Source organism: Spodoptera frugiperda, chromosome 25, assembly GCF_023101765.2.
Source record: "Spodoptera frugiperda isolate SF20-4 chromosome 25, AGI-APGP_CSIRO_Sfru_2.0, whole genome shotgun sequence".
NCBI classification, from domain to species: domain Eukaryota; kingdom Metazoa; phylum Arthropoda; class Insecta; order Lepidoptera; family Noctuidae; genus Spodoptera; species Spodoptera frugiperda.
In genome coordinates this window covers 12,891,006-12,995,862 of record NC_064236.1, presented here as the reverse complement: position 1 = coordinate 12,995,862, position 104,857 = coordinate 12,891,006, and the positions used below count along the sequence as shown (strand labels likewise).

Below are 104,857 nucleotides of genomic sequence, written 5' to 3'. Positions count from 1 at the left end.
ATTTGTATCTAGGGGCAGGTAAGTATTAGGGTATTTCAGGTTCATCTATCTTCTCCCGATATTTGTACCCTGTATCCTACATTTTATCGTTACCACGCGTAATCTGATAAACAGACGATGAAATTAATCATTGCGACCTATTGGTCATGTAAAGAGAAAACTACAATTAGATTAGCTGCGTATATCGTGGGTAACTAGGTACTTACCTAGTTACCTTATCTACTGTTATCACAATACAGATGACCAACGCTGGCGGGGATGTTTCCTTTGACGGTATTTACGTAAACTGTATAATTATGAGTACGGTATACATATAGGTGCATGAGGACAAGCTACAGGTATAATATGACATACCTACATTATAATTACGAACGATAAAAATCTCATGTATGATACTTGCATGGGGTTTATGTATTGAATTGACTTTGATTTCATGAGGTTTATAGGCGGGATTTTATAAATCAGAAAGTGTAACTTATATAAATAGTCTTACGGTGACCGCTAAGTTACAATGGTGTTTTTTTTTTGAGGGGGAAAATCATCCAATGACTTCTCCCGCCTTGGGCGAGGCGGGAGGGAGTGTCAGACTCTTACTGACTAAAAACCAGCCCGTTCCTACTCCTGCTTTTCGAACCGGAGCCCTGGTAAACCCGCTAGGTAGTCCGCAGCTCCGGATAAGATACAATGGTGGTAAGGTTTGATAGTCATGTTTTAATGAATCCAATCAGTAAGTCGTTCGTATTTAAATGGCTCTATCTGTGAACACGCCGCATATCGTTTTTTCGAACACCTAGTATGAATTTGTTATTAATATTCTCGATATGATTAAATCAAACCGGTTTATTATACATACGAACATATTTATTGATAAATTTTTAACAAGAATTATGATGACGGAACTAAGATTACTCGGAAAGATAAAAATATCCTACTTAAATCAAATATTTAAGAAAACATTGGCATTCGGCTTTACACTAGAAATGTTGACTGAGGTGGAGAAAGCTGTTTGAGTTGACTTATGTGCTTAGTTTTGTTGGAGGGGATTGCGACTAAAACATAGTGAACCTACAAATTTTTGGCTAAAACTGTGTATTTCAGGCCAATTAACCTATGGACCTTAATAACTTATTAAGTGTAGGAGAGCCACGACGGCCTCACAGAAAACCGACGTGAAACAACGCTTGCGTTGCGTTTCGTTGTGTGAGTGATGTTACCGGAGGCCCAATTACCGTCTCCTCAATTTTTCCATTCCCCGATCCCCCAAGAACTCTTAAATTCTTAACCCCCAAAAGGCTGGCAACGCACTTGAAATGCCTCTGGTGTTTCGGGTGTCCACGGCGGCAGCGATTGCTTACCATCAGGATCAGATAATCCGTTTGCACATTTACCGGCTTATCTATACTTATAATAAATCTGTAGAGAGGTCAATTCTGTACATGAAATATATTTCCAAAATAACTATCAGCGGGTGATCAGTGATCGATACTGACGCCAAAAATGCAATCAGAAAAAATTTTGTCTGTCTGTCTGTCTGTCTGTCTGTCTGTCTGTCTGTCTGTCTGTATGTTCTTTATAGAAATAAAAACCACTCGACAGATTTCAATGAAACTTGGTACAATTGTTCTTCATACTCCTGGGCAGGTTATAGTATACTTTTCATTACGCTACGATCAATAGGAGCAGAGCAGTGAAGGGAAATGTTGGGAAAACAGGAGAACTTACTCCATTTTTTAAGCTTCCGTCGCGTGTGCAACCTTAGTGGATAAAGCTACACAGAAATAATGTATGACGAAAATGTTCTCCTTAAAATTGTTTAAAAAATATTTTAGGACATCATATGTCTATCTTTTATGGTTGACTCACAATAACACGTATAACTCCCGATAGCTTAGCAGTTCGGAGCTTTCTGATTATATTTGTGTACTCTAACGTTTATAACACTCTCATTCATTAATTAATTCATTCATATTATATATTTTAATAAATCTGTAGAAATGTCAATTCTGTACATTGAAAATATTGAAGGAATAAATAGCAAGGGGTGTTACTGGATCGATAACAAAACCCAAATATGTGATTAATTTTTTTTTTGTCTGTCTGTCTGTATGTTCAGGCATCACGTGAAAACTAACGGTTCGATTTCGATGAAACTTGGTATAATTATACCTTATTATCCTGGGCATAAAATAGGATACTTTATATTCATGGAAAAATACGTAAAAAAAACTTTATTTTTCAGTTTTATTCTACAGAATGCGAACTCAACAGCTGTAGCTCAATAGAGGGATCTCCTCAATTATTATGGGCCTCGCCGTATTTGAGTCCAATAGATATTTATAAGATGTCATTGTCAGAGTTACTCAAAATGGAGAAATAAAACTTCCACGCGAAGACCGACATCCGCGCGGACGGAGTCGCGGGCGGAAGCTAGTACTATAAAAAATGAAAGTATTGGATAGATCCTTTTAAAAAGTGTTCATAACTTCAAAATATTACGAAGTTTTTCTGCTACAAGTCGCATCTGTTGTTATTATAATAGTCTAGTCAAATAAGCTTAAATTATAATTTTATTGTAACTTTCGTGAGACATACTAAATTAATTATTATGTTATCGGCTTACTACTCAGTAGCAGTGCGACAATCGCCGCGTCGTGTGTCGCGTAATGCTGCTCATGAATATGAGCCTCTAGCATGGCTTGAAACTAGTCGAGTTCCTCGTTAAAACACTACGTGAGTAAGCCGATAACATAATAATTAAGCTTAAATTAGGTAAGAATCTCGGAATGCGAGATACCCATAATACAAATACCAAAAACCCCCATAGGAAATAAGATATTTCCAAAAAACTTGACCCTGAATTGTAAGAGTTGCTTACACCCTACCATATGTAGGTTTTGAAGCAAGTTTTAGGGGGGTCAATATACAAGTATATACAAACTTACAGCTGGGTATCTCGAATTCCGAGGTGAACTTACTATATTGACTGGACTATAGGTGAGACAAGTTTTCACGTGAAGTGTTTTCTTGAATGTCTAGCTCTATGATCTCGTTATTCAACTGAAGGAAACTAACTGTGCAAGAGATATTATGTATTATATACGTATGTATTTGAAGTGCAGGGATTATCTGATATAGGTACCTAAATGATAGTCACAGTCTGTTTGATACTGGCCAATGTGTGACCAAAGGCTACAAGCTAAATGGAGCTACAAGCGAATTTGAGCATTAATTTAGTCAGCAGAAAGAATAAAAAACTCAAAGTGAGAGTTATGTTGATTAGGTACGAAAACGTCAGGCCTATTCATAGAGATATTTATTCTATCGGTCGATTAGGGCTGAAATGCCATTTGTTTTGGAAGAAAGAAATGTGCCTACAAAAACACGCAGTATTTTCTTGATCACCAGGATCAGGAGTCATCTATGTGGGATTGGATTTGGAAAGAAATAATAACTCTTCTATATTTTAATCGATCATATTTTATTTTTCGTCTTAACGTCTTCGTGCCAAATCTTATTATATCAATGTGACGTTTTTCTTCCATTCGCTTCCTTTCATCGTCTATATTCTATATAGTTCCGTTTCCCACATCTATAACATAAAAAGATGTCGGGTTTTCCTTCCTAATGCTATAACTCCAGAACGCACGAACCGATTTCCATGGTTTTGCATTCTTTGAAAAGATCTCGGGCTCTATGAGGTTTATAACAAATAAAATTCAGGAAAAGAATCCATAGAAGGGCAGGAAAACTCACAAATGGTGGCGAAACGGAGTTCGCCTGGTTTGCTAGTCACATATAAATAAAACGTTAGGTACAAAAACGAGGCAAACTGATTAAGAGGATTAGTGGTATTGACAATGTAATCGCACGTTGCATGTAGACGGCGCATTCTATGATTATCATCAAGGAGAAGTCAATTAATCAATGACAGCAGAGCTCAGTGTTGATTAGCCGTCTAAATGGGCTGCATCTAGTTGGGCTTTAGAAACATTTCAAGCCAATATTTCATTAAAATTGGAAACTATAGGGTCGATATTAGATCATAGGCCCATGTGATGTAAGAACTCGATAAAAAATAATTACATTCTGATTGTTTCATTCCAATGTATCATTGGAAAATCATCAATTGACTTCTTCCGCCATGGGCGAAGCGGGAGGGAGTGTCAGACTCTTGACTTGACTAAAAACTACCCCGTTCCTACTCCTGCATTTCGAACCGAAGCTAAACCCGCTAGGTAGTCCGTAGCTTCGGATCAGGCATCAGCCCTACTGGGCTCCATCCGTGGTGGTCTGATATTCCAATGTACCCTAGAATTTATTTACATAACTAATATGAAGAGACAAATGAAAGAATCCCCAGTTCGAAGTCTAAAACGTTTTCAGTTTAACAGTTACGTGAAAAGTTCTACATAATAAGTAGCAAAGTAACTTTTTTTATCTAACTTTCAGGTAATAATTGCTTCAAGTTTGCAAATACCTATGTTGAGTATATTTTTATTTATAGCATCATATTTATATCTAACACAATAAAACATAAAAACGAACAAAGAAAATATATCAAGGAAGCTTAGATATAATGAGGTTCAGACAAAACTTGATTGGTCTTCTTTCCTTTCCTTCTTCACAGATTTTTTTTTGTTATTAATTTTGTCAGATTTTTATTAGCACGCTGACTGTCCCTCTGAACTTTATTTCCTCTTTAAAGTTTTAAGATTGTTACAAAGTGAATGTTGGTTTTTATATAGAGTGACCTTTTGTTCTGCTGCAACTTAAAGACGGAAATGTTGCCGTTTTATTCTAGGTAATAAGCTCTAAATAGGACCGAAAATAGCTAACAGTAATGCGCTGGACTGATCAAGTCAAAAAAGCTACAGGAAATCTTGTGTCAGACTGTCAACTGTCCGACTATTACAGCTTACATGTAGTAGTGAGGACTCAACATTGGTTCGTAACCCTTAACTGAAAAAGTGAAAATATCTTATTACACTAGGTTTTTTTACAATAACTATCGTGAGACTACTATAGACACACTAAATTAACTAAAAAGTTACCATTTTACTCACATAAATTAATGGAGAAAAGCTCTACTAGTTTCGAGCCACGCTGCTCATGATGAAGAGTCCCTGTGTGACTCGAAACTAGTAGAGCTTTTCTACATTATATCGGCTAAGAATAGTACTTCTGGCTTGCTAGGATTGTATGTTATCTATAATAATCAGCCTTCGAAAAAATAATAATAATGTTTACTTTTGTCATATAAAAATGTATATTACACTACTATTACTGTAATGATAGAGTTTTTATGTAAATGCAATAAAACGAAACTGTGACGTAGGTGCCATGCTTTTCATTGGCTGTTGTATGTAATGTGTCGCGCAAACGCAACCTTGACGTCGTGTGGCACAAAAAATCTGTTACTCCCAACTCAATATGTTGACATGCGTTTATAATTCCGTTTTTTTCATAATGTTATCATGGCATCACTGTTTGTGTGATAGTTTCATGAATACCAATCATTGGTTGATGTTTGATCGTTCAAAATATTTGTCTATCGACTTCATCATTAAACATGTCTTAATAGTAGACATTTTATGAAACGTTTTTGTTTTTGACTTCATTGTCTCATTGATCGAGTAGCCTTAAGTAAGTTCTGGGTTCGATTCCCGGCAAACACCAAGTAGGTGATAAAATATTCAAGTAGACACACCCAAACTACAAAATTGATATTTTTTGTAAGTACACATTCAAAGCAACAGTTGATTATTGTGAATTCTAATAAATAAATAAATCACAAGGATTTATTTTGCACTAAATATGGCATAAAGAAACGGATAATGTTCCGTTCCAACATATTTGCGTTGAGATACGATAAACGATAGGTAGAAGATAAACTTGTGTGCGTTCAATTAATTCTGATAATTTTCTTAGATATGGTGCAATATAGATAGATATGCAGTTAACAAAGCATTTACTCATGTCACATTGACACAACACTAAAAATAGTTGGTCATAATAACGAAGTTACAAAGGAAAGCTGAAGTTCTCATATTTGTTCTCAGAAGCTCACATATAAAGAGCTGTACTCGTTTAGGCAACTTCGTCTTCATTGTTATGAAGTGTCCATTCGATGTAAAATTTAGGTACGCGACACAGGAGGAAATGCCACATCAAAAGTAAAAAAAAACTTTCTTGTTTACCTACTGCGACTTAAGAGTAATTTCCACAACACGTAAGTTAGTATTTGCACGTAAGCAAATAGTATCCAACTTCAAGGTTGTAGCCTGTAGGTCTGAACTTAGTACAAAGTCCCTCTGTACCCTTAGTAGGTACGAATTTGCTTTACGTTTAACGAAATCGAAACGAGAGCGCGATTCGAATAAAACAACCAATCAGAGGACTCAGTACAAGTTTGTTTTACATTTTGACGAGATCGAAACGAAAGTGTGTTCGCGCTCTGATTGGTTGGTTCATTCTCACCGACCAATCAGAGCACCGATCGTGCTCTGGTTTCGTGTTCGTTCAACGTAATGCAAACTCGTACTAAGTGTATTGGTCAAGACTTGGTTGTTGGTCTGTATTTAGAATAAAGTCCCCTGATCGCCGTCTTCACTCTCAGTCGAAAGACGTCCATTGATGGCCAAATACCTTTTTTGTAAATATGTGGCTACAATTCCATCGATTGACGGCTTGAGGGGTCGCAGTTTGACCGCCGCATATTTTTATCCCATGCAGTATTTATAGTCCAGTCATTTGGTACATAAAAAGGGGGTTGCGACAGTCGTTGCTGCACAACACACATTGTTTGTACACGTGGTAGTGCAGATGAATAATATTTTGCGGCGCTCGTACGCTAAAAACTATTGATTTTATGAAAAAGTTATTAATACATAAATTGTAGGAAATTTTTTCTAGTTTAATTTTGTACTTAAAAATTTTTTCGTAAAATGCGTCGGAACGGATATATTCACAAAAAACCGTTTTTAGGCGCCATTTTTACAATATGGCGGCGCGAGCGGCGGTTGTACGAGGTGGCAAAGTTGTAATTCGAAAAGAGCATACCCAAATCTATTAATAAATTAACCAATTTTCAAAACTCCCAAAAAACTTTCCAGGTAAAACTACCAAACTACCTACCAAGTCCAGTCAGGACTATTACGCGATGATAATATTCTAAAGATAATTTGCAACGTCACGCTTTTTATTCCCGAAGGGGTAGACAGAGGTGTACATTACGTGCCGTAATGTACCTACCCTTTTCTCAGTTTTCACCATGTGTGTTATAAGTCCTCTGTAATAGGTGGTGAGCCTATCGCCATGTACCGAGCACAATTCCAGACTCCGTGCTACTAATGAGAAACTTTCGATAATCCAAAAAAGCCAAGTAATACCCAAGCGAGACCCCTTGCTCGATCAACGAGGTAGCCTAAAAATAATAATTAATTATATTTTAAGTCCATGCGTTATACAAACTAAAAGTTTCAATACGGTAATGCACCAAATAAAGTCTAACTACTTAACCGTGTCAGTCAAAGTAAACAGGAAGCATGTAACAACAATACTGGAAAATTACTACAACTACCAATAAATAAATCGATTGTGAATTGGAGTTCCAAAAAACATATCAATGTACATTCTATCTGAAAACTAGTAAAAACTGGTTTTGTTTACTTTCCATTGATAAAAAAATGATATTACGCGGTGAATAAGATTAGGGCACGAATTATTACACGTTCAAATTATCACTAAGTAAATTGTTTATCAAAGATCGAAAAGTAGGTAAACGCTAAAGGCCTACATCAATTTTGGAATGTTGGCGATTCTTCGGAAATGATTTCATCAATTAGGTAATATTGTGTATTACACGAATATTATAAATGAGAAACATTGTTTGTACGCCAATTACGCTGAAACTATTAAACGGATTTTGAATAAATTGGGTATACAGATAGGATATGAACTGACTTGCGTGCTAGTATACTCTTAATCCCACGGGAACGCGGGCGAAGCCATTGGCAAAAGCTAGTTACCTATGATTCAAAGCTGTGCGATGATTTTGATGGCTTTCAGCCAACTAAAACTGCTTTTTCTGTTGAGCAGTCATTTAGTGTTACAATGTTTAATGATAGAGGTAAAGTTTAAAGTTTAAAATAAATAGGCATAAGTGGCCATTACTGACCGAATGCCTCTTCTCACACGGATAAGGTTTGAACATTAATCATTAGGCTTGCTTAAACTTATAATTAGAAATTATTATGTAATAAAATCCTCACGATGTTTTCCTTTACCGTTTGTCTATATAATCATAGAAAGTACATATTACCCGGAAAAAGTCACATTAGTACTTTCTTTTGGTAGTTTTCGAAACTTAAACCTACCGGCCACCATGACACATAAAGAATAATGTGAAGTTAAACAATAGAAGCTGTACTTCACAGTGAGGTAGGTTAAGATAAATACTATACATCACCCATTGCATGGCAAGAAATAGGCCAACGAATTACATTGTTGTAAAACAAAATTCCGCAAACTTCATAGATTAGATACAAAAGTTAGATATTAAGATTAAATTGAAAGCACTAATATATGGCAAATGTTGATTAAAAATGTTTGTTACTGTTATGTTATCGTTCACGACCTAAATAATAAACGAACTGTTCAGAGACATGCCATCAGATAAAAACCCGACTGCATAAAAAAACACTTTAAATAAAAACTGAAAAGTAAAAAACAAGCTTAGTCTAAAAGTGTAGATAGCAATGCTATTACCACCAAATTAAATAATTTCATAATCAATACACAAAAAATAATAATCTTATGCGAAACATAATTGAGTGCAACATTCGGGACCCATATTGAATGATTTTAGTCTAGTTTATTTAATGGGTCCCGACTGTTACACTCAATTATGTTTCGCATAAGATTATTATTTTTTGTGTATTGATTATGAAATTATTTAATTTGGTGGTAATAGCATTGCTATCTACACTTTTAGACTAAGCTTGTTTTTTACTTTTCAGTTTTTATTTAAAGTGTTTTTTTATGCAGTCGGGTTTTTTAATTTTTTAAATTTATTTATTTTTATTTAACACTTTTTAGTTAGTTATAATACGGCTATGTGTTTCTCAAGATTTCACCCGCGACACGAGAGAACTACTTCCAATACCAAGATAATAAAAAAATAACACACGTCGATCCAGTTATTTTAGATTGATTGCGTAACACAAAGAGAGTAAAGGAATTAGAAAAAGAAGAAGGATTAAGGGCAGTAAAATTTACTATTTACAAATTTCGTAAACGGTCTAATTCTTTAAAAGAATTTTCGTCGTGTGGACTATTTAATATATTTTTTTTGGATCTTTTATTGTGAGGGGTTTTTGTCCGTAATAGTATTAATCCTTATCCTTTTAAATAGTCTATTAATTTTCTACATTAAATGAAGATAAAATTTGCTCTTTACACTGTTTCAAAATTTCTACTAGTTTTAGACAAAAAACGGTCTTTACAGTTAAATGATAAATAAATGATAAATGATATTTATTTCTGTAAATAGATTATAAAATAACACTTTTACACGTCAATATACGCGTTGACGCGTCGCATGGGCTATAGGTAAACGACTATGTAGATAGATTCCTTATTTAACGTTCAGCAAAGCGAGGGCGGGTCGCTAGTCCTTTATTTATAAATAAATTCATTGTAAATAATTTAGTTAAGACGTACTTTTATTATCACTTTTCACTTTTAAGTTCAGACACCGCTAGTCAATCGCGTCGCGTAGTACCTATACGAGTATTTAGTTTGGATAATAAAGAACATAATTGCACATAGTATTTTTTTTCTATATGTCAGTGATATACCATTTTGGAATCCTCATGATGAGCTCTTTAATTTGATACCCATATTGTAGCAAATAAAAATTTTTTTTTTTTTTTTACTCCTATCTAGGGCGCCTCACGGCCGCCATGTTGGTTTTTGTTTTACGTCACATATCTAAGAACACTTGGGTAATTAAGACGAATCTAACGATACCCTGATTGTCGAAATCCATCAAGCCGTTTCGAAGAAATGAGGTAATAAAGAATATTAGGCTCATACATACAAGATACGCGCGAAAAACATAACCCTTCCTTGGCAGTCGGGTAAAAAGATAAAATATTATTTAGCACGTGACGCATTTGATTATGTTGTAAAAACTAAAGCAAATTGCGAAAATACTATATTTATATAAATACATTACATACATATCTATAAAGTATTTACCTACAACTGTGAAATATTTAACTGGTTTATGAAAACACTAACCAAACCATCCAATCCTTACTTTCCTATTATTGATCGAAGGTAGGTACATTATGTATGTACCTATAGGTATATATAATCTAAACAACATAGGAGCAAAGAAGCCACCAGACTGCGTAACTAGAAAATTGCTGAACCGGCTTTGTTGATTTTAATTTTGCAATAATGAAAGTTCAGAAGGCTCATTAATTGAGAAAACATTATGAAATTGCAAGGAAATGTCTTAAATCATCAATTTTCTTCTTCCCTATAAACTGCTCTAAAATATTATTATGTGCCATTAAATGGGATGTGGAACAAATATGTCATTATTGAACAGAATGTCGGATTAGCAAAATAAAAAACAAAAGACACGTCCGAAATGACCGAAGGAATACCCAACTCTCGTCGTAGAATGGTTCACCTAAAAGGTAGGTTTTGACATATAATCGTCACTAGTAAATTCGAAATTCTCGACTAATGATACAACTAATAATATAGGAGGCTGGCGTTAGGAGGGTGGATCGAGGGCCTGATGCAGAAGGCAGTACTCCTTGAAACGGCACGTATTGTGAGGAGGTTTCTGTCTCTGGAGCCCTAACCACCGGTAGCTTGGACCATGCTCCCGCTACTGGTCGGCTCCTATTTTATGTAATGTTTAAAAATATAATTTTAGAGAATTTTGAATAAAAATATGTAATAAAAAGTTAATTTAAAAAACTAAAAAATCGACTGCTTTCATAATATGAACATGAAAAAGGCCCTAAAACAAGGAAGTCATCGTAAAATTGAAGCAGTCGGGACCCATTCTAAATATGAAGACAAAGTGAGGACACATACGGCTTGCTTTCTAGAATGGGTCCCGACTGCTTCAATTTTACGATGACTTTCTTGTTTTAGGGTTTTTTTTCATTTTCATATTATGAAGAAACGCAGTCGGGTTTTTTAGTTTTTTAAATTACCTTATTTTATTTAAATTACCTTTTTTATTTTATTTTCTTTTAGTTTTATTATTTATTATATTTTGATATATCTAGTGTCACTCTCACCGTAAATACAAATCAAACGACCCCTATCAAGCTGAAATCTATCGAGTCGTTCAGGCTAGAGAGTAAGCAATATTCGAATTTGGCGCCAAAAATCCGCCATTTAGTTTTTTTTTGTTATTTTGATATATCCAGTGTCACTCCCACAGTATATCTCAAGCCAAAATCCATCAAGCCGTTTAGGCTGCAGAGCGTGCCAAACAATTATACATACATACATATACTCGAAAAACATCTCTCCTTCTGGCCCAGTCGGGTAACTAATAATAAAACCCTCCGAAATACAAAGTTTTCTAAAGTAAAAATGTGGGTGCTATAGCTACGAGTCTTGCGATCATATTGTCTCTTACTGGCTACTACTACTCATAGTTGAACCCGTTTCCACTAGTGCTAAGCTATGTGTAGCAATGAATATGGTGGTGGTTGGTGGAACCCAAACACACAGCAACGTAGCATAGCACATTTCTGTTGAAAAAGCGCCCTAGGGCACCCGCCCAATTGATAATTTCTGTAGGTCTTGTTCAAAGACTACTTTACTACTAACTTTTAATTACGACTTGCTTACATAACACTTAGAGCAGGAGTAGATTAGTTTTAACGTGGTCATCATGCTTGTTTATAGAGAAAATGTGTGACGCAACAATAATTTGGGGTCCAAATATTGATTTTGCAGCGTACATATACTATGCAAATATTACGGATTATGTGTTTATACTTTGTGTATAACAATATAATATTGCATCAGATCTACGCATGTCGATGTTATGAACTGATTTCTTTTTTTAAGTGGAACATCATTATCTTTTGCTTGGTAGAAGTGGAAGAATCCGAATACACTTGCTAGAAAGAAACCGAAGTGAAAACATCCTAAATAAAAAAAAAAAACCAAAGGATTCTAGCTGTCTGCATTAACCCTACTGGGCCCCATCTGTGGTGGTCGGAGGGCTCTTTGAGGAGTGCGGAATGTGAAGCGCCGTACGCACGGGATTGGTTCTGGTTGGGCGGCGACCTACCCTTACTCGCCGTTCGCAGACTCGCATTTACGGTGGCCGGAGGTCGTCGCGCGATCCCCAACGCCCGAAGTGTCTCTCGCGACGGCGCGACGGAGGTTCGTTCTTTCAGGCACTCCGCCTCATAGCCAGCATGTCTGCTCCGCAAAATAAGGAGACGGCACCCTAGTCCCCCTCGCTCCGCACTATGGCCTGCACCAATGCCGGACGCGAGAGTTCACCGTCGCCGACTACATCCCTGCGGACACGGCAGTGCACAGCCCATGCAGGGTATACCGCCACCGTACCTAGAGGGTAACTTTAACCCAAATTCTATAACTAATAGGAATCCAGAACAAAGCGTATGTTCGTTTTTCAGTGGTCTAAAAGTATGGGTAAAGTTATCCCTTAGGGTCAAAGAAACCTAATCTTACGATATGTATGTAATATCACACAAAATATGAAATTATTTTTCATGTGTTCATTCTTAGTGTGTTCATTCGTGTGTGTTCATTCTTAGTATACGGTGGTCGATTGCTAGAAAAGGATTAAAAAATGTGGACCATATCAAAACTACGAAGGCCGCCATCTATCGGTATGTGGCTGCAATTAATTTCGATACATCACTGTAGCGATCGATGTGAACAGAGGCTATTTGGAATTATAAACACAATACAGTTGTTGTGTGTTAGTCTGGCTGTGTGATGACCTTTACTCTTCTTGTCAGTGTCTTCTTCGTCTTTGTCAACATCTTCAGAACTAACCAAGGGACTACACATTAAACTGGCATCGGGCATAGGACTAGCTTTGACAGCACTCCCTAAGCCTGAACTTTTTAAATTGCGATCCTACACCACCTGCCAACGTATAGATTATGGCTAATCTCTCTATGGTCCATAGTTCAGAAATTAACTTTTTTATTGGGACAAAACCGTCATCGTCGAAACTGTTGCACTCCTGAAGACAGGAACTATCTGCAGAAACCACAATGACGAAAACACCGAAACAATGAAGTTCGTTGTCTCAGGGCCATGGATCCGGCAACGAGTCCTTTTCATCATCGAACCACAAGACAATCGGCGAGGCGTCACCGCTTCATGGTAGATATCCCACCCACTCGCACGAAGCGCTTCGCTTCAAGCTTCCTTGTGCGAACTGCTAGGGAGTGGAACTCCTTGCCGGAGTCTGTGTTTCCTGATGGGTATAACTTGGGTGTCTTCAAGGCCCGAGTGAATAGGTTGCTTATGGGCAGACGTGCTCCACCGTAGGCTGCATCATCACTTACCATCAGGTGAGATAGCGGCCAAACGTCGACCCATTAAATGTAAAAAAAAAAGAAACGAAATACATCAAAAGATATAATTAGAGGAGAAGAAAAGTAAAACTTTGCACTCCACTCAGTATTTGTTTAAAGCAGCAAACATCAGTGAATAATGGTTTGGAATAAGAAACATTCGATATAACGAATCCATACAGCCTTCGCCAATCGATAGATTTTTATACTATAACTTTCGTGAAACATTTTAAATTAATTTATATGTTTAACGGCTGACTCATGGAACTATTTGACGAGGAACTCGAATAGTTTCAAGCCACGCCAGGGACTCATCTTCTTGAAGTTCTTGAGCAGCTGCATTGCGCGATGCATGGCGTGCTGAACATCGTACATGATACTGAGTCAGTCAGTCAGCAGATAGATGTTGGATAAAGATCAAGGGTTGCAGTAAAACATCATCATTGACAAGGAACTAGACTAATTTCGAGCCGCGGTAGGGACTATGTTCTTGAGCCGATGCATGTGCGGCAAACAGGTGACTGAGTCAGTCAGTCAGCCGATTGATGTTAGATAAAGATAAGGGGTTGCAGTAAAACATCTGATTGACCAAACAATTTTATGTTTATTTCATCACAAACTCATATGACATCTTTATTAAAGTAGGTAACATAATATCTTATTCAAACAAAAAAAAAGTGTTATCTCAAAAATAGAGCAATAAATTTATTTACTATAATAGCCTTACCGAACTAATACTAATCAAATTTTAATTTACATTAATATACTCTTACATAATATTATTTATATAATTACATTTTATTGATATAATTTATCACGTGGTTTTGTTACCCTACCTATTGTATACCTTGCCTACTATTTGCTGGGAAACGGTTTTAAGACAGGGCATAATATTAAAAATTGTACCATCATATTGAATTCTTATAGCCGATGCAAACTGACAATAAATAGTGGGTAGGTTTCTAATGAATTAGTACCTCGACAGACAAAACTCAATGCTTTGTTGCAAACAATAGAGTTCCTATTTGTATGAAGATTGTTAGTTTAAATGATTTTGTTTGTTGTTTTAATATATCAATGTTTGTTCACTCTGTCGAAGTCCTAATAGCATTCCATAAAATATGTATCTAACATAAATATTGAAGCATGCAGACGTGCTCGTAGGCAGCCATGCTAATATATTATTATACTTACTCATAATACTAACTGTCCATCACGTTTAAAATTGTGAACATGGTGAAAAAACTAAACATTCCTCAACCGACACACTGTGCGAAAAATTACAATTTTAAACGTCATTGTGATAAAAGGTATACACAAGCTTAATTTATCTACGTATTTATAATATTGCTATGATAAAAAATAATATTAATTCATTTGATCTAGTTACCTCACGATCAGATTCTGCTAACACTGTCCTAATCTATCGCAGGTCTTTTACAAAATTAGTTTTAAAGAAACAAATTGTCTATACAAGACACTTAGCTGTCTCAATGTGTTTATTATAACAATAATTAACAAAATATAAAGTTGATTAACCACGATGTTCACTTTGTGATATTAGTTCTTATGTCAGACCCAGATGGCGTTGATTTCAATTTTCAATTAATACTGTTTCTTGTGATGTATTTACACCATTTACTCATTTAATTGTTCGTGTACTCATTTATTTATTTATATTATAATAAATGTTTATTTCATCGTTTTTATATTCTCGAGAGATTGCGAAATCGTGATTTGAAACCACAAGTAACGCCATCTGGTGACATTCTAGCCAAATGAAAACTCATAAATGTATTTTTTAACCAATAAATTAACTTCACAGAATTTTGTTGATCATAAATTATTATATGCTTTACCGAAATGTCACAATATCAATAATTTAATAATTTGTACGTCTTTCTGAAAATTTACAATAAGTTGTTCACTACCGGGTATTGTGTTAAGTTAATCAAATATGCGGTGGGCAACGTACATTAAAAAAGTATCGTAACCCTGCACACTATATGCCAGTAAGTACTTGGAATTACAAAGGTAGACCTTTTACATTTTTGACATTACTTTTAAAATCACTAAAGTCTAGCTGAGAGAGTTTGTAAGGCTGGTTGCACTCGAGCAAAATGATTATAATTTCATAATTTCACCATGGAGTGTGGAACTCGTAGTAGAAACTATAATATTTCCTATGTGCAGCAAGCCTTACAATCAATATCATTGTCATTCGAACATAAAATTGTAGCCAGGCTCTAATAAACCATGTACATTATTAAAAAGATTTTAAGACAACGGAGTCAAGAAATATACGTTGTTTAGCAATGGGTTTAATAAAAACAAGGCTCCATTGTACAACGGTTCTGCCTCTAAATTTTGCCTCCTTTCGTTGGACAATCTACGAATAGAGCAGGTGATAACAATCATTTGCAAATTATAAATTTAAAAACATTGATATCGGTATTCTTGTAAAAGAAATATAACAATCGATTTTATGTTTTATTTTGTAACCGATTATATAAATTTTTCTATGGCATAATGTTTTCGTCTCACAGTTTAAAAAAATCTACTTATAATTATAATATCTGGATAGCATTTAACAAAGACTGTCAGAAGTGTTTGTCTCAAGAATCGGCCCACATAGTGTACTTTATAACTTGAATTTTACCAAAAACAGATACGAACATAAACATTACGAGATTATTTTGTCCTCCGCTACACGGATTTGTACCTTCGAAGCACCACAGTGAATGAGATTCCTATTTAGTTTATAGTTAGAATATGGGCCTCGCCACTCGTTACAGTTGTCATCAGTAACAATAGCAGCAAATAACAGTATTCCGGTTTCACCACATGTTTGTACTTGTAAAGTCTTTTAAATTTTTCACTCTTCTTCCAACTTATAGTAACTTAACTATTGGATACATAAATAGCACTAATTACATTCGAGATTATAATATGGATGTCATTTTGATTTTGTACATACCTAAAAGTATGGCAAAATTATGTATGTGCGTGTGAGGGGGAGGGGCAGCCGGGGATGATGAGGCTTTGTATTTCTTGGAATTTAGACATCGTTTATTAATTTAGGGGGCTGAGCGTAGGGCTGTGCCGCTGTACGCAGCTATCCGTCGGTAATGGCTTACAGATGTGTGATGATGATTTCGTCATCAATTTCATCCTTCTCATCGTCTTCTTCTGGTGGCTGTTTAGCGGCCTCGGCAGCGATGGCTGGGTCTTCAGCGATAGCTTTCAGACGACGAGCCTAAGAACAAAGAATAACATTGAAATTCGAGTTAATTTTCCCTAACAAAGTTAATAATACACGGTGTTGTTCGTAGTAATGTCTTCTTTACACATCTGCATCGCAGAACCACTTCTGATTTCCTATACATCTACGTAGTCTGTATTTACAGAAATATTTTAAGACTAGTATGAAGTTATAAACAAAATATAAAATGAAGTTACGCACGAAGTATACAGTGTGTTATTTGCGGCCAAAAATATTATTCAAATTAGATCTTTTATGATACGCTATATAAACACCTTGTGGACAATAGACTATTCATATTTTATGTTAATGCAATCTGGGCTCAAAAATATGTTTTTTTTTCTCTTTATTTATTTTTGGGGACTTTTACACGATTGTGTATGCCAGTCCCATCATAAAAATATGTTGTGAAGATTAGCACAACAGTGAAACACTGAAATATTAGGTACATGAAAATTGAGTTCTAGGCTTTCATAGATGCTCCTGATATCCGGATTATGATAATTATATTCAGAAGATTAGAACAAATTATCACGTTTTGTGTTTTAACTGAGCAACATTCTTCTTTTATCATAAACATGCGTATATTACAAGGATTTAGTACGCAATTATTAGGGAAAAATACTACAGAAAACTTACCTTTCTCTTGTGCAGTATTTCGACTACGATGTATCCAGCTACCCCAATGAGGAGCATCACCATCATGACGTACAACTTCATTCTGGCGCAGAGGTGTGTGGAGTACGCGTACGCGACCACGAACCCAGCAGACTCCCAAAGACGGTAGTTGGAGAACGCAGCCTCTTTGTTACGTCTGAACAAAACACCGTACAATCCTGGAATACAGAAAATATATTGCTATTATTTTTAAAGTTAATAATCCTCTTCTTATACGACAGAAGAGAAAATCCTACTTTACATTACGATTTTCGAAAAAAATAACTAATTCAAACGTAGTGCTGTAAAGGTTTAAGTGGTTGTTTGTGGTTGTGGTTTTACTATGTTTTTAGATATATTAATTTTATTTGAGGTTGATTTTATAACTACAGCATTTATATCTTTGAAATAGATATAGGTATATGTTTACTATGAATGTTTCATCAATACCAATAATTTGATGGGCTTAGAATGAGGGCCAGTACAACAATGGGACAGAACAATAATAAAATTGGCCTAAAGTTCTATTACCGTAAATACATTTCTGTCTGCTCCTAGTGAGCGGGGAATAACATGCGTGTATTATTATAATGTGTTGTTATATACGCATGTTTGCAATTACATACATACGTCATAAACCAGTCGGTACCGGTAAATACCAGTCGATTTATTCATGGTACACACTAATTCACTTTTTTCCATTGTATGAGCGAAAATAATTGACTGATATTCATTTTAACATGTTGCGAATTATAATGAAATTTCTATGGCTGTTATGTGGGATTTTTATACAAAACCTATTTTTTGTTTTTCAAAGATTCCTGTAAATGTAACTCTGGAGAGTTTAAGGTGATAGATGTAAATTAGGTCGAATGTATTTAAGAAAGTTTCGGTGGAAACAAAATGTTCATATTTGTACATAGCTATTGAAATAGACGCATATGCAAATGGCGCACGTAATTTTTAATTAAATTATTAGTTGAATGGCGGAATTCATTCACAGAGAAACAATTACGAATAGAATAAGGCTGCGCGGACTGATAAAAACGTGTTTCATTCACGTGCTGTGGAAGAAGCGAAGCGATAAAATAGTTTTTATGCATTGCGCTGTATTAGCGCAGTGGCTCTGAGTGTGGGTTTTTTACAAGAACATGAGATCTATTCCCGAATGCCAGTTATTTAATTAAAATTTTTGTACATAAGTAATGTAGTTTTCTAACATATTCTTATGTCTTCCACCGTGTAGCAGAAATGGGAAATTAGGTGACACTAAAGTATTTTAGGGAGCAGAGAGTAAAGTTCCCTAAGAAAAGGAGTATCCTCCGACCAGGCGAGGTGATCATGTCTTGCGGGTTTTCTACCCTACTGTTGTCATTGGGATTTTCTATCCATGTATATTCGCAAGTAAACTTCACATGTACGATGTATGATTTTTATGACGTCATCCGTTGATTTGCTCGTCGGTAGTCAATGTGCGACTTCTGTCTTCTATCACTTGTGTTGTGTCGCCACAGTATTATCTCATATTGATGTTAAGTGAATGCGTAACAAAGTGCAACCTTTTTGTATAAGAGAAATTACAAGGGATAAAGTCGAATGTTTTCTTGGAAAATATACGTAATATCGATCGGTAACTATAACTATAGGCTTTAACCGCACGAGTGGAATGTGAAGGGAGATGAGGAAAACAAGCCTTACCTTGCGTCTCGATTACCCTTTACGATCGATACACATGTTTTATTGTATTATTTTTAAATTCGGCTCCTAATCCTTTATTCCTTTTGGGATAATGTGTTGCCTGGCTAATGAAACTCAAAACCAGTTTAAGCATGCTAAAGAATACAGAGGTACACCGCACATAAAACATATAGGTACATATAGTTTTTCATATTCTAAACTGTGTTTTTATTACCGGTTTACCATGATTACCAACTGTCAGGATTTTTTGTAAGGATCTGAGGATTTTTTTTACTCTCGCTTGTGAGAATTATTGATCGACAAAAATTCTTTTAGCAAAAGATAATATGTCTTGAAATGTTGTACAAGGTGGAACAAGTACCAAAACGATAAATATGATTTAGTTACCTAAGATTGCGATTGAGCAATATTGTTTGTGAGAACGTGAAAATTTTTGGGGAAGAAAAGATTTCAACGAGTTGTCCCGGTTGTATGATACATTTTAATATTTTATGAAACTGGACCATTTATAGTTGTATATACATTTCCTCATGTGAATATGTTAAGTATATTTATAGTTAAAAATTATATTTAAAGTTTTACATAACACGTTGTGTGCCTATTGCGTTCTATGTTGTTTATCAAATATTTTAGATAACAGATACTACATGTATTAATAGATTGTAACTATATATTTGTAACAATGCTCTTATCACTACTATATAACATAATTATAAAAGTTGAAAGGACTCCTTGTATACCGTTTCTATTACTTATAACAATACGTATTAATAAAGTATCTAAACACTATTATTATATTAAGAAGTCTGCGCATAATTCGCTGCAAACTGATAATAATCAAGTAACGTTTTTACATCTTAAGTTCCCACAACAGTAAGGAAAAAACGAATGTATAAAGCAATAAATTGTATCTGCTTCACCGCCATACATATTCATGTTTGATGCATAATGTGAGCTAGCATAGCATGAAATTAAATCGACTGTATCAAGCTTAGGGTGATCACGGACGAATAAAAAACGCCGATCAGTAAATGGATGATACCATTCATAAAACTTTAATAAAAAATAACCCGTCATTAGTTATATGTTTCATTAAAACTAAAACACTAGGCTCTTTATTGTACTAAATTGAAATTTTGGCAGAAGGGCCAAATATCAATAGTGAAGAGATGTGCTACAAAAGCTGTGACGTCACCTCTAAATATAGAAATCAGTTGATGTTCGTTAGTCTCGCTAAAACTCGAGAACCGCTAGACAGATTTGGCAAATTTTGGCCTTAAATTGTGTCTCCAGGGAAGGTTTGAATAGTGAGAATTATTTTTAAGGCAGTACAAGTTAATTATTAAATGCTACGTTTGGGTACATAGTACACCAAAGATAGTGAAAGAATCTACCATTGCTCTTATCTTCAGAAAAAGTAAAATAAAATTTTGGAGCAATTCACTACAACAAATACTGACATTATGTACATTTTCTGTTTGGCCCTAATCAAATAGTAAACAATAAACTACAAACGTATGAGGACTGTTGCAATCTTTAGCATTATACTTGATCTTGTGAACCCTTTATGAATACTTTATGAACATACTTGAGGACTGATCGTCGTGTAACGTAACAATATATTTACATTTGTCTACTTAGCGTGACCTAAGGTATATTTATGGCTACATTTATGAGGATGCACCTTAAGTTCGAGATGGAATTAATTAATAATTTATATAATAAAGAATTGTGTAAACTAATATGTACAGTATGCTGTGGTATGGATAAGGAATGATATTCCACAGAATAACTAAAAACAGTATTAATTTATCCAATTCCTTAACAAATGAAGTTTACTAACCGTTGATTTGAGTCTGCCATACAGCATCACCAACGCCCCAAAGACCAGAGATGATGAAGAAAGTCGTTGGGGATTCGGGGCTTGGTTTCCAGATCAGAAGCCAGACGATGAGACCCAAGTGGAGGGCAGCTCCCATCACAAGTATCGGGAATCTGCCGATGTACTTCATGGCAGATCCGAAGACGAGTGAGCAGATGGCATTGACTACCCCAAAGCAGATCATCACGTAGCCAATTGAACGGATGCCGAGCGCACAGGAGACATAGGCCTAGAACAAAAATGCATTCCATAAATAAATAGTAACATCCTTCTAACTGATACTGAATTAAAATTTGAGTTATGTATATTTCGTACCACTTACTCCTATATTTTGATTATTTCCGTTTTATGCATCAAGGGTGAGTTTCAGACAAATAAGTAGTTGTATGATATTTGTTAGCAAAATTACTCACTCATTTGTTATTTGTGTTGCCATTTTAATTTGCAGTAATTTTATTAGAGACTCAAGAATCTATATCAATCTTATGAAAGAACCAAAACAATGGAACACTGTATAACTATATTACAAAGGTTATTCAGCAATATTTTACGTTCACTGTACATTTTACATAACACTGGTAAACATTACACTACTTTGCGTGCGCTGTTAGGTAAAAAACTTTGTAGCTGTTCCGTTTCAAGTGAATAGAACTCATTTACCTAACATCCTATGTATAACGGTACTCGTAACTAACATTAGAGGTCATTCTGTCGCAAAAAATGTTCAACGCTAATTTAGAGACGTGATTACAGTCTCAGATGAGTTTCTACGCAAGGCTAATAATGAAATGTGTGGATCTTTTTGAACAACTCAAGCAGTACTTGATACTCGTAGTTGATTTGGGCCACTATTCCATTATGGTTTATAATAGTACCCAACCGGGTACGGCCATTACGGCGGACTGGCGAATGACTTCGAAAGAAAGAAGTGGACGTAGAAGCATGTCGCCTGATTTCAATGAAATTTGGGTTTACAGGAATGACACAGTGAGTCTCATTAACTTGATTATTAAGAAGTATAACAATATTCGCCGTTTCACATCTACTAGTGTACCGTACCGTAATTGATTGGTTTTTGTGATTTAATCATGGCGTTAATGTCTGTGATATTACCACTAGGAAGTAAATTAATTCTTCCTAGAATTCATTTTAGATTATTTTATTGATTGAGTAACAAACATACACATAAAGTCACAAGCATTTGCATTTAAAATATTAGTAAGATTTTGTTTTTTATGTCAACGTAATCTTGTATATACCTGTGTGTAGTCAGCCCCAATGAAAGCTTGTTCCATTCCGATCCATAATGTAATAGGGATCAACAACTGTTGGTTTGGTTTCTTTAACTGGTAGGCGGTTGCAGACAGCAGCTGGATTCCCGTCAGTTCCTTTGAAGGGTCCGACTTTCTTTGCTTTTCACCATACCTGAATAAGAAAAAACACTTTTATGAAGATACATATCAATACTCTAGTTAGTCAAAATTCTATTTTCCTTTCTCGAGGATACTAAAACTACGAATTCGTTCCACCCACAGCAGTACACAGACATATGTAACAAAAAAAAAATAAAGTAAATGACACTAGTTATATTTGAAAATACTGAATGTTATGGGAAGTTGTATAGAATACCAAAGTAAGTGAGTTAATAGATATGCTATCGGTGTTTTACAACAATGGCAGTTTCATGCTAAATTGTTAAGATTAATATCAGCAGAACGATAAAGGCTAGTGGTCTAATTTGACTTCGTGTAAAAGTAGAAGATTAACGTGATATTGTTACAAGAAGCAAACTTTCAATAATGTGTTACTTATGTATAGGTACGGATCCAAACTGTGACTTATAAAACATTTTTTACTTCCTTTTAGAGTCAGCCATTATACTGATGTCCTAATAGGTACTTTTCAAAAGGCCAGAATGTTGATACAGAGATAAAAATGAATATAAATATTACCTTGACAGGGGGTCAACTAGAAGTGCCACCATGAGTACGGCAACGACGACACAGGCAAGGTATATGGCACTGATCTCATATATCTCGCTGTCTGGCGGCCGGTGCAGGTTCTGGTTGTCATGGTGACCACCACCGATCATGCAGAAGTTGGCCCCGCAGGTTAAAACTGTCTTGCTCGAGTTGTCGGTTGTCGAACTGGTGTTATGGACTCCCGAAGAAAATACTGTCGAAGAAAGGACGGTGCTGCATTTGTAAGGATATGATCAGAGCCTTTGTTATGACTCGGGTTGTTCATTAAATTATTTTTTGAAATATGTATGAATTTTAAATCTCTATGTATAAAAATGTATTGCTGTTCGTTAGTATCACTAAAACTCGAGAACGGCTGGACCGATTAGGCAAATTTTTACATTGAATTATTCGTGGAAGTTGAGTTAAGGTTTAAAAGGTAAGACAAAAAACATAACCCTCCTTCTGGCGCAGTCGGGTAAAAAGGTTTATTGCGGTACGCAGTTTGCCGGGCCAGCTAGTAAAAAATAAAAATCAAGTGGACTTACCTAAACTAGAGATCAAATTGCCCCAAAGCTCAGCTGTTTGCCAAGCCAGAAAGAAGAAGCCGAAGAATCGTACTATAATTCCATCAACGGCTTGGTCAGTCAGCTTCGCGTAGACACTTCCTGCTTGCGTCAAATATGTGGCTTTTGAAGTCCACATAGGCGCTGCTCCTAACCCGACCACTACACCTGCTGGTACGAGAGTGTAGAACGCTGGGTAAAATTGCGCTCCGATGTAGGGGGCGTAGCACATCATGGATATGCACAGGGTCCATTTGACCGTTAGCCTCTTAATTAGGAATGTCGGTACAAATATACAAGAGACGACGAGCGCCGCGTAAATCGAACTGAGTGAAACTGTTCCGAGGCCATCTGCGGCGTTTATTGAGGACTGCAAGTTGGCAGTTCCTTGGAAGGCGGTGAATTGGATCATAAACGCTGCACTGACTGCTGCAATGTTCTTGAGTATTCTCCACTTTTCGTTAACGCTTAATTTAACTTTTCCAGACATGTAGTTGTCGTCTTCAGCGGGTAGCGGTGGGGGTTTGACAATGTCATCGTTCGAGTCGCGGTCGTGTTGGTAGCCGTCGTTCTTAAATCCTGTCTTGATCGTGTATACGGAATCCTTGTCCGGACGATCATCTTCACGTCCGCCGCCGTGCGTAGCCGTCATTCCGGGGATCTCCTGTTGCCCTGAGAACAAAAAAGTTACAATTAATATAAGGGTTCTTCCAATTTTTGATGTTCATCTTAACAGTTTTTATAAGTCCGCAAGCTAAACCTGTTTCGTGTTCAAGTAAGAAGCGAATTACCTATCCGCATTTTTCATGTTTGATATAAAACCTTATTTTTTTTGTAGTGTCTGTACAGTTTTGTTCGTATTAAACATAATTATTTTATTGTTGAATACAAAAATATTGGTATGCAGGCGGCGGATGGGACTTAAAAACTCATGTACATAGTATGTTTACAAAAACGTAACGTGATTGATATTCTTTGTTTTTTGAGATTCCTTTTCGTGTATTTTGAATGTCAAGAATGTATAAGGTTGATTCGATTTATTTGTATTAGGTAGGTTGTAATTTCTTTGGGTGATTGTCCGAACTATGTATATTACAACTCTATCTTGTTATTTAAAAAATGTCTTCCGAAATAGTACACGAATTAATCTCGCCTAATCAGTAGTGTACAAAGTGTGTCTACTACGCCGTTTGGTGAAGATTTTTGTGAAAAATACAATTTGATCCGCATACAGCACTACAATGGCCAACTTCGGCTGAGTACATATCGCCCTATTGTTAGTTGGATTTTGTCATGACATAATCATCACGTTTACACCGAGTGCGCCTCCCATCTGAAAAAGTCTGTTTTTATATGACTGACGTCGGACGAAACTAAATTACAGGTTGTTGATACCTTTAGCAGTAACCTCTGAGGTGAGAGATTTCAAGTTCACTGGCGTCTTTCAAGGTGTTAAAACTGACTCGAGTAATGACAACATCTGCTTAGTGTCCCCTTGTGCAAATTACAGTTGAATAAAGCGTGAAGAAAGTTCTTGTAGTAGTCGTCCGTCAATACAATTGTCAGCAGTCGCTATCGGTCACCGACACCAGGACGCTACAGCACGAATTATGAAAACAACGAATGGAGTTTACAAATATTCTCTTCTACATATAGCCACGCGTGTACTAAACGGCGCGTAGATATAAGTCTATTTGGAGGCGAAGGCGCAGCGTGCGGTGCCGAGTCATTACAATATATTTACCTCAAGTTATTATCTCAAATATCCTTTGTTACGTCGTTAGCATTGACTCTATCTTATCGGGCAGTCGTCTTATATAGGTAAATACTTAAACTACTTTTATAGTTATTTGAATGCCATCTTTTAGTATGCAGTTACGAAGTTTAATTGCGCACCAAGTACCTGACACGGAGAGCGCGACTAAATGGAGGAAAAGCCAACGTGGTGGACACGTTTCAATGAATATATTAAACATCTATTAAAACATCTTCAACTTTTTCTTTATACGTCGTTATATGTATTTGTTTTAGTGAATGTATTGATGGTGATTGCACCTGTTTCTTTTTACTTACATATGTATGTATGTCGATGAATAATCACAGAAGTGAGTCAGTGATAGTCCTTCATTATATCTATTAGAGTATTCATAGCTATGTTGTATAACATAATATAAATAAAGATGTCCGAAGATAATGAGTTGATGTTGCCATTATGTTTAATGTGATCGACCATTTTATCTAACGATAAACGTTTACATAAATTTGATGACCGGCGATTAGGTACACCTACTGTTGTATAAAATAATATATATACTTATACTTACTATGTCAATAATATTTTATAAAAGAGATAGATTTTTTACAAGTCAGATTTAATATGTTTAAAAGGAGCCTGTGGTGCGCCAGCGCTGTTAATTTCGAAATGAGTTTGCATGTATTCCGGTCATGTAGTAGACACCCAAATCGAATAGCTATCGAATGCCCCATTGTGCAATTTAATGACAGCGTACAGCGTCTGTTTGTTGTTAAATTTGTAACACGAGTTATTGTTGCCTGTACTCATTGTCAAGTGGTGGAGGTACACTGTAAACACGACATATATAGGCAACGGCTTGCAGACTACTTACATCTGTATAACTACCTTATTTACCCTAGTTACTGTAATGTTCTATTTTCCAAAACGCCACCAAATACCAGTATAGTAAAACAACATCTATCATCATCATCATCATCATCATTTATGTCTTTCATGATAAGAGTAATCCAAACTATCGAGTTTGCATTAGAATCCTTAAACAGTAGGTGGGTTTACTTCTAGAAATTAAACTAATTTTAATGTGATATGTTTTGCAATTTTCTGAAGAAAAGACTTAATATTCATATATCACCGAAAAATTAATATTAAAATGTAATTCATTATGTAAAATAGTTACCGTTTGGTATTGAAATTATCGAGGACATAACATGTCTGTCTGTCTGTCTTCCATTAACATTATAGATTCTATGAACCAGTGTTTTTCCTCCAATCAAATGATGAGGAAATTTTAATAACTATAACGACTTGCATTATTTATGGAACTTTTATAATATGTGTTTATGAATAAGGGGTAGAACACAATAGTGAAGTTTGTTCCTAATAGTTTTCCGCATGCTCTGACTGGGTACTGGGTAGATAATAACTGGATTATAGTTCTAATGAATGTCGACCCATTGTTCTCTCCGATTCTTCTCATCGTATATTTGTTAAGAGTACGTGCTGAAGAATACGTCATCACATGTGATTGCTGCGGCCACGTGATTAGTATGTGCGGTCCTTTAATCATTGTTCCGGATATGTCAGCCGGCCATTTTGGATTTTATTTAGCTTTTTTAAATTATCGAATGCAGTTAAATATCTAGAAAGGCCGAAAACTGATCTGTTCACTTTCATTTCGAGTTATGAGTAGTACGAGTACGTATTACTCGCTTGACGAGGTAGAATGAAGAATGAATGTTAATAAAACATAATGAACTACGCTTTCTTATACTTCTAGGTAAATTACGTGACAACTATTCAATAAAGAAAACACTGTTATAACGAAACTAAGGTAATTTTGAAACTGCTTTTTTGACTATAGAAAGTCAAAATTTTGGAACAAATATCACAATATATATCTATATATTGTATATGAGCCGATAAAGTCACGTTAAAGAATACGTGATCATCGATCATTACATAGCGTATGTAATACCAAGACGCCAAGTAATGACCTGTAGTTATTGTGCAGTACATTATAATTTCCTTCAAACTAATAAGCTAAGAAATTCTCTGAAAAGGGTTGATTAACCTATGTCCGAATGACTTTAAACAAATAAAGTTTTATTTAGTACTTATTTATTTATAGTACCTACTACACAATTAGATAGGTTGATAAACAGTTTTTAATATTATGTGCGGAACGTGGCTCCTAGTCACGAGAATCCTAGTAAACGGAATAGATACAGCCTTTTAGAGTTAGATTATATAGTTTATGCATATTGCAGCTGTTAAGATTTTAAGGGAACATAAATATATAGCTATATAACTAATAGTAGAGGTTAGAACATGGAGTTTAAATCTCGCAGCAAGTTTTAATAAGAAAAGATTCAGTTACGATTGTTGGTGTTGTTTTCTTTATGTAATTCTTAGATATAACACATAATTGGAAATAAAGCCTAGATCGTGTCTTTTTTTCAAAAATACAAGCATCTGTTGCTTAGAAAATTCACTTAAAAGTACAATACTCGTATACGTTTAAATGAAACAAGTGGCCGTCAGTGTGTTCTCCGCACTAGTGAGTATATTGGCTCTTAAAATGATAATGTAAAGCAATGTCGACACTGCATACCGCAACCATGTTGTCAACAAGACGTGAGATAAAAATGTCCATGTCTACCTAGAATTCTATTACAATTCCCAGGATGTTTTGAAGCACGTTCATAGATTATTCTAACTAAATAACATGAAATAAAGTTATCATTTTATGGCAAAATTAAATTGTAATGTAAGATAGGATACAGAATTTGTACTAGAATACTTAATTTTCTCATATTTATATTGTTCTCAGTATCTTATAGGTGTTCTTAGAAATGTTAGCATAGGCCAAACTAGAGTGGGTGTTTTTGCTGTTAGTGTATTATTACTTAGCTTTTCTGTTCATTATATTGTATATTGTAGCTATATAAACAACTAACTTTGTTTATCCTTCAACGTTGTATTCTACCTGTGCGCCCGTACTAATCGCTTGCAATAAAACTAACGAAAAACATTTCAATACACCAAAACGAAGAAGCTGAGAACAAATGAGTACAAACAACATAATCATAAGGTATCAATTTGATTGCTATTTACGACGACAGATATTCTCACAGCGAAATCATTGAACTTGTCAAAACAATGCTTCTATAAATAAACGTATCGAGAACCGACTAACCAAACAAAGAGGCTACTTCCCGAATTACGTTTGCAAAAAGTGTAATGTAGAACTGTGACGAGGGCAGTTTACCTCGTGCTTCCCACGACCACAAAACGAGCGTCAATCAGATGTTCGTCAATTTTCACTTCCGTCGCTTCCACCCCGTCATCGTGCCATAATGAGGTTTGTCAAGGTTACCGGCTAAATTGCTCCCTGTCATGTCCACATAATACAGCTTATAAAATGCCATTGTCAACCGTTATTGTAAAGAGCGTGATTTTGGTGTGATGTTTGTAGTGTTATCCGCTCCGTGGCTCACCAATCGTAGGACCTTGAATAATTACTGATGTGGCAGTTTCATTATATCTCTCTAATTTTACGATGTATTTAAAGATTGGTATACCCTTTTATCTGATTCTCTTTAATTGATCTTACACTATGATGAATACATACAACATACATACATACAAACAACGTAGTCCTGCTGCAGTTACGACTGATAAACCCAACATAGTTTAAATTTCCGAATACACCTGAGAAAAAGTTAAGTTCGTATGCATGAAGCTTAGAACATTATGGATAAGAGTAAGAAGAATAGTTTTTTAACGAATTAAATTGTAAATAATTAATTTTTACGGCATTTTACTGATATTCGATCAAGTTCAAGTCATAGTAATTACGTTGATGCGAATTTTGTCGGTACAAATCAATTATTCCCAGAATCATGACAGGGCTCGTTATTATAATTAATTACGAATTACATTTATTAACTAACGGCTATATCTGTGGCTAACGTAAATTTTCTGATGTTCGGCCTTCATCGAGAGACCTTTGTCTTCTCCAAGCGACCTCTATTACAGCATAAATGCACTCTGTATTAGCATAATTATAAAACTGAAAGTGATTATGTTTTCTTTTCTTGAGTACTTACTACACAATAGGAGCAATACAACTGAATAAGGTCGCCGTAGTACTTTCATTTGCATTTTATGTTGTTTCGGAAATATGACAACGAGATAGTTCCACGAGTGAAACTCAATGAAACGCAGCCGTGACCATCTAAGCTAAGTACGAAGCAATCATGAAAAGATCATTAAAACAAATATGTAAATAAATGTTTATTTTGATATTTGTAGCACTAGTGACTGCAGTTCCAGCAGGTGCAGTTAACCTTGTGCTGTAGATAATGGTGCTCTTGACATTGTGCACATTGAAATTTCTGACATATCCAACGTCCTTAACACGTAACACGAAATTGCAACGACAAGGCCCATTACGTTGTTAATCAAGTTTAGACGCGGAACAAAGTAATTAGATTATCACGATGCATCCTTCACCCATCTTCATTAATTCAGTTGCAACTGTCCCAGATATCTTCCTATCACGAAGCACAAGTATTTTAATAAGATTAATGAAGAATTCTGTCTTGTATATTCCTTCGTATATGTTTTAATCAATAACAAGTCTTTAGGCTTCAAATATGTATAAGCTGTTACACGTGGCTAAACACCGTTCACGCACCTGCATTGTACCTATACGTTATCAAAGTTGTTTAAAGAGTCATAATGGAACTACACCGATTTTGTAAGTTGCATCAGCAGTCAGTGGCAGGATATAGGAGACGTTTCCTCCTAATTTTGCAACACCGATCCATAATTAGTACTACACCACTCACAATTGTGCTATTTATTATAAAAAAAACTAAAAAAATCACGGAAGACATGACTCAAATGTCAGTGAGTAAAGGATGATGAGAAGATTAAGATACCTAGAACAAATTCCATTTAATGTTCCGGAAATAAACGCTTATTATCGTGCATTAGGTACGCGATGCTATATTAATTGGTGGCCAAGGTCGAAACACAATGGGCATGGCCGGAGCGGGCGCAACAATTGTGTACGTACGCAACACCACTGCCTTCGGCTTGGAAAAAAACAAACGCGGTGGATCGTTGACGTTTAGTACACACGTGACATTTTAGACGCCGCGGTTGGCGCGCACGATTCACCCGCTGTACCCTGAACCTTTAACCCCGCGCAGGCGCATCTTGCAGCCTTAAAAGCTTTGGCAATATTTCTAATAGCTGTTCGTTAGCGTCAGCTCCGCGTTTTCCAATAGCGACTCTGTGCCGGCACACGCCTAATGCTAATCGTGTTGTTATCGCACTGATGTTTGCCGTGTCTAAGAACACGGAGTTTCCGTGTGAAAATTTACGGTCGTACTCAAAAGATTCACTGTTGTTATTCGCCATATTTTATTGTGATTAGAGGCATTAAGTTAGAAGGATAATATAAAGTGCCCGAGTGGATGTAATTTACGCTTTGAACAACCGTTGGTTATTGCTTTTTTTGAGATGAATTTTAAATATTTACGCCAGATTCGTGTATTTTACCAACTAATTGTTATTGACTGCTTTTTTATAATTACAGGTAAGTAGTAAGTATAGTTTACAAAGTAATATTGGTGATGTAGGCCAGTAGTTTATCGTAAGCACGAGATCACGGTTGGTATTACAAGTCCACAATTAGCTATCACGCGACTATTTTCTTGTTTCTTTCTCATGATTTTTAGATGTTTTGTACAAATACAAAAAGTTGTTTTTTGTTGTCCCGTTAAGGAAATCTATTTGTGGCCATTCATCTTAATGAATAAACGCAATCAGCTGTGCGTTTTAGGTATTGTGAGGTTCATAAGTTTTCGAGTAGGATTTGATTATAATAAATTATAAAGGATTACATTACTACTACTATTAAAACAGTGGTAAACAAACATCCCTAAGGCAATATAAAATTCACTGAAAGTATCTAGTAAATTATTTTTCTAAACTTCTTTTATGTGCGAACAATGTGTCTATACAATGAATATAAACCGGGGTCTGAATACAGGCCTTACATTGCAATATAATAAACTATAGATGGATGCGATATGGAAACCAACACTAAACTTGCATAGTCCTTTTGTATTAATGGAGTTTCATTTCATTATGTATGGAGTTTCATTCGTTCCAAGTTCACTAAACTATTTTTTTTTCAATGTCACATTAAAGAATATGAAAAACCATGTCTGGTAGGTACCTACGAGTATTAAAAAAATATACAGACAAGTTGGAGCTTTTTATTTTTACTTTGTTTATTTTCCTTGTGTACCAATGACCTAAATATTTATTTCTAAACTTGATTAAGGAAAATACAATGCGATTATGTTGATATTTTTTAATATTGGGATTACCTATCAATGAAGGTGATTAATCAGTTGAGATAGCGGTTATAACATAGAAGCAAATTGTAAGCATGTGTGTTGTGATAATTAAAATTTGAGCTTAAGCCGTGTGCTTATTTGTGGAGCATGATTAAGAGTCTTATAGAGTATCTTATATTGAATGTTATATTTTACTAGGTACATACTATTTTATAAAGCTGAAGAGTTTGTTTGTTTGAACGCGGTAATCTCTGGAACAACTGCTCCGAATTGAATAATTCTTGGATAGTCCATTTATACGATGAACAAAGGCTATAAAACCTCACGCTATGACCAATAAGAGCCGAGCAGCGAGTGAAACCGCGTAGGAGTAGCTAGTCATGTTATAAAATTCAAGTTTCTGTATAATATACTTACAATATACCAAACAAAGAACTTCTCCGAAGGAATGTATAGTGAAGTGAAGTGACAAAGACTTTTTATAGCTAGTACAAGTTCTATTATATTTCCGCGCCAAGGCGTGGACATTCTTGTCCTGGTTAATTTATTATTTATTGAATGCGATCGAATGCTACATTTAGATTGCAAATTTCCACTGTTATTTATTGCTGGGTTTCGCTCGAGGCTTCGTTCGTAAAGGCATTTAATATATGGCTCGATTATTCTGTTAAATCTTGCATGTAGGTACTAGGTACCTAGATATTTTTAGGGATGTGCCAAAATAGTGTTGCGCAGGGTTCATTTCATTAATTGCAAAGGACTATGCAGTCATATTCGACACAAATTGGTAGATGATTAGTTGAAACTATTAATTTTCACTCACAGGAAATTACAACTATTATTCCAACTGGTATTGTTCATCGACTAGCCGAAATTAATTGATACTTAATTGATTTTTATTGTAATAACATTTTATCTTCATCTATATAATAACTTCATTATAAATTAAACGTCGTAACATTACAAAGCCTTAACAAATAAATAAATACAATCAGTGCGATTCTAATATTAAGATTTCTCTCATTAGTACTACTTCTTACATCTTACTAATTGCAATCGTAATCAAAGGACCAAGAAAGCTATAAATCACGACCTCCACAAATGTCATCCCATCAAGTGCATTACAGAATAAAATCGAGATACGGCCATAACGCCAACTTTAAGTGTTGTTTAGTGTTCAGCGGCAAACATGTAAAGGGAGGGAGAGTAAACAGCAGTACCTACACGTCGCGGAATCAAAAATAAGTTTATCAGCCACATCACGCTACGTTATCGTTAATACTTCGTGACAATTAATCCGCCAGCTCGGGCCGGTTGCGACCGGATACAACTAATGCGACACGGTTGATCGGGACAGAGTCGGTTTCATGACCAAGTCGTTGATCCCCACATCTGCACAAACAACACATAGGCGGCAAAACCAGCATTCTTTAATACGCGAAAGAATGTAAAAGAACCTTCAGTACAAATTAAGGTTGCTGATGTACATAAGTACATGTTTTATATAATGAACAACAAAGTGCCCACGATCCGGGTGTGCCGGCAAAAAACTAATGATAGTTCATTTTGGGCGTCTCATAATCACTTAAGATAATCATTTGGAAACCTATATTTTACTAAATTGTAACAATGGAACATTTAGTCTTAGACAAAAAGTTGCGAAGTAAATAATACTGTTTTTTATTTCCATTACCGTATATTATGTGTAGGTAATACGTTAAATTCAAAATGATAGACGCACGAGTCGAATCATTATTGAAATTGGTTACTTATTAACTCTGGTCTTTGAACGGAAATGAGACTTCAAATGAGCTTGAAGTGTGTATAAGTATATATGTACTTTTACAAGAAATTTAATTAAAATTTGGTCACAGTTACTAAATGATTGCGAGTTAATAGGTTTCAGCCAGTCACAGCTGTTGTAATATAGGACACAATTCCAATCAATACTGAGCTGAAATTTTCACACTTATAGCATTGGCAACCCACTACTTATGTGCAATAATTCATTACAAAATTACAAAATGAGAAACAAATATTCCTTCTACTTAGGTAACTGCATTTAGTACAGAGGTTAGTACAGACTACAGGAATACCCAATGTTACAAGTGTAGTAATAGGTGTTAATTTACAACTAAAAATTAGAAAAATATTTCGATTATCAATTTCTCACTAAACATTGATTAGTTTTTATTGCTTTATTAAAGGGCTCAACGCTCACATTACAACTGCCGTTGATCGATTTCACAAGAACCGGGTGGAGTCGGATAAACTGCTTTATTCCTATCTTTAACCGCTTCACACCAGTTCATCAATTGGCACAAAGGCCGGGTGAGGGTGACATCAAGAAAAACACTTGTTGCAATATCGCCACGTCACAGTTTTCTACGAAGCCAAGCGGATTACTGTTTACTTATTCAGAGTGCGACAAACATTATTACCCTCCGATGTTTTGGTTGGAAGTCCTCTTGCCAATCTTACATGAGAGTTTGCTAAAGGTGCGGTCACTGTGCCACACTCGATTCGCTTCTCTCATATATTTTTGGAGATTACCTCGTCCATGACTTTCGGTGTCGTAACCTTTTAGCGGTATTAGCGATGGACGAGGTTATTCTTTTTATTTATTAGCTACGTTTGTGTCCACCTACATTCTGTTAAATATTTGATTACAACTCATCCTTTAGATTCTGATTAATGTGATGCATACAAATGATGTAATCTTCAATCAATTTAAAAAAAAATAGATTTGCATGTAGGTTATTAGATCAAAGTAAGGATGGCCTCCCATTATTTATTACTTTCATCAAAAGTCCAAACAACATTGATGTTAATTTATTTTTAGTTATTTCTTAATTGTCTTGTTTTAATGAAAACAACTTGATTTGCGTCTAAACAATGGGTTGGGTACCTTGTTAATTAATAATAAAACTTGTAGAACAGATATTTAGCTATAAAATTCAACAACCGTATTTTTTGTTTTATAGTAATTCATTTGTGGCAAGTACCTGAGTTCTTTGTTTGGGGCACGTGTACATAAATGTAGTTTCGAATAATCTAATAGTTGTCGCGGAAGTGTGTAGTTGCAGTTTGAAATTGATTAGCTGGTACGCAAGTGGAATGCGCGTTATTTATGCTTACGTAGTTCAATACTCACGGCTGAGTCTCTTACTTTATTGTGTGTATATTCTAGCTCATGGTATAAATAGTATATCAAATTACCTCTTACATAATGTGCGGATTTCATAAGCAAATGTTTATTTATTTATTTATGCTGTTATAATAATATATTGTGTGTATATTGCATTGCATATATTTACTTTGTGTTTTACTCAGTCCATCCTTTTTATCCTTTAGTACAAATTTCTTTGAAGAATACGACAAGACACTATTTTTCAATTAACTACAAATAGCTTGCAAAAACTATAAGATTGCCTGGCAAATATTGATAGCGAGTAAATATTGACGAATGTGCTGAATCTCAAACTTCCTTTTTAAACTTACATGTGTAGAACATTCTATGGCAAAATAAAGTTCAGTAGAATTTGGCTTGACATATCTTCACGTAGAGGCAAGTTTATTATATGCGACAATTATATTACTCATTGTGCCTTTTCCTGTTATCTTAAGTGAACATTCCCCAATGCAAAAAGCGTTCTTAAAAGGAAAACGTAAGTGAAATAAAGCTTTGATTGTTTTGTAGGCACGTACCTACATGTTAATCTTGATATCTTATTTAAATTAAGTGCTTTGAATATGTCCTTTATTTTTTTTATTGAATTATTGGAACATGTCAATATCAACAACAATTGGGGGCGTCCCCTGTTTTTTACTATAACCGTCTCAAAACTGCTGACGCAAAGCTTCCTAGAATTTGCTACTAATTAAAAAAGAGGTTTCGTTTTATTCCGAATAATATTTATTTTTGTTAATATCCTTGGTAATTGGTATGCAAATGATTTTATGATTCTTGACGTATTTTTGCCTGTTTGTTTTTTCCTTACATATTTGCAGGTATTAAAATTGTTATGGACATTTAGTTAACACGTGAATCGTATAGACCTACATTGTTGTTTTCTTTTTGTGTGGTATTAATATCGTATGCCTAAACTATCATATTTCTTGCTGAATCTAGGTTACAGGTGTATTTGTTGTTGTACTTATTTAATACAATTTGTTTTCTTATTCGCAGTTGTTGACTAACCGCCATACTCAGAGATATTTAATGGTTACCTAACCCAGTCCTTGGCAACGGTTTTCAATATAAAATCGTTACTAAGGAATAGTTTAAGTAATCATTAAATGACTCTGAGTGGGGTGGTTAGTTAACGACTACAAATAAGAACTAACTAAATAATTTAGGGAGTACCGTAGGTTTGTCACGTTCTCCTATAATTTTAGAAACATGGATCGTTGCAAAGATTGCATGGATGTCCTCGATGGGTAATTCCGATGGCAAGGCGCCATGGCACCGGCTCACATAACTTTTGGTAAACATCGCAGAACAATTTCGCAAGTACACCATAGTATGCCGCCGTATTTCCCCAAGTACTAATGTGCTGCCACATTTTGCGTCGCAAAACATTTCGCAACAGCACCGCAGCTCGCTGCATGATGATTATATCATTCAAATTCTAGTAGAATCACATATATTAAGTACTTCTACATTCATTCGAATAACTACGAGGCTGCTGTGATCACTTGGAACTTCTAACGCCGATTCCAATTTTAATATCGTTTATTTATGACACGCGATGGGAGGAAAAATCTGTTAGTATGATAAATAGGTATTGTATAATCACGAAAATCACGCGATAAGTGCAAACAAGACTGTACTAGAAGTTACCAGAATTAAAACAGGCAAGTCGTACAGCGGTTTTGATTGTTATCAACAAATACTTAGATAGTTTAGGGGAATAACTTTTCGTATTAGAATTACTTATCATGATAAACTCAAAAAATATTCGGTTAATAATCAGATAAACTACTTCGTTAGGGTGTCAATGAGGTAAACCCACATAGTTAGAAAATATAATTGAATCTGAAGCTGGAGACCATGCAGGCACTATTCTCAGACTTAGATCTAAACTGCTATGTACAAGTAAAGCCTGACTTTGTCAACTTTCCAACGGATTTGCGTTGCATATAAAAGTAATAATTCGGTGATTCAACTAGACCTTGTCTCGTTGTATAGTCGAGCTCCATAGTCCAATGCAGTTAGCATATTAAGTGGTTTGGCAATGTTGGTAAATACAAACCAGCTATAAATTAATCTAAAACATGTTTAGACAAATTCTTTCATAAGTACCAATAAATGTCATTTAATTATTTTAGTTAATAAAATCATTCTTTCTTCATTGGTTTTTGTGGCTGCTTGTTTGGACAAGTTTATATGAATTTCTGAGCAATCCGTATCGTGCATTGTTTTTTTTAATGAAAACTTGAAATTGTTTAAAACGTAAAATATTTGTCTGTCATTAAGGAAACAAGTTCTTCTTTAAATAATTTGTGTGTTAAGAATAATATATATTTTTAAGTACATTAGAATATGGCTTGCCAAATTTTGTCTTATGTATTTGGATAGATATTTACCTACCAGAATAGCTCTGTTCGTGATCTTAAAGTCGCAGCGACTAACGTACAATTTCTTAGGAATGTCTAAGCACCAATTTGCGATTCGAAACACCTGATGAACTTTAATTTAAATTGTTTATATTATGCACATTGACTATAATAAACATAAGTCACACACACCAATGTAGTAGGTTATTTCCATCTTTTTGTCAAGATTATAACTAGCATTATAGCGATTTGAATAACCAAAGCATTGTACATTGTATGTGTGTAATTAAAACATTGTCAAATAAAATAATATCCCTTAAGGAAACTATTAAAGTGTTCACATAAAATCGCACATAGGTGGGAAACTCAAATAATGTATTATCACGATGCAGTTAATTGCGGTGCAAATTGATTATTAAAATAGCATGTCTTAGGTACTCGTACTTCAAGATTTTAAATAAAACACTTCATTACATTGAATAATAACTGAGAGAATCCAACTACTACTGTTTTCAAGAATAGGATGTACATATTGTGTAAACTAATAATTGTAAACTAAAAAAAAAATGCTATCTAGCTTTAATTCATTAATTCAATCGTAGATATAAAAAATATGGGTTTTCTCAAGAGAAGCGCCTGATACTATTCTGTAGATGTATTTATGTATGTATAATTGCACACAAACATACATACATAATATATACATGCCAGACTGAGAACCTCCTGTTTTTTGTAGTCGGTCAACTGGCTTGTTGACCACACCACAAAGAAGACGGTTAGTTTGTGCAAAAACTTGTTAAATCTTAAGGAAGATTCGCAAAGAAAAGCGACACAGAAAAACTGTTTGTTACGCTAACAGCGATCTAGTGAAAGTGACGGTCGCAAGCCAACGACCGATTTAGTATACGAAAGCCTTAACAGTTCAATATGTTCATTGTACGGAATATGTTAAGGACACAAAAAGGACTGAGCAGATACAACAGTTTTGGGTATTATCAAACTACCGCATTGATGATACGGAGACAAAATTACTCCGAGCATTAGAAATGTCAAACAAAAATGGATTCTCCATTTTTAACGGAATTCGATTCTAAGCTTTCGATAAAATAAGTCAATCAGAATAGCCAGTGTTTAAACATACCAAAGTTCATATGCAGGACTAAACTGCGATAAACTGAATTTTAAATAATGATCTTATTGAACAGAGAGCATACTGCAAAATTCTTCAATTTTGCGGTGCGTGTGCATTTAATCCGGAAAATACCAATCAATGGCTGTCGCCGGCAGTGAGTAGTGCGTCATGGGCCCTTAAATATCGTTCACAGCTTCAGCTGCAGCTTCTACCATTAAGTGATTGTAATTAGCCTGCGACACGACACACAAGGTCTCTACGTCCATCGAACTGTCACAGTACCTACCCCGCGTCATTTGTTATTACCTACCTATTGAAATTAGTATTGTTTTTTTTTTTATAAAAAAGACTCATAATTCCTATGCGGATTGTGGTTCGTACAATCGTACCTAATGAATGTATTAAACACAAACCAGTCACGCTCTTGAATCTTGTTCGGTAATTAACGACTGTTTTGTCTTTATGAATAGCGTCTTTGAAACGTTTTATTAAGTAGATATTCACTAATATTCTTATAGCCAGTAGTTTAGTAGTTTTAGTAGTAGTTTAGTCTCCTTATTTCTATCGTAACGTAGTTCGACGAATCATCCTGTGACGCTCTTGCCATGGGCGAAGTGAGAGGGAGTGTCAGACTCTTACTGAATAAAAACCACCTTTTCCTACTCCTACGTTTCGAGCCGGACGGAGCCCCGATAAAGACACAAGTGGGTAAATATAAATTAAGCTTCTTATCTCTGTAGGAACATATAATAGAACAGGAGGGTATAGCTCTATTCTCGTACATCAGTCAGAAACCTAAGTAAAGCGAGAGCTTTCGAAATTCTAGTTCTGACATCGTTTTCATGACCTTTCGCCAATTTGCAACAAGGTGACAACTCTCATACATTTTGTAAACTTGTTGAACGTCATTTGATGAGTTTTGTGTGATGTTATCATACAAGATCGTAGCGTCTCGTATCTATATAACAAAACTTGTTCGTATTAAGTTTATTGGCACTTTGATACCTAATTAAGATAATATAAAATCTATTGACAAAAAACAAAAATTTTATGGGTAGTAAATGTTTTAATTTTCCAAATGGAGATAGGTAGAAGTAAATAATAGTGGTGCGATTCTCATAAAACGCAGTAACAAAAGCCTAATAATTTTATTTAATGCTCATAATTTTGCTAATTGTTTTTTTTTATTTATGAGATTACTTATATAGTTTAAATAAAACCACATTATTAAATTATATTTTATTAAAACTGGTTATTTATTAGTTTTAATAGATGTTTTATAGTCGATTCTGGAGTTAAATGATATCTTTGCGAAATCAAGCATGTTTCGCAACGTGAATAGCGGATTTCACGGTCGTCATGCGTGTTTTCGAAATGTCACATTTTTTTTTGCAAATTGCTTTTGTGAAAATAAATAAAACAGTTCATTCCTGTTCGTTCAAACCTGTTTTAATAAGTTCTGTTTAATAAACCTGCCCTGAAGATCAGATTAAATCCATTGCTAAAAAATCTTCAAATATTTAAATGTTTATCGGACTGTTTCTTTTTTGGGTTTTTCAAGTATTTTGAATATATTATGATGGAAATGAAATATGGAGACGCATAAACAGTTTCGCAATACTGATCGTCCTAACGACAGACACTGATCTGATGAATGCTAAATGAAAACTGGAAATACCGTTTTAAACTTTAGACTATAGTATTTTAAATCAATCTTTTGTTCGAAATGAAAGTCGTATTTTGCAAAAAATATTAGCAATTTCTTTCGTGTCAATCCCGTTGTCCGAATGCAAATTACACATTATTGACTGTATAACAGTTTTTACGTCACGCTGACGTATCGACACACCGACACAATGCCCATAAATATTCATAGTGAACCGTAATTATTGAAGATTTGACTTTAAGTTGAAGGATGTAAGGTGGAAGTTTGAATGTGAAGGTTTCGTGTTCGAAATTGGTATCTGAAACACGTCTGCAACGCTCAATGTCGATCAATTTATTCGCATGTTTCTCTAATAAATTTTGCTAATGTTAGACTTCACGTTATAATATAATTTAACAGAGAAGACCGACTCTGTTTTGTTTTAATGATACCGGTTTGCGTATTGAGACTGGAAAAACTTCATTAAGAATCATCTTAGCCATAGGGTGCTTTTCTACATGAGATGTGCTATGCTACGTTGCTATGAATGGCTTCCCTATCTATCGATACACCGGTATACTCGAGCTACGCATCTTTCACTTTGCGGCGGCGCATGTTACATCTTACTAGTACTAAGATGTGCTATGTAGTAAATCTCTTGTGGAAGAGCACCCTTGCTGTGACGTGAACATACTTTATACTGTGCTTACATGAAAAGTAAACATAGAATATGTTTAGAACTACTAAATATTTCCTTTTTTTTTTGCCTTTTTACAAGCAAAGAACCTCACATTATTTGAATATAATCAAAATATAGGAAGTCACAAATGCAGAAAATGCAAATAAATATTTCACAAATAAACGATGTTGTTCATATATCTTTTCTATTACAGTATAGTGTATATCCTCTTACACATCCATAAATGTGGTTTTTATGTTAATTTGATACATTCGTGTTGCAATATTGCAGACTTAGCGAGAACCAGACGCAATTATGAAATATTTCGATACATCTCAACATGATGTTTGTAGCTTAGCAGATTATTATTTATCATAGATATAGTCAGTGTCAGTATTTTATGATGCCGATTGAGCACCTTGTTTGTAAACATTAGGTTTTATTCTGCTTAGGTTCTGACTGACTTTTACTAAACTGACCTAAGTCAAAAGTATGATGTTATTTCGATAGTGACATGGCTTTAATAGATTAGATGATTGTTACTATGTTGCCTACCCCTTTAGGTAATAGTAGGTGTGATGTAATGCAACATAGACCAAATTGTAGTTAGTAATTACATCATGTAACAATGGTCGATGACGCCACAGCCTATGTACAATGAATGGCTTTTCGATATTCATAGTTTCACCACAGCCTCCATTGTATCGGTGCACCTCTATACCTGGTATTTGATACACTTATCTCCTTTTTGTATGTGCCCTGAACCTGTGTGAATTCTTTGTTTCTTAATAATTACGTAGAAAAGGCTAACAATACATAATTTTTATTTACACCAGTCGTTCACTCGACCAGTCGCAACTGTAACTGTCGTACTTATGTTAGTGTTAAGTCGGCAGTAAAGAAAATATAGAAGTAAATCAATTACAAATTACTCAAAATAGTGTAACACCAAACAAATTGCAAGTACTTAACCACTATCGAAGCGTGTACCACGGAAAAGGTACTTTCTTGCGTCCATTCGCAGAAGAACGAAAAAAATGAGGTGGTATTAAAAGCAATTAGTTTTTTGAAACCGAAAATTATTGCTGACGTTAAAAACTTATGAGCACTTGGTAACCTAGAGGTCAATCACCACCAGGGATAAAAATAAAAATGACGTAACGGCCATCATTCATCATTATTTCCTCGAACTGAGAATGGAGAGAAACGGAGCCGCTTGTCACATCGCTGATAAAGGGGTATGAGCCTCAAAATCTTCCCACACAATGTAAACGGAGTTAATCAAAATTAATTAACAAAAATAAAAGAAAAATCTAAGAAAATGTAAGGATTCCTTGCGTGTAATCTCCACAAGTCTAGATTAAGGATGGTCCTGTATTGTAGGCTCTATTTAAGAGTAAGAAGCATATAATGATTCTTGTTATGAACAGAATGCCTTTTTTAATTAAAATAACACATGAATAGTTTCTTTCCTTGTCATAGTACCTAGGGTAAAGCAGATTTTTTTTTCGATTGCCATTATTTTGTAGATTTAAGAATTTATTTATTAATTTTATCTATCGGTATATTGAGTTCCTAAGTTTTCGTGTATTGGTAAAAAATTTATTTAGTGTTGATTCCAGAAATTGTATCTATAGATAAGTAGGTATGTAATAACGTAATACATATTTTCTATATAAAGTAGGGTTGAAAAATGGCTACTTCATCATTCGGGTGAGAAGCTGAGTTCTTTTAAGATGCTTTGATGTATTTGTCGATGGGGTGGTCCTTGTGGTGTAACTGGGAACCGCAAGCCATTGTATTGTTGTGCCGCGATGATTTGTATGCTGTTGTGGCTTTTAAATCCAATAACTCTGAGGCTGCCAACGGTACCCTAGTTGAAGTAGGCACTATTTAATTCGAAAAGGAAAATGTAATTGAGAATATTCAGATTTTTTATCATTATGCAATTTTAATTGTAATTGAGGTAATTAAGAGATTTTCTTTAGTTTTCCATAAATGTCATAATATTTGGTATAAGTAAATAAGTAATGACAACGCTAAACTGACTTTGCGGTCAAGCCCAATTAACAAATGCACGACAATATTGTGAAACCGCAAGTTCCCAGCGATTGTTATAATTTCCATATTTTCAACCTACCTCAATAGATACATAATTAACATACATCAATGTTTCCCTTTATTCGATTAGCAATTCAAATAAGTTTCCACTCGATATACATAAGTACCTATAAACAGATGTTTCCGTATTGATGACCGCTCGTTTATAGTAACAATCAATAATTGTAAAACGTATCAACTAACAACTGTCCGATTTATAATGTAAACAAGAAACGAATAGAAATATATTTTCTATAACTCATCATTTTATGTAAATGCTTTGTGATTGAATACTTCCTTCAATGTCTTTATGACTGAGGAAACAGTGCATTTAAAAGATAGTGCTTGGCTAGTTTTTCTTGCTTACATTACGTAGGTACTTGTCTATTACGTATGTGCATGAATATTCTCTAGACATACATATATATGTTTATACACAATAACACTGACTGAACTGTTCATGTTAAAAGGTTCATGAACTCAAAATCATTCATTTTAAAAGCTTCTTTAGTATTGCTAACATTTGAGTTAGAGCTAGAGCTCTCAGGTTAGTTCGCTCAAAATATTTAATGCTATAGATGTAACGATAGATTATGTACAAAATTTTTCATTTAACCTAAAACATTGAAGGGCACCTCATTTGTTATTCGCAACAAGCCTAATCATTTTCTGTGTGTACAATAGCGTGACGTATTCAATTTAATTGTATGTTCTTAACTGGTAAATCAAAATTACCACAAACTCATCAATCAGATAAACGCGTATAAAAAGTTCATAAACAATAATACGAACCCTGAGGAGTAATTTGTGGGACTGGCTGGCCCTGCTCCATGGACAATTATATATTTTTTTCTTTAATTGCAGTAATTGTCACACAGACTCTCGATGTAATCATTGACATCGTCAAGCACGCAACACCTATAAATAATATGAACTCCTTGATAATGCTCGGATTGCGTTTAAAGGTACAAATTCGGGAACTTCTCGGCACAGGGTCAATTAGGTATGGGGGACACTTCAATTAGCCAAATAAAATGATCAAAAACATGATACGCCCTTCAGTCGACATTAGCGGTTTTAGTAAAACTGGATGTTGCACCAACACAAGAAAACAAGAATCCTTACACTTGCATCGAACAAAATTTTCAACTGATGACGTCAACTTCGTAAAAATGAGGGCGAACAATAAAAATTAATAATGTTCACAAGCTCAACACTATTACAATCGTAAGATCAAATGAATATGTTTTTCTTGGGTTTTTATATATTGTTTTTATTCTCTTATACTTGTTTGCACGTCGCGTCGTGATACGGAGATTGTTAGCTGTCATTATAATACGAAAAGGTTGGCGGACCAATCAAGAGGGCCCTCCTCCGTCTTGTAGAACAAAAACCGTGGTGGATAGTTTTTTACGAAGATGGTCCTGACATCACTTCGGTGTGTAGTGCTGTGGTTAGTTTTTGTTACGTGGGAAACTAGCAGATGAGCATTTAATTCTAAAGAAATGTTATTTAATTGATTATTATCTAACTTTTTATTGCTTATGTTATAGTAGTTATCGGTTATTGACATAAAAGTTCGCTCCTGTTTAATAAATGGTGAAATTACTTATCGCTTTTCAAAGTTTAAGCTGAAATTTCTTTGTCGCTTCCACACTGATACACCACATTTTTATGCCATGCATAAAGTATTAGCCTTAATGATTCGGGAATCTCACCACTACATTGATACCCGTCTAATAGGCCAAATATTATAAAAACAGTTACCCAAGGTTAATTTAAAATCAATATCATCACCTCAAGTTTCATACCCTCAAGTTCAAAGTCGTCATGGAATAAAATGTATTTTGAATTACTTTATTGCAATATCGATACATTCTCATTGAAACATGAAATATTATTATTGTCAATAAAAATCAGTAGGAACTAAATTGAAGATGCTCTGACGTTGTACAGTAAATGATCACTATCTTTTATAAGTTTTTTTTTTTTTATTTTGTAATTATACAAAGTTGTTTTGCGTCAACCTGCTGTAATAATTTAGGCATTGAATGGTGGTTCAAACTACCGAATATACAGCTCAAATGAAATATAAAATTCACATAAAAATTCCAGGGAACTTTATCGCGGGGTCTTGAGATTTTGAGGGTTATAAACCTATAAATTATTTTATCGAAAAGGTCGTGAACGGTGGCCGGTGGCGTGATCAAAAGCCTCCATGTCCGTGGTGAATGGATTGATGATGATGTTTGTTTAATTAGTAAAGTTATACTAAATAATAATTAGTATAAAAACTAATGGTTTGCTTGTTTATTTATTTAAAGAGACATATGTGCTATATGACTATATGTATTGTACTATGCCAACTGCTGCAAAATTCCTTCACAATTGAAAATCTTCTGTAATATTATTTACTTCATATTCTAATATTTATATTCTAAACAAAGATAAATGTTTTAAATTAAGACGAAGCTAATCAAATGATCACAAGTAACGGGCTGAATATTAATTATGATTTATAGATCTAGGTCTTAAAAGTATCGTTATTAATAATAAATTAAGAGCTTGTGTAACATCAGAGTTTGGTTCAGATCATAAGGAGGTCACATTCCACTTATTAAAAACAACATGACTTACATCCTTGCTATAATTATCTTTTAAATCTCATGTATCTTTGATGTACCGTATGTCTTAGAATTTTTATTAAGCTTTTACAACTGTAACAGTTTTTTTTATAAGTAAACGAGCGGACTTATCGTCTGATGGTAAGCAATCGTCACCGTCTATGGACACCCGACACACCAGAGGCGTTACCGGCGTTTTGGGGATTAGGAGTTTAAGGGTTGCTAGGAATCGGGGATGGGGAGGTAATAGGGCCTACAGTAACCTCACTTACACAACAACACAATGCAAACGTTGTTTTGAATCACTCCGGTCGAACCGTCCCAATCGTGCCGTAGCATAGCACTCCCACACTACATTTTTTGTATAATGTCTATCTATAGTTTCCATTGTAGTGAAGTCAATTCTTGTAAGTATATTAAGATTTTCCTCCTCGAACAGGAATCGAACCAAGTGTACAAAGTAATAATATGAATGTAAATAAATACCGACAACTATCGAATAACCGGTACGTACTCGACAAGAATGTATTATGTATCCGTTAAATGTTCGTATTAACTATGACTTTTTGCTTCACATATTTTCGAGGGCAACCAGTCGGCATTCTTCCTAGATGTCCTACTTTGTGACGTCACAAAGAATATACATGTCATTGTCTATTAATGTTGGTGCATATCAAATAAGTAAAGTAGTATTGAGCTTTTCATAACTCCGCGTTACAAAGTGATTTTTCTCCACTTTTGCATTTCTCTGTATGAACGTTACGGATAAGTTATTCCCAGTATACAGGGTTGTCCATTACAGGCGCCAGTGTATAATAACAATGTGTATAATAACTATAGGTTTCTAAATTAGAGAGGGTGGGGATGTGAATGCTATCTCTAAAATGTAGCAACAAGGAAAAACTAGTAAAAATACCAGATTTTTAGTAGGCACAGAACACGGATACGACATCAGGTTTGTATCATTGTTATAAACTAGAATACCAATAAAAATCACGGAGATGATTCCTAGGCAGGTTATAAATTAGGACATATCTGTGAAAATCTGCAAGAAAGGCAGTCCTTGGTGGTGATTTCTGGTGAAAAGTAGAATGTCACATAACGTGAACTACTCTACCCTTTCAAGAACAAAAGGCGTGATGTTTTCCAGGATAAAATACAAGTTGTAATAAACAGAATACAAGAACTACTAAAGTGGTTATGATACTAGGAAGAATACATTAGGTATATGTATTGTATACATTATAGAAAAATATATGCAAGTTAAAAGGTCAAGGTATCAATAGATGTGCTTGCAGACATATGCCTTCATAAATAGCAGAGTTTCATAGTGTTTCTATTACGTATTTTATATTTTTTATGTCTGATTTGCAGAGAAAATTTAAAACATCTCATATTTATTTCAATTACATAGCTAGATGTAAAATTATTAGTTTTACAAGAACTAATTTTATTTTCAACTGTGCTGACAAGCTAGTGTACCTATGATCGAGTCACTATTCAAACATTTTGTATGGTAGAAAACAGCTGTAGTCTGGATTTAAGAAAACATATAAAATGTAAATAAGTATGTTCTAGTTGCAACAAAAGTGTCGTGTATGTCGTATGTAGGTATTGTTCGAGTTGTTTAGTTACATTCAACGAGTTACTAGGCTGGGTGGAATCTATACTTAATATTATAAAGCTGAAGAGTTTGTTTGTTTGTTTGAACGCGCTAATCTCCAGAACTACTGGTCCGATTTGAATAATTATTTTTGTATTGAATAGTGTATTTATCGAGGAAGGCTATAGGCTATAAAACATCACGCTATGACCAATAGGAGCCAAGCAGAGCGGGTAAAACCGCGCGCAAGTAGCTAGTATTTAATATTTTACTTAGGTAGCGTAACATTTGAAATAAGAATATTTCAAAAATACTTTTATGTCCACTCTTCCATCTAACTTTCTCACAAGAAGAAGATTTTCTCACAAGCTACAGATTTACGACAGATGTTAACGACATCTATCAAGTTTTATGCTAAACTTAGCACGAATAACAATATAGGTATAACCACATCGGTTATGCAGACAGAGTTGACCCTGAACTAACTTTCCCTGCAATCATTATACAACAGCACGTACAGAACTAAGTAGTTGGTTCACTGAACACCGACAGTCACACACTCAACATAATCAAATATTAAAACTCATAAAACAATAAGAAAAGTTAAAGGTTCATTCAGATGGAAACATAAACCGAGATCATTGTTTCACGCAACATAAGACGCACCCGTCAATCCGTGTGAAAGGAGGTCCCACGTCTCCGAATTAGAAAACCTATTTGCTAGGACACGTAGCCTGCTTATAGCTCGTAAAAGCATTAGGTCGCTGTCACCGGTAACAAAATTCAGAAATTACTCACCTACATAGATACATCGGTAAAATCGGTACGAATCGTTAAAATTCGTCAACAAGGAATCGGGTGACCGAAGATATTGACACTATTCTGTCGGACAGTTAGTGTACATTGATTGAAGATTGAAGTTCATGTCAACATTGATTAATTGAAGTCAATAATTGATATCCTCATCTACAGGATAGACAGCGACTGTTGACATACTTATTTGTTAAACAAACGAGTTTAAATGAAAACATCACTAGTGTCTACTTTAGTAGAAAAATCAGAGAACTCAACAGCAATGTCAATAGCCTCTTACAAAATTTGGCACGACATTGCGGGGACGATACCATAATAGCACCTAATAATAACCACAGAAGAACGATGTTAGTGTAAATGGCTTGCTTGTTTGAAACTAATTTTTATTTATATTGAATTGCAAATAGACACCGATTCTCAACTGATCACACTCATACTTAAGGCAGTACGAACAAGTTAATGGTGATCATTTCTGTTTCCATATAAAAGTCCTTGTATACATACTACGTGTTTGTTGTTATCGCGACGTCGTCGATGAGTCCCCGCAGGCCAGTGGCGGGGTCCGGGCGAGTGGCAGGCCAGTCCTCGGCGACTATAACCAGACCACACCGGTTAGACTAGGTTCAAACTCGATCGCACAGCCATCATTCGCAGGAGGAAATCTACGCCAGCAATTGAAAGAATCCCGAACCTTCGTCTCGTACAGAACGAATTGAAACAGCACTCACTTACAACATTTGTGTTTGGTCGCACAATTTTATGAAGTTTAAATAAGTAAGTAAGTAAGTTGCACTCGTCTTCCGTGGTTTTGATAGAATCAAATCAAGAACATTTATCAGATAGACCATCACTATACTTGCAAAACGACTTGCTCACTTTATATCGTATTATCATTATATATATTATTATCAGCCACAACACGTCCACTGCTGAACATTTTATATAAATTTTGCTCTAGCACCTTATAAATGATGGCCTAATTAATTTTATTTTACAATTTTTTTTTTGTTTTTGAGATCTGAAATAAACAACATTCACAACATAAAGAGCAGGAAAATCCGACGCACAGACGCATAATGTGCAAATTATGTGTACATGGGACACTACACGTCGTAGTAGTAACATCCTATATGTGTATGTTTTTATTGTTTTCAAATGGAATGATTGACAAATAGCTTGAGGATTGATTGTTGAATTGATTGATTCAATCGATGGGCTGTCCAATAAGCCACTTGTATTCGTGTCGTTAATACCGGCTTCCATTGGAATTTTGTGGTTTCTTTTGCGGTTACCGCTGCTGTAAACTTTACCTACATTTCATAACCGAAGGACTAAACTGTGCTCCAAATTAAATTCATGTTTCGGAAGCCAGGTTCTCACCACAAATTAGTGTTTACTGTAATTACAAGCTATTTAACAGATTCAGGGCTTGTTAACTGCCAGAAATCGTTTGATATTTTGCAGGTTTTATGAAAAAATGACAAAAAATTAAGATATAAACTCAACAATAAAATACTTAAAATCATCTTCTACACATACGATTTTGATTGATATTATTTTATACTGACTCTTTATGTGTTGGTAAGGAAAGTTCGGTGTGATTATTGTGTTAATTCACATATACATGTTTACAACGCACAGCCAAAACCACCGGACATTATTCGACAATCAGACACGGTTTGAATGAGAAAATTATTTATTTGCGTGACATGACGTACCTAGTCAATGTTTTTTATTTGATAAACACAACTAGTTTCTTTATTCTCAGATAGCTGTAGAAAAAATGTATCGAGGAAGTATTTTTTTTTTCTTACACCATTCTATTATGTATATCAAGGGTCGTTGATAAATGCCAGTCTCGACATCAACATACATTCTTATGACGTCATAAATTATTACGCACATAAAACCGCTACCTTATTTGATAATTTATGACAAGTATTAATGAAATGGGGAACCATCATGTCTGACGGAGTAAGATTATATTACATCCGAGAATAATAAACAAAGACTTTATAAGAAATCGTTAGAATAAAAAGCTGTTTGCTTTTAGCAAATAGTCTTATTGCTGTAGGTAAGTCGTTAAAGCTAGTACACACCGCATAATATTTACTAGGCGTGATAATTAAATATTTTCTTAATGGTCTCGAGACGATTATTTTTGGTTGTCGTACCATTTCGAGATGGCATCGATGACGAGAAATATGTATTATTAGATATTGAGGTTTTAAGCGGAATTCCCGTTGAAATTTAAATGAATATCTAATCTGTCTACAGTTTTATTCAATGTCGTTACGTAAGAAGTATTTAAATAGTAATAAAGAAAATTGTAGATAATAACGTGGAAACCGCAGTAACTATAAGCCACTTTAATCCCAGAAATGAATATTGCCTACTTATTTCCTAAGAAAATTCCAAGCATCGATATACACACACACACATATGTACATTCAAATCTTTTTTTTAAATATTTCTGTAACACTTTTTACGTATTACATGTTTATTTACTCTTTGATTTAAGGTGCACATTCAAATCAGTAACTTTGTCAAGGGTACTTACGGACAAGCACCGTTCCGCTGAATAGTTTAAATGTTATTTAAATTAAAACTAAAATATAATAAAACTCTTTTAGTCTCAAGATTCGTTAAGCACACGATTTAAATAAATGTTTGAACTAAGTTTAATTCGGATGATGGAAAGGTTTTTTTAAGCTTCATAAGACCTTGGATGCTTAGTAGCATTTTTTTAGAACACATACCTACTTGCTTGCACTTAAATATGTTAATCTGTAACACTTAACATATTATGTGTCGACAAAAAATTGCTTAAATGTTCAACAACATCCTTTTTGTATCCGTTTGATAATTCTTATTCAAAGTAAATACGTTTTGTTTAAACGAGAGTGCGTTCGGCGCTCTGATTGGTTGGTTTATTCGAGCCAGCCAATCAGAGCGCCGAACGCGCTCTCGTTTCGGTTATTTTAAACGTAAAGCAAACTCGTACTAAGGATACAGGCACATGATATTAATATAATGCTCAGGTGGAATATATTAAGTTGTATTATTGTACATACATAACGTAAAAGTACCAAGTTATATGTATAAAAGTTCCGTCTGACATACTTCAACAGAGTTACTATGTAAATATTTTCATCTAATTTAACGCTGCGTTTGCTCTGTCAAGCATAACTTAACTAGTCACATTGCTCTGTCACAAAAACGTTTTAACTAAGTATTAGTACCATGTATGTACGTGATGTAGGTGATTATATTCCCCGTTTCATTAATTTAAATCAAGATTAGCTCTCAATGAGTTTTACCGGATGGCACGAGATGCAATTTAAGATGAAGCTCGTCTACCAAGAATATACCTATTCCTAGATCACCGAGGAAATAATTAGTAGTTATAATTTATTAATTGTATCTAACTTCCGCTCACATTATGTACCTACGTGTTGGTGGGAAACTTGAATGAACAACGGTAATGTTAGGGCATTTTGATTTACAATACAATGTGGGGTTTTCCTGCACGCTCGAGGAGGCACCACTAAATGCTAATTTAGTAGACGTTAATACTTGCAAGTTAGGCTCTGAGGTGAGCAAAATTCTAAGCAGTGTCATGCTCACTAGATTGCAATCTAAATGGCGACAATGTAACCTGTTACTTGCGTTACTGGTTGATTTATTTATAGAAGTACTGGCTCCCCGCCAGAGGCTTTGCCTCTGTAAAGCATTCAAAAACCTTTAACGAGAAGACCTGTTAGTTACCGTGAAAACCGCATTAGCATGAAACGAAAAGATTCTTTAATGAGTATGTCGTATTGATTAAAGGACTGAATTCACTTCTCTTACGTCAGTGACTTACGTGACATCATTTAAGTTGGAGGTTAAGCTGCAGAACATAATTTGTGCAATGAATGATGCCAGATAATGGTGCGGGGTTCGCGAGATGATGCGATCTTTCACGACGGAGCACGAATCATGCTCTGCTGAACAAACGGATGATATCTTAAATACTATCTTTTCCTGTTAAGCTAATTGGTGTAAAGGTTGTTTGTGTTGTTGCATGTGCAAAGGTGACGCGAAGTACGAGATCTTTCAGTAAACTAGAATTATACGGCAGTACCTTCCTTCATGTAATTCCTTGCTTTGTAAGACGCGATTAAATAATGTGTATGTCTTTTCTAACGTCTTTTAAGAAAGAACGTGTTGGATCTACGTCGGTATAATTGTTGCGATTAGTGGTAATTTTTTTGTTCCGTAATACTTCGTACATTGCATGGAGATACGACAAATTATAGTGGTCTATGAATTATAGCTAAGTACTTCTGTAGATGTACATTAACACCTCGGATAAAGATATGTTCACAAAGGAACTCAATTATTTTAGTATAAATACATAAGCATTTTCCACAACACATGTAAGTTTACTTATTTGATAATGCCAAAGATAATGCCACAGTGTTCTATTGATGGCAACAATGACTGAAGTATAGTTTCCTAAGTAGTACCTAGTCAATGGAAAATGAAAGTAGCAATAAATCTAATAAACTTGCAGTTTCTATTACTTTACGGCTATTCACCTGCGCGTACACAAGAATGGAAATAATACTACATTGAATAGAGCTGCGAATATGTCAGGCCCCTTATTAACAAGTTTTTGTTGAACACAAAATGTGTCGAAGCAAATTACATTATAACTACGTAATGGTAAAACAATTTAGCAGCGTTCATCACTCATTGGTTAGGCCCAACACCTTAACATGAATTGAAAAATAATTATATGTACAAAACAGAGTCTCATTATTCAAGCCTTTATTTGTGTGCGATACTAAAAATAACTTATCATTACTCATTTTGTTAGAATATAAGTTTTAAATGTTAATTATAAGCCTCATGTAATCGGAGTGGAGGCTTACCAGCCACGGGCATGGGGTACAATTCCAGGTCTTAGTGTTTATATTGGTCAGAGATCCTTTGCTTGGCGGTCGCGCCTGCCACTAAGAAACCAAGTTGTCATAAATAAGTCAAACAAAAATAACAATGGACTTTACACCTTCCTTGTAGGTCATCAAAGACGCCAGAGATCAATTACTTAATTACCGTAATTCTCTCGAAGTAAAGACAGCAGCAGTCACGACTGTTGTGCAACGTCTCGTCAACCTCGTGTCCTGCCCTAGCGCCATTCGTCAATGAAACGTGATAAAGTAGTAGGTAGCTAAGTTTTCACACATGTATTCCATTTCCGATTGCGATAGTTCCTTGGGTGTTCCGAAACAAACAATTTAAGAGATCATTCGCGTTACTTTGCTGCAATGATGCAAAAACTGAGCGCACACGTATAAATAATACATGAGTTCTATGTCATTAATTTTAAAAATATCTAAATAATACGTACATTTTTAGCCAATTATAAATTAAATTGCATTTTGTACCCAAAAAACATAATAAGAGAACACGAAAACGATTTAGCTGGGATGTGTTATAGTAAGTCTCCTTTGTGATTTGCAAAAAATACTCAATTACATTTATATTGTGACCGAATAATAATAACTTGAATAAATAAACCTGTCAGGTTTATTGTGCTCCTCTATAATATAATTGTTATTGATGTAGGTATGGTTTGCGAAGGTGGACATATTTGTTTGCACAACCGCACTGCATGGGGTCGTGTTTTTGACGTCACATGCAAAAACATGTGTTAAGTTACACCTAGTTATTTTGTCTAGTTGTGAAATTATATGTTTATATGAACAAAGAAATGTACTACACGTTACGGGCTATATACACAGGTAGTTTGTAAGACCTCACTTTATCATTAATTGGATTCTGATTAGGATTTGGCGTTCACGATACGACGTAATATTTTGTTAATTTAAAACCATCTTCGTGCAAAGCCATTGAACTTCGTTTTTAAGGAAATCTTTTAGAAGTGTTGTACACAAGTCAAGAGCATAGTAAACAGTAGATACGTTATGTTATACCAGAATCCTCCATGATATTCAATATATTTTTAAATATGACTTAACGTTTACATAACAAGCCCTTGAAACACGGGTAGTATTATGAAGAAGTATTTTTTAAACACGAGCGAATAACTGCTAAGTTATTCTGTTAACATTGCTCGAAAGTTGGTAAAAGTAAGGGTTTATAATGTAGGATATAATTAATAAACTGCAAATAGCCATGGGCTGGACCGAAGCCCGACATTACGAGTGACTGCTTACTAAGTTTACAACCGGTTGGCAAGTCTTCATGAAACAATCTTATTTATTTATGTTTAGTTTCCTTTATGAAACGGCTGCGGTAAAAGTTCCCACGGTGTTTGTTTTATTTATATCGAGGGAAAGGTTAAATATTTCTTTTTGAAATATAATCTGCGTTAAAGAAACTTGTGTGATAGTGATGTGCGCAGGCGAGTCGTGCGCACTTCTAATGTTCTTTCGACGCAAAGCCAAAAGTCGGTCGGCGGCGAATACTTTAGCTCTTTGTATCCTAGCCTTACCCTAGTACCTAAATGACTGAAAACCAGTTTTCTTTAGTCCTTTTTGTTCTTCTCGGATCTCAATCACCATTTATAAAACACATTTGAGGGTACAGCTGATTACTGTTAGTACTTGCTGTGGTTGCCACCTCAAATGAAAACTATCAAATAGTGGCTTAACAAAAAAACTGAATAAGTATAAAAATCTGAATATAAAAGCTATAAACAAACGAGTATCCTGATCTAAAAAATTCTTGTGATTTCTTGGCTGCCGTAATAATATCACTAACTTTGTCTTGATCTCAGAAATGCTACCAGCAAGATCCGTGTCGAGAAAAAAGTTCGCTTTTTATACATAATATATGTATTTGACTGGAGGCCTTTGCCCTCTCAATTCAAGTATGTCTATGTAATAATAGTTGGCGCCCGCATCTGCACTCAAAAATTCATTTAAAAAAAATCTTATATTTACATCAAAATAAAATTTAAAATAATAAATTAGGTAAGTGCGACAGCATAATACACAATTTTGAACATTCAAGAATATCTCTACCTACTCCCATGGGAGACAGCCGTGACGTAAATCTGTTTCAATTAATGACTTTTTATTACTAATATGCAATTATTATTGAAACAAAGATTCTTTACTGTCAAGAAAAAGATATACAGTACCTACGTGGAAATGGCGAAATGGATATATATATGAGTTTTATGTTGATAGTCTCCGTGATTTATTCATAATTAACGGGAATTCCTTATCTAAGACAGGTGTACTTAATTTATGGTTAGATCTTAACATATGTGCCTACTAGATATCAAATGTCAATGTTGAAACTATATTTTATATTAAAACTTTAGTAAAGTAAAGTTATAAGTGTAAGAGTATTATTATTATTTTTATGGGATAAGCTGCAAATGAGCAATCCGATAACCTTGCAGCCTCAGAGGAGTTACAAGAGGGATTTGGATTCCATACCGATATTTTGTGAGGCCGTGGGATACCACGGTGAGTGACATGATAACTCAGGTCGAGAAATTCAAGCTGAAGCATGTCTCTCCCACACTTAATGCTTCAATGGTTTCCGTGATAAAATTACCTACTTCAAGCAGCGGATTTGAACAATTATATTTTAATTAATAAAATTTGTAATGTCGTACACATTAACCTAAATTCATTTCGATAGTAGTTTAAAATAGTGTACCACATGTATCTTATATCTTACGCCATATTTCAAGGTACTCTTTCGCCATATTTGATGGCGTTTATGTATTAATTAAATTAATCGTGGATATAATAATTATAACCCATACCTCTTACCTGAGAACCAGAGCTCACTTTATAAAGACAGTGTTAGGCAGTATACTTTGAAAATTCGAGGTAATTAGATTTTACTGTCAGTAGTTTTTTACAAGATATTTTAAAGTCTTCAAACTCGAAAAGACTAATATTTTTACAAAATCTTTTGCGCGATTTAAACGAAATGGAAGTCATCACGTTTCTACAACATATAAAATTATTACAAGTTTGTAATAATTTTATATGTTGTAGTACCGTACATGAATCTCGAAATCTTTACGATGATCTAATTTAAAACAAAATAATGATATTTTATACTAATTTATTCTAAACACACGAAGGAAGCCGCAAGCGCATAACTTGAAAAAGTTACCTTGTAACAGCGGTTAGGTGTAAACAAAGAAAAGCTACAGCATTTGTTTGTTTTTTCAATTTACTAAGGTACTTATTTCAAAACAGGTCGATAGAGGGATGACAACTAACTATAGCAACTCTTAATCCTTTTATTTTGTTGTCCACATTACTTAAGTTACATTGTTAGCAATACTTAACTTTAAGTACCACTTACACATACAATGTCTCAGCTACTTTATAAGATTACAGATAATCGCAATACAATTTACAACCTACTATTCATAAACCTAAAGACGAATGTAGCCTGTCTTACAATTAAGTGAGTAATTAGATTTTTTGTACGTTTTATTCTCGATGAGCTAAAAATGTATCCACACGATTGTTTAAGAAGAAGAGATATAATTGTGTTAAAATACTGGTTGTACAAATCTGTTTTAGGGGATTCTTGGCAAAGTATTAAGTTCGCGCAGTACATGTTTTTTTTATTAAAGTTAGAGGTTATATTTTGATAAACAATGGAGTAGGTACAACATATATGCAAGTACTTGTTTCTCAAGTTAACAATGCGAAGTATACACGTGCTTTTTGTCAGTTAAATTAATAATACAGAATTAGATGTCACAGCAGAAAAGTGTGTTTATTCTGCTAAGTCATGTTAACAATGTATTATAGTTATTTATATATAATTGTCAGTAGACATCCAGTACCTACGGAAGATAGGTATAATGGCACTTGTTTCTAGCATTCTCAAGCTTTATCATTAGCGTGTTTTGTTACCTGTTAATACGTATTAAAAATAAAGGAATGTAAAAAAAATGAATGTGTGGATTCAATCCACACATTATTATTTGGAAAATAATATGACAATATAACGTATCTACGATCGTACAAATCTTCTAAAACGTCCAAAAAAATTATGAAAAACTGGAATAAGATACCTACCTATTAAATTATTATTAAGAATCTTCATTTTTTCATTATGTTTATTTACTAAAACGCAAATCATATAAGGTTCTTGCCGTCTATTCGCGAGTCAGTGACACCAAAAGAAAAGATCATACCGTGATAATAAAAACCTGAAACTCGTTTAGCGGGGACATGGTCGTGCCAACTGCCATCGCGATTCTCCGAAACTTTTACGAGTTCAATAAGTATTGAAATGTAAGCTAATTTAAAGACACAAGCACCATCGTTCAAAGGGAAGTGATGGATGATTGAAGACTTTTATAAAAGGAACATAAAAGTAACTGTTTTTCTCGCTAAGCACATATAATTTAACCCAATGTTAAGGATTCATTTACCGTAAACCAATATCAAGAAAATAAACACATATTATGGTTTCATGATTTGATGGAAAAGCGATTCTTGATAGGACGAAATGTATTTATCTAGACGAAACTACCTATAATTAGGTACTATAAACTTGCTATAAATAACTTGTTTTAAATACTAATATCTGTTAAACTAGAAAATAAACTCGATTTAATTCAGCGAAAATCCTTAATCCGCGTTTAGTTATACAGACGCAACATATTTCTTTATATTTGGATTTTTTTGAGGGGGCCATCATCCAGTCGCTTCTCCCACTTTAGACGAGGCGAGAGGGAGTGTCAGACTCTTACTTTATATTATATATATGTATATATATGTAATCGTTCCAAAATCAGTAACCTACATATAAAATATGAGTAAATAAAATCGAAGCATTATCCTTGATAGGTTACTGCTATTATTTCTCTTAACCTTTGTTACATGAAGTTTACCTAGTTTAATATATGACTAGAAAAGCAAGTATGAATCATATGTGTGTAGTTATTTATTTTGTGTGAGCTATGGCATGTATGAATAGTAAATAAATGACAATTAATGCTGTTACAATGCGTCACACGTATTTTACCACTAATGCTTATCGCTATAATATTGTCGTTTTTTTGCACCGCAGTGTATTACGACTGAATGAATTACATGTTTATGCTTACTTTTGATATTCATAAATCATCTAAAGTCATTATTCCGTGTTTTGTAAAAAGTATATATATAATTTTATTTCCTTTATTTGGTTAAAAACAATTTTTTGTGTCTGACTTTGAGCACTTTTGACATATTTTACGCTGTTGTATGAAATTGTTTAGAACATAAATAGATAAATGTTGAATCCATCTCTGACATTTCTGATGGTTCCTTATTATTAGCTGGTGTATGTTACTCGTTACTCGCGGCAACGGACTTAGGATTAAAATTTTGGGACCTGCTTATGATATATCAGCTTTAGTAAAAACAAATATATGTCTTCTTCAATCCAGATTTTCATTTACAATTTCTTTACGCGTTTACTTGCTTTTATATAAAAATCACCGAAGATTTTATACCATAAATCCCAATCACCTATTAAACCGCAAGATTTGATACAAACTTATTATATAGAAGTCGTTGATCTTGAGTCATTCTGAATTTATGACGTATGAAGACAGCGCGATAGTAAGACGTCAGCTAGCGAACGACATTATGTTAAGGTCTATCCCTGTGGACCGACACGTAACGTTAGAAGGTTAAAGGGTCAATGTTAATTTGAAACGAATCATAAATGATGAACCTCTTAGCGATGAGGTGCGGAATACTAATGACTATATTTTATTGACCGTACCAACGGTTAAAATTGTTTTATTAGTAAAACAACCGCAAGGTCGCCGTGAAGACGCAGCCTTCGATCGTTTTTCTAAATATTTATACGGCGGCCCCTCAACTATGACATTAGGATACGAACTTCCGCGAGTTTGTAAATAAAAAAATTGGCGGTGAAAGTTAAAATGTGAAATCCGATGTACTCGTATGCAAAAATATATTTACCTGCCGCGGTAAAGGACCTCCTCACTCAATAAAGACGTGTGTACTAGATATAAATTACTTCGAATGTTCGCTGTTCATTTTTTGTTTGTAATTCCAAGAAATATTTAATGATGATACTTTAATTAATGCCATTAAAATAATTACCGTTTTTTATTCCATAGACTGTACCCTGTTATACTGACTATTTTTAGTAGAAATATGCAAAGATTTGCTTGATTATTTAAAACTTATAAATACTAGTCTCAATGGAGGTTTTGATAAATGGCTATCGTAATTCAACGTAAATATGTCGAAAAATAAAATCAAGGCAGTCTAGTAAATATTGTCAAGAGCACACATATACCTACATTAATTATTTCGATATAAGACACCATGTTGTACACAAATAAAAATTTGGCCAACAAAACAGAAAGTATACTGATTTTATGGTGTTTTCTATTTCAAGTGAAGTTGTCCGATGGCCCGCCCCACTGACCCATAAGTACGACGGCTGTTCGACCAATATCAAGGCACTGATAATGACACGTCAAGGAAACTACATCACTTGCATACTAAATGCTATATCTTCCACTATTCAAATATTGTGAAATGTCACTGTAGAAGTAGGCAAACGACAAACACAGACTTACCCATTCTTAGTCTTTGTTTAAGTATTTGTTTAATTCTATCTACATTTGTATTACTAACGCCTTTATATAATTATATCCATTAGAAATAACTTTTTTATTATAGTATACTTATAATATTAATTTAATTAGGTAACAAACTATAAAATGTCTGAAAATACACTTTTAATTAAATTATGCTTGATAAAATGTTCTCATTAAAAAGTATTTTTTGTCTTGCGCAGTTGGTTGTTTTTTGAATAAATCATTTTTTTTGTATAATATAAAAATATATTACATGCAGTATTGAAGTGTAGTGTTTATGTACTCCTGTTATCACCAAGTATATGCTATTAGCAATTCTAGCATGCACGTGCATTGCGGTTACTTAAACGATTGCGACGATTGCTATAAAATATAAAAATCGATAAACACAACCCTACCGACCGGATTCTTCTACTACATTAAATTATTCTAATTCGTAATCATATTATTGAATACTATTACTTAGATGAATTAAATGTAGACACTCAAGCTGTCAGCGTCTATTTCAGTCAAAAAACAATGTATAATTTATTTTATTACATAAGGTTAATGTATGCAACATATAATAAGTAATACGTGTATATTATTTTTAAGCAAGACGTATATACTTCAAGAACAATATATCATTATTTAATAGTCCGCAGCAACTAAAAGAATCCGACGTTTTTTGCTCGTAACATTGCTTAGATTGATCTAAATTAATTCTGCGGGTAACATTGATGAAGAATCTCTTTGATTGTTCCAATTCGCCGCGTATCATTCTCATATACCCAAGCTGGCTGGTGTCAGTCAATCATTTGATCTGAAACGTTAGATTAAAATATCGTCTCTCGGTATCTTCGCCTGTGGCCTAAAACATTTCAATTAACAAAACCTGATTTGAAGCAACATAGACTTCTAATTAATATTTTACAATACCTGTTTGTAATTTTGTGCATATTTGGGCTGCGAATTCGAAGCAGACGAAATATTATTTGAGATCATACTAATGATGGAGCGAAAGTGGCCGCAAAAGTAATTACTTATAGAATTAGGTTTGAATATCGAAAATCGTTTCGAATACACGACGCTTGCCCGTGATTCCACAGCGTCGTCTTTAAAAAGCTTAATCATTTATTTATTATATCTGGTCACGAGACATGATATAAAGTCGCACGTGACAGAATAACGAATCAAATGTTATTTATATTGAAATCTATACAATTGAATAATATTACCCTTTGTAATTTTTTGCTATTCCTTTATTTGTTGAAAATCCACAGGTTAGTTTATCATGAAAGAAAATAATTTGTAAATAGATAGTAAATATCACTGGGAAAGTTAGCCTGTAACACAGCTAGGATGGGATGCTTGTGATCAATAACATACCGACAAAAAAATAACATAATCGTGTAGGAAGTTTAATAAAAGATGTTTCAATAGACTACGTTGTTTTCAATAGCTATAAAAATTGTTACGAAATCGCGGATTATATTATATATTGTCACGAACGTAACCGTCATCAATCATCTTACAGGAAATAGTTTTATGCGAAAGCTGTACAGTTTTATTCGGACTCAGAACTATACTGTCAACGGGGTGCGTATGCGTCATGTAATTATCCTTAAATAAGCAGTAAAGGATGAATATTTTTTTTGTTAGTCATAAAATATGTGGTCAGTCATTGAACTGCAGGTAAATTATTATTAAAAGACTAGCTTTTGTTGTTTGCCAGAACGGGATGGAGTTTATCAAATGTAGTTACTCATTGCTATTGAAATGGCCTACTTAGGCACTTGTTGTTAATTACTTTTCTAATGTGTCACCTAGAATTCTGCAGGTACATCTTTTGTTTGCTAAACGGTTTCTTAGTTCGAAAAACATAACATAACTTCATCATGTTATTTACGACGCCTGCAATACAGGATTATTTATCTGTTTGAATATAGACTAGGTAAAAACAAAAGCTGTATACAATAAAAGCTTATATACCTATATTATTAATCATCATTATTGTCATCATATCAGCCTCGAGTCGTTCATTCCTGCCGTGGGCTCTCCCAATATAATTTGCAGATTTTAAACAGTTTATTCGAACAGTGTCAAATGTTTATACGAAAACATAGTTGCGTCATTAACTCTTTGCTTATTTTATAAGAATTTCCGCAACTTGTATATTTATATCATAAATATTGCACATTTTATGTATTTGTCGCATTAGTGTGTAACACTTTCTTTTCGAGATATTATTGAGCAACAAATCCACAAATAGAGATAATATATGTTTAAAGTGTTATAAGTAATATAAAACTCGATGTTTTTCACATTTAAAAGTGCTTTATCAACTAAGTTATTATTAATAATTATAAGTATAAATCTCAGTACTTAGACTTGCTTCGGTGATCACACGTGCACACATTTTTTCACACTGATGAATGATTTTGATTAAATTAACGCATACCTATTTTAAACATTTTTACTTCGTGTAAATATTCTTACCACTAAGATACATAGTATCTGTCATTGATGAGAAAATGGCGTGTGAAGCTAATCTCAAGACTAATTAACTAACAGACGATTTAAAAACTAGCAGGAAGAGCTAATTGATAATGTTATGGTTATCAAGTATTTCTACGCTTTGTAAAAAATATTTCTAGCAATCATTTCCAATTCTATCGTAAACAGTAAATCGCAACTCGCAACTCGCAACCATCTATGGATCTAAACAAATAACATTTAATACTTTCTAGTTAAACCTGATTTGCGTTCATCGTTTCAATTTGTGTCATTAAAATGACTGACTATACGTAAGTGGAACAATAAAATCATATTTTTTTATGTTTTACACGATCAATCAATCAATCCTTATGTTAAATTACGATGTATTGATGTTAATTTGTTATGCCAGTAAAAAAATATATTAAAAAAGAGGAGAGAAGATGTTACATTATTTCAGTCAGATATGGTCAGGTCAAAATATCTTTGAGTGGTTTAGTGAGGCCTTGAGTACCGCCATACTAAAAGTTCGCAGACCAAACGAACATTTCACGACTTATCCATAGGGATATTTGAATACAAGCCATCGATATAAACACTATTGCCTATTGTTCATCAGATCACAGTCGTAATGAAGAATCGTTTATCGATCACACATGGGTGGCTTGACAATATTGGAAGTGCGATTGTTATATAAATTAATGTTAGAACATATTATATGGAAGCGTCGTTCCGTTGCTAATTTGGTTCGGAGTATTTAATTGCTAGCCATTGAAACCTAAGACCGCACTGAATATTAGGACAGGGTCAAAATAGTTTAAGGTTACGGTCAAAAAAATCTATACTAATATTATAAAGCTGAAGAGTTTGTTTGTTTGATTGTTTGAACGCGCTAATCTCCGGAACTACTGGTCCGATTTGAATAATTCTTTTTGTGTTGGATAGTGCATTCATCGACGAAGGCTATAGACTATAAAACATCACGCTATGACCAATAGGAGCCGAGCAGAGCGGGTGAAACCGCGCGGAAGTAGCTAGTATATAATAAGTTAAGTGTATGGCGCCTCACTAAAGTATAAGCTCTTTAAAATAAAGGTAATACTTGTTGCGAGATATACATATTATATTCACGATGTTTAACCCAGAATTGTGTGGGGACCGATCAGCTATAAAAACGTTAATACTGGTTGAAAAGTTTTATTTTGTACGTGTTCTGAGGCGCAAGTATGTATGTGCCACAGTAAACTTGTTTGTACCGATGTTCGATACAGTGAGAGTGAGAGCAATCACGGTTGCAGTAGCTGTGCGCGGGCGCCGGCCGTCTGTCTGAAAGTGGCGCCGGCGCACCGGCCGGTTTACTTCGCCGCGCATGTGTCTATTTCCACACAAACCTTTGGCTATTTTCTTGATTTCAATGTAATGTAAATATATCCAAAACTTATCTAAGTTTAAACTTAATAAGTATAAGTGTTGAGAAAAAGAAACCCAACGCCTCGAATGGTTTGTCATTATTACGCCATATTATTATTAATGTTTACTTATAACTAGTAAAATATTCAATGACAATTTTTATAGCGGATTTCCAATAATTTTCCCTGTTATTTATAATTTGATATCAAATATTGCCGACCTCTATATTAAAATATGCGTATTAATCTTCATGCAAATCGGAGAATATAGATTGAATTGATTATTCTTTATTCGGCGGCCTTTTGGCAGATTTTTACTTGAACACTAAACTTCCGGCTGATTGTTTACCGGAATAAGGTATGTTATGTATGCATAACAGGTATTCTTTCGGGTCGATCTTCCTAGTCGAGGGTCGTATGTCTTGAGGCTACTCGTGAGGTTGCTATTATTATGTATATCGAATACAACCAAACTAGGTCGTTTCCGATTGAAATAAGATAACATTTAATTCTCGGTAGTGAGCTTTGAGTGTTCGTTTTTTGCCGTTGCACATAACCAGGTTAAAGCATTCTTAAATACAACTACACATGTTTTGTCTGTTGCGTTATGCGTCCTAATATAATAGACCAGTCTACACATTAGCTTTCAAAGCTTTCCTTGTGAGAATAATATAAGAAATGTATTCGAATAGTTATTTAAACAAATCGATACTGAAGTAAAAGTACCGTACTACATAAACAGACTGCACTGAACATATACACACCTACATACAACGTCCTAAATTATATGTATATCGCAGTTATGAGTAAATAGTTACAAGTCTCGCACGTCTCTTTGTTTGACCGATTTGTTTAGAAATTAACGGCTGACTTATACCAGGAACATATGTCCCAGTTTACAATGTTTACTATGTGCAGAAGATAATTGTATAGGAGTTTCAAGTTGACAAACACACTTAATGTACCGTACCGTAGGAGGCTTGAAGATATCATGTTTTGCTCTAAAGTAACGTATTTCCTTGTGATACATAAATTATATTTTTTGTTTGTTGTTTTTCTTTAATTTAATGTGTACCTAACACACTTTATTAGTGAAATAAATAAATAATACTTTATTTATAATATGAATATAAACCGCAGAATCTTTAACCGCAAAAATTCACTCCCGGAGTATTTCTCCTGTTGTTTCCTTATTGTTTTATAAGTTATCCCATAAACAAAGTTCATCCCATTCAATTTACATACCTAATATTACACATAGTAATATTAAAAATGTATAATTAAATAATCCTGTTATAGAAAACGAGTGATTAAAACAGAAAACTTATTGACTTTCAATAGTCAGTGCCCTGCACGGATTGAGGAAGATTTCGCGTCTAAAGTTCAATTGAGATACACAACGGCATATGTGTATCTTTTAATGACCTAAATTCTCATATTGTTTAATACTCCATAAAAGGTCTTTATCTTGTAACCGCAGTAGTTTTCCTGTTTTCTAAGTTTTTTTTTTTTTAACGTTGCCCCACACTAGGATTTTCTCCTGTGTCGTGGGTGTGTACAAACATACAATTTCACATGCACATGACACCCAGACTCGAAACAACAATTTGTGGATTACACAAAGAGTTGCTCCGTGCGAGAATCGAACCCGCTACACGTTGCACAGCAGCCACCAGCCACCGCGCCAACCGTGCAGTCAGTTGACTGGTATTTATGAATCCTGATACAAATTTGATGGCAAATAATCCGCGTCTCTACTCAACTGGTAGTCAATCAACTTGACCGGTAAAAACAAGCATAAAATACAGAACCTGCGTTTTAAATGCAAGTAAAAATATTTTTAAGGTATAAAATTGTCCTAAAAGTTTTATTGAGGTTTAAAAAAAGACGTACAAAGTAGAACAGTCAATGTTGCATGACCAGCTTAAAACGGTCTTGTCGCGTTCATTTCTCTCATCAATCACTGAAAATATCAATTTTTTGGTTGCGTAAAGCGATCTTGTAGATCTGTTAAAAATGAACTTTCTCTTCTGGTTGTTTGGGATTACATTCCATTAATATCTTTGGACGAGGCAAGTACTGTTCAGAAAATCAAAATACCTTACTTTGGTTGTAACTTGTTTGCAAATCGTGTCATCGTTTGAACAAATAACGTGTGGGTTGAGTGATGAACAAGTTCTTTACAAGACATTGTTGTATGTATGTCGCTATATTATAGCAATATAGCGACTATTATCAAGATAACTAACAAATACATCATAAAAAATGAAACGTGATTTATTCGCAGAACTTCTGTATAATAATTTAATATTAATGTAATCACGCTTTTTCTATGCGAGTTATTATATATTCTGCACTCACGCATTATACATACACTATGTCATTAGTGCATAGTAGTCGAACTTGTGTGTATCATTATTAGGTTTACGAATTCCAATATAATAATAAACTTGTAAAGCTGGTTTATTTTTGTACTAAGTTTTAAAGCTAAATGTTACACTAGAATGACGTACATATGTATGTTAAGCTGAGTAAATGTTTGCCTCCGCGGAATTAAGGTTAGACTCTTTTGTTCATTTACTTTAAATATCAATTTGACTTAACGACAAATCGACGTTACTGCAGGAAATGCGAACAAATCTTATCGAAACCAAACTGAAACTGTAGATACTGATTATTACCCTGAGGTCTGTTCAAAAGAATCCGACTTTAACAGCCTTAAGCGCTGCACTTAATTAAACCTGAACTCAAAATAACCGGTACGCTATTTTTGGTTCCCATCGGGGTTGGACGAGGAAAATAAAGGCGCACGCGAAAGAATGTATTACGGGAAGCCTGTAATCAAGATACCTGTACTGGGCTTTGTTCTTTAGTCCTTACATCTTTAGGAGCTCATATTTTTGGCACATCAATTACCTGCCAGCGTACCAACAAAAATAAACAACTGCACATCATAAACCGTTATCACAAATAACAGCTGTTGAGTTTGCATGCAAGTGACTCTTGAAACATCCCATCTTAAGTTCAAATTAAGTCAATATAAGTTTTAGAAAACTGTTTCTGTCTCACTTAAGTGTTTTTAATCAGACAGAGAGGCACGTAGTCCGTGTTGTATATATTCTGCAAGGCTATTACGGATTCCGAACACGCGGCATCGCGCCGAAACAACCTTGTCGCAAGGCTTTTTCATTGTAAACCGACGACTTTATGTCGTGTGACTCGACTCTTGCATGTACGGCAGACGGACGATGTACGGGACAGAAATTCTTAATATCTGAGGCATATGTACATGGATTTATGTGAATATAATTATAATGAATGAATCTGTAGTTGCAATGCGTGTGCCACCCAGTCTAATAATTTTTAACGGTGTCAGAAGAGATTTCTTGTAAACACTCTTTGCAAATTCGAAACGGTTGCCTGTCGGTTGCATATTGCGTAAATGTGTTTTATCAATATTTTTTCGGCAGGCGCATAAGACTACTTAAAATGTTGAATAATAATTGTAGAGAAAGTATTATTAGTGTGATAAAAAAACTTTTAAGAAATATTTTAGGAAGCTTAACTAAATACTAAATAGAAAATATATTTATTTTCTGTCAATTACAACAAGAAACGAGTTTTGTAAATATGACGTTGGTGGAAAACTATTCGATCGTGATGTCGCAGGCAGAGAGCGCGGATCGTGATTAATGTTGTCGCGATATAGTCAGGTGCGGCCTTACAAAACGTTTGATTTACCTGCGAACGGAGTCATCAACTCAATGCCTGGTCCATAGACCCACTGTAGATGTCAATATTGATTCTTAATGTTCTGAACACATAACTGTAATTTGCATACTAACCGGTGACCGTAACATTTGTCCAACGAGAATTAGATAATCACCTTTTCTAATTACGCTTATTTTTCGCTAAAGATTTAGCACACTTTTATATCGAGTAGTTTACTTGCCAAAGATGCTTCACTTATCGGTAATAGAACAATACCTTTAAAATATTTTTTGGCTACATAAACCTTAACTGATCGGAGAACAACACAAATAGAATAAAAATAATAATAATACGTCCGCAAGGCAGCTTGTGGCGAGCTGTTGGGCAGTGGCGACCCCACGGACCTGACTCCCGGGAGAGGCCTTATTTCTTAACTCCGGTTAGTACTCGTGACTATCCGGAGTGGCCTCTCCTGCCTCATTCTTGCCTTAACTGGCTGGTCTGAGTGGAGATTCGCAAGAGTGGAGTTGCCTTCAGCTCCACTTGGGGGAAGGATGTATCCCAGTAAGATGCTGGTAGGGGTCTTGACCGTACTTCCAGGATTGCTCTGATAGCCGTGTGATGCCTCTCCTTCCTCAAGCAGCTCAACGTATGTTGCCCCCTTGTCGCTACATGCTAACGGCCGTTTCCCGGGGCCCAGTAATTGAGTTTGCTAGTCACCCCCTGCCTGTTTATCCGTATGTATCAATATTGGTAGGTAGATTGGTAGGGGCAGGGGCCATAGTCCTCATAGTTAACACACCAAAATCCCTTTCATTTCTTTTAACCATATCTCACAATAGTCCTGCATCAGCCGGGGATTGTCCTTTGGTGTACTTCCATAGTGCATACAGGGATAATCGCCGGCTGATGTCCCATTACATTTAGATTAAGATTAAAATTGTTCAACGGGCGCCTCTGCGAGTTGGCTTCGGGTCCTCGTACGCCTTCCAAAGGTCCGGGACCCTGTGGTCCCGTGCAAGGAAAGGACAAACATAATAATAATACCAAGCGTTTATTTGTGGTATAAAACTTAAGTAATATTGGTACTTTTAATTTTTTTGATAAAATATAAACGTTTTATTGGCACAGACCATCATTATACCTAACTTGAATGACATTGAATGCAACAATTATTAGACAATATAAAAACCAAAGTATTCAACAAGTTATATACGTACAGATTGTTCGTATCATAATAATAAATATGTTTATTTGAATTATATTTCCTTATTATTTGTTATTTCCTACTTTGTAATGTTACGTAGAAAATTCGACCCTTTTGAAGTTGGTAGGTACGCTGTGGAAGCTTATTGCCAAAAAACCGAACAATGTCTGAAATACTCTAATATTCTCAAACTTGTATCATGTATTTCATACTTAAATGGATTTGGAGATTCCGTCTGTCAAATTGAAAATTGATTTTCAAACGTGTTTTTATTTTGTTTGCACACAAAAGAAGGAAAAGCTCACAGTTTTTGACTTTCTCAATAACTTTGTGCTGAGTCATAAGGTAGGTACAATGGGGTGCCAATAACCAAATGTCAACGACTGTGTAATGGTGCAATGACACCAACATGTGTAAATTTTCGGTAAACAAAATACCTATTCATAACTTTATATAAAACTTAACATTTATACGCCACTTACTCATTCTTCTGTTATACATTGTAAGAATAATTTGCAAGAAACAATTCTGTAATCGCTACACGTTTCAATTTAATTTAAATACATCAATTTAAAAAATCACTGCTACACGCTACACGGGCTCTTCCTGTTAATGTCACATACATTCGCTCCTCTTCGGTGTAATTGGCCGAGTAACTGTCATCTAGGCAGATGAATACTAAACAAGACCAGCGCCAAACTATACAGTAATGGAATAATTATGTAAATACAAGAGCGAGCCACAATTTTAATTTGTTTAGAGTCCGCAGGAGCTCCAGGATGTCGTGAGTCATGGTTCTACGTATCACAAAAATCGACTCAATCAAGTATCCGTAACGGATTTATGGTAAATTCGTACTAAGAGCCAAGTAAGCGTAACAGATTCAAGTTTTTGCACCCAACTTGTCTGAATGAGATTCACGCCTATTGTTTCCGAATGATGTTATTGTAAAAAAAGTCTGATAAAGTGCCTACCAACACATGCACACTACCAGCAATTTACGTTGAAACTTGTTTCTAGAAAAAGTTCCTCAAGGTTTTACTACATATTCTTATAATAATCGCAGTTGTCGTTGTATGAACGCTTGTCCGAGCCCGGCGACTGAATGCATTAACACATCTTAATAAAACTAGAAAAATACATATTTCCATCGTGCTACAAGTAGGTAAGTGTCTGCGATGATGTTAGTCGCCGATAGACTTGACCGCTTTGCGTGATCCTGGCATTGTGCTGAGATATTTTATCACAGCGATCTTTTAGATGCAGTTTTACGATTAAAAACTATTCAAGGAAAGACAATATTGTCTTTGTTATTATATTTCGTCCTTATTGTGGTTTGCAGTTTATTAGATTTCATTCTGTCTAGTAGAGTATCAGTAGTTACAGGCCGGATGTAACAGTTCATCATAATTTACAATACATTACACGACCTCTAAAACCTGTAACCTCCCTGACTGGAATGCCTCGCTTTTATCTAAAATAACTGTATATGAGTCAAGGCTCTGTGTAATCGCAACAGATTATATATTGTCACGTTAATGACAATGATAGTGCCTTAAACTATAACCGGAAGCCAACCGTTTGGATTATTACTTGCCCGGTATTATTGTGGTTATCAATGAACAGCGCAATGTACAGTTTTCGTAAACATTTTCGTTGTTAGGTAAGTACCAACACGTAACTCGTGCATAACGTTCGCCTTATTAGCTTAAAGTCTAGACAATCGAACTGTTGAACGTTAGAAAGATATGAAATAAGTCTAGAAATTATTATAGTTTCATTTTTTAGATTATGAAAGAATACTACGTTGTTGTGTGATAATCATAAAACTGTATTTACAAACAACGATGCACTTTGGTGTCACAATGGAATGAATGTCATGGGAACCACGATCGTCTCGGAACAACGTGTCCGTGCCGTCTATGGTCGCAGATTTTAAATCAAATTGATTGAGCTTGATAAAAAGGCAACCATAAACTTCGCTTATCATTAGTTTTATGGTTTTAAAACAACACAGTGGTTAAAAAATAATTGTACAAGTGGGTCAAGTGATTTGGCGAAGTGGCTTTGTCGTTCACTTGGAGCTCTACTCTAATTGACACATCTAAACCTGTTTCGGAAGAAGTGTACCGACATTCTACTGACACTTAGAAATATATCTTCATTGAAAATACTGTATTTTTATCTACACACTAAATATACAATGTAATGCTCACCAAAATAAATCTTAATATATTATTCACATTTTCCGGCATTCACATTTTCTGAGCGGCGGGTCCTTGTCGCCAGGATCGGGCGAGGTTTGTCTCTGTCAGCAGTAGTTAAGGCTATGTTGGCAGAGACCGAAAATTGGAGGGAAGTGGCTTCCTTTTGTGAGACTGTAATGTCCCAAAAGAAGGCTGCTGAGCGGGATCGCGAGAGGGCCGATCCTGTTCGTAGAAGGCGTCGAGGAGGTAACCGCCTTGACGCCTAATACGCTGAAATTCCGCTTGTATTAACTGCAAGCGGTCCTTTGGGGCCACGGGCGCATAGAGTGGGTACTCTAGGTGTGGTGACCTCAGGTGACGGTGGCACAGCGGTCACGTGCTGCCGTGCAACTTGCATAGTAAGGCTCAGGGGAGGCACACGTCTCCCTAGGGATGTGCCGTAACAGGCGTTGCACCATAGGGCTCCGGAGCAGGTCTATTAAGAGGACCCGATGCCCCTCACCGGGGTGGTTTTAGTGAGGTAAAAATCCCACGCTCCCTAGTTTTTTTTTATCCCCAAAAAGCTAGGCACCTTCTGAAGGTTTCCCCCCGTCACCAAAAAAAAAAAAGAAAAAAAAGGTTCCAACAGCAACATGGTGCCTATTAGAAAAACAGTTTACATGTATGTACGTTTATTTGTTCTCAGAAACAGGTGTGGATAACATGATTTCCACTAACCTACGTCAATAATTTCCAACTATACTGATAAGTTTGAGCTACAATGTAGCAACATTTACAAAACAAGTCACCAAGCCAGATCGTGATTATATGCCAATCTACACAATGTTATGAAAAACCTAAGGTTAATAACGAATTCGTCAAGTATACATGCGCCTGTCAGTTTCACTAACAATTACCTCGAATTTATAGTTAAGTAGGTTCAAATATTGAGCTGGTATCGCGACTTGGCAGTACGGCACGTGCCTAGTTTCCATTCATGCACCCATTATATTTACACACCATAATCGTCACGTCTTTAGCAAACTCTATTCCAGCATATGTTATAGAAAAATAAAAGGAAAATGGTATATAAAAACAAATACTTAAGTGTCATTATTGTCTGGCAAAATAACACTCGGTCGTCGGAGTGACGAAGTCTTTAGGTAAATAACGTTATGTTTTTAGCAACAAATGGTTCATTTTTAAAATATAATGGCGACGTTCGAAGAAACCATCTGAGACGGTCGGTACGTGGTCCGTGCTTGTGACAACTTTGCAAAGAAATGCATTTGTTCAAACAAAGGATGCGACGTTAAATGTTTATTAATTTGTTGGACTGAAGTAAACGCATATTTTGAATTTTTTTTAGGGAATTATAATAATGTCTGTTTTACTTAATGTTAAACGAAGCGAATTTCGACGTGTTAGCAGGAATTTTATAATAATTCGTTCTTTAATCATATTATGTGCAATTGCGGGTCCTTGAAATTGGTTGCCATAATTGTAATTTTCGAAAATTCGTATTAATTGTAACGTAGTTTTAACGTATGTAAAGTATTTAAGGGTCTTTTTATAGGTTTTCAGGAATATTTTACTTTGTTTTCTGATATATATGAATCATAAAACAACATATATCAGAAACTTAGGAAACTTAAACATAGGGAAACTTTAAAAGAATGCCCTTAGCCTGATGTATGAATGGTTTCTGTAATATAGAAAATTATATCTTAATTATAAATCCATAATTTTAGAAATTATACAATAAGATCGCATTATCCAAAAGGCAAACACGGTCCTAATACATAAGGCATTGTCACATTTACTTATGGTGTCACTATGTAGTTTGTATGGTTAGGAAGAATATGCTAATTGGTGATCATATTTACTGACAGTTATCACACAGAATTCAAATCATTTGCTAAAAGGTGAACTGGTTTTCTATATTGGTTATACGTAAACAGACACAATTGTGTTTATGGGACACAAGAAATTATGACTTATTGTGATAATAACGTGGGAATACTAGTCCTATTTGGTTAAATTTGTCTTAATTTACGATAAATTTTCTTGTTTCGAGAATTTTCTTCTTTAACAAACCTTTTTTTATATGCGTCTATAAAGGGTGAAAAGTATCAATTTCCCTACATTTTCAAAGCTAAGTAAATTGTTTAAAAAATATAGGTATATATCGTAATCAAAAAATCTAAGACACCGATGGCTTCCAACTTGAGACAAAAATATGCGTTTAATACTGTTTCCATTTGCCAATAATATCTAATACATATTTAATACCGACTAATTCTCAAATACTACTACTATGCAAGCATTGTCCAAATTCACATAGCAACCAATAACACGAAATAATAATACAAACATGACGCGTTTAAATAAACATTAATTAATAAACATTCAACTTAAACCCGTACGATATTGGGTCAAAAATTCATTGTTATGACACGGTTACCTGAAAACCTGTCATTGACTAAACTCAGACAAGGTAAGCGAGCAACAGTTATTTTTAGGGTTCTCAACAGTGCAGGCAAAGTTGAGAGTAATTATTAGCGTATGCCTCTCACTTCAAGAAACGTGAACATTTACTTGAGGAGAAAACTTGTATACACCTACCTAATACTAATGTATATGTTATGAATTCCTAACACTCAATACTGAAGCGAATCTGCCGTGAATACGAGTGCGGTGCCCGGCACGAACCATGGCAAGATAATATCGAGGTGGAGCTAAGTTCGCCCATTTCCTATGTAGATATTTCGTCAGTATTTTGGTGATTGCCATCGGGCTTGAATAAAAGTTAACTTAAGCATAGAAAAACGAATTTGTTTATAGTTAAATGAGAAAATATCTAAACAAGACAAAATCTTGCTTGGTTCGTGCCGGTATTATAAACATAATAAGTACGTATCTAATTTGATGAGATAACCCTATTATTCAGTAGTTTGATATGCCAATGTACTCCATTATTTACCTAATTTAACTTTAAGCCCTTACCATACTTGTGTTTTCCCATTTTAATTCCTCATATCCGTAACAAATACATCATAATAATACAATAAACAGAAAATTATATGTTTACTTTGCTGAAGCTTAGTTTTAATTGATGTTAGATATGTAAATTGGTTTAGTTATGTGTATGTAATCGAGTGTTTATTCAAACTCTGTAGCTACTGATTATAAGCACTGTATTGTGTATTACATACGTAAATTACTTTAAAGTTTTAAGTTGTAAAAAGTAAAGATTATGTAATAATGACGTCACAAAGTAAGTATTGGAGAAAATATGCACATCAAGGCCGGATGAATTGGAAATTTTGATACCTAATTTATGACGCAACGACACTTGTACATACTCCGTGTATGTTACTAATTGAATTACAAGCCGTTTTTATATGTTTACCAACAGTAATTATGTCAGTATTTATACTATGTGCAGGTAGATGTTTAACTAAGTAAGTTCGACCAACACCTGAGGTGATGTCGAACACTTATATCCACACTAGCTGAAATAGAAAACTTCGTTTTGCCTCAAAAAAAAATCTCACTTTTTAAACCTATCGTGGACTTCCACAAATAATTCAAAACCAAAATTTGCCGAATCAGTTGAGCTCAGTTTTAGCGAGACTAACGAACAATAATAGATTTTTATATATAGAGACTAGCAAACGCGGCGAACTCCGTTTCGCCAGCAATGATTTACCCTGGTTTCCTGCTTTTTTCTTGAATTTTTCCTGAAGTTTCTTTGCTATAAACCTTACGGAGCCCGATACCTTTCCAGCGAATGTAAAATCGTGCAAATCGGTTCGTGCCTTCTGGAGTTATAGCGTCAGGAAGGAAAACCCGACTTATTTTTATATAATAGATTATATAAACGTCATCATCATTAATTTTCCAAGTACAATCAATTTCATTATCCACAGCAATATTGCTCATTTTCACACAAAATTTTCTTCAAAAAATTGAGAAGGAATCATAACATATCCATCAATCTAATGAATACAAACGCGTCGAAATGTTGAAATTAAGTTATTTTTTAAACGATAAAACTGTCGGAACTAGTCTTGTGTAGTTCGCGAACGATGAATGATTAGGAAACGTATCTTTTAACTGTACGAAAAGAAATGTGTCCGACCACAGATTGCTAATCGGTCAGTCGGTCTATTAGTTCGCGTAGCGTTCCGCTCCGTACGCATACGAACGACCGGGAGCGAAAGAAAGAGACAAAGGGTACTATTTTATAACTGAAAGAAAGAGAGGGAATAGGAATCAGATCTGTTAGGGAGTAAGCAGTTCGTGAATGATAATGTTACCGACCGACGAATTCGTTATTGTAATGAATGTTATGCCAATGCCATAAGGCCTATTTTACCTTATTCTCTATAAAATCACCTAGACTCGTGAGTGTCGCGGTGAAGTTTGAATGGTGTGTATGACACTGGCGATTGAACATTGTTTCGCGCCATTTTCAATCGCAAATAATACTACCACACAGCTATTAAAAATTGTGCTCTTTCTGAGGTAAAATATCGAACTATGATGTCTTTCAAAAGAGCAACTGAATTGGTAGATTATTCGTTCGAATGTACTGACCGAATAGAGCTAATAGAACTAATAGAGTGAACTAGTTCACTGACCGAACTGAACTAGTACGGAGCGATCTTTAAAATGACCGAGCAGGCACAAGACTAGTCGGAACTAATGCGAGCCGCCTACGTTAAGAGTCGCACATCAGGTGAGGCAGCACTGCACGTGACCGAAACGGAAACTCCTCTAATGATTGTAATTACCGTCTTCTCAGTGCAGGTAACACATTTAGTCACTGCACTACTAAGAACCAATCGGTACTATCACCCATTCAATTAATATCACTAAATACATGTGCAATAAGCCTTCCTATCCATCTCAGTACTCTATCAGGGACATGTATCTATAGTAGATCTCCGCAAGAACCGCTCAAAACGATGTCAGTTTATCTGTGCCTAACGGTCACCCCCTTCCTTGTATTTGTTTTGTACATTAAAAACACCTCTGCATTGAATGTCGCTGTATAAAAAAATATAATCATTTCAAGTTAGACGTATTCAAAGTGTGCCGATTCTTCAAGTAAATATGAGAATGCGTCATTCATTTATTCGTTTCGATGGATTGATAAGAGATCTAACTCTCTGAGCGTAACAAATATAGAAATGCTGGTAAATGTCAGAATGAAATTGAATTGCTAGGAAATACTGATAAAATGCAATTTTGACGTGTGATGCCAGTTGCGCTATAAAGTTGATGTTGGAAACAAAGTGTTTCCTCGTGCTGTTTACTGATGATGTTGGCGCAACAAACAAATCAATCACTCTCCACCGTACCGTTACTGTATATTGTCCGTATTTTTTGACTGATCGCTTAATAACTGCTGTATCAGATACTGGACAGCTTTAACGGGATTCTTAAATACTAATCTGTCCTAGAAGCACAGAAGGACTGGCTTACAAAAACTGGCACATAAACAAATGGTGTCTATCATTAGCCACAAATCCAATCTATACGGAATTAATATGTGCCTTGGTTAATAGTAGAAATAAATTTTGTACTAGCAGTACACGCAGCATTAGCTATTAAATCTTAGAAACGTCTCTGCAATAATAAATTCTAACTATGTTTGCCCAGCAGGAAACTCGGAATTATAATTGAATTAGAATTTCAATTAAGTATCGAAGTGGTACATGTTGGCCTCATCGGGAAGATTCTAAATGATGGAGGCAAAATGCTACAAGTATTCTATGTATCATGTACAGCAATGTTGATGATGCGACCTTGTGTCTTGAGTCTCGAGAATAACTCTGAGATTTACGGAATAAAGCAAATATTTCACGAATTCCTTTTAATTAAAAATAAGTGTATATTATATATATTGTTTCATAATAAGTAATTATATTTCAACTATTTCACGAGATCGTTATCGCCGTTTTTAATTCGCTGAATATAATCCATGTTTCCCATGGTTTAAGTTATGAGTGTTATCGAACCATAAAAGTGTGTTATTATTGGTGTTATGTATAAAAACTTTATTGAAATATATCAGTTACATAAGTTAGTCGTTTCAGATAAAACAAAGGTGGCAAAAATAGTGGTTATGATAAATGCATGAAACAAATACTAGGAAATGTCATAACTGGACTTTCCTCTAACAACATAATGCGTGATTTTTTACGGGGACGTCACAAACAAATCATGCCCCTCTCTATTTTTCATCAAGCGGTCCCATACTATAAAAACGTTGCCAATGTCCATATTTTAATATGCTATTTTCTGAGCGCTTACAACCTAGCTACACATTTTTAATTTAATTGTTTTTTGTCACGGTGCACGATCACATTATGATATTTTATCCATGGATAAATGAGTCTAACAAAATATTACTTTTAATTTGTAGACATACTTATTCGATTTTTATTTCAGTGAATATTTCAGTGAGTATATTATGCTGAAAAATGCTCAGATTAATCTAGGCATTATTTCAACGTGCTTATTAAATTTATTAAGGAAGTCTATATTTTACAATGTTTATTGTCCGTTAATTACATTCGATTATCTGTTATTACTAACGATGAATCAAATTTACGTTGATTTATAATTAATATGGAAGTATATATGTAAGATGCGTGTAAACGACTGGACGCATCGGCGCTTTTCTAGAACAATCCTGTAAAATTTTGGATGAAAGCGCAAAAATTCTAATGTCTAAGACCATTATCGTTCAAGATGTTTAGTTAACAAAGATATATGAAAATGTTTTATAACAAAACTAAGATGTTTTGCGTTAATATGCGTAATTGCATATTGATTTACAATCTTATAATCTCGTTCACCTCGCAGAAACAATTATACTTTAATCATTAAAGAACAATCTCTTTTCTTGAGCTGCTTCGTACACATTTGCTACTGTCAAACACATTCATTGTTTTATTTAGTTAGTTTGCTAACTTGCTGTAATATAACACGGATAGGAAGAAGAATTTTTCATGGAAAAAATTGAGCTGGTCGTCTGATGTTCTGGTAAATCATAATGTTAATTACTAATATTGTATTCACTTTGATGTTTACGGTCGAACGATCGGTTATTTTTATCCATTTTTGTAGTATTTCTGTCATCGTTTTATATTAGTGTAGGTAGTTTAATTTTTCCTAAATTAATCTTAAGACGAATGGTAAGTAAAATAATACCTAATAGTGTAACTAATGATATTAAACGTATGTATAAATGTTTTATAACTATTCGAAAATATTATGAGAGTTAATTTAATACAGCAGCAATGGCTTAGCTAAAAAGAACAATAACATCATAATAAATCAAAATTCCAAATAACATCTAGCATCCAGAAAATTTGCTACACTCACAACACTTCCTCGTTGAAGCACAAGGAAGTGGAACGGAATGATTATAAAAAACTACAATTAATGGCTTGGGACCAGATAAGCGGCCAATTAAGAAACTGGATAGAAGCGGTTTGAGCGTAACATAGTTGATACGCATCCTCCTTTTGATATAGATATTATACTAAGAATATGCGTCGTAAAACATGGTTTTCCCAAGAAGCCAGGGGTTCCCAATCTTCTCTTGGTCAAGGGTCTTCCTTTTATAATTAACATTCTGGTCTGGTTAGGGACTAATGTTATTATATTATTTCATATGCTCCCCACACTAATTTTCTTTAGTAACGTGTGGTTCACATTCTCATCAGTTGTTTTCTTATTGACATAAGTTTAATTCCAGCTTTAAATGATGAATAATAATGATTTAAGTAGGACAAAGGTGTTGTCTTATGTATTTTGTTCTATATAGCGGGAAGTATTTTGCCTTCTGCGGATCAATGGTGGTCCGCAAATTAGTGGTTGGGAACCACTGGTGTAGACACATCCGTGCAAGCTCCCGGACATCATAAGCAGGCTAACTCGTCTGGACTATCCGATGATATCGTGACACTTTCTTTCCATCTGCCATTGGTGGAATTTCAATGGTTCAAGAATTTTAGGATCGATTTTGACTGTTGTGTCGCAATTTTTTATATCATATCTCGAAATTGATTTTTTATCTAAGTATACAAGGATGATCAGAACTTAAGCAATCCTCAGACATAATAAAATCAGCAGTTATTCTGCAAAAATGGTTAAACCAGCAAATCTAAATCCTTAAACTTGTTCTATTTGCAACATCTTTGTTAATAAATTGAGTATGACCTATCAGGAATAGCCTAATGGCGGCAATTAAACCGTGAGAATTCCTCGCTGGCCTCCGAGATAAAGTTAATAAATACTTATAGCAGCACAGCATCAACTGTTGCCAATGTAAACGTAATAAACTTCATCCTATTGTATTTATATATTTTGCTCATAATAGGGATGATGACGGGGTATGAAAATAAAAAGTCTATTTAGTCCATCAGTTAGGTAATGAAAAAGTAATAGACACGTTTTTAATTTTGTCATATAAAATAACAAAACATAGATAAAACAAAATATCAAAGTTTAGGAGTCGCGTGACGTCATTTCTACATAAAAATAGTACCCAGAAATGACGTCAAGTGATATCTCAAATCAATATACCTTCGAAAGTATTTGTTTCCGTAAGAAAATAAAAAATAAATGTTAAATAATCTACAAGACGGATATTATAATAAAAATTTGTCATCTTCCCTATTATACCTATCTAGTAAATACTTTCAATACGACCTTATAAGTAAAGGTATATTTATTATATCTTACAAGCAGGAAAAGAACTTCTGTATACAAAAAAATCAGATTCAGTTACGAACAAAACGACAATGTTTAGTTTTGAAACAAACTCAATTTCTGCCCATAAAACGCTTGAACCTTGTTCATTGTGAACATTTACTATTTTGGTGTCCTTTAGATTTGTTCAGTTACGTTAAATGAGTATTTACAAACTAGATGTCAAAATGGCAGAGATACCGTGAAGATTTTAGTAAACGGACAATATAATCATGCGTTACTATGTTATTGAATACGCTGTAAGTAAAACAACATACAATCTGTGACGGCTGTACACAAATTACTTTTTCAAAACCATAAAAGTAGCCATGTTTGTAGTACAATGAGCTGGGATGTGAGCCAGTGTTCTAACGATACGAATATTTTATTTTACGAGTATATTGTTCGTCTTCAAATACTTTTAGATCAACGTCCCCTGATATTTTTCAATACTTTACTGCAAAAGCAACTGTTTTCTGTTCAACAAAGTATTTTCCACTGTATATATTTCTTCTAGATATTTCTTCTTTATGTTTAGTTCTGTGCAGGTTTCAAGCACCAATTGAATAGATATTATATTACTTTAATAGTTATTATTTATTACATTTTTTATTAAACGACTTTCTTTGTCATCCTCTGCCCCTATTACGATCAATAAAACAATCAATCGGCCTTGATTAAATGAAATACTCATACCATAAGAAACAACGATATTTATTATTATGTTGCATTATAGTAATAACAATAAAACAAAAGAATTATGGGTATATCTTTTTTTTAATATTATTATAGTCCTTCGAAGGATGATTGAAGTCTTTCTTAACTTTAAGTCACCTAATTAAAAAAAAAACCGTCATGCCTTTTATTCCGAAAGCAGGCACATTACGGCACCTAATGCCGCTATACAATATACACCCACTTTTCACCGTTTGTGTTATAAGTTCCATGTAATAAGGGATGAGCTAATGCTATATACTGGGCACAGTTCCAGACTCAGTGCTACTACTGAGAAATTTTCGAATAACCGAAAAAGCCCAGCAATACTTTGTTCGACCTGGGAAGCGAACCCGAGTGCTCTCGAAAAATCTAACGTTTTAGACATTACTTATTAATGTGTTATTAGGTAAAGTATAGGTATTTATTAGGGTATTCCATTCATGTATGGATTAAAAGTAAATAAATCCTGTCAATAAAAGGTATGTATTGTTATTCATGATTTTCCGTGACGGTCGTAGCACTCTGCAACTGCACTACGATTGTCGACGTATGCGTATGACTCATTTTAAAATTGATTTTCGTATTACACAGTACGGCTGTTACTACACACATTTAAAAATACACCACATCTAATTTAAATAATCTAAATAAGTCCCAAAAACCAACGCAGACTGACATGTCAACTCCGTAAATCTTCGCGCCTTTGACATGTTACTCGTACTGTGTGATTATGTAAATTAAGATCTATTGTTAAGAGCAACACGAATTATTTTTGATAAATATTTTTTTGATGTTATTTCGCTCTTCATTAACGTACCAAACATCGTTAAAGAAGCAATTAGGGATTATTTTTGTACATAACAAAGACGAAACTCGCATTATCATCAATAATTATAATTAATTAATAAGTCTCGATAAAAACAGAAGGTATATCATTAAATAATTAATTTAAACTGAATTTGTTCAGAACGTATTGTTACGTGCGAATAACCTAATTGATTCAAGTGGTCAAATCCGCTGAACAAAGAGACGTTGTAGTAATGAACACTTATTGTTTGTTTCGTAGACAATAGTTAAGTGTACCATGCAAATTATTATCGATATTAATGAAACATGGCTCCTAGGACATCGCTTTACTATATTTTTAAATATTGTCATCATCAACTCGCCTAGTAAGTCAAAGGCATAAAATTGATTAATTTCACTTATAGTGTGCAGAAAAATCCTAGCGCGGGCCACCCACGGTGTAATAATACTGAAATCTACAATTAATTCTCTTAATGCTATCGCAACATTAATATGTTTCACTCATTAAGTTCAAACAGCTCATTTCCAAAAGATATGAATTCGTTAACCATCATGACCAAATTTCTCCGTACACTCACAAAGCTAATCTATCCACAAAATATTTACTTTACTAATGAACACCAGATAAGGGCCCCCACGTTAATGGTGACCGTTGGAATCGAACCTGTTCATATCTCTCACTATTCATTAACGTAACTGTCTCAGCACAGAGGTCTTATCACATAATTAGTATTAGGAGCGTAAAACATTTCAAAGGGTATTTCGAATTCAGTTCGATATTATTTGTACCGTTTATATGCTAACGAGGAAAGCGAACAGGTCGTACGTGTTTGACAACTTTAGAAAAATCTGGGACGATGCAGCTTCTTACTGGCTAATATTGAAGGTACCTATTTTACATTTGGCAGTCCAATAAGCTGATGTACGTTCGTAGCTAGACGGCGCGGCGCGACGTCACTATGTTCGGACATCACGCTGTTTATGCATATGTGCTAAAAAGCACGCCTTGACCCCGTTGGAGTAGCCATGAGCCCCCGCAGGGCTCCAAGAAATGCAGGTGACACGATGCGCTTCGAAGGTTGTGATAAAAAAACTTGATATTGCACTTACAAATGATCAATATGATGATATGACTTCAGACGTGGCTTTAAAGGAATTAAAAATATTATGGCCCGATACATACAACACGCATCCCTTACAACAACAGTCTATAAGTGGTCACTACTGACCAAAGGTCTCTGCTCGCACGGTGAAGGTTTGAGCATTTATCGCCACGCTTGCTCAATGCGGGTTGGCGATTTTAAACTAATAATCAGAAATTATAGGTCAAATATTATACCGTGTTAAATTAATTAAAACGACATCAGGATGTGGTTAAAATCTAGCACTTATACTCATTTCCGTGTCTAATAAATGACTAGATACATGTGTAAATTGGGGCGCTACGGTAGAAGTTTAGCCGACAAGTTTTTCGTCTCCAACGTAAGTTAACCTAGAAACGCAGATCACGATGTTTGCTAACAGGATACTGTCGTAAGATACACTAACGGTTCTTTAAAGCGCCACTCACTGATTCGCGAGGAAAAAGCACATAACATCAAGATTTGTTTTAAACCAGATCCTTATTCTCAGCTCATCAATATTCTCATAATTAAACGACACAGTCCTGAATTAACATAACTTTTGTATTTTCTTATATTTCCTGGCTGGTACTTATCTGACGCAACCTCCGGAAAATATTATGCATTATTACATCCATGTGCAACACATTTCCTCTCACAACTATATTTCTGTGTTGCTTTAATTGCTATTATAATATGTATTATGTACATTTACACTAACACAACCACTTATTTTCGTACTCATAAAATAAAAGGTAGGTAATAAATAGCGTCACCAGACCAAGAAAGCACGTTTTCTACAACATGTTTAATTTATTCTTATTTTTCACGGTACGAAAAAACGCCTACGCTCACTTAGTTACGGTTAAATGGGTCAGTTAATGCATTGGTTGTTTATTTTCAATAACTAAAGCCTTGTCCGAGTGCATTTGCCTACATTGCCAAATCGGCATACGGCCGACGCACTCAAATAACCAGTTCGCTTATCTCGGCATCCACGTTCGAGACCGGTTCCAGTCATCAATAGGCGCGTTCTTAAAATCAAAATAACCTGGAAATAATTTGCTTTTGGTGAAGGTAAAAGAGGACACGAGCAAACATGCAACGTCCCTGCGCACGATCGTCTGTCTCTAGGTGCTAGTCATCCGACGAATGTGTGCCATGTCCGTGCAAAAACTATTTTACTCTATTGAAATGTATTGAAAATAAATTGAAACCATCATGTTTAGTTCTGAAACGAAGACAAACGCGTCTGTTATGATTTGGATCTATCTGGTTTCCAACGAGATGATATTGCATTATGTATACTAACGATAGTAGCCTTGTACATAATATATGTGTACACTGTACATATAATATATTGCACCCGTAATTTCATACTAGATTATAAAAAAAATGTACAAGAATCTTAGTCACTGTGTAAGTACTTATATATTACCGATACCGGCGCCAATCGGCCAATTCAATCATTAAAACGTGATGTTTTCATTTCGTTTAATGGCATTGCTTTGTCAATTTAAATTAGGTACGTAATAAAACACGCTTTACGTGAGATTACTATAAAATTTATTTTTATTGCTATCAACGAAAAATTTCAAAGAAATCTTGCGCACTTAAATAGGTAAATTAATTTACAACCTTTCAATTTACTTGAGTTTTTGAGTATGTTTTAATGGGAAATAATACTTGAATGTGCCATTTTTACATATTTCCTATGAAATATTAAACTGAAAGTTACTTTAGCGATAGCGATTTCATAAACCAAGTTTAGTGGTGCATTTTATCACTGTCGAATACCTATATTTAAGGAAAAACCCGTAGACGTATTTATTTTTAAAAAGTTTATTTCTTTTTTATGTGTGTTAGTGGCACACTTAAAGGTGAAAATTCTTTGTTTAACTTTTTTAGAGCTCGTCATGTACAGTGGAACATGAAATATGCGCCGTTAAATCAAATCGAACCTAAGTAACTTAACATTGGTAGCGTATCAACACATATTATCATGGAAAATTATATTACTAATGTGATTTTACCGAATAATGTTGTGTTTTCTTTTGATATCTTTGGAACATTGTGTCTATCCTCGAGAAAGAGATATGATAGTAAAAAAAGGAAAATACGTTTCTAAATAATATTTTTTCACTAGTTACAACAGAAACTCAAAAAACTGTGTAAACTAAAATTCTATGTAGTTGCAACTTCACGCCTTTTATCCGTAAGGTAGTAGTAGTAGCTAGTAAAGGCAGAGGTGTACATTACGGCACGTAATGCCGCTATACAATGTACAGCCACTTTTCTGTGTAGTCTAAGTTGTTTTTATTAGAAATGTGTGTTAGATGTGTAAATGCAGTTGAGTATCCGTCCTTTCCTATTTACACTAGTGACCCAGCTACGCATTGTCACGTTCTGCTGACGAGGGCTGTGATAAAACGCGACCGTTTCTCAGAACATCTCAATTAGCTTCCTCTCAATAGACTAATCGATGTAAACACATTATCGTAGTTCAAAAACATATTTTACTACAAATAAGTGAACAGTGAATTAACTGTATTCTTTTAACTAATCCTAACTGTGTAAGTTATTTAGGTGACCGCGCAACAATATCATATTATCATGAATGTCATTTTCTCTTTTCAAAGTTTAAATATTCTTTTCTTTGCTCCGTTCTTTGACTAACACGACTAAAAATAAAAATGGTTATAGGTTCATTAAATGAAACATCCTTTGTGAGAAATTCAAAGCCAAAAGTTCAGATGAGTGAATTCTAAACTGCAACAATCTAAGCAGTCTTTATCAACATATAAATTGTCTCGTTCAAGAAAACACGCAAGGCAGTCATTAAGGCGTTATGTAAACTTAGGACGGGAATAGTTTCCTATTATTCTTTTGCACATTAGCCCCTATCTCGATAGTAATAGAGTAGTTATTATGAAAAAAGTTAATTACAATATCGCAATTGCACTACACTTTTTATCTCGATTTAGTTCATTTCATGCAGTTTTTACAGGTTGCCAAAATAATCATATTATTACATAATAATTATATAATATACATATTTACAAAAGCTACATACATCGACTTGGTAGTACCATTATCTGCAAAAAATAGTTGCCGCATTTTGTTCAAGTCAAAAATGTTCTAGAATACTAAAATTAAGACGTAGCCGCTTTCATCCATCAAGGAATACAAAATTAAGTTAGTGTTATTTAAACACAGCTTAAACTCTAACCGATTATGTAACACTGCGACCACCTCCATGTTTCTTCACAACACCAGTGACCAACGAGCGGCTAGATAAAACTAGTTATATCCAGTTAATTTGAAATAACGACGCATTATTTTTAACGTATTTCATCCGCAGTAACCGCGGCTCGGTGTGGTATTAATATAAAACGCTTAATTGGCTCGATACAAATCGCTTAAGTAACTTTAATGTTTGCCAGAGGATTTCTTGCGATAGATCAATGTCATCGTTAAAAATAGTTGACACTTACGTACTTAGTTCAATAGAGGATAATTATACCAACAAGTGTTCTATTCTGAGAGTAGAAACGGCTGATGTGAATGAATTATTAATTTTTATGGTAGTTTTAGATTTAAAGGGAAAATTTAAATAGGCTTTTACTGTAATAAAACTAAGGTACCTACCGTGTTTTCAGTTAATTAATCACTAATTAGTATGATTAAACGAATTTCCCTGCACTGACATTGAAGATACAAGTTCCCAGCTAACCTTGCAGATATGAAACGCATTCAAAAACAAATTAATTATTGAATTTTAACAACGCCTGATAAGATTGGAGAAAAGCCTTCGAAAACACATGTTCATTCTTAGCGGTTTCGAAATCGCAGTCAGAACGTAAACACGTCCTCAGCCGTCGTCACCCCACTTACGACACCCACTGTATAATAACATAGACCTGTATTCCAACTATGTTACACAAAGGACACAGAAACAGGGATTGTTTCAACATAGTATGCAAAATAATCAAACACGTTCATCCTATGCTTAGAACTACCCCAAAACGAGAATTAATAACTTTCACAAAATTATTTTGAAGCTGGTGTGACATTTTCTAAACATATATTTTTAATGACGTATCATGTTACATTTCCCACATATAAAATATATAATTAAAAAGGTACGAAACGTCAATGTTGGGTAAATAAATATATGGCCAGTCATTTTTTTCCGAACAAATTCATGGGTCCATTTACAAATGTCTCAATCAGATTGTTACGTAGATATATACTTATATTGATGGTTGTAATTAATATATATATAAACAACGGCCAATGTCAGGTCCCACCGAACATTTTTTACATAATTAATTACTTCACAATTTGGGACAATGCCTTTAGTCTTATGGCTATTTGGTTACATGGAAAAAATAAACGTTATAAATCAGTGTCGAAGTGGTTTCTTAGTATTTATTTCCAAAATCTTCTAAAGATTAATTTGACAATGCCGAAAATAATTAAAGGAATATTTTTCTGATAGAATAGTTATTAGTCTTAAATGATGAAACTACAGCTTCAAGCAGTTACAGGTTTGCTAGTACATAATTCTATTAATTTTCTGTAATAGAATAGAAGACAAAATGATTTCTGTACATCAAATCGTCTCATTACTTGACTATATCAAGATTTTGTTAGGACTCCTGAGTTCCTTCCACCGAGTTTTTAATTTTATATAGATTGTAAAAAAAGTTTGTCTATGATTCTGCCAAAAGCTTGTAATGACAGCTTTTAGCGACATCTAGTGTAAATCACGTAAAAGTAAGGTGTTAAAATTGAATCTACAATTAATTTAAACGATTTAAAATTGGTTTTTACTGGATGTGATCTTGTAGTATTTATTTTGTATGTTTTTATTATCTTAATAGATATGTGGTCGACCATAATGTGGGTTAATAGGTAGCATAAATTCGTCTGTGAGATTTAATTGATCCAAATCGATTTATAATAATGCGAGACTGCTATTTCGATTGACGTTAGTGTGGATGTTTTGCAATTATTAAATATCCTTTTTTATTGTTTTTTTGTAAGATAAAGTTTTTTGTATAGGTAAGGTAATTAAACCTTTCAAAATAAAATGTTATTGATTTCATATATATTTTTAATATGTTACAATTTATAACTCTTTACTTTAAGCTACGTTGTAATATAGTGAAATACGTTGATATCTAACTATTTATCTAAATTTTGTATTTTCAAATATCTGCTAGAAAAGACCAGACAAATGTAATTACGTGTATACATATTTACACATAGATATCTATACGTATCTTATGTTTGTAAATTTATCTGTTATTGTTACATTAATTAATTGTTACTTAATTAAATACTCATGTGTACAAAATCAATAATTTCCGATATCCACGTACGATATTGCAAGAGTGTACCGCGGGCAATATTTGTAAACTAGTTACTACCACGCGGTTTCACCCGCTCTGCTCGGATACTTTTGATCGTAGCGTTATGTTTTATAGCCTTCTTTGATACGGGGAATAGCGTGTTCAAATAAACAAACTCTTCAGCTTTATATATTAAGTTTAGATAAGTATAAAACCATAACTTTATAAATCCACCGAAAATGGTTGAAAAAAGTATAACGTAAACATCGATTAATTCACAATTAGAATTATATATAACCTTTCCTTTTTTATATATGTATTATTGTTAGCTCAGATTTTAATTACTCCTAGGAATGTTGTTTACATTGAAATGGGTTTATGTTCATCTACCGCCACTAGCGGTGGAGAAAAAATAAACAGAAATGATATGGAGCCCCACCACTTTTCCCTTCGACGTTGACTTCAAACATAGATATCGATAAAAAAATATCCAATAAAATGCTGTGGACAGTTTAAAATCTCCACGGCGGACACTGTATATTTACAAATTCCGACATAGCTGTTAACCTTAACAGTACAACGTGCACAAACTGTAGGTAATCGGTAATCCAACTCATATAGCCGAGTCTCCGCAGAACGCCAACGCATAATCTGCGAGTAGTTTCGTAGATCGCGCAAGGTGGTGAAGGCATCCGAACACGGCGCCGCAACCGCACTCCTTTCAAGGAGGTGCGGGTCTTTTGGAAAGTAAGATCGAAACAATATCATCCACTTCAGTCGAAAACTCGCAAGAGCAGACAGTCGCTGTGCCTGGTAACAAAAACAAAAAAATCTGACTTACCTATTGAAAAATTTCAGAGGTACAATCCGCTGCGGATTCCTTGTCGGTGCTGTCTCGTGCCAAGAGAGTAGTCCGGTTTTGCATTCACGTACCGAAGCACGATCACACTGCGTGAGAGAAAGGGCGCGCAACTCGTTCACAAGTGAACACTATCGCGTGTTGTTCCTCGGCGGTGCGATGCGAGAGTGGGCGTCGCGAAAGCGTGTTGGCGTTCGCGGGTCTCAGCTTGAACTGAAGGCCGCGAGGTGCGGGGGCCACTTTATGGTAGTGCGCGAGCGCACCCCGCCTGCGCAGCCGTGCAGCCTGCACCCGCGCCGCAATAACCGCTCCTGAAAAATTAATTGATCAAACTCATCTTTATTGTTATTTTCCTCGTTATTGTTGATTTGATAAAATTCATCGATTATGTCAACGTAACAATAACTTAAGATTTTCCTGAAAATGTTAATGATAATCCGCCCCTAAGCAGTACGTTCTCGATAAATCTAGAAATGCGATCGTCGTCGTTCGATGATATCTGTTTGGAAATCAGAAGAAAAATTATTGACAAATATGTGGAAGGAAACTGAAATCTGAGGAGAATAACATAGTGAGTCTGTTTGGTGTCAACATCTCGAGCACTGCATATCACGTATTTAAGTATTTATTAAGCCCTATCTCATTTTTCAATTAATTCAATAGGACATTATTTTAAACATTCACAAAATCGAATGTACGGTAAAGCAGTGATACTAAAATGTAGAAAAATCTTCAAACAGACATTGTAATAAGTTGGTCATACATTCTGTATTTAAATATTATTTTTAACCTTATGACTCAGTTCACAGGTTCTGGATAATAACTGAAATAATTCCATACTAAAGTTTGCGTACTTACCGAGTGTAGGTATTTATTACCTATATGAGTTAAGCATGAACTTGATATTGCAAAAAATTGTGTAACAAATAAAATTATTCTTATTTGCGTGTTTTCCAACTTAGGGAGAATCATATAAATAAGGTAAATATCCTAAATAAAACCACAAACAAAATTATACTTACTTTACTGCTATTGTGGAAAATCAGCATAAGAGTTGGTTTTTTTAAACAAAAATATTTGGTTAAGTCAGGGAATGTAAACTAAACGATAATTAATAATAGTATGTTACCATATAATAATAATCATAGGGATTCAATACACAACGCATATTCAATCCAGGATTACTTAGTTTTTATTTTAGGGTTAGTGGACAGTAGTGTTGGGTCCTTAAAAGTATTATGCCAAAAACTATGTATATTAAAAAGTGTCTTTCATATTGAAAAGGTAAGACTTAAAAATCTATAAAGTTTCCAGTGTTCGCAGTTATCTTTTTACAACAGGTTGATAAGAAACATAAACCTTTATATATTTTTTATAAGTAATACAAGTTATAGTGTTAATGTTAATTAAATGTATATCTGTATAAATATCGATTGCTGTTCGTTAGTCTGAAACTCTGAAACTCGAGAACGGCTGGACCGATTTGGCAAATTTTGGTGTTAAATTAACTTTAACAAATAAAACTTCAAAGGGGATTGACCAACTTGTATGGGACTTTGGCTATTTTTAAACAAGCACTTCAGCTAATAATATATGTTTGATTTATTAGTTTATATCAGTAAGAAGATACAAACTTAGTTTTATATCAAGATTTATATTTAGATATTTTTTTACATTTTATTCAAACTGGTTATGCATGAAATAAAACATTTTTTTCTATTAAAATGCATTATTAATCCGATTCATATGTAATTAAAATATGGTCAAGGAACTCAGCAGGTGGATTAATAATTTTCTGGTACCTTGCCCAGCTCAAAAACCAAATAATAGTCACAGTCACATATGTGCACAGCAACCTACTGTTCAACCCACCATGCAGTTGCAGCCATATTGTTGCTGTATGGCTGTCCTGCCTTCAGTGTTATTTTCATATAATATACATATATACAAAATATGATTTCCTACTAATGTGTTTACTTTGTATTTTCCCACGCAATAAACTGCAGTTGCAACACTCACAATGCAAAAGAACAAAGCGAATAATAGGTATCTGTCATTTTGACGAAAAACACAACAGATTGACAGCAGATTGGCAGTACTAAAGTCAAATTCAAATCCAACTACTACAAATACTTGGTCTTATCATAACAAATACCAATAAAAATTGATTTTTTATAGTGCTAATTTGTACAAAGTTATTAGCATCAGACATTTACTAAAATATTTAATAAAATTATTGGTAAATTACATTTTGGTTGAGCAGCCTGTTTAAAAATCGCCAGCTTTGGACAATCTCCTTTTATTTTATTTTTTTGTTAAAGTAGTTTGCCCGGGTCAACTACTACTACTGAAGAGTTTGTTTATTAACGTGCTAATTTCTAAAATTACTGGATCGATTTCAAAAAATCTTCAAAAATTAATTTAAAAAGGTGTCCAATAGAGCTGGTGAAAACGTAGCTAGTAGTTCTATACATAAGTAAATCACAGTCAATCACCGCGTGAATGTTTCAATGTAGGTAGGTAGAGGAAAATTCAACGTTTAATGAATACTTCAATGATTCTGGAAAAGACCGCGGTTAACCTTATCTAGTTAGTGGTTTAGCTTGCGTTTCGAATTCTTTATGTATTTTTTTTTTTCGCCGTAAGAACTTTTGCAATAATTAGGTAAAACCCCATAACATTTTTAAAGAATTAAAGAATTTGTATTGTTTTTGATGAAATGTTAATTTAGGATAAGTTTTATTTAAAATGAGTTTTAGGTAATCACTTTGTTTAGGTATTTACTCATATACTTATTATCATAAAGTATCGCACTTTATTATTCAATATCTTCTCCAGCCTTAGGTGAGGTGAGAGAGAGGTCAAACTCTTACTGATTAAAAACCATCCAGTTCCTACTCCTACTTCGAGCAGAAGTCCCGGTAACCCGCAAAGTTTTCCGCAGCCACGGACAAAAATAGGGGCAAACGAGCAGATGGGTCACCTGATGGTAAGCGCTAAAAAGGAAAACGCTCTTTTTTTGAAGGTCAATACCATTAAAGACTCCTACGGAATATGTTTTATTTTAAAATAGGGTGAAATTTTACAGAATATCTCGTCATTCATCTTCTCTATCTAGATCTTCGTCGAAAAGGTTGGATTGATCATGTGAAACCGAGCTGAAGTAGCTAGTCTAAAATAAGTATGTTGTCAGTAGTGGATATTGTCTAAAATGAAATAAGATTTAGGTAAAATTTTATTTGTAATTTATGAAAAATTCAAAATCATCCTCTCATCTAAGTAATCTACCCTATTATATAATCATTATGCAATGTAATACCAAATTATATAAAAAAACACTTCCCATTGAAAGAAAATTGGCTACCAAATTTATCAATACATGGCAAGCCAAAAAGAAAGGCGCCAATGTCGACATTTCTGTATAAGTTCTAAAAACTTATGCGACACATAGTACATTAAAATTACGTATCTGGATATCCAGATGTTGTGAAACAGAGCCTTGTAATGTTTGCTTCGTTTCGCTTTATACCAACTTCCTATAAACATTCTTTATTGGTGTCAAATAGTGTGTGGGTGTTAGTAAAGCGAAAATTCTTGAATTTTAGCCTTTAATTGAATGGTGAACCAAGAGTTTAATTTGTGGTTTAAAGTATCGGAGCCAAAGAAATGTGAGACGAATTAAAATATATAAATCTACAACGATCCTTAGAAAATCCTGCTCTTGACGTAAAAAAAATATATCTAACGTAGGTAGATCACCCTAAGGGTTAGTCAGATCAAATAAATAATGGTATAAAAATGAGAGAAGACACAAAATCTTTACCTGCCTACGTATTTCGTATTAACATGACTTCATCCGATAAACCTGTATTAAAAAAGTCCTTTGATACCTACGGACGACATAAAATGACATTCTGCTATGTTATTCCCCGATGCAGTAGTCTAACCCGTTTATTTTAGTACAAAATTTATTTTTTGTGGTAAATAAATAATAAATATTTAGTTCTAAGAAATTGGTAATACGCTGACATATGCTGCTTTTAAATACTGCTGCGTTACATACTATATTATTTACTAAAAATAACTGCAGAATATTGGCTACTCGCGAGGTTGCGGATAAACTTGTGGGTTACGGCTCGAAGAAGAAGTAGAAACGAGGTAGATGTTGGAGTATTACTCTCCCTCTCGCCTCACATAAACGCTTGATAATTTTCGCACAAACCAAACGTATACCTATACAAAATTTCTGCAGTTGAAAAATAACATTTGTTACTTCAGTAATTCCGACCAGCCAGGTAGGTATTGAGATAAAATCTGTCTCGTCTCAGAAACATTTAGAAATTGTCTTAGCTATCAGGAAAATAGTAGTAATCAGAAAATACTATTGAAAATATAGGAAACAAATTTCTAAGATTATTTTTTTTTGATAACTTACAAGGAGTATGCTTTCTGCTAATATTAGTCTAAAAGGAAAAACAAAAGGTAACACTTTTATATCTCAAAGGGATTGGGAAAAACCCAGTTACTTTGTAGTAACACAGCACCTATGTGTTGTTTGTTTCCAGTAGTAGGCATAACATTATATACCAACTGCATTCTGAGAATATTGTGAAATAACAAATATACATTTAAATCATATTTTCAGAACAAAAATTATATATAAACAAGGTGGTATCTGAAAATGAGCTTTATACCTATATAATAAAATATTATCCACCATTACTTAGTTTAATCTACGTTATATCAGTTAAATATTTTGATTGCCAATATTAGTATCATATCGCCAGTAGCCAGTAACTTTCTTTTGTCTGGCAACCAGAAAAGTCCCAAGTTCCATCATAATTTCCAAAACAAATAAATAAGTACTTGCGTATGATATTAAAAATCGTTATCACAAAAATCTGACAGTGCTAATTCTCGGGCATAATGATCAAGCTTCGCTAATAATAGTATTAGCTTGTCAGCTTCTGTTCGTACTGACGTCAGTACTAGGTGATTTGGTACGCAAAAATTGTACCAGGTACACGAGATAAATATCTAAGATAAAGCATGTTATTAAAAAACAACCTGTCACTGTTCCTAATAGGATAATTGCCTTGATTACTAGAAGAATCCCTCATTACCTTCCTTCTCTTGTCACATATCACTGTGATATTCTAATGAGCATATTGTATTCAGAAACCACAATACAACTAACTATTTTGTAAAATTGCATCTTTTAATGTGATCACGTTTTCATCAAGGTATAATAAACGTTCACCAGCTCGGAGGCACGTTTTAAAGAGTACCTACTACGATAAATTGGTGGAAATCCTTTCGAACCACCTGGCATTACTTGGAGGTGATAAAACTATTATTTACTAACATTAGGTTTTTAGATTGCCGCCGTCTATATAAATAAGAAAGTAAAAGAATTAGGAATCATCATCAGCCAGAAGACATCTGTTGATTGAAGACCTCAGCCCGGCACGCCAAACGACAATCTGCTGCTCACATTCTGGTAAACCCACACTGCGAGTATTAGACAGATCACAAGTAATTTCCCACAATTAGGAGATAGATGCACCCCCCACTTTGGAGGAGGCGTGGGGAGGTGTAATGCTCAGCTCATGCAGGTCACTCCGTCACCGTCTCCTCCGAGTAGACCTTGCAGTAGCTAAGTAGGGAGAGGCTCTAAATGTAGCTCCTTAACTTTCACTACTAATATGCCACGGAATGGTAAGTTCAACCTAAGTGATACAGGCTCACAGACTGGCGTGTAACAACGCCTGCGCTTGACCCCGTGTGAGGGATGTTACTGGAACTCCAACCTTCCCCTTTTCTCGAATCCCCAAAGACTGGATGCACCAATAGGAAACACGTCTGGTGCTGCGGGTATCCATGAACGGTGATGATTGTTTACGATATTCAGGTGACATTCGAGGAGGTGTTACAAAAACGTACATTATTGGCCTTTCAGACGTTGGGGATTTAGAGATTTCAGGATTGGCGTTTTGAGATGGAGGATCAGGGATTGGAATTGCGCATGGGTAACATACTGAAACGTCACTAAGAAAGCGAAATAAAAGCGGCGTGAAACAACGCTTTACACCGGTTTTCTGTATAATCCATTGAAATGTTGCAATTTAAGGAGTATTGCATTTTTAGGTGGACGGAATTTTTTGTTTTTTGTGAGATATGTGGGTTGATAGAACCTTAACCTTATGTTTATGGGTTTTTTTTTGTTGAGGGGGGAAAATCATCCAACGAATTCTCCCACCTTGGGCGAGGCGAGAGGGAGTGTCAGACTCTAACTGACTAAAAAGATCAACCCGGAGCCCCGGTAAGCTCGCTAGGTAGTCCGCAGCTTCGGATCAGGCATCAGCCCTACTGGGCCCCATCTGTGGTGGTCTGATGGCTCTTTGAGGCGCCCGCAGAACACGACGCACCACACGCACGGGTCTGGTTCTGGTGACCGGAGATCGTCGCGCGATCCCCGACGCCCGGAGTGTCTCTCGCGACTGCTGGGGCGTGAGGAGGTTTTGTTCCCTCACGCCGTACTACCGTATGCTCCACCGTGTCCTTCGGGCGGTCCTCACAATGATGACACTTCACGAGCGTTTCCTCCTGCCCAATAAGGAACAGGAACCTACCGAAACTCCCATGTCCGGTAAGCACCTGCGTCAGGCGGTAGGTGAGGACCCCGTGGCGCCTCTCAAGCCACTCCTCTAAGAGGGGACTTACCGCTGCAATGACAGCGAGCCCAATATGTTAATGGGGTGCCCTTGTCCCCTGGCCACCACTTTGTGACCAGTTTATCATGGTCTCGCCAAGTAGTAGTAGAAGAAGATTTAACAGACGGTTCCAAGCTAAAGTCCTTAGTTTATAGCTCCCAACACATGTACTGATCCAGTTTTTGTGCCTATATTAAATAGTAAAAGTTTTTGGATCGAAGAACTCAAATGTCAATAGTTCTAGCAGTTACCCAACGAACATAAACGACCTACACTGTATTACTATGGCTTTATATTGTAGGTACCTGTGGAAAGAAAACTGGCGCCAAACACATATCCATACATCAAGACAAACATTGATTAATATTTTAAATACCCTTACCATCGATCAAACATGCTATTCAGATAATTTTATTTCTTTTTCTTGTTTATTTATTCACAAATATCATACCGTACTATAATATATAACTACCTATTTTCCTACATAAAAAACCCAAAACTGTAGAACAGTTTGACGGCGATAGTGGCGCTCTTATACATATACCTATAATATTATTACGTTTGTTCTTTACATAATCACGGGACCACAGGGTCCCGGACCTTTGGAAGGCGTACGAGGAGCCGAAGCCAACTCGCAGAGGCCCGTTGAACAATTTTAATCTAAATGTAATGGGACATCAGCCGGCGATTATCCCTGTATGCACTATGGAAGTACACCAAAGGACAATCCCCGGTTGATGCAAGACTATTGTGAGATTATGGTAAAAGGAAATGATAGGGATATGGGTGTGGGTGGCTGTGGAATAGTTAACCGGTTAACTATGGGGACTATGGCCCCTGCCCCCGACCAATATTGAAAAATACGGATAAACAGGCAGGGGGTGACTCGCAAACTCAATAGTGGGCCCCGGAAACGGCCGCTAGCATGTAGCGACAAGGGAAGCAACATCCGTTGAGCTGCTTGAGGAAGGGGAGGCATCCCACGGCTATCAGAGCAATCCCGGAAGTACGGTCAAGACCCCTACCAGCATCTTACTGGGATACGTCCTTCCCCCAAGTGGAGCTGAAGGCAACTCCACTCTTGCGAATCTCCACTCAAACCAGCCGATTAAGGCAAGAGTGAGGTAGGAGAGGCCACTCCGGATAGTCACGAGTACCAACCGGAGTTAAAAAGTAGGGCCTCTCCCGGGAGTCAGGTCCATGGGGTCGCCACTGCCCAACAGCTCGCCACAAGCTGCCTTTACTACTATTAATAGGAAAATTATATACTTATATATCTTTGAATTTTATATCTAAAAAATAATAAACATCTTTTAATTTTAAATAAATAAGTAGTTTGAAATCGCCAACACGCATTGAGCAAGTGTGGTATTAATGCTGCTTGGTCAGCAGTGGCCGCTTATATGCTGATGATGATAAAGAATTATCTAAAATATTCAATGAAAATCATTAAGGTAAAAATGACAAAAGAGTACTAAGTAATTTATAAGTTTTTTATGGGATAAGCTGGTAAACGAGCTGACGGGTCACCAGGACGGGTAAGCAATCAGCACCGCTCAAAAACTCCCCAAAAACTGGAGGCGTTGCTAGCTCGTTGCCAGCCTTTTAAGAGTTAGAAATTCGAGATTTGTTCGGGATTCGGGGATTGGGGAAATTGGAGTGGGGGGTATTTGAACCTCTAGTAAACTCACTCACACGATGAAACACAATGCAAGCGTTGTTTCACGTCGGTTTTTTATTAGGTCGTAGCATGACTTCGGTCGACCACGACATCGTGACTTTTATTTCCAAAGATAGCTTCATTCTTCATTTACAGAATTGGTTAATCGACAAAATCAAAATTACACCATATTTTTTTAATATTCTACTCTATGTAACAGAAAAACTGCACCGTTACCAATTACCATGCATCAATCACAATGTTACACTCCGATAATCCAGTAATACTTTGGACGACCTGAGACTCAACTTACGGGTCTCCCTCAAGTTCAGACTTGAGGACCTTCGTCTGGCAGTTATTCCTGATACTTGTAACATAAGACTAGTGAAATGGCAAAACACTTTGTTGATCATTGTCAACACCTTACTCTCTCTATGTAATTATGATATTCTGAATAATTATTACCCAAATCCAAAGTCGCCAAAGTAAAAAATGTTGTCAAAGAAGATAAGTAAATAAATATTTAAATAATATACAAAAATAATAATTCTACAGACCATTAAGAATTCAATAAAAAAAAACCAACTAAAATATGCGATATCTAGGTGTATTTGGAATGAAATATTCTCAAGATCTTTTTCATTTCATATTAGTTTTGTAGGCTTTAAAACGAGTTTTACGCAGTTTTTATAGCATAGATTTAGAGCTAGACGGTCTCTGGTGATTACAGGTATCCCAGGCTAACAAAAATATCCTAGGCTAACGGGCTGCAGCGCCACTGGTACCTCAGGACTGGTTTTGAGGTTATTAACCTTTAAACTCAACATCATATTGGTATAAATTCTACCCTTTTCGGTTAGCGTTTTTTATAAAATTCAAATTACGTATTATTTACATGTTTTAATCGTAAAAATAAATCAAATAAGACACAAAAACTACGAAAATCGCTTTATACAATTTAGAAACTATTTTAACCGCCATTTAATAATATGTTGTTCACGGATTAAACAAACGATCTTCTCCTAAGATAGTATTGCAATGTCACTAATAAACTACAAGGAATGGTCACATTCTGCAGTTTACGGAAATATTACATTTGCAAAATTAAAAACGCAATGTCGCAAACGTTGTAAACTGAACATGATAAAAGCATTTAAGTACAAACACATCACGTTTATGTGTTAAGTGCTTTTTAAAGAGCCGTATCTACAAGTTTATCATGTTATTCTTGTCCTTAACGCTCATTTTTCCTTCAATCTTTTTTATAATTGCTCCCAAGGTATACTTTGTAACATTTAGAAATAAAACAAATTCTAAGAAATATATTATGTTACCTAAGTAAGCATTTTACGTGGTCTTCCACAAATACTTACTGAATAAAATTAAACTTTATTAGGTATAGGTAATGCAATAAAAGCTTTGACCACAGTTTATGATCTTTCCGAGTATGTTATTATTTAATTTAAGGGCTATAATAGATTTAAAATGAAGAGAAATGAATGGAATGAATGATGTTCAGAGCCCTCAGATCGCCACACATGAGGCCAAGTAGGCCCCAATCCTGAGCTGCGGACAACCTTACTGGTTGCTAGGATTCCTGGCTCAAAGTAGGAGTTGGAACGGGATGCCTTTTGGTCAGTAAAAGTCTGACACTCTCTCTCGCTTCACCTAAGGCGGGATAAGTCAATTAAATGATTTTCCCCTCTCTATTTTCCAACATCCAGTCTCATAGTACAAACACATTGCTAATTGTCTACATTGTAATGTGCCACTTTTTGAGCGCTTACAAACTATCTACACTTATAGAAGCACAGCTTTTAACAGTAAAGACAAATGACTAACCGAGCCCCATTTTCCTTTAATATTCAATAAAATAAATTTAACAAAATAATGATACTTCTTAATGATTTCATGCCTAAACAATTTTGTTTTGTTTGATCTACTTACATATTTTTTAGTTCACCTGTGTTTTCCTTGTATGAATTCATATTAAATAAATACTCAAACAATCACTGTTTATTTGTTTATTTGTATGTATGGGAATACCAATCCAAATGTTGGAACTTATGGGCAATTTAATCTTACGAGTAAAAACAATAGGTAACAAACACCATTGGGGAAATAGGTAGAAGAAGATTTTAAATACAGGAAAATAAGTAAACCCATATCAACGACAGGCTTCAATAAAATGGAATAACAAGTAGTTTTTATACCTATACTAACTTGTGCCAGCGGCTTCGCCCCCGTTTCTGTGTGCAGTCTTTTCAAACCTTCTCCTGACAATAAGGAATATCTACATTAAAAAAAACATCCAATTTGGTGCAGTTGTTTAGAAGTTATGCGCGTACATACATTTTGGCGATTAATTTTTATTTAGGTATACTTATAGATTTTATTTAAATATCAAAGCATTAGAATCAGGTATGATATTTCAATATATTTGACACTTCGGACAATATCTAAAACTAATAATATAAAATATAAAATATTGAATAGACATTAATTGTTCCCAGATATTGATATTGAAATTGCGACCGAACACTTTTTGTTCAATATTGAGTATTAAAAAGTTAATTTGAAGCAAAGAGTGGACAAGTTCATACTGGTTCTGTAGAAATAAAATATTCATTTTGTGTCTGACGTCAGACTCAGAAGTGCCCACGTTTGCGCCCGCCTAAGTGCCAGAAATCTTTGGTCACTTAAATTTAAACCACCACCAAGCTTATATTAAGGCGTAATAGCTTCGAAGTAATCTTCATAAAATTATACTTAGCCAATCTAACTAAATGTATTGTCATTCTTATTACATGCCCGTAGCGGTACGGTAGCACTCAATATATATAGCAACATGTATAAAACAATGGACTATCAAATAAAAATAGATGGCAGCTTATATAGTTAGGTGCCAAGACAGGTTATTTACTAAGGAAAAGCGCCTACAAAATATAAAAAAGCAATTCTAGCGTAATGGCCATTCACAACTAGTTTTTTTTTTCTAATGCGAAATAAGTTTACCGACTTATTTGCATATAGGCGACGAAATGTGTGTTTCGGACTAATATATACTAGTTGCAATTAAATTATATATTTTCCTCCTTTTGTTGGCAAAAATGCTTTAAATGATATTTTAAAGCACAAGGTACCTAAGTTAGAATTGATGTCTTAAAAGATCGTATTTTTTAGGATATTAAATTATAATGATTTATTACATACTAAGACAATTTTTATAACATGTCTGTCTAATATAGTACACAGAACAGTACCTACCTCTTTATGTAAATCTAGTAAGTACTTAGTTACTATAAATTAATAGCCAGACAGGCGATGCGACAATTTCCGTGTCGTGCGTCGCAGAATGCTGCTCATGAATATGAGTTTCTAGCATGGCTTGAAACTAGTCGAGTTCCTCGTCAAACAGTTACGTGAGTAAGCCGATAACATAATAATTATCTAGATAATGTACCTAATGTGATAATGAAATTTAAAGACGTTAATTTACTTACTAACAATTTCATTCCATGTGCTTCAAAAGCAATGAGGAAAAAAGTTATTGTTTAAGGAGTGATATGGACAATGTGCTTCTTGATGAGAAATCCTTAAAAATCTTGTTAAAATATATGAAACTAGCTTCCGCCCGCGACTCCGTCCGCGCGGATGTCGGTCTCGCGTGGAAGTTTTATTTCTCCATTTTGAGTAACTCTGACAATGACATCTTATAAATATCTATTGATTGGACCTAAATACGGCGAGGCCCATAATAATTAAGGAGATCCCTCTATTGAGTTACTGCTGTTGAGCTCGCGTTCTGTAGAATAAAACTGAAAAAAAAAAGATTTTTTTCTACGTATTATTCCAGGATGAAAAGTATCTTATTTTATGCCCAGGATAGTAAGGTTATACCAAGATTCATCGAAATCGAACCGTTAGTTTTCACGTGATGCCTGAACATACAGACAGACAGACAAAAAAAATCACATATTTGGGTTTGGTATCGATCCAGTAACACCCCCTGCTATTTATTCTTTCAATATTTTCAATGTATAGAATTGACCCTTCTACAGATTTATTCTAATATAGCTTTTGCCCGCGACTTCGTTCGCGTGGAATAGTGACTTCCGGCAAATTTTTGGTTTTAACCACATAGTTCCCGATCTCGCGGGATCTCTTCAAAAATGAGATGTGGAAGATATTCCAGGGAACTCTTAAAAAATCAACATAATGAGCTCTGCGTTTGAATTTAATAGATGTATACTCACTTAGGGCATTGAAAAAATAGTTTAAAAACGGACTTAAACTAACTTAAAACTAAAGAAAGCTACGAATTACGAATTTATAACTAAACTACTAATAATCGATATCAAACTAAACCTACGTTAAATAGTTTAACCAAAAAACCAGGAAAACCCAACAAATAGACTTATTAATTGACAAATACAACGAAACCAATTTAGAATATACGAAACAGCAGGACCACTACAGACAAATAATCATACGACTGATAATACACTTTTTCTACGATGATTATTATTTATACTCCGTTCGGGCATTTTCTTTGTACTAAAAGTTTAATTATATTGATATTATGATATGATATTATTTTTTTCATACCTTTTTACTATTTATTTACTTTTTTTCGATGAATTAAAACAATAACATGAACCGAAGTCGTGTAACCATCGACATAGAATTATCTATACTCCGTTAGAGCATTTTCTTTGTACTAAATGTTTTATTATATTGATATTATTTTTTTCATACCTTTTTACTATTTATTTACTTTTTTTCGATGAATTAAAACAATAACATGAACCGAAGTCGTGTAACGATCGACATAGAATTATTTATAAATAATTTATTTCTTATTTTTATTTTTTGATTTTTGAAATAAAAATATATCTATGTCCTTTCTAAGGTTCTAAACTATATCTGTACCAAATTTCAACCAAATCCGTCAAATAGTTGCGGAGATTAATGGTATAAGCATAGAATGTTCGACGTGATTCTTTAATTTGACATAACTTTTTTATTTATGAACCGATTGACATGAAACAAACACTAAATGTAAATTTAAGCATCCCACAATATATTCGTGAAAACCGCATCCAACTCGGATCAGCCGTTTCTGAGATTAGCGCGCACAGACGAACAGACAAACAGACAAACAGACAAACAGACAAACAGACAAAAAAAAGTTAATTACATTTTTGGGTTCGACATCGACATAACAATAACCCCTGCTATTTTTTTTATTTTTATTTTCAATGTACAGACAGCACTTTTCTACGATTTTATTATATGTATAGATAAAGTAACTAATATTGCGATTTTTGTGCACAATATAATCATATTTAGAAGATTTAAGAATCTATTTAATCGAGTAGTAGTAAATATCCGTTACCAGATACTAGCTGTGCCCGCGACTTCGTCCGCGTGGAATAGGTATTTTAGGCATTATATTTATTTTTGTAAACAAACTCCTCAGCTTTATAAATTAATTATCAGATATAATATAATATCTTGTTTCATCTCAATAGTTACTATTTCCGATTTAAATCTTATACATAATGCACTTATCTATTTACATAATTATATTCCCGACGCATAAAATGATGACCAAGTCAGCCAATAAACGGATATTTTCAAATATAAGGATTTCCTTTCTTCCTCGTTGCTAATGTAACATTATTATCAATTCCATTCAATATTGCAGTCACGAATGAAATGTATTTTATACAAGCGTTTGCTTGTAGATTTATCTGTTCCATGCACAACATGGTTTCAATCACCACATGGTAAAAATAAAGTAAATTTCATTAATAACTAGCGGACCCCGTAAACTTTGTTTCACCTTGGTGTTTCTGTGAATATTTCTTTTTTTACATTAGAACTATGTATAGACAAACTCCAAATAAAGAATTTTCGAAATCAGTTCGGCTGTTCTCGAGATTTGCACTTAGCTACATATTCCGTGATTCATTTTTATATTGTAGATTAGTACAAGCCCTCAAGGATTTGGGATTGATGTAGTCTTCAAGGATTGACCTTACCAATCTATATATATAAAAATCTATTGCTGTTCCTTTGTCTCGCTAAAACTCGAGAACGGCTGGACCGATTTGGAAAATTTTGGTCTTGAATTATTTGTAGAAGTCCAGGGAAGGTTTAAAAGTGAGAAAATATCTAATAATTGACGGAAAAACCCTAAAAACTGCCCTTTCCTTTATCCCATACAAACGTTTTCTAACTAATACGTAGAGTCAATTTGAGTTTTATTGCTATTGGATAAAGTTCATTGTTGGATAAATGCTATTGGATACTAAAAAACAAATGCTATTGAATAAGTGTGCGTTGGAGACTTGGAGCACAGAATCCCTACTAATATTATAAATGCGAAAGTAACTCTGTCTGTCTGTAATTACGCTTTCAAGCCTAAACCAGTGAACCGATTTTGATGGAATTTAGTACTGAGATAGAATAGACCTTGATACTTTTTATTGCAAAAAAATAGCGGAGAATGGGTAAAAATAAGGGATAAATGGTCATATGGAAATTCGTCATTTTAAAAGCTGTAACAGTAAAACTTTGTATTTAGTTAGGACTTACTTAATGAGGAACGAAAGAACATGGTCTACTTTTTATTGCAAAAAAAATAGGGGAAAGGGTAGAAGGCATAGTATGTTTGATAGAGGAGATTAATGTTTGCTTGAAAATTCGTTATTTTCGTTAATACGTTGCCTGTGGCTTCACTCGCGTTCGATTCTTATTTAAATACACATATACTTATTTAAATCGCCAATATCCCTACTACCATACTAATGTTATGAATGCGAAAGTAATCCTGTTTGTGTCCCGAGGTTACGCTTGCACGAATGTTTTTTTTTTGGAATATATATCTTAATATTTCTTCGAGTTTTAAAGACTAAGAAGATTTTTATTTGCTAATAAGTGTTTGTTAATCAAGGTAAGTTCACATCTTCATTATTGATTTTTAGTAACTTTTGGTGACTACACAATACTACAATTTGGTATACACGATTATGCAGAAAATGTATGAGAGACAATAAATAAATACATAATAATAGTCTATAATCCGAAGACTTAATCAGCAACATTTATAACATGTTGTATTTTATAGTGGCATGAGCAAGATGTTCTTGGTAAAGCCTACTACCTAAAACTGCCGTGGAAGGCTGTTTAATATCGAGGTTAAAAGTAGTTTTAATTTGAAATGATGTAAAGTATTGTGGCAGTATTTTGCGAGTCACATGGTGGTACAATTTGCTATACAATTGCCTGTATACATATTAATATTCTTGCAGATTCAGGGATTCAAATATATCATCAAACAGGTTCCTTATTGCCAGTGCCTGTTGAAGACTATACATTTTTGCAAATATATTTTATGGACAATTCAGCAAGAGAAGTCGATCAGCGTTGCGCACACAACAACTCAGTAAAGAGATCCATTGTGATGAACAACTTCAAACATTTTTCCATCAACACAATAAATTAGTTGCATTAGACTGCATGCCATTAATCACAAAATTGTCATCAGAGCCGATAAGGCGCATGCAGGACAGTGAAATGATTGAATCCTATGAAATAAACACTATTATGAAAATATATTTTGTTTTTTTTTTAAATTAGTAAAGTCCTTTTCAGGTATAGTGAGATCAGGAAATTATGGATTCATTTTTATATGGAGGATATTTATAGATTCCAATTCAAACTGAATAGGGACTCATACATAACTCAGCTATACAAAATAAAGTAGAGCATCATTGCTACGCGAAAGCGGTACGAAGTTCGCTGGGTCAGCTAGTGCTTATATAAAAATATGTAATGGGGACCAAAGAAATCTTATTTGCTGGGGTGGCGTGGATGTAGGTTTTAAGCTCAAAGGTCGAATCTAAGACATACATTTTATTATAACTTTCGTGAGACATACTAAATTAACTATTATGTTATCGGCTTATTCACGTACCTAACTGTTTGACGAGGAACTCGATTAGTTTAAAGCCATGTTAGAAGCTCATATTCATGAGCAGCATTCCGCGACATACGATGCGGCGATTGTCGCACTAATAGTCAAAGCAGCATACAGCATGGCTTAAAACTAGTCGAGTTCCTCGTCAAACAGTTACATGAGTAAGCCGTTAACTTTATAATTAACTAGCTTCCGCCCGCGACTCCGTCCGCGTGGAAGTCGGTCTTCGCGTGGATGTCGGTCTTCGCGTGGATATCGGTCTTCGCGTGGATGTTTTATTTCTCCATTTTTTACCCCGTTCCTACTTCTGCTTTTCGAGCCGG

The 104,857-nt window shown here is 34.7% G+C and overlaps 1 protein-coding gene across 2 annotated transcripts; it reads right to left on the bottom strand.

The window, feature by feature from the left end:
• Positions 1–14,191: 14,191 nt before the first annotated feature.
• Positions 14,192–88,400, bottom strand: LOC118272667 (UNC93-like protein). 2 transcript variants are annotated; one of them, XM_035589336.2, is made up of 8 exons: positions 88,157–88,400; positions 48,426–48,513; positions 23,616–24,305; positions 23,059–23,281; positions 22,366–22,531; positions 21,068–21,335; positions 17,509–17,705; positions 14,192–16,863 (listed from the first exon to the last, which is right to left on the bottom strand). In XM_035589336.2, the coding sequence occupies exons 3-8, from the start codon at positions 24,283–24,285 to the stop codon at positions 16,741–16,743; spliced, it is 1,647 nt and encodes a 548-aa protein (XP_035445229.1). In that variant the 5' UTR covers positions 24,286–24,305; positions 48,426–48,513; positions 88,157–88,400; the 3' UTR covers positions 14,192–16,740. The 2 variants fall into 2 exon arrangements, with proteins under 2 accessions (XP_035445229.1, XP_035445309.1); XM_035589416.2 differs by lacking the exon at positions 48,426–48,513.
• Positions 88,401–104,857: the final 16,457 nt, after the last annotated feature.

Bases quoted from the DNA above. Each gene is read 5' to 3' on its own strand.
- LOC118272667 (XM_035589336.2), bottom strand. From the start codon at position 24,285: ATGACGGCTACGCACGGCGGCGGACGTGAAGATGATCGTCCGGACAAG. The intron at 23,282-23,615 runs GTAAGTCCACTT...TTTCTTCGACAG, and splicing joins CAATTTGATCTCTAGTTTAG to TATTTTCTTCGGGAGTCCAT. The intron at 17,706-21,067 runs GTTAGTAAACTT...TCTGTATTCCAG, and splicing joins ATGGCAGACTCAAATCAACG to GATTGTACGGTGTTTTGTTC.